At 42.1% G+C, this 107055-nt stretch overlaps 2 protein-coding genes and 1 pseudogene across 3 annotated transcripts; 2 read left to right on the top strand and 1 right to left on the bottom strand.

Annotated features, from left to right (window-relative positions):
- The first annotated feature begins 41105 nt into the window (after positions 1–41105).
- LOC139432899 (uncharacterized) lies at positions 41106–43885 on the top strand. Its single transcript, XM_071201646.1, has 6 exons — positions 41106–41185; positions 41284–41370; positions 42504–42770; positions 43289–43420; positions 43506–43533; positions 43624–43885. The coding sequence occupies exons 1-6, from the start codon at positions 41140–41142 to the stop codon at positions 43739–43741; spliced, it is 678 nt and encodes a 225-aa protein (XP_071057747.1). The 5' UTR covers positions 41106–41139; the 3' UTR covers positions 43742–43885.
- A 175-nt stretch (positions 43886–44060) lies between these two features.
- Positions 44061–76760, bottom strand: LOC117468004 (platelet-activating factor receptor-like; annotated as a pseudogene).
- On the top strand, positions 57661–106193 carry luzp1 (leucine zipper protein 1). 2 transcript variants are annotated; one of them, XM_034110869.2, is made up of 8 exons: positions 57661–57984; positions 74989–75046; positions 87435–87779; positions 87916–90172; positions 90320–90894; positions 90992–91171; positions 99036–99294; positions 100314–106193. In XM_034110869.2, the coding sequence occupies exons 3-7, from the start codon at positions 87648–87650 to the stop codon at positions 99264–99266; spliced, it is 3375 nt and encodes a 1124-aa protein (XP_033966760.1). In that variant the 5' UTR covers positions 57661–57984; positions 74989–75046; positions 87435–87647; the 3' UTR covers positions 99267–99294; positions 100314–106193. The 2 variants fall into 2 exon arrangements, with proteins under 2 accessions (XP_033966760.1, XP_071057746.1); XM_071201645.1 differs by lacking the exon at positions 74989–75046.
- Positions 106194–107055: the final 862 nt, after the last annotated feature.

Genomic DNA, 107055 nt, shown 5'->3' with positions numbered 1-107055 from the left:
GGGACTTCGCCTCTCTATAGGACGGACGGCAGAATTGTAAATTCCCATGTTCAGTGCATGCAACACAGAGGCAAGACGACGCCACCAGACCAATCAGAGAGTTGCATGGAAATAAACGTGTTTTATTGGCTGACAGGTACGTACCTCTCCTCTGTGACAATGTTTAAACTTTAAACTGTCAGCCCCGGACGCGGAGATTCTGAAGATGGACATTAGACATTTTTTAATAAAAAAGACGGCAATTCTCAAGTGGTGGCTCACACAACAACCCCAGAGCCACCACCTGAGCCAGGTGAACAAGGTATGTATCTGTCAGTAAACTTACAAGTTATGTCAACATGTAAGCAAAGCATAAATTATAGCTACGTTGACGTTACTTTGAATTGCGGGGGTAAGCTAAACCGTTAGCAAGTAGCTATAGCTAGCCAGATATATTAAATAAACACTTTGTCATACAATCTAAATGTTGTGTTTTTAGCGTTACTTGGTGATTTCAAAGAAAGCTCTCTGGGAAATGTTGACTTACTGTCTGTGTTCGACATGAAGCTAGAAGCTACCTTACAGTAGTAGTTGATCCTGAGTCCTGCCAGTTAAAGTGTTTCATAGTTAGCTTAGCTAAGCATCAACCTAGCACTGAAATATATATAGATGTTATGTGACGGTATTTCTGAGAAAAAGTCAGCTGAAATGGTGGCATAGTTGCCACTGCTTTACGTGTCGACAGCATGTTTGAACGTATTTGCAGCAGTAAATGTGGCTGCCTGCCGCGTCTGGCCACTGACGTTGCCATAACAACACCTGCATTTAAATGTGCAACCTCTTTTTGTGACAGATTTTGCATGAAAATATAATTCTTCTGATTGATATTTCCTATTGACAGCTAGTTTCTATGTGAACATTATGAGATGGACAGCCAGCTAACAAGCTTGTTATACACATATTTCAGATCAAAGCTAATCCAGTGGGGCTCCTGAAAGGGCAAGGGACACTATGCTCCCAAATATTAAGCCTTGACCCCCATCTTAAAATTGATATGATCAAAAAATGATCTGCATTGTCGGAGGCCTTTTTTCCTCATTATCATGTCAAATTGTACAGCTTTCCTTAGTGTTGAATGCAGAAAGATGACTATATTAGAGTATTAAGTGAAAATGACTATATTAAAGTTTTAAGTGAATATATTAAGTGAATTACTCAAACTGCATTTGTATAGGAATGATTCTGTCCTATTGGCAGATAACTACTCTTAATAGTGATATCTACAAGAGGTTTCCAATGTACATGTAACTATTTTCAATTGGTTAGTATTACATTTTGTGACAGTGTGGTTACACTCATTTTAATGAAGACAAATGTGTGTATCTTCAAATTCATTTATTTGACAGAGCTGGAAACTGATTGACTTACATACTTATTTGTGTTTACCTACACAGTCATCACAGATGAGCCAAACGGAGTAGAGGATGGAGAACAGGAGAAAGGGACACACAAGAAGGAGATACAACAGACAAGAACGACAATGGAGACAACAATGAACAGGAACCCCAGAACAGACAAGAGTCAATGAGTAACATGACTGATTTAGGGACTGCAGATACAGGGCCAAGGCAAGTGAGACATCACTGCTTTCCATCCAGCATGTTTGGCCAGCAAAAGAGATCATTTCAACCGCAAACAGCAAGAGATGAGGGATTATTATTTCCTCCTTCCATCCCTTTTTTCTGTTTAATCTGATTACTAACAACTTCTAATAATTTGACATCGTTTATGATTTAATTGGAAAATGAAGTGTTTTTAAATAATAAACCCGTTTCTGATTCTTTGATTTATTTTTGACATCTGGGTGTTGAGAGATGTATCCATATCTCTTGATGTTGCTCTTAAAGTGCACAAGATTGATGCTTTTAACTTCAACATTTAAAAAAAATCTTCCTGGGGGACCCCAGAGGAGGTGAGTTCCCCCCAAAATAGCACTTTATCCCTTCTTATGTAACTCCGGTGTAGTGTCCCCTCGGCAACAGATCACTCAGACCTGGTGATTACTTTCCTGCATTTCAATGGACAGCATATAAAAAGGACATGTGAGCTGCATTGCTTAAAGGCCCTGACACACCAAGCAGTCACCAGAGGACTAGCCGACGCTGAAGTCGGCTGTTGCCTGGCCGTGTTCTCCTGCGTTTTGGCCATGTGTCGCACGGGAACACACCGCACCGACTTCAGTGCGTGAGTGGCAATAACTCCTTACCAGCAGGCGGCGGTAGTGTGTATTCGTCATTCAAAAGAGGCAACAACCGGAAGACAGAGAAGAAGAAGAGTATCTTTTCTCCGTAATATCATACAGAGCTGGCCTCTCCTGGATCAAGGTGATGAGCAGGTCTTCGTTTGCATCATTCCAGATCGCCATGATGAGATGAAAATGAATAGCAGTCTGTGTGCCTTCTTAAATCGTTTGTTTACATCCCTCACTTCCGCTTCGCTTCTCATGCACTGATTTGCTAGCTGAACAGCCAATCAGAGTGATTATTTGGTCCGACTGCCAGACCCGATGCATGGCCGATTCAACATGTTGAATCGGCCATGCATCGGGTCTGGCAGTCCAAATAAGGCGTGTCACGGTCGACGGTGCGGGACACACCAACCTGACTACGGCGCCGCGAATGCCCGACAGCCTCTGACGGCCTCTGACTCCCAAAATCGGTTGGTGTGTCAGGGCCTTAAGAGATCCTCTCATGCTATCTCTTTTACAAAATAAGTGTCCAGTCAACAAAAACATCAGTGATCGTATAGTGGTAGTATATTTTTCACAAGCAGTGTGAAACATTAAACTTAAAACTGGTGTACAAAACTCACATACCTGCGTTGATCTCCTGGAGTGTCTCTACTCGTTCTTCTCCACATCTCTTGTCCACCATCAGAGATTGCAAACATTTCAGAAACAGCTAGAGGTAGGGGACAAACAACTTGTTCACTGGGCATGTCAAAGACCTCCCTGCTTTGATCAAGACTTTAGGGAGCCTTTCAGCCCCTCTAGCAAAGGGACTGGAAAGCAAGCTTTGAACATGCAGTACCATCTACATGCTGTCATGTTCCAGACACTGCTCTCTACACTCAGGGCTGCACAAATACCTGCAGAAAGAAACAATTGACTTGGTGCAGGCAGTAGATTACAAAACAGCAGTTGAGAACACACTGAAAAGTTACCGAAGTAACGAGAAAGTACATGAGGTCTATGACAAGACCAAGGCCCTGTGCAATGATCTTGATATTCCCGAAACTGTGACGCAGAGGAAGAAGCGTAGAAACATCATCTTTGTAGTCAAGGCATCATGTGGAGCAATGTGAAACATTACACATAAATAAACTGGTGTACAAAACTCACATACCTGCATTTCAATGGACAGCATAAAAGGACACGTGAGCTGGGTTCTGGTGCTCAGATTAGCTATTGATGATCACGTTGATAAATCATATAAAACAAATAGCCAATCACACAGAACACATGTTGCTGTGACTGTGAGCATTACACAATTAACATTAAACTAAACAAACACAACAGTACGTTATTGTCCTTATAAAATAAAAACATACATTTTGTCCACCGACATAATACAGGCACCTTACCCTCAAGAGATCCTCACGTGCTTTGAGAATCTCCCACAATCCATTGCCGTAACAAAGCTAATGCAGCCACACGTTTGTGACACCAGATGGCGCAATTGTGTATGTGCGTGTATGTGCAAGACTCCCCGTCTTGCAGTAGAACATTTGTCTGTAGCGCTGCCACTGTGGGCTAAGCCCCGAATGTTTCCAGGTCCAGGCGACGCCCCTGCCCACAGCTCATCATTATACTCATGCAGCAGATCCTCATCCTGAAGTAAATACTTAATGATGCTCTTTGTCTGGCAGGTGGACCAAGGCCTTGACTCTCAATAAGCTGGGTAGAGAGCAGCCTGAGCTCTGAATCATTCCAATTTAGGGATGTGGCACTTTTAATCTTGCAATATCGTTTTTGCCTCTGGAGACTTTCTTGGGTGAACTGGTGCAACTGTTATTAATCTTCAGTGCACAGGCAATTTCTCTAAAAGCCCCTATTTGTTTTTTATGGCTCCATTGAGAGAGGAGGGTATAGCAGCAGGGAGGGAGACTGTAAACAAACTGCGGTCAAGCCAGCCTCCACTTGGGAAAACACAGTCAAGCCAGCCCGCACGTGATATTGGGGTGCGCGAATATTAGAAGCATTACGGTAAAATCCCAGCACTTACTCGGTCAATAACAAAAGCACCTATAAAAACAAACCAAACATATTAAATTAAGAAATATGTACTATATAATGTGATGAATAATTATTTAAAACAAACTACGTATAACTACCACTTCTGAAACTCCACATCAGAATGTCCTGATTTTTTCTGGGTGAGTAGATGGGCTGTCCTTCTATCACCCTGCAGTGAGATGAGTCTTGCATCAGGAAGAGATTTCGTTTTATTCTTATCTAAACACAGGGGCTGATAGCTCATATATGGGATTTCAAAGGTATTTTATTTTGAAACTCCACATCAGAATGTCCTGATTTTTTCTGGGTGAGTAGATGGGCTGTCCTTCTATCACCCTGCAGTGAGATGAGCTCTTGCATCAGGGAGAGATTCGTTTTATTCTTATCTAAACACAGGGCTGATAGCTCATATATGGGATTTCAAAGGTCTTTTATTTTGAAACTCCACATCAGAATGTCCTGATTTATTCTGGGTGAGTAGATGGGGTGTCCTTCTATCACCTGCAGTGAGTTGAGTCTTGCATCAGGGAGATATTTCGTTTTATTCTTATCTAAACACGGGGCTGATAGCTCATATATGGGATTTCAAAGGTCTTTTATTTGAAACTCCACATCAGAATGTCCTGATTTTTTCTGGGTGAGTAGATGCGGGTGTCCTTCTATCACCCTGCAGTGAGATGAGTCTTGGATCAGGGAGAGATTTCGTTTTATTCTTATCTAAACACAGGGCTGATAGCTCATATATGGGATTTCAAAGGTCTTTTATTTTGAAACTCCACATCAGAATGTCCTGATTTTTTCTGGGGGAGTAGATGGGGTGTCCCTTCTATCACCCCGCAGTGAGATGAGTCTTGCATCAGGGAGAGATTTCGTTTTATTCTTATCTAAACACAGGGCTGATAGCTCATATATGAGATTTCAATATGAGATTTCAAAGGACTTTTATTTTTGAAACTCCTTACATTTTACATTACTCGTGGTAGTTATACGTAGTTTGTTTTAAATAATTATTGATCACATTATATAGTACATATTCTTAATTTAATATGTTTGGTTTGTTTTTATAGGTGCTTTTGTTATTGACCGAATAAGCGCTGGATTTTACCGTAATGCTTCTAATATTCGCGCACCCCAATATCACGTGCGGGCTGGCTTGACTGTGTTTTCCCAAGTGGAGGCTGGCTTGACCGCAGTGTAAACAAGGTATGCAGGGAAGGCAAGTTATGTCCCTGTCAGCATTCAATGCTGGTCTCTCTTTCCCTTTCCCCCCCTCTGCTTCCCCTCAGAGGATTACAAAAAGGAAGAGGGGTGTTTTCAGAAAGCAAACTGAGCAAACTGGAGCGTCAGCATGAATTCAGCTGGACTGAGAAATGATTGTTCAAACAGCACTGCACTATCTCACTCCTGTGCTAGGAGCAGGCAAGCTGGCCTTTGTGAACTGTACAAACAGATATTGCAGGATGCATAACATACAAAATATATTGTTAGCAAATCTGAGTGTTATGTGTACATGTGTGAACTATGTGTGTATATATGTCGCTCTGTCGGGCAACATCTAATTTTCTTGCAGCTGCCTCATGTCACATGTGTGGTATCCTAATTGACGGTGGCACAATCATTCGCACTTTCTGCCGCTAATGAGGTTTTTTGTCGAGGTATTCAGCATGTAAGCAAAGAATGAGGTTCTTAAATCTGAGCAACAGTATCGGAATATAAGTGCAATACATAATGCTTTGATGAATACTTGTTATTTTCTGCATCGCCTTGGCCTTCATCATGGTGTCCATGTTTTGATCTGCAGCTCATTTGCTGGGCCACCTTCAGGCTTGGCAACCATTGTCCACTGTAAGGGAAACAGCAATTATGATATAATTAGAGCAGAAACCAGTACGCAGAGGACCCAGAGGGGGCCGGCAGAAGAATCTCAGCAGGAAAAGGATCGCAGAGACTTTGCTGCACAGTGTGTCCCCCCCAATTACCATGAGGCAAGACAAACAGCCATTAGACTTGACCATCAGGCTGTAGGGAAAACCACCAGGGGCTTGTTAGGTTTAACAGTTTGTCACGATGTGAAAGTTACACAAAATGTTCAAAATATGTTATGTGTGCAACAGTTATCAAGGACTGATGTATGCTTGGTTGCCTACTGTTACGCGTTTAATAATACTTAAAAAAATGAATATTTGATCTTAGATATCTTCAATGTCCTTTAGGAACACAACAAAAGAGATATTAAAGACTAATAACAACCCCACAGTTCAATAAATTCTCTTTAACAACACTTTTTCGGTTTAATATAATATTAGATAAACATAATCAAGTCTTCCCAAAAGTGATATTATTGGAATATTGTGGTGATTTGTTATGAAGTGTCTCAATTCATGTATTAGTGTTCAGCATATTACATGTGGTTGCTTGCACAGAAGCCATAGTGTATTTTTCTGGCACCTAACCAAAGTAAATCCTTTCAATCAGTCAAAGCAATTAGGTTTCTGAACTGCTTTTAGTTATTAAACCTTGATACTTGTGCTTTGCAAACCCCTGACTACCATGTTAGTTTTATTGCACCTGTTATGCCTCGAAACAACTCACACCTTTACAATTTTTATTAGAACAAGGACTTTGGTGACCAACTTCACCAGCACGGGTCTAATCAGCTAGAATAAGTGAAAACACCTGTCGGGGTCCACAGGGTCTTTAAATATTTAATATCGAATTTTGAGGAATTTGGTGCTCAATAAAAAATGTAAGTGGCAATGTGGAATACCTGTTCACATGAGCTGCATTTAACCTCTCCTACAGGGTTCATAGAATCTTAATATACAGTCAACGATTGTAAAATTAAAGAAAAGTTATCTCCTCGTTAACAGCAAGAATATGCACACCTGATCAAACTGCTTTAACTTTGAGAGCCAGTCAAAAAACACTGCTATCATGTTTATCGTGTCAGACTGTTGTTAACATTCACGTGTTTACAGTAGCACTAACTGGCTGTCGAGTCAGTGTAGATACATTTTGATCTGGGTCTGAGGTGTCAGAGACGAGGGAACGCTGGGTCTAAGCTGTGTAATAGAAAAAGAGAACGTTTGCTTACCTGGCAATCCCCTGGATCATGGGGGGCATGATATTAACCTGAAGGGTCACAATGTGAAAACAAGATTGGAAAGCAGTCAAGCATACAGTATATTTGCCTCAGAATATAGTATTTAATATGTTATCTTTGAGGAATTCTGTGAGCTTTTTTCTTACTTAACGCTGGAAAATGTAACCTCTTTTAAATTGTCATAACAAAAGCAGTCTGACGAGCGAACATCAGTCCTTGGTTTTACTTATAAAAACAGATCCTCATAATCCAAAAAACTCCCTCTTTGTCAAGTTTGCCTGCTGGACACTGATTTGTAAATTCACACACACTTTTACAATATCTCTATCTAGAAATGTATGAGTAGGGCCTACATAAGTCCCTTTGAATCAATATTACCCACTTCCAAAAGGTACCTTCTGGAGTCGTTTGATCACTCGATGAATGTATAGAAATGTGTTGATGTTGTTTTTTCCTAAAGGTAGCAAAAGAAGAAAGGAATATAGCGAGCACAGTTTCAGAGCATTATAAAAAGGCTTTGCAACAAAGAATGTGTTTTCTAGTTCATAGGGATACACGATAGGTATTTTGGTAAGAAAGTGTAATGTAAATAAAGGCTGTGTCTCTTCAAAATGAGTAATCCACAGGGTACCTTAAGGTAATCTACACTCAACCTGAAATGTCTTCATGCAATCGAAAAGTGTCACTGCACCAGGGTAGGGGGTGTACTGCTTTCGAAGCAGATTTGACTGGATTCTTTATTTTACAACAATGGTGGCAGATGCAAACCTACAGTACTGTGGTTTAATGTTTCTGTTAGAAAAATGTTGTTATCCAGACTTTAGCCTGCTTTCCCCTGAGCCCTGATAAATCCGAAGGCATAGATCTCTTCAAACGGCAGGGCATTTGGCGGGAATACTTGATATGGGCACAGAGTTGCAAGCCTCACTCACAAAGCCACAGCGTATTGATCTTCATGCATTATAGAGGCAGCTTTGAGGCCAGCTGATATTGGAAGGCATAGCTTGCCTCTTCCTCGGAAGCGTACACTCTAACATGCCCACTGGACCATAGCAGCTATCATCACACAGGCCCGTACGATAAACATATGGATAATACATCAATTATAGTGATGCCGCACTCTGGTTGATGATTGTTTACATGATAATGTTTGTTACATACACTTTTATTTACCCTTTCTAAGTTTGTAGGTGTGTCTCTTTGAAAGAGTCAAAGGCTTTACTCTTAAAATAGATTACAGGCCATTGTATTACAGTGGGCTGTCTGGCTTTTTCAGCCTGAATCATCAAAGTAAAGCCTTTGAATGCTGCGTGCCTCACAGTATGACCTCACTGGTGGTGCTTTCAGCAGCCTTGGCAACACCTACCTCTCCAGAGAATTGAGCTCTCCTGTCACCCACAGGTCAATGTCACATGAACCTAAATGTGTGAACAGTGACACCAGTGATCCCACTGGGGCGCACAAAAGCTGGGCTCCACTGCACACGACTCCACTGTGAACATGGTGTTGGGGTATTGAAGAGAGAGAGAAGGTGAGAGTGATGGGATAATGGTGTTTCTAAATGTGTATCTGCTTTGGTGAGTCTGGAAAAGCTCAGTTTTGGCTGTCAAAAACTCCAATTTAGTGTGAATAGAAGGTCAGGGGAAAAAGGCGTTTTCATTTTGGCTACATATACTTTAAATGTCAGGTGTTGAAAGTAGCAGGAGCCCGGCTGATCTGCCACAACTAATATTTGGAGGAAAATGTTCAGTCAAATTCAACTCATGGCCAAATATACATTTGACCCCATATTAATGACCTGACTCTTCATGTAATCCAGGAGGACATTATTTGTCTTCAAAAACACTTTTGGCAAGTCACATTTTTTAGTTTTGTAAGAAATGTGTTGTTATTGTTATACGTGGGAGATCATTTGTTCGGTTGTTTGTACGCGTCTTACTGTCTACCCGTTTCAAATGTAATGATCTACTAAAACTAGGAACAACACAAGATAATTAAATTATAGTGTTTGTTCTCTTCTCTACCCTTTTTATTGTACGATAGACTGTAGGGACAATTGAGGGAGATTATACTGTTTTGATCTGCACTCTAATCATTTAACAAAGATGTTTCAAATCAAACCATAAATTAATATAGACCTGGAAAAAAAAGATACAACCTAGTGCCACTGCCAAGCACAGAGATATCCTTTTATTATTTGACTGGCTGTATTGAAACACAAAATAATCACAGAGAACGTCTCAAGTTTTATTTACAACATTGTGACTTTAATGCTTAATTTTATGTTTACCGAACTGCGATTAAACAAAAAGAAGATACAACTTTTAGATAAGGATCTACAAACGTGTGCTTAAAAAGTCTTCCCAAGCATAATTACATGTTCAACTTCATCCACATATCTGTAGTCTTAGATAGTAATATATGTATCTCTGAATCTCTCTTTTTTTTAATGTTTATGTGTTTTTAACTTTTATAAAACTATTCAAATACGTTCCTTACACAGATAAACACAAACAGAACATCCCTGCGGCAACAAACTGTTTATGGCAGGGCAAATGCAATTTGCTTTCATTTCAGAAAAAAACAGCATGCCTCTCCTTCACCTGACGGAGGCTTCTCTGCTCTGTGTTTAAAACATTCAAATGGGGAGAGACAGGCATTTATAAAGCTGATATATTTCAAAGCAGATTCCCCTAAGTAAAGATGATACCGGGGATCCTAGCACATATGGGCAGATGGCGGCAGGGAGAGGGGGGACAAGAGGAGAGTTTTCCCCCGGAAACAGAAAGTCATCTCTGCTCACATCACATCTGCCTCTCTTCTCCTGGAGCAGGAGGCCCAGAGTCTGCCTCTGCGGTGTTCCTGACATCTTGGCTTCGTTAATTGCAACGTTCGCCGGCCGTATTGGTATTCACGTAAGGCCCTGGGAACAGATGGCGTTTAACTTTAAATATTATTAACACTTCCCAGCATGCTAAGATCCTGGGTGCGGGTTATGAGGACGGCAGACGTGCAGGTGAAATTACCTTAATTTCCATAACAGCATCAAAGGAGGAAATACAAATTGGGGTGATTTTCCATTTGTCGCGATTGGTGCGGTTATGTATGTGTTTGTCCTTCATAATCACACTTTTATGTTTGTGTTTCATCTCTGCATCATTATTCATAACATGTTCTCTACCTGTTTATCTTCATGTGTGTACTGTGTGTTGCATCAGTGTTTGCAAAGAAGGTGTCCACAATTCAAATAGAAAGTAATTTTAACTACACATACATTACAATGCCCCATTGATTAAACAGTATTGATTATTGCAATTTTTAACAAACATGGAAAACTATTCCAGTAAATGGCTCCATCAGTAAGCAAACAGGTGTAAATATTACAAATGCTATGTAAGAAAGTGGATCACATCACTCCTGTTCTGAAGTCTTTACACTGGCTTCCTGTGTGTCAAAGAATATATTTCAAAATACTGCTGCTGGTTTATAAAGCTTTGAATGGTTTAGGCCCAAAACACATTTCTGACCTCCTGCTAAATGATGAACCATCCAGATCTCTCAGGTCTTCAGGGACTGGTCAGCTTTCTGTCCCCAGAGTCAGAACTAAACATGGAGAAGCAGCGTTCAGTTATTATGCTCCAAATATCTGGAACAAACTCCCAGAAACCTGCAGGTCCGCTGCAACTCTGACTACTTTTAAATCCAGGCTGAAGACTTTTCTTTTTGTCGCTGCTTTTAATTGAACTATTCATATCTTAGACTGCACTGTAACTTTTATCCATGTATTTTTTCTTTTTATGTTTATTTTATTAGCTTTTATTTTTAATGACTGATTTTAAATGCCATTTTCTTAATGTCTTTCGTTTTTTGTAAAGCACTTTGAATTGCCTTGTGTTGAAAAGTGCTATATAAATTAACTTGCCTTGCCTTGCCTTGCCTTACGCAAATACATGTTGAATCTGAATCACAATTGGGTTTATTGCCAAGTAGGTTTACTCATACAAGGCATTTTGCTTTAACATGAATTGGTGCTTACCTGAACACGAAAGAGGAATGAAGTTGTTAAAAAAAGGAGAAGCAATAGGTCATTAATAAAAGAAGTCTCTAATCATATGGGGAGTGGGGGAGGAGAACCATTTGAACTTGCATGTGCGTCATTTTTGAAATGTTGTAGTAAATGAATAAATTGCAACTTTTTTTCAAATGCGAGACATCTTCTTAGAGTCTAAAAAAGAAGCGTCACATATTTTATTGACCCACTGTGACTTTAGAGTTCTATTTAACACTAGAGTGAGCATAAGAGCATTACATTCCAAAAATGTCTTATTGAAGAACGAAAAATGACTCCAAAAAGCCACGACGCAAATGCACAGCCACTCAATGTGCTCTGAAATGCCTTTGAAATATATATGACATGCCTATCTGAGACAGTCTGCAAATGCACTTAACTGCTGGGTGGTAGGACGGGTGTCTGAGAGGTGGGGTGACGTGGGATGACTGGAAGTCAACGCAGAGGAGAGGAGGAGTGAACGGGAGGAAGAAAGAAGCTGAGACGGGGGAGAATAAAAGCAAGCTGTTACTTTTACATAGTGTAGGGCAGAGTGACTGCTTTTGATGACAGCCACAGGGGGAGTAGAGCGTGTCTGTGTGTGTGTGTGTGTGTGTGTGTGTGTGTGTGTGTGTGTGTGTGTGTGTGTGTGTGTGTGTGTGTGTGTGTGTGTGTGTGTGTGTGTGTGTGTGTGTGTGTGTGTGTGTGTGTGTGTGTGTGTGTGTGTGTGTGTGTGTGTGTGTGTGTGTGTGTGTGTGTGTGTGTGTGTGTGTGTGTGTGTGTGTGTGTGTGGCTGGCTTATCCAAGGGGGGAAAGGGGGTTTGTGTGTGTGTGTGTGTGTGTCACTGAGTTGAGTGCCTTTATGTTTCTGTGTCTAGTTTTGAGAGGGAGAAATAGGAAAAGCTACTGTATTGTTGTATTTATGTGTCTGTTCTTATGGGTGGGAAGGGGGAAAGAATACTGCGGCACTATGGAGTGAAACAGGGCGATGTTCTGGAGCATGCACTGACATGTCACTTCGTATTTGTCACATCCGAAGAGAGAGACCCCATAGTCTCTGGTGCCCTGACCCTGCAGCAGGGTGGAGGGGGCTGCAGATTACTGAGCCTCAGTAACCCAGCTACCAACCTCTGGAGAGCCTAGCTGCTGTCTTCTGCTCATCCAACACACACTGAACTTTAGCCTGAAAGGCATGGTATTGAATGTGTGTCGTGTCTGTATGTGTACTCTGTGCAGGTGTGCATGAATAAAAGCAAAATATCACCTCGTCCAATCATAATTAGCAATCATGCTCAGCTGATTGCTAAGCGAGTACAATGCGGTTAAACGAGACTGCTTACCAACACTGCACAACACCCACTGAAATCCTGCGGGTCTGGAGCTACAGGAAGTTATTAATCTATGAATAGAGGTGATTGCAGGTGAATCATCTGCTCTCTCTGTTCAGTGCTTTACAGGTGCAAGAGTTACTGCTTCAGTTGCCCTGGAGACAGCGATTTCGAAAGGGCAGACGAATCCGCTCCAGGATCGCTTCGGTTAATGGAAAAAGGCCAAACTTTACCCTAAAGTGCATGCTGCCACTTATATAAAATAACTTTTTGGGATAGACTTGAGATTCATGCGAGAGTGTTAACTCTTTATGCTTTTGAATATAACACTGCAAAGTATGTGCTTCAATTGATTTATTTCCGAAGGCAGCTAAAACGTGCATACAGGATGGTACAGTGCACTGTGACAAATATAGGAAAGCTCTATACTGTACACTACTTAATGCATTCCCATTCCACTCAAGAAACACATGTTCTATACCGTACATGGTTCACAATTTACAGTTACATTTTACACATTTGTCCAATATGCTCATTTACAGCAATCTCAAAGTGTAAAGTGTTAAGGCCCGGCTTTCTTCACAGTGCTCAAACAGTAACAATGGCTATCACTGAATTGTTATGGGAATCAAAACTGTGTCTTCTAATGGCTTTTCACACCCTCCTAACCCAAGAAGGGCCTCTTTCCCTATCAGATTAACAACAAATGAGGGGATGTGAGAGGGAAAATGTCACGGGCAATTGCAAAAGCTTCTGCATTACATATTATAAAGGGCATACTGTATGATTGTGTTGATCTTCATGTTCTTGAGTACAAAGAAGAGATGTTCCTAGTGAAATGTAGAAAAGAAACAAGGACTTTGAGTATCTTGTTGTGCAGTTGAAACATTCACAAAAGTAAAGAAGTTAGTTTCCTGGCCTCTGAGTTCAGGCGGGTGAACAGACGGGTCATGCTGGTGTTTTGCAGGGCTCACCTCTGGGCTCCAACACCAGTCAAAGCAATTACACAAACAAGCTTCTGCAGCTCATTCCTGTGTGAGACGCACAGACGTGCCAGATACATTCGCAATTCTAATTGAGAGAAATACATCTTAACAATGCCTCCCACTCGAGGGCCTCCATGTAGAAAAGCGGCTGCTGTTTGCCGTTTATTGCCGCTCGTGTTGTCCTTCGTGTCAAGTGTTTACTTCAGTTCTTTAATTAATTAGCTCTTTATATAAACTCAGCCTATTCAGAGGCAGGAGGTCAGTATCTGTTTATGTATTGTCTGTCGCGGTGATAGAAATCTCACATGTGCCGTTACCAAATGGAATCATTTGGTGTCAGACCCCTCACATGGGGACAATGTCATATGTGAAGGTTTTTCTAATATGCTGTATATGACTGTTCTATTTTTATGGTAAGTTATAGATGCATGCAATTGAGAAGTCTGATTATCATAGCTTTTGTTTTATAAATACAATTTCCTACCCCTCTTGAGCTTGTCTCAGCACTGTGATGCGTGGAGTTTGATCAATTTCACCAGAAATTATGAAAATTATGAACTTTAAAGAGGAAATGTATCAAAATATGGTATGTAAAAGAGAAAAGATAATTGATAGCTATATGTTTAGTATCTTTCCTTTCATTGTATTGGTTTATGGCCCACTGCTTACTGCTTTGGATCATTATTAGCTTTCAAAAACCAAGTAAAAAGGCAGGAAAAAAATGTCACCAAAAAACACCTACTCATCACCAAACAGCAGAAAGATAAGGAAAGTGAATAGTAGTGGAGCATTTAGCTGCTTAAGAGTGAGATATTTCACTTGTATCCTTTCTTGAACAACATACAAATTGACCATAAACTCAAGAATTACCTCTAGTGCTGGGCAGACTAGGTTAATGGATGCCTTCCTTTCCGTCTCTCTTATATTTGACATCATTTGTTATGGTTATGTTATGATTATAAGCAGTTCCCTATTGTGTTTTGTAATTAAAAAGAATGAGCAAATAAGTCATGTTTAGTTCTTAATAATGTACACAGATAAAAGATGTTGATTGCTATATTTAAAAGGCAGGTTTAATGGCGATATAACTGCCAATTTCCTGCCACTAATGCCATGAGCTGCAATGAGAACCCCCTGCAGGATGATTGAGTTGTAACAGTAGCCATGACTCTTAATGTGTCCCTCTGTTTAGGGCTTGACTGAATAATTTATGCACGAGTAAAATGATCAGTCGTAAAGCTTTTAGAATCAAGTGCTATTTCCATTCTGCAACAACATCCTGCAGAGGTCATGACCCTTACTTTGTTGTACAATTACAGCATGAAAGACTAAACTAGAGACAGGTTAGCATGGAGACTTGGAGTCCGAGAGACAAATTACAAAAAGGAGACAAATGAAGAGACAGCTTCAGAAAGAAAAGGGGAGGGGGGGACAAAAGAAAGAGTGACGAAGGAGTGGGAGCAATGTGCTGTTTGTCAGCACAACGAGAGCCAAATGTCAGTTTTTGTGCTGCAGAAGTGAGTGATGGCCGCCATTATCCCACCCAATGGGTATAAGCAGGCAATATGAGCACACTCGTTCCACACCCAGATGAAACAGGCAGAGTTCTCCACAGTGGGGAAACCCAGAGCCAGCAATGAAAATGGAGTGTGAAAGCATTTGAGGCATAATGATTGGTGGGTGGAGATATAAAAAGACTTAGCAAGGAAAGAAAAGGAAAGAAAGAAAGAAGAAAAGGAGCAGGTGTCGCCACGCACCGAAGACCCAATCACCAGAAGGCTCGTGTCAAAAAAGGGAGGGAGAAAGGAAACTAGAACAAAAGAACTGAGTGTCCCTGTTGTGTCAGAAGATCATGCAGAGTTTTAAATATAATGGTCTCTCTCAATGTAGACCGCACATTGTGATCTGACATTCATTGAACAAAGTGGCTGAGGCAGATATGCTGGTTTCGGGCACTGCTGTGGGACGCACACAATGAGAATTGTAATTATAGAACAAGCACACCTCACTGACTCTCTTAACACAGAGGGAAACTACCTGCTATTGTCTTAGCAGTATGAGTATGTACTGTGTGTGAGCGAGGAAAAGAGAAAGAGGTTCAGAGTTGGTACTGTAATGCTTGCAAGTTTTGTGAACTGGAATCCAATGTTATCATGCGATAAGACGTATAATCAAATGCCTCTATAGGGTGGGAATTGTTTCATATTCCCAGTTGTATTCATAATACTTTGGGCATTTTATATTATAAAGTACCTATCCCTAATGCATTTAGAGTGTGAAGAAAGATCTTTCTACATCAGTGTTTCAGACTTGAAGGCGTTTTATTCTGCAAGGAAATACGGACATCAATCAGGCGTGTCATTTTCTTTTCTGTATAAATGTCAATACATGTACTGTAGGTGAGTTATCATTTCATTACTTGTGGAGCGACTGTTGGAAAAAACATCCATTAAAGTCTCAATCTTGTCTCAATCTAAGTCTGTCATTTTTGTTTTTTTGTTTGTGGAACTAAAATACCCTAAACCCACGGCATATTCCGTACATGCCGTGTCATCATACTTTACACTCAAAGTATATATTTCTCTGTAATATAATCCTGTAAATAGTAGCTGTTCTGCTGTTTTTTCACCACTTTTTTTGCTAACAAGAGGAACCTCTGCAATCCATCATTGCAGGAAGCCACCTTTCGTCCGACACGATGTATTGAAGTAACAAAGCAAGCAAATTAGAAAAGCATTAATAATCAGGATATGTCCCATGTAGGATATATTCTATTGATTAGTTTTCCTTATTCCACTTTCCAAAATGAGCACTAAACCAAGGAGGTTCTCATTAAGCTAAAATGGAAATGTTCTTTATTTGAGGGAAGAGGTATTATATCTAGGGCCGGGACTTTAACGCGTTAATTAAGATTAATTAATTACACAAAATTTAACGCGTTAAAAAAATTAACGCATTTTAATCGCACTTATTTTTGCACAGCGGAACGTTTCTCACTGGATGAGTTTCAGGCGTACCGATTATACTGGAGCACCAACTAACGTTCATGACTTCAGCATGGGACTTCAAACAACAACAAACCACGGTGAACAATAGTCAAACATGAACGAACAAGCTGATGAGACCGCTTTGGTCGGCCCCGTGGATGCCGTCCGTTTTAAACGCACTATTGAGGAACCTGCGACCCAAGTTTTTCATTCAATGCATAACTACACCATAGTTGTGTAGGCCTATGATATGTCAATAAACCTTAGAAAATCTTGAAAGGGATGTGCAAAATAGTCATTATATACAGTCTTTAATTAACTATTAGTAGAGAATAACGAGTAATGAATATACTTTATAGGGATCCTATTAATATCTAATAATAAAAATAATGAAATTCAATAACATGCTTTAACCACTAGGTGTCCCTTTATATCAGCTGTGCACCTTTATGGTGTAAATACAGCCTATCTACCAATTGGATCAAATATAAATTACCGGTTGCCTTGTCACAGTCAATCTGCTCGACAAAATATGTTTGTCTTTTTTATTTTCCTGCGATGATGGTTCTTCAGGACTGCTTCTTAAGCTCTAATCACACTCTCGCAGACTTTTCCGGTGTTTCTAAATTAGATAACAATGTATGTGTGTCATTTAAGAGGAAAAGATGCCTGGTTTTGTTGTTGTTATTACTGTCAGGAAATGTACAACCTAACCCTGGTCCGCCCAGTAGTAATAGTCAGATCGCTACTCCTGCTGATTTTAAAGCTAGGTCTGGGTTGGGTTTCATCCACTTGAATGTGCGCAGTCTGTTAGGTAAACTAGATTTTGTCCGTATCTGGGCAAAATCGACTGACGCCGACGTCATTGTCTTATCTGAAACATGGATAAATAAGTCTATTTTGGCCTCTGACATTGCCTTAAATGGTTTTAATGTGTATCGTACCGACCGACCTAATAAAGGTGGTGGCGTTGCAATTTATGTTAAGAATAAGTTCAGTGTAACCACATTAGTTTCCAAATCGATCAGTAAGCAATTTGAATTTTTAGCCTTAAATATAGAAGTGGCAAAGGGTCAACAGGTCATGGTAGTGAGTTGTTACAGACCCCCCTCAGCTGTCAAAGACTCCTTGTCTTCACTAGCAAATCTTTTATCACAACTAGACTACAAGGAAATAGTCCTACTTGGAGATTTTAACTGGGACTGGTTAACTGCAGTGTCAGAGGATTTTAAAAACCTTTGTATCTCATTGAATGTTACTCAGATTGTGGACAGTCCTACTCGCCCAAATATTAAGTCCCCTAATAAATCCTCCCTAATTGATCTCATTTTAACTAATGTTCCCCATAAATATTCATCTGTGGGAGTATTTGCAAATGATCTGAGCGATCACTGTGTTGTAGCCACAATTAGGGACACTAAGGTCCAAAAGGTTAAACCTCGCATTATCATCAAGAGAGACATAAAACATTTTGTGGAGCAGGGTTTTGTGCATGATCTGTTTGATTTTGATTGGGGTAAAATCGATCTGTGTGCTGATGTGGAAACCGCATGGTCTTATTTTTATCTTGGTTTTATGGAGATCATTGATAGACATGCACCCCTGCGTAAATTTAGAGTAAAGGGACGAGTCAATCCTTGGTTTTCTGCTGAGCTGTCTAGTCTCCTTCATGAGAGAAACAAGGCCTGGGCAAAGGCTAGGAAATCAGGCTCAGAGATAGAATGGCTGTGTTTTAGGCAGCTAAGGAATAGCTTCACTTCAAATGTCAAAAGTGCAAAGTCGAAGTACTATTTGTCAGTTACCACAGAAAACCTAAATAATCCTAGGACATTTTGGAAAGCAATAAAATCGATATCAACCAGTGAGATCCGTAATGAGCTACCTCCGTGCCTTACCACAGCATCTGGCTCTATATCGGACAGGGCCACTATGCTAAATTGCTTTAATGAGCATTTTGTGTCCTGCGGTTCTATGTTTGATTCTGTGACTAACTCTGCTTCTGTGAACACTACAGTCTGTGACTCTGAACAACGTGGTCTGGAAAACCCTTTCAGTTTTACTCCTTTTACTGTTGATGTTGTTCATGAAGCCTTATCTAAGTTAGATCCTAGGAAACCGGCTGGCCCGGACAACTTAGAACCTTTCTTTTTAAAGATAGCTGCAGATTTTATTGCTCCACCTCTTACTTCTCTTTTTAACCTCTCCCTCAGCACAATACAATTCCAAAAGTATGGAAGTCTGCTTATGTCTTGCCTTTACTAAAAGGAGGGGAGGCAACTATTTTAAATAACTATAGGCCAATCTCTAAATTGTCAGTTCTGGCTAAGGTTCTTGAACGCCTAGTGAGTGAACAGGTAAAGGAGTTTTTATGTACAAATGACATCCTGTCAAAACATCAGTCAGGATTCAGAAAGAAACACAGCACCATCACTGCCACAATGAAAGTGGTGAATGACATTACTAGTATTTTAGATAATAAGCAGAGTTGTGCAGCTCTGTTTATTGACCTTTCCAAAGCGTTTGACACCGTTGATCATCGCATCTTAAAGCAGAGGCTACTCAGTATTGGCATATCCAGCCTTGCAGTGGGGTGGTTTGTGAACTACCTCTCTGAAAGGTCCCAATGTGTTCATTTTGATGGACTGTCTTCTGAGTGGTTAAACATTTCTAATGGTGTACCACAAGGTTCTGTTTTAGGACCACTTTTATTCTCCATATATATTAACAGCGTAGGTGATAATGTGGATGAAGCTACTTTACATTTTATGCGGATGATACTGTGATGTATTGTGCAGGTCCCACCATTAAGGAGGCTGTTGTTAAATTACAGGCTGTTTTTAACACTATTCAGACTCAGTTCTCTGAATTAAAGCTTCTTTTAAATGTGGATAAAACCAAGGTAATGCTCTTTTCAAAAGCAAAAAAGACACCAGAGCCTGTTTTAGATATTGTAACTACGCAAGGAACAAAACTTGAAGTTGTTGCCTGTTACAAATACCTTGGTATCTGGCTTGATGATTGTCTCTCTTTTAAACTTCATGTCAATAACCTGCTAAAAAAACTGAGGGTTAGGCTAGGGTTCTTTTTCAGAAACAAGTCCTGTTTCTCGCTTGAGGCCAGGAAAAGGCTAGTCACTGTGACCTTTTTACCTGTGCTGGACTATGGGGATCTGGTCTATATGAATGCACCTGCCAATTGCCTGGTCAAGTTAGATGCTGCGTATCACAGTGCACTGAGATTTGTGACAAACTGTAAAGCATTAACCCATCACTGTACCCTGTATGCAAGGGCTGGTTTGCTTTCACTAACTGTACGGAGGCTCAGTCACTGGTTCATTTTTATATACAAAGCCATGTTAGGGAAACTTCCATCTTATATCTGCTCCCTGATCTCACGGAGAATTGTAAGTGGCTACTGCCTGAGATCGAATGCTGTGGTTTTATTAAATGTGCCAACTGCTAGGACTGTCTTAGGGAAGACAGCTTTTAGATGCGCAGCTCCTCTGTCTTAGAATAGTCTGCAAATTAAATGGAAACTGAACAATCTGGTGCCACTAAATGTTTTTAAAGCTCGGTTGGATGCTACTCAATCGGAAGCTATTGGTACCTGTTTATGTGGATAATTTTGTAAATGATGCTGTATGATGTCCTTTTGTTGTTCTATTTATGTTTTTATGTTTCATGTGGAACTACTTGAGCAGGTCTCCCTTGGAAAAGAGATCAATGATCTCAATGGGATTTTATCTGTATAAATAAAGGTTTGAAATGAAATGAAAATAAAAGTCAGCCAAATTAGTGTTGATACTGCAAGGAGACGTATTGTGTGAAAAGAAATGTAAGATGTTGTTTAATGGCTGATATATTTATGATCCACGTCACGTTTTAAGTTCCTCATGTTTGTCGAGAAGTCTTCTCATCAAGGCAAGGCAAGGCAAGGCAAGGCAAGGCAAGGCAAGTTTATTTATATAGCACTTTTCGACGCAGGGTAATTCAAAGTGCTTTACAAAAAAGAAATGAAAGACATTAAGCATTAAAAAAGAAAAGCTAATAAAATAAACATTAAGGAAAAATGGATAAAAGTTACAGTGCAGTCTAAAATATGAATAGTTCAATTAAACTGTTTTACCTGATGCTATTGCTGATGTGATTATGCTTCTTGCCACTGCACAAATGGCCTTCTGGATTTATATTTGAATTGTATGTTTTTTTTGTTTAATGCCTTTGTTTTATGTTGAAACTTGTTGTGTGCCGTGTTGGTCAGGACTCCCTGGAAGAAGAGATCGTGTATCTCAATGGGACATTCCTGGATAAATAAAGGATAAATAAAAAATAAAATAGAAAAACATTACAAGAAAAAGTACATGGATAAAAGGGCTCTATAAATACAGAACTACGGCAGATATGTAATATTTAATGCAGCCGAACCGTGTATTACAATGTGATGACTTTCAAAGAGAAAAGCAAGCACACTCGGAATAAAGTATTATTTAATTTTTTTAATGTTTTCGGTCTGTTTCCGGTATTTGTTAATGACGATGTGCTGTGAGATGTGAGACTGGAATTGCACAGGGGAAAATAACGTATCTTTAGATGCGGATTTTGTTAAACTAATATGTTTGCGCTGTGGAACAACACTATACATTGACGGGGAAGGGGGTAGCAATAAAGATAACACCATTAAACAGTTACACAACATAACAGAAATAATATCGATAGCAGCGTCCCAAGCAACCACCTTGGTAACAATGAAAACGTTATGGACGCAATTTCCTGAAGTAATCTTCGTAATAACTAGCAAACTAAAGATCATGTACATCCACTGCACACATAATCTGAAATAACAACTCATATTTCTCGCATCAAATGACATCAAAACGCATTTTAATGGCCAAACTAACTTTAAAATAGGCATTTTCCACCGAGAATAAAACGAAGTTCGGCCATGTTTTTTTTTTCTGCAGGGAGAAATTTGAAGATCACATGACGTCAAACAGAGCGTCCAAACGATAGCTGGGGATTCTGGGTAGTGTAGTGTCTTCTGCCATCCTTTACTCCGAAAAAATATTTGTTTCTCCGAATCGAAGGGGAAAAATACAAAAGCATTGCACACAATTTAAACCAATCAATGTTGTGTAATTAACAAGGATAATCTGGTGTTTTTTAGTCGATGAGTAGTGCAGATATCACTGTAAAATCAATCGACAGTAAGGGGAATACTTACTTCCGGGTGTACAATTCTCCGTTATCCAATGAGAATGGACGCTCACATTGCCTTTAAGGGCAGCCGACACAAACGAATGGTGCTTCCATGAGCGTCCATAGAAGCATATGGACATCCTGGAAAGCTGAAAATGGACGCTAAGGGCCCCCCCCCTTGCGTTGAAAATGGACGCTAAGGCCCCCCCCCTTGCGTTGGAAAAAGCCGACACAGGGGACTTGACATAACGTCAACATAGGCCGACCTGGGAGTGAGGATGTGTTGTCTTGGATCATGAGTCCTGGATGGATATCCTCGTGGATTCATCTTATTATTATAGACACATGCATTTCCAAACATTTGGACTACCTATGTTGCAAATGTATTATCTTTTCAATTTACACACGGCATCTATTGCACGTCTGTCCGTCCTGGGAGAGGGATCCCTCCTCTGTTGCTCTCCCTGAGGTTTCTCCCATTTTCCCTTTAAACTGTGGGTTTTCTCTGGAAGTTTTTCCTTGTAAGATGTGAGGGTCTAAGGACAGAGGGTGTCATATTGTCATACTGATACTCTGTACAAACTGTCCAAAGTCCACTGTAACATAATGTAATTAAATGTAACATTTGTGATATTGGGCTATATAAATAAACATTGATTGATTGATTGACAGGTGAACTGTATGAAAGTCGGCTGATTTGTCAGATGCACAATTGAAATATTCTCTTGCCAATTAATAAAACCACTGTAGCACATTCTCCCACACCAAGTATTTAAAATACTTTAACAGCATCCTGTGATGGTAATTAAGTTTAATTTGTTAAAACTAAGCAGAGATAGGGATGTGATAATGCGAAAATGACCCTGGGGGTAAAGAGGTGAATGTGTTCCTAATTGGAATAAAGTGAAACACACGAACACACACACACTCTAACACACACACACACACACACACACACACACACACACACACACACACACACACACACACACACACACACACACACACACACACACACACACACACACACACACACACACACACACACACACACACACACACACACACACACACACACACACACACACACACATGGCACAAACATGTCTGCATGAGCCTGATGCCCTACAGCACAAACAAAGAGATTTTACAAAGGCTGCAGCATCTGATTCACAATCTGCTATTTTCTGTGTGTGTCTGTGCGTGTGTCGCACCTGCGTGGCTGCTTGTGTGTTTGTTCAAGTTAATAGTGTGACTATAAAAATAGCTATAATATGCCACTGTTGAGCATTACAGACCAGCTGCTCGGGTAGGAATACAAATTTAGAAAGAATTCTCAGGAGGAGCGGGTTTTTCATACATTGTCTATTTAATAACACGGCATACTGTGGAGATGGTGGGACCACTGGGTCAAGAGAAAGAGAAGGAGGTTGAAACGGGTTGAATATACAGTCTATGGTTGAAATGCATTGTTCTTTGCATAGTATTATGGAAGATGTGGTGGCATCTGACAATTCTGTCCTTCATAATGTCTGCTTTATTTGTGTCTATATATAACAAGCCTCTATTAACGGCTGTGATATGGTTTTGACTAAAATATCAAAAAGGAGTAAGAAAAGTATATTTTCACTTCAAGCAGCTGAAAGGAACTTGGAGGTCAAATAAAAGAAAATGAGCCTGGAAACGCGAAACACAAACACACGATGCGTCAATACATGTTTAACAGTTATCAGCGAGCACATAAATGCAAATTCAAATGATATGTGGGAGCTATAAAAACGCTGTTTAATGGGTAAGCCCCTCCAGAAGGACCAGCTTGTTTTCTCGTTCACACTCCCTCTTTTCTGTCTCTCTCACACACAGACACACACACACAAACAACAGTTTAATCATTAACAATGTACGCACTGAAAAAGTATTTGTTTTCATCATTTATGTCATTGTTTCTAGCATCCAGCTTTTATTACTTTATTTTCTACAGTTTTTCAATTTGCTTCAATTCATTAACGATCTATGCAGAACACTTCTGGGAATCTCATATTGATTTCTTATTAATAGGTTGTTTGTTGAAATAAATAATTTGTTCCTTCAGGCAATGAATATGTTAAGTTGGAATGCAGTTGGTGAAAAAAAAGATTGCCCCGAGTACTACAACCAGCAGAGAGGTAACAGGATGTCTTTATGTATTTGTTATAAAACAACGCTGATGTAATCGTTAACTGTCATTTTTTATAACTCATAAATGTATGATCTTTCACTCAGTTTTGCTCCGAGTGTTTTACTTGTGATCGATCAATCAATCAATCAATCAATCAATCAATCAATCAATCAATCAATCAATCAATCAATCAATGTTTATTTATAGCCCAATATCACAAAGGGTGATATCGATCTGAGTGTGTGTGTGTGTGTGTGTGTGTGTGTGTGTGTGTGTGTGTGTGTGTGTGTGTGTGTGTGTGTGTGTGTGTGTGTGTGTGTGTGTGTGTGTGTGTGTGTGTGTGTGTGTGTGTGTGTGTGTAATAAAAGAATGACATACATACATAATCCATCTTTATGAAACTGAATGAATATAAATATAAATAACATTGTATTTAGTGAAGGTGTCATATCAATATGGCTTGACACTGTCTAGCATCTGTGAATGTTGGTTTTGAGTGTTCTTCCTTGTCAAAACCTGTCGCCTACATTAACCACAATGCAACAGCTCATTGGTCTTTAATGCTAACACTTCAAGCAGAGATGAGGAGGTCTAATAACCTTTAATTTGTTCATGCTTTTGTCCATTTTCATAACTTGTAGTCTTCAAGTGACTTGAAGCAATAAGACTTCATGTAGCTCCCTCTAGAGCCCCTAATGACTTATACAACTTTTTTTTACAAATATGCTGTAGTACTGGACAATATATCCCACCCTTTTATTGCAATACCAGTCAAAACAAATATTAAAGTCCTTGTGAAATGAAAGTTAAACCGATTTACCGTTACAAGAGGGACCACTTAAAGTCAGAAGGACAAGATCATGTCACAAGTTAGACACTTCTATTATTGTTTGTTTCATGCCTCATCTAAACTCTCCTGTCATTTCAGATCCCGCTTTCCTCCAGGCCCTTGTAATCAGCTCATTTCCCTCACCTGGTCTCCTCAGCCCTTCCCCTCACCTGTTACTCATTCCCTCATCACTCCACAGTATTTATACCACCTCATTATCAGTTGTCCTTTGCCAGATTGTCTTGTTGTTTCCGCCAAGCTCTCCAGTGAGTTTTGTCCTGCCCAGTTTTTGATTCCTGCCTGCCTGCCTGCCTGCCTGCCTGCCTGCCTGCCTGTCTGTCTGACGGATTTAATGGTTTTGACTCTGCCTGTCCTTGACCTGGAATAAACTGAACATTACTATACTGGTTGTATCTGAGTCGTGCTATTGGGTTCTGATCTGTACCTGTGATCGTGACAGATCATCGACTTTGCATTCAGTCATCATTTTATTAGAGGAAAGTGTTTGGTAATACAGGTACAAAAGATTCATGGATTTAATAATACAAAACAAAGGAAGATGTATGTATTTTTTGGCATATATTGTTAAATATGTGCAGAGTATCACGAGGGTTTCTCTGGAAGCTTTTTAAAAGCTCATACATACAGGGGTGGGAAAAAATAAGAGTTTTTGACAAAATATTGCAAACCAGTACAACAGCCAGTCAATACATACTTCTTCTAACAGCATCTATTGCCTTGATACAGTATTTTGTGAGGCTGTAGCTTGTGTTGTTGTGGATAACATTATATTATTTTGTCTAACTTCTTGCATACGAAGTTGCTGAAAAACATAACCATGAGGGGATTAGTCAACAACTATTTACTTAAAAGGAAGAATGTATTGCTTAAAGGGAGACTTGCAGACAAAGTAAGAAGGTTATAAGTGAGGTTGTTTAAGAGAAAAACACAATTTGGGAAAACATTCAGCAGATCTGTGCCACCCTCACAGCGCAGCCCGCCTCTTGTTCATGCATTATTGGTGCTGCCATCCTGATTTGGTCTATTTATCGCCTTTTTCAAGTTTGTTTACTGCAGCCCGTTACTCATTGCGACACCAGACAGACCATTCCTCTCTTCTGCCCATATATGAAACTTTTACTGAGCTAACAAACTGCAACTGTCGACAGGGAGGCCGGTAGACTAGGGAGAGGGAGGGAGGAAAAAGAGGGAGGGAAGAAAAAGGAAGGATTTATGGCTGCTTGTAAATTTGTCCATCAGGGCTTTCCTTCTTATCAGCTACATTTGCTCTCTTGGCTCCACAATGAGCCGGCTAGACTCCGCAGCCAATGAGATCCATTCTACCCTTCACACACTGTGTGTTCAACTTGAAATGAAAAGATGTTTAATTTTGAGCAGAGGGAGGAAATAAAAGAAAATGTGTTTTTCAAGCTGCTAAACACATTTCATTCGCAGATGGATCCTGTTTCACATAGGCGAGAATGAAATGAGGTAACAGAGAGAAACGCTTTAGAGATGAGAATGTATGCAAAGCCACAAAAAGCTCACCTTTCTGCCGCAGCAGAATCCCTCTCATTAGCTTTATGAATTTAACATCACGGTGGAGAAAGCCAGATTATTCATGTTAGGAGAGCTAGTGATTATTGTTTATTACTTCAATAAAAGCCATACAATCCTCAGCCTTCCTGTTCCCATCTGGTGTAATGACAGCTTAAATATTCAGAGCTGTGCAACCGTAAAAAAAACAGAACGAGTGAAAAATAAAATGGGTGGAGAAGCTGGCTGGCTTCCCTTCAGGGTTCGTTTTTTTTGTCATACCCTTCCAGTTTTGGATTGAGAAATGGACTGGCATTTGAATGAGGCCACTCGACTCTTCAACAACGATGCATGAGGGGTACTTTTTTATTTACCTGCACGCATGCACAAGAACTCCCGTACACACTCCACACACAAACCAGCACACACTAATCACATGCCCTGAGGACATGATATAACAAGATAAACCACAACAATTTTGCATGCACAATAATTACAGCAAAGTATCATACATACAGTACACTGCACCAATTAACTGCAGGGCCATGGAGGATCTTAGAAGCTAGTGAACCTTGTGAGGATTTGTAGCGTGTCCCAGTCTATCCTCATTTCATATAATTCATTCAAGTATCATGTAACTGCCTGCGTTATGCACCTGTGGAGAATTAAGAGCGTCATTTGGCTCTGATTATATTCTCTGTCTCTGCCAAACTGTTTTGTTAGTGCAGGAATATTTAGTTTACCGTGCTCTTTCTGTACAAACTTCCCTGTGCGTCATCCACCCTCCTCTCCCTCTGTCTCCATATGGCTGTGAAGAAGGCCACTGTCGGCGATCGATACCTGACAATGTGGCAAAATCATATATTCGTCCTCTTCTTTAGCAAAATTCAATTTGGTCCTTAACATTCCAGTGGCTTTAATTAGATGCCCACGGTAGCAAATTTCAATTTACATTTTTATAGTTTTTCGAGTTAATTAGCTTGCTCACTCAGCCAGACCCGACTTGTTTATGCCCCCCTTTCCTTCCTTTTTCTATTCTGCCCCTTTCCCTGTTTTCTTTTTTAGGTGTTTGCTTATGTTGCGTTTACAAGGCGGGAAAAGAAAAAAGCCTAATGTCACACAATTCATTCTCAATAAACTAATAAAACATTAAGCCTACAAAACACTTTTATTAGCCATTAAAAAGACAGACTGCCAGCTCCAGTGCGTTGTTTTGACTATATCAAAAGGTTTCCAGGACTCACCAATGTTACGTCCCATTTCACAAAACACATTTAATCATCTCTTTTATGAGGACAAACCTTTTAAAAACCGAGTAACTTGTTTTGGGTTTTTCCTGTCAAAGTATTTTCTTAAACCCCTTTTGGTCCAAAGGAACGTGAGTTTTCTCTGGCACAGAAGAAAACCGTAGAAATGTGGAGTAGAAATGATTTTTAGCTGTTCATAGAATTAAGGATGCAAAGTGGTGTCAATGTACAGAAGTACAGACATTTCAGTGATGACAGCTAAATATATGTATGTGAATACAAGTTCAGTCAGTGATGTCTAATACATTTAAACAAAGGTTTTTAACTTGAATATTGATATGTTTATACCATGCATATTTACAGTGTGTATGCTATGGAAAATAACATTTAAGGGTGCTTTTTAAATAATTTGCAGACACACAAATCAGTAAGTGTTCCGACAGAAACCAGCACTGCTTTGAAAGAGGGAAAGCTTTGTTGGTAGGGGGAAATAGTTTCAGAGACCAGTGACATACTAAAAAAAAAACATTAAGCAGTTTGAGTAACAGATCAGAGAGTTAGGATGCTTATCGAATGTCACCTGATTAAGTATTACAGATACGGTATTGCACAACATTAGAAACCACAGTGGCAATTATGGTATCTTCTTTTGCAAGGAAATACTAGAAACAGTAACAAGGTTAACGCAGGTCTTTGTTGGACAACACAACAACTCTTTTGCCAGACGTCCTGCATTATTTTTCCGTAACCCTGGTAACATCATCCTCCCTGCGTTAGAGTCCAGTGACTGCCACTCTTCTATATGCACACTGTCACCAGAGTTAATGATCATTGAATTTGTCAGTTCGATTATGCAGCTTGACGTGTTAACATAGAAACCACTACAAAGAATAAGAGCAAATTATTCCCAGTTAATGATATCTGAGAACTCCGGAGAACAATTAGCTAAATTACACAATTTTGCTAAGATATTAACGAAGAAAGGGCTTGGGGCAACATCAGCTTCAAAGGTGGATTATCCTTTATATCACCTAAAAACAATGTTTAAATACGTTTTAAACCATTCCCTTTCCTGTTTTAAATTAGATTTAATATAGGAAATGATGAGATAGGGGCATAAATGCGGCAATACTTTGTAAAAGCATTTTTCCATTTAAAAGAAATCAAACTTCTCCTCGGGCCGAGCTACACAATGGTTGCCCCATATATAAATATATATGTATACCTCTGTAGAGGTGCTCCTTGTCAAAATACAGCTGACCTGAACTGCTAGAAGCATTCCTTCAAAGAAATTGCAAAGTTATTGCTCTGACCTAGCGTTGTCAAGGAAAAGACAAGAGCACTCTCTCCTTGTGTAACATGTCTGACATTTTCTTGTTTCTTTATCCCAACCCATTATCATGTTTATTCTAAAAACTAAAACTTCCTTTCAGGTGACAGATATCCACAGGAGAGGGAGAGGTGGCGGAGGGGAAGTAGAGGGAGGGGGGAGATAAAGCAAGAGCCGGGAAAAGTCTGAGAAGACAGGAAGATAGAAAATGAAAGACAGCGGGAGAGAGGGAGATTCAGTCAGTGCGGCAATCAGCTGAGCAGACAGGCAAGTCACCTCTACTGTCAGTCACCACTCCCCCCTGTGACCAGAGGACTAAATGAAACACGGCCTTAGAGGTCCTCCATGTTGTCTTTTGTTTCATTCTCTTCCACCATCACTCTTCATCTCCTTAACCGACATCTAACATTTAGTCGTAGAGCCCTGGAGACTGTGCGGCTGGTTGGTTGGACCAAGTGTTTAACAGACTGCTAAGAGACCATGTAAGCACTGACCTCCATTACTATGCAATTAAACGACTCGCATCCTCCTCCAAGCAGGTAAGAGAGCACTTAGGACTATTGCCCCTTTTCTTCAACACCATCCCTTTCTTCCTTATTAAAACATCACATCTATTTTTTAAAGTCTGTTTTGACATATTGCTCACAAAGCATGTTGACATTGTTTGACCCCAGGCTATTACTTAAAGGGGAAGCTGGAGGCAAAGAGGAAAGACAGGGGCTAATGTTCATGTGAGCCAGTAATTGCTGGTTTTATGCTGATACAAAAATTAGGTCAGAAAAAAACCCATCCTCAGACATACTGGCTGGTAGCAAAACATCAATAGACAATAAGTTATAACCTGCTGTTGTACGCTGCAATGATTGTGGAAATGTGGCAAGTAGAAGCTTTCCATGTCATGATAAAGAGATCAGCTGTCAGATTATTTCATGGTCCAGAGAAAACCAGAGCGCTTTTGTTCTTCCTATGTGCTTTTAAAGACCACAAAACAAATCAATCAATCGTTCGCTTTCACACTCAAGCAGTCTTTGCCAATTTAGGAAAGACAAATAACCTTGGCTCGGATCTTAAAAAGAAAAAAAGGAAACATTTTGCTGGCCCCATACACTCGCTAAATTAACAGACCTACTGAGGGTGGGCTTCTTTTAAGTTTTGGAGTGGTGAGAGTGCAGAGAAAATGCTTTCATTTTAAAGTCTGTGGGGATAATTCTACATCCCGCATGCTGCATCATTATAGGCAATATTTTGGTGGAGAACATGCCGAGGGAGAGGCTCCTGAATCTACTCTCTACAGTACAGTGTTTGAAAACACACACAATCTTTGAAAGCAAATTTAGGTGCTTCTTTGGAGTTTGCGAAGCCTTTCTTTTACCCCCTTATTGGGTTATGCGCTCACCTCAGTTGGAATTCACCCTTCTCCTCTAATTATGGACTGCTTGTTTTTGTATAAGCCCAGCTGAGTCTTTGAATTCAAAATGTTATTCATCTTATTTTCCTGACAGCTTGTTCTTAGTTTTGTTTTGAAGTTCCTTTCAATTGTCCTAACTCCTAACCTTATTTTGCTTCACACAGATTTGTATTTGCCGTTTCCATTTTGTCCTGAAGACTGAAAACCACAAGCAGAAACACAGCGGAGACAGCAGTCCAAACAGCGGCATAATCTCTGCCTGAGGGGAAGGGGGGGGGGAGAGGGTGAGGACACGGGGGCGGAAGGAAGAGGAGAGCCTCTGACCTGATATTCTCGCCCCTATCTGCTAATTAGTCCTTTTCAATAACCAGATGCTTATAATTAAATGTACATGCAGTCGTGAATAGCTGGATAAAAAAAGAACAGATCCATCAGGAGGCCACGATGGAGGCGCTCTGCGACCATGGGGTGTAAAATACACAAGAACATAAAAAGCTCATTAAGAGAGACAATACAGTGAGGAGACCCCCAGAGCACTTCAAACACCATCTTGAGCTGCGCCCTGGAAGTATCCGCCCACCTTCACCCTCCTCTCCTCCTCTCTCTCTCTCTCTTCCTGGGTCAGATTTGCTCTCCTTCTGTCTCCCCTTCTCTTCTCAATCATGTTTGCGTTAGACCGCCAATTTGCACTCTCGCTCTTTCATTCTGCACCTGTCCCACGGCAGGTTGTTTGTTGTCACGCCGGTGATGTGCGGGTACTAGAGGCAGACCCTCTCCCCTCTGGAGATGTTCAGAGGAGAAGAAGAAGGGGAAGAAAGAACAAGCTCCCCTGTAATGCAGTGTTGGCGCAGTGCCCTGGCTGAGGGAACTAGCTGCAGAAGAAAAACAACAACACCACGCCACAACCGAAAAGCCTTACTGACTCAGTTACTCCCACTTCGATGCTCTGGCTAGTTAATTATTGCTCAGAGCTATTTAAATACACCTAATTAAAAACAAATGTAAAGTAGATCATTAGTTGAAAGATGTTTGCCCCCTGTTGTAGGGGAACGGTTGGCAAGGCCGCGGGAACAAGGGGGAAGAGGGAGCTGCAGCACCCCCTAGCATAAGATAGACAAACTTCAACAATACCAGACATTTAAATAACCTAAATACATTCTACTAAATGTTTTTGTGATAAACCCCTTACTCAGTATACATTTTTTTTAATGTCTCAGCTCAAATTAAGCTACAACAGGTCACAACAATATGCCACAAAAGCGCATTTTGGATATAATTTCCATCTTAGGATAAAAAACTGTATAGATTCAAGACAGAAAATGTTGAAACTGAAAGAAGAATCTACAGCACCCATGGCTCAACAACCACACCTATCATTCCCACAGAGACACTATCAGCATTACATTAGGAGGAGGCTAACACTGAAAGACGTCGTTCACTCAATGCTGCCAAACAAGGGACCACACACTTTTCTTGGTAGACATTTTGGTGCTGAAGATTTTACCCGTTGTTTTTATCCTTAGTGGTTTGACTTGTTCTGTATCATAAGATTACTCGGACAAAAGAAAAACCCTTTTAGTTTAGCCACAGCCTGTGATGGTATACTCTGAGTTGATGCTGGAACAGACCTATATTTTACTCAGAGAGAGAGGGTGGGGCGATTCAGATGTCCGACACTAGACTACAGAAATTATACAGAAATCAAGTTTAATCAGATGTGTATTTTTCCTACAGCTTACTGGCCCTTTTGTCCAAGCCACTTGTAAGCTCATGATTCTATGATCTTATGGCACCCTAGATTAGTCTGTCAGTACTTAATGCTAATATCTTCAGCAAAAGCAAGTCGATGGAGGATAAACTGGCACCAAAAGGCAATTTCCTGTTGATTTTAAGAAGGTAAACAACAGTTTGATTCAACGAAAGACAGCTGCCAGCGGGCTTTGAGCTGATCAAACAAAGTGCATATTGAGGGTAGATCATCAAAAGTAAATATCAACGGATCTGACACCCCTCTAATTGCTGTTATTTTCAATAAGGTCTTCACCGGCTCTGTAGATAAATAAACTTGAGTGCAGAAGAGAAAGGGCGTTTGGTGCAGAGTAAACACACAGATTATTTAGCTGGATAATGGAAAACTATCTTTAAAATGTTATTTTCAGGCAGGAACCAATGATGGCCAGACTTCATTCAGGGGATCCAGCTTCATTCTGTTTGACTTGTTCATTGGCATGGATTTCTTGGACACTCAAAGTCCAACCTCATAATACATTTGAGTATTCAGAATATTATAGAATATGGCATGAAATGTAAGTATCAATGCAACAAGTTTTTCTAGACAACTTTGTTATGAATGGTACATTTTGTGTACAACATAATTCTAGAAAGCTGAAATTAGGGCAATTGCGTCACTGAGACAACACCCCACCCTTCAGTCTCCTGAATTAAATGTGGGGTAGGTAAGTTTCAGAAACCGGCTCGAGTGCACTAAAATTTGAAAGTACACAGCCGAAAAGAATCCGCCCCTTCCTTCAGACTTTCTTACAGAGCACCTCCTCCAACACACGTGAACGCGCACATGACGTCAGCAGACTGGTGAAAGTGGCCGTCTGTTGCTGGCGAGTCATTGAAGTACTGCTGCAATGCACGCCCAATAGAGAACCGCAGTGACGGGTCGTAAAACCCGGAAGTAAACTTCTTCCGGTTCCTTCGTCAAAAACGCAATGCAATTTCTCCATAGGATTTTGGAAAATAGCTCGAAATAAGGTCTGTGTTTGACACACATTTAAGAGAGGGATCACGTTTTGTTCAGCCGGATAATCTCCACATGTCTACCCTACTTTTTGAATCATAAATCTAGTCGCCAAAAGCGAAATGCTAACGTTATGCTATAAATGAACTACAAGCCAGTACAGCAGCAGGGTCGCACGACTTCAACGTCACGCCAACTTAAGATCGTTTCAACTGACTTGCACTGAAACTGCACTTTGAACACTTTAAATATATTAACATTTTAAACTGTATACCCCGTTTATCTAGGCCCTTTTTGTTTTGTTTTATGTATACATACAAAAGAGAAGAGGCCCCAAGATTACAAATATTACACACCAGAAAACACAGAAATATCCATGAAATAAACATACAGTAGGCTATAAACAATTAAAGGGATAATTGGGAAGGCATTACAAATGTAAATGTTACGATTATTGTGTTATGTCACGTTTTCTATGTCTTGGTTTGGGTGTTTTGCTGTTCTCCCCGTCATATTTTCCTCTTGGTATATTGTCTGGTCCTTTTCCCTGTGTTTTTCCTCCTGTCGTTAGTTTCCCTGGTGTGTCTAATTTCCTGATTGTTTTCACCTGTCACTCCTTGTGTGTCTCCTGTGCTCATCAGTGTTCCCACCTGTGTCTAGTTACCCTGTGTTTAAATTCCCCTGTCTCCCAGTGTTCAATGTCGGTTCGTCTTGTGTCATGACTAGTTCGTCGGTGAGTGTTCTGTTTTGTCTTTGTTTATATCCCTAGCCCTAGCCTTGAAATAAAGGAGTTTTTTCAGTTTATATCTGCATTTGGGTCCTGCTTCCAACATACACCGTAACATTACGAACCGACCAAAGATGGACCCAGCGGATTCAGCTTTTTTGATGCCACAGGCGGCTGCTAAGAGAAGGAGGCGCAAAGCCAAGCTAGCAGCCATGCCTCAATGCTCCAGTACCGGCCCACGCAGCTTTGTGTCCATACTGGATTACCTGGCTTACACAGCCAGGGTTCAGGCTTCCGCTCCGGACCTTACAGCCAGGTTTCCGGCCCCAGCTGCCACAGTCCCCTCTCAAGTTCCCTCTCCAGTTTCCTCTGGAGTCCCCTCTGGAGTCCCCTCTGGAGTCCCCTCTGGAGTCCCCTCTGGAGTCCCCTCTGGAGTCCCCTCTGGAGTCCCCTCCTCTAGTCCCTCCTCTAGTCCCCTTCTCTAGTCCCTCCTCTAGTCCCTCCTCTAGTCACTTCTCGAGTCCCCTCTCCAGTTTCCTCTCGAGTTCCCTCCTCTAGTCCCTGCTCTAGTCCCTCCTTTAGTCCCTGCTCTAGTCCCTCCTTTAGTCCCTCCTCTCGTCCCTCTTCTCGTCCCTCCTCTAGTTCCCCTTGCGAGTCCCCTCTCGAGTTCCCTTCTCTAGTTACTCCTCTGGTCCCTCCTCTAGTCCCCTCTCTGGTTCCCCTCTCGAGTCCCCTCTCGAGTTCCCCCTTGGTTCCCCTCTTGGGTCTCCTCTCGAGTCCCCTCTCGAGTCCCCTCTCGAGTTCCCCCTCGGTTCTCCTCTCGAGTCTCCTCTCGAGTCCCCTCTCGAGTCCCCTCTCGAGTTCCCCCTTGGTTCCCCTCTCGAGTCTCCTCTCGGGTCCCTACTCCGGGTCCTGTCCCGTTGGGGGCTCCATCGACTACTCCTCTGCCAGAGGTCCTGCCAGTCGTATGTCTGTCCCGTTGGAGGCCCCGCCGACTGCTCTCCTGCCGGGGGTCCTGCCAGCCCTTTGTCCTGTCCCGTTGGAGGTCCCGCCGTCTGCTCTCCTTGCCGGGGGTCCTGCCAGCTCCATGTCCTGTCCCGTTGGAGGTCCCGCCGTCTGCTCTCCTGCCGGGGGGCCTGCCAGCTCCTTCTCCTTTCTCGTTGGAGGTCCCGCCGTCCGCTCCCCTGCCGGGGGTCCTGCCAACCCTAGGTCCGGTCTCGTTGGAAGGTCCCGCCGTCTGCTCCCCTGCCGGGGGTCCTGTCCAGCCCTGTGTCCTGTGCCGTTGGAGGTCCCGCAGAATACTCTTCTGCCGGGGGTCCTGCCAACCCTATATCCCGTGCCGTTGGAGGTTCTACCGGGGGCCCTGCCAGCCCCATGTCCATCACCTGTCTCGCCGGGGTTCCTGCCAACTCCTGGTCCACTTCCGTGGGGGATCCTGCCGAAGCCTGTCCGACCGGCTCCGGTTTCTGTCCGGCCGACACCGGGTCCTGCCCGGTCTCCGGAGCTGTCCCATCAGCGCTTTCCTGCCCGGCCTCCGGATCCGGTCCGGTCGACACCGGTTCCTGCCCGGCCTCCGGAGCTGTCCGGTCTTCACCCTCAATCACGGCCCCCTGAGAGCCACGGCCTTCACCCTCGATCCCGGGCCCCTGAGAGTCACGGCCTTCGCCCTCGAGCCCGGCCCCCTGACTTTCCCGTCCGCGGTGGCCTTCGCCCCTCCATAACCCCCACCTTGGACTCTGTCTTGCCCCCGGGCCGTCCGCCCGAGTCCCCCTTCTCGGCTTCTACCTTGCCTCCGGGCCGTCCGCCCGAGATCCCTTCCGGGTCCTCCGCGGTGCTCCTGGGTTGTCGGCCCGGACCCGTCCTCCTGACCCCCTCCACCCACCCTGGTGGCCCTTGATTGTTCCCACCTGTGTCTAGTTACCCTGTGTTTAAATTCCCCTGTCTCCCAGTGTTCAATGTCGGTTCGTCTTGTGTCATGACTAGTTCGTCGGTGAGTGTTCTGTTTTGTCTTTGTTTATATCCCTAGCCCTAGCCTTGAAATAAAGGAGTTTTCAGTTTATATCTGCATTTGGGTCCTGCTTCCAACATACACCGTAACAGTAAATATATTTTAAATAATAAAACAATCTCAACACCACCACAGGTATCTACAGGAGAAGAGGGAATTCTCTCCACAGAATGTGAATGCCCACGTGGAGAATGGAAATGCAGTCATGCGGCTGCATTAGCCATCTTTGCCATCCACAATTTCAGCTGCACTGACACCCCCTGTCAGTGGAAGAAGCCAAAGGCAGCTAAACGTACGCATTCAGTGGAGGAGCTATTTCCTCCAACCAATAACTCATTCAACCCGCTGACAAGAGAGCCCACCTCCGAAGATCGTGACTGGCTGAGGGACAGACTCGGGGGCAGGTTCTCAGGAATATCTTGGCTTCTCTCCCCCGAGCCAGAAGAGGAACACTACAGCTTGGAAACACTTACTGTTCCTGAAATTCTCAAATCTGTTGGGCATCAGGGACCTGAGGCAATTGTGGCAAGCATGGCATTGTCTGAGGAGCAACAGAGGGCAATTCAGGTGGCTACCACTGGTCAGCAAACCAACCCAAACTGGCATTTGTTCAGGAAAGGAAGGTTGACTGCCAGCAACTTTGGAGCTGTCCTGAGGTCAAAGCGTGTGACTGCTTCCCTTATTGCCAGGGTGCTAGGGCAACAACAGGCCCTTGATGGTGTTTTGTCTGTACAGTGGGGGACTATGAAGTAGGGCTGAACGATATACCGTGTCATGGCGATAACCGCGATATGCGCGATATTCACACCGCAGGGACGTGCAGTTTTATTCATTTTTTTTTTTTTTTAAATGCTAACGCACTTTAGCACAGAATTCAAAATAAAGATACCCTTATTACTTATCGAAACTGCACATACAATATATCCGATTAAAGCTGAGACTCCACAGATTATTTAAGTATAGTATCTAAGCGATCCGATCTCACAACAGGGGAAGCAAACACAGACATCACAACACGTACCTTTTACGGAGCTTTTACGGGAGATCGTCTCACCGTAGCTGTCAATCTGATCAAAAGACGTGTTCAATGGCATTAAAACGAGAAAAAACGCAGCTGAATCGGTTGATCCATAGGTTGATAATGTATCTGTGGCTTTGAAGCAATTGTTTATAATCCATAATTCCATTTTTATGTAAAAATCGGAGCACAACAGTTAGCTGCTAATGGTAGCCACCAGAGTGTATGCAGCTTCCGGTTTTGGCTACGCGTCACTCACTCCTTATTTGGTAATGTGTGTGTGTTAGACTGCGCTGGACTGCCGCATAGCCAAGACCGGAAGCAGCAGCCACTCTGGTGGCTACCATTAGCAGCTAACTTTTGCTCTGCGATTTTTACATAAAAATGTAATTATGGATGCTCATAAGTGTACGTGGTACCAGAGCACCCTAGGCAGAAGGTCCATGATCGATTTCGTTATCGTATCATCGGACCTGAGGCCGTATGTTTTGGACACTCAGGTAAAGAGAGGGGCGGAGTTGTCAACTGATCACCATCTGGTGGTGAGTTGGGTCGAGTGGCGGGGGAAGCCTCTGGATAGACCTGGTAAGCCCAAACGTGTAGTTCGGGTGAACTGGGAATGTCTGGAGGAGGCCCAAGTTCAGGAGGCCTTCAACTCGCACCTCCGCCGGAGCTTTTCGGGCATTCCTGTGGAGGTTGGGGACATTGAACCAGAGTGGTCGGTGTTCAAAGCCTCTATTGCCGAAGCCCCGGCGGGGAGCTGTGGTCTCAAGGTCCTAGGTGCCTCAAGGGGCGGTAACCCTCGAACCTCCTGGTGAACACCGGTGGTCAGGGAAGCCGTCCGACTGAAGAAGGAGGCCTTCAGGGATTTGTTATCCCGGGGGACTCCCGAGGCAGTTGCAAGGTACCGACAGGCCCGAAGGGCAGCAGCCTCATCCGTGGCCGAGGCAAAGCAGCGAGTGTGGGAGAAGTTCGGAGAAGACATGGAGAAGGACTTTCGGGCGGCACCAAAGTTGTTCTGGAAAACTGTCCGACACCTCAGGAGGGGGAAGCAGGGAACCATCCAAGCTGTGTACAGTAAGGATGGGACGTTGTTGACCTCAACTGATGGAGTGTTAGGGCGTTGGAAGGAACACTTTGAGGAACTCCTGAACCCGACAACTCCGCCCTCTATGTTAGAGGCAGAGCTGGAGTATGACGGGGGATCAACACCAATCTCCCGGGGGGAGGTCACTGAGGTCGTCAAACGACTCCACAGTGGCAAAGCCCCGGGGGTGGATGAGATCCGCCCGGAAATGCTGAAGGCTCTGGGTGTTGAGGGACTGTCATGGTTGACACGTCTCATCAACGTTGCGTGAAAGTCGGAAACAGTACCGAAGGAGTGGCAGACCGGGGTGGTGGTTCCCCTTTTTAAAAAGGGGGATCAGAGGGTGTGTGCCAATTACAGAGGCATCACAGAGGCATCACACTACTCAGCCTCCCCGAGTTCCCAGGGAGTTACTGTGGGAGGTGCTGCGGGAGTATGGGGTGAGGGGGTCTTTACTCAGGGCCATCCAATCTCTGTACTCCCAAAGCGAGAGCTGTGTCCTCGGCAGTAAGTCGGACCCATTTCCGGTGAGGGTTGGCCTCCGCCAGGGCTGCGCTTTGTCACCAATCCTGTTTGTAATATACATGGATCGGATTTCTAGGCGTAGTCGTGGGGGAGGGGGTCTGCAGTTCGGTGGACTAAGGATTGCACCACTGCTTTTTGCAGATGATGTGGTTCTAATGGCTTCATCGGTCTGCGACCTTCAGCACTCACTGGATCGGTTCGCAACTGAGTGTGAAGCGGCTGGGATGAGGATCAGCACCTCCAAATCTGAGGCCATGGTTCTCAGCAGGAAACCGATGGACGGTCCACTCCAAGTAGGGAATGAGTCCTTACCCCAAGTGAAGGAGTTCAAGTATCTCGGGGTCTTGTTCTCGAGTGAGGGAACAATGGAGCGTGAGATGGGCCGGAGAATCGGAGCTTCTGTAGTTTTACAAAAACTTTACAGATTTTACATATTTGGCACTGGTTTTAAATATGCAAAGGCCTCTAACTTTGTTGTGATGGCAGCATTTATTTGCTGTGTCCCCATGTCCCATGGTAATATGGCTAATGTGTTTATTTATTATTTGTGGGGAAATTTAAATTTGTGTTATTTATCTTTTTTTTCAAGATTTAAATGAAGCTCAGCGCAAGTTCTTTCAGGAAGACTGGGTGTATATACATTCACTCCGCAGCTGCATATAATCAGCTCATCACAGGCGTTCTCTTTAACCTATTACATTTCACCTCATTCTCCAGCAGCCAATCAACGTGCTGCAGCCAAACTATAAAATGGTTCTCCTCTCTCCTGCAGTCAGCTGTGATTTCAGGTGTTCATGCACCTTATCATATGGCATGTGTCAATAAATGTTCAAACTAAATGAATTCTCTCCTGATTGAAACTCATGTGTTGAAATAAACAACTGCAGTTCAAAATAAAAAGTGAATTGCCTAATATTTTTGTTGTGGAATCAATACATTTCTTTCTTTAAAGGCAAAAATATGAAAAAGCTAAGAAAAAAAAACTTGAATACAATATATTTGGAGCAACTTAATTTATAAATGGTTGTCAACTTAAAAACGTGTGTTCACAATGATGGTAATTAAGTACATACAACTTAAAATTCCTTTTAAATCATACGGTAAAACAAGTTGGAGCAACTTAATCTTTTGAGTAATCAACTTCAAAACTTGTGTTTATGCTACCAATTATTAAGTAAGTGGTCATTAAAAACACCTCTGATTGTAGAGGAAAAGCCTTCTCCCCTAACTCAAATAACTTTGTTGCTTTAAGACAATTTCATTAGAAGTTGTCTTAACTCAATAAACATCGAAGCAAACTGTTGCGTTGATTTTCTTTGTTGAGCCAAGGCATTTGTTTTTAGAGTGCAGATACCACTGCCTACAATGACTTCCTTGGAAACTTCTACTCGAATGACCACAGAGGGTAGGCCTTGTACAGTTATTCCAACAAAATACAATTATGGAAAGCAAGTTGAACAGCCATGCTTATAGCTCCATAACCCTAATGTCATGTACAGTACACATCAGTGTTTTGAGCATTCTTACCTACAAATATGTATTAGGGGGAAGGGCCTCTTGGTTCTGGAAACGTTTTTGTGTTCCCATTTTAACCTTATCTTTAAACAATATGCTCAATGGTAGCCTACTGATGAGGTAAAAACAAAGTAGTCCCCTTAATTATGTAACAATTATATAGGATAATATCAAGGGCACCCATTCAAATTATGTTTTCTAGTCATTTGTGGCATATACCTCGCCAGCCATTGCCATAGAGGGAAAAAAGAGAGTCAAAAGTGTGGATAGGAAGGATTTTTATTCTGAATTTAACATGAACAAACCCAAAATGTAATTGTGATGAAATTAAAGCTTTGTGTTTTCTCAACAGAATCATCTTTATAATCTTCTCACCCTCAAGTTGAACATGTAACATCAATTTAGTCTTAGTTTATGTCTACAGCCGCCACAAACTTTGCTGAAAACAGGCCTCTACTTTTTGTCGAAATACCAAAATACCAAAAACAAAACAGCCATAAAGTCATTTATTATCTTAAACTGAAGATTTAATATGACCTGTGTCATGCTTTACGAAGCAGTAGAAGAGCAAGTAACATGACAATAACTATGGAAAAATGTATGGAAAATGTGTTTCCGGAGCATCAGTTAGTACAGATGAGTCTCATTGGAATGTGTTTGATTTCGCAGGTTCTTGGTCATAAAGCAAAGATTTGGGCGGTTATTTTACCCTGATTGTGACAATACATGAAACGTTTTTTATGTATTAATAGTTTTGCGTGTCCTTTTTAAGTTTTTCTTTCTGCTTCCTATGCAACATGTGTCTATTGTTTAAATGTAGTACCAATATTTTAAATAACAACGGATAGGAGAAGTGCACACTGATAGCCTGTGTATCAGATTGGGGAGAGATATTCATTGTTTTTGCACAGTTGTTTTGTTGAATATATGTAAAAGGAACTTCTAACTTCCCTTTATTTCAGTTTCCTGGTCTTATACTTCCTCCATTCTCACCTGTTCTTCAATTATAACATTTGATTCATTCTTGTACCTGTTTGCCTGAAGTGATTGTAGCATTTGCTTTTAGTTTATCTCAAAACAACATGCTGCGTACCTTTTTTCTCCTGTTATTTTTCTATGAGGGCACAGGTAAGCTCATTCCTATTAAGGAATGTAATAATAGAATACAGGGTATAGGTTTCAAATATAATCTCAGCAGTTTTTTGTGCTTCTTTTTGTCTTTACAGTACAATCCACGACTACAGAATGGCCCACAACAACAACTGCTATAACGACTTCCTTGGAAACGTCTACACCTAGAATGACCACAGAAGGTAGGCCTTGTACATATATTCCAATCAAACAAAAATGTTTAAAGAAAGTTGAACAGCCACGTTAGGATGTACACTGCTGCACAGTACAGAGGAGTGTTTTGAGCTACATGCTAACATGCACATTATTGCACAATAGCTGAAAACGTCTTCTACTTCTGGAAATGTTTTTTATCCATTCTGTATTCCCATGTTTTTTTATTTTAAGCTCAATGGTAACCTACTGAACACTGAAACAAAGTAGTACCCGGAATTGTGCAACAATGATATAGGTTAATGTCGTGGCCACCAAAATGTATTATTTTGTCACTATATTATGTTTCCTACTTAATTATAGCCATTGCCTATCATGAAAAGACCAGTCAGAAGTGTGGATCAAAATGATTGCGGATCCAAAAAGCTTTGTTATTACAGTTGAGAATATAACACTGTGCCAGAAAAGGAAATTAATCAAATCTGCAGTTTCTCAAAAGCATAATCTTTAGCTTCCACTTCCCATTAACAGCACATGTAACTCCATTTTAAGCTATTTGGGATGTCTTCGTTCATGTTAACCTAATTTTTTTAAACACAGGCTTGTACTTTCAATACCAGATATTTTAAACAGACATTTTCTTATCTTTTGTACTTACTTAACAGGAGAATTGTGATAAAATCTGTAGAAAAGCTCCCACTGTAAGTCACTCAAAATCCTCTATTGGAAAAAGTAATAAGAAATGTACTTCCAGAATAAAGGGGGATATTTCACATGTGTTCATTAATACTAAACACAAAGTACATATGAGTGTGAGAAGGATCTCCTTAATCCTGCATCTAGTCGGTCATAAAGGACAGTATTGGGCATCGATACGTTGACCTGATGATGGCACTACAGTATATAAAAGGTTATAGGATTGCCAAGAGTCATCAGGGCTCATCCTCTGGGCTGGGAACATGAATGTCTTTACAGAATTTCATAGCAATTCATCCAATATTTCTTTAGGTATTTTCAGTTTTTACCTCAGTGGTTAATGGACCGACCAACAAAAAGACATCGTAATGTCAATATATTCTGTCAGAAACTGTTTGATTTACTCGCTCCTTCATCCTTTCATCATCCATCATTCTGTGTCAAACTCACTTGTATTCCTCTCTAGGACAGCTTCCTTCTCTGCAGCTGGTGGCCACACCAGACTACCCAGTCACAGAAGGTCGTACAGTCCACCTGTACTGTGGCCCTTCCACCATACCAGACTCTGTCAATTGGTCCTGGAAACAGTGGAAAAAAGAAGTGGGAAACTCAAGGGATTTGACACTTACAAGGCCAGAGCAGAGTGGGAGTTACCAATGCTTTGCCAACAACACAGTATCTGGCAGAATGAGCTCATTGCACACCGTCTCTATAACCTCCACTCATACAACAGGTTGATGATCTGTTTTGACTCTACCTTTCAGCTCTAAAAGCCTAAATGCATAATTCAGCTCATTGGCTGATTTGGTTTACGCTCACATACTCATAGCTATTTCTGGCCACAGTGGGCAGCTGTGCCAGCAACAAGACGTTGTTGCTAACTAGTTGCTAACATTTAGCAACTAGTTGGTGAATATGGAGCATTTAGAAGCTACAAAACTACATACAAAAAGAAGTGTTAACATTGAGACCTAGTTGTACAGAAGCACGACTCAAAATAAAGGCTATGCTGTTTTGTATTTCCTGGATGTGTATATAGGTAACTGGTTTGTAAAAGGATCTCAAAAATATGAAATTTCAGTTTTACATTTCTTGTTCATATGCGAGCATGCATATTTGAATCAGAAACAAGAAAAGTTTTCATGCAAGGAGAAAGAAAGTTTTGTTGTCTTTTTAACTGATAATCATAATTTGCTGTTATCTTTAATCAAAGCCTTTCTCCCACATTTCTGCTTCCCCAACCTACAACAGTTGCTGAGAAGTTAGGAATTGCTGCCTTTGTCTTCTTTCTCCTGGCCTTGATCGTCCTCTTTGGTATACTTTTTTGGCTTGGATTTCAAAGACTTGTTGCCACAAAGACCACCTCAAACACTGCAGCTAAAGGTAAGAAAACGTAAAGTATTTCCTGCTGGGTCATATTTTAAGCTGATGGTCTGTGGATGATTTTATGTTCTTGGTTTCCTTAAAGGTTTCCCTGGAACGGATAAGTCTCCAAAGTAAGTTACCACAGTTTGCAATTTGTTCACATGTACAGCTGACTCAGAAGACTGTATTTATTAAAGTCTGATCACGTTTCTACCCCCCAGGGGGGGTTTTCCACCAGCTGAAAGCGGCGGAGATGTGTACATGAATTACACCGGCAATGACTACAGTAATCTGGACCTCACCAATGTGACTAGGAATGATTACTCAAGTCTTTCATGATCATTCATTGGGAGGTGGAGATATACGCAATGGAACAGGATATTTGCAAATAAAACTCAGCAAACCCTTCAACCTGAATTATGAGGTTTGCCATAAATGTTTGATTTAATGTTTTTAGACAAAAATAATTTGCCACAATCTGAATTCGGGCTTGGTTAAAATATTCCCAAATCAACAAGAAAGCTCTTGTTTGCTCTGTATTTAGCAGATTTCAATAAAACCTTTCATTTGTATGTGTCTCAAACTGCATGTACTGTTGTTTTTTTAATGTTTTGTGTATCAAAACGGATAGATATTGATATGACAGACACTGAGTATCTAATTTTTTTTAATCCCTCGTGATACAGAAAATATGTTACAAAAATAATATTTTCTTTATTGAGTAAAAAAGCAACAGCAGGTTAGCATACACTACATAAAATACACAATAGAACAAAAGATCAGTGAAAAATAATAGCCATTGGGTTTCTTTGTCACAGTGAATCAAAGGTTTTACATATTATGTCACAATATTGAATTCCAGAGGGGAAATGTAGCTCAAGCTTTACTTATGTTCTCTTATTTTGCAATCAATGATTTCACTTGTCTATGAACAGTAAAAGAAAACTGTAAACTGTGTGTTTATCTGCAACAACAACATGACATTTTACTGATATTATGCTAATCATATATACACACTGGTGGCGGAGGCTATAGTGCCACCTGCTTATCATGAGCAAAAACCTTTACACACACTGCCTATTTCATCACAGGAAGATGGTCAATTGCACTTCAATATGTTGACTGTAGGTGGCAGGAATCAACCTTTATCTCCTGAGCCACAGCGGGATTTATTCTTGGCATCTTTACTGGTTTTAGAACAGATCAACAACTTGCTGTTGAACGATTTAAAAGCATGTCTGGTGCTACATCAGTTAATTTCACAGACTAAAGAGATAAAGTGCCCTCCTGCAGATTCTCAGGGTCATGATTGATTGGAATGTACTTCTGCTTGCAAAACTTCTGCTTTCACATTTTTATTCTACACAGGAAGAGCGGTAGAACTTGTGAAATTCAGACCACAGCCTGTGTGAATAAAACGTCAAGATAATGTTTGTGAGAAAACATTCAATACTTAAGGGTGTGCAACCAAACATACATACAACTTAAAATTGCTTATTGATCCAGAGGTGCAAAAAAACACTATGTTTTTGAAATCATGAATCATTGAGGTCCTGAAAGTATTTAAAACAAGTAGGAGATATCTACATATTCGTAAAAATATATAACACTTTTTAATCAATCCATTTCGGGCTGTTGCTGCTCACTATTCTGGTTCTGATGTTTGCTGTCCATGGAGATCAGTGAAGTGGTCGTCTGAGAGCAGCCCTCTCCCTTTATCATCTTCTTCATATGGGCCATGATGAACCTTCTAAACCTTCTTGTAGCAAAATAATAGACTACAGGATCCAAAATGCAGTTGAGGCCCATAAGAAGCAAAGTGATCTGATGGGCGTCATTGAGCATCTGAAGAGTTTTCTGGTCCCACTCTACGTGTCCCCAGCCCTCACGGATCTGCAAGACTGCAAGTGTCCAGAATCCTTGAACTACATGATGGGGCAGGAAGCTGAGAACAAACACTCCCACAACTGCTAACAACATCTGCAGAGCTCTCCGTTTCACCCCTCTGGGCCTTTTAGTTGAGGCAGACATGGTCATGGTGGACTTTCTCGATATAACCGTTGATCGCAACTCTGACTGAGGAGGACCTTGAGAAAGTAGCGCTCGAGCAATAAGAAAATTACACACCACGATCAGAAAAAAGACAACAAAAAACATTCCAATTATTGCAAAATGAGTGACTGCCACTGTTTTCTTCTGCCAATCTGTTTCATTCTGGTACCCCTCGAAACAGCGACTGACGTTATTCTCATCCGTTTTGGTCCCTGGAAAAGCCAGGAAGGGAATAGCCATCGCAATGGTCAATGCCCAGATGACAACGCACACGATGATCCCACGTCGTCTGTGGTCAAAAGAGGCCGCATCCAGAGGCCGGGTCACTGCCCAGTATCGGTGACACTGACGGCCCCGAGGAAGAGGATGGAGCAGCAGTAGGTGTTGATGAAGAACAACGAGCCAGTCAGCCGGCACATGAAGTCTGCGTAAACCCAGTGACCATGCCGACTGTAATAATTCAATCAAAAGGGAAGTGCACAGACGAAAAGGAGATCAGCGATGGTCAGGTTTGTCATGTAGATGCAGGATTTTCACCCATGGCCTTGGCTTGGCGAAGGCATCGCAGGACGAACAGCACGTAGAGGTTGGCAATGAGGCCAGGATGAAGATGATGCCATATGCAACTGGGAACAGGATGTAACGAAACTCAGAGTCGAGGAAGAATGAGCTGTTACCCGCCGAAGAGCCCAGACCAGAGGTCCCTGTTACGGCAACTTTTTCTTGCAGATGAGAAGGCCATCTCTCTGTGCGTCTGTGGGAAACAAAACACACTATAGTTATGTCCGATCACAAGGTGTAAAGCATTCTGATGGGTTTTTTTGTCAGAAAATGTACACTTGCCAGTTTATTTGGTACACCTAGCTAAAACTAAGTCTTATACAAAATAAAGACCAACTGCAACTTATTTTACCAGTTAACATTTATTTATAATGCATATTTTTTATATCTCCAGTTCTAAACGATATTTTTGGTTTACTGTCCTATAGTATATATAGGAATGATTTCAAACCTGTTTTTATTTATCCTAATAATTATAAAATATATATAGCTAAAACTAAGTCTTATACAACATAAAGACCAACTGTTTTGGTTAAAACTAGTTTTGGAGAAGTGTTGAAACAAGTATAGGCTTAGCTGTGGGAACATGTTTCAAATGGGGGATGCTGTGGGGATGACACCAGGGCCGGTTCTGACTAATTTGCTGCCCTAGGCAAGATTTATAGCTGATAATAAAAAACCTCTACAAAAGACCACTACACTACGACAAGAGAAACGTATTGACATGGTGGACGCTTATATAAGAAGGCTTCAAATGTATTTAGTATTCTATGACATGTTTCAATTGGGGGGTGGACGTCACATCCTCTAGGGAGGTCTGCTCTTGGTAGATTTTAACATTTTAAAGTAAAATGCCTCAATCTGGTGCACTTTGAGCACCCAATTACTAGAGACTAGGGGGTAGGCTACAACTCTAAACACCCATATGAAAAAGATCGGTTTGCATTTTAATAATCAAATAAGTATGTGAACATAACCAATAACCTACCATAGCCAATAACAAATAAATGTAGGCTAACTTATTTTATTTTTGTGGTTCATTTATATCTTAATTTTACCAGTTAACATTTATTTATAATGTATATTTTTTATATCTCCAGTTCTAACGATATTTTTGGTTTACTGTCCTATAGTATATATAGGAATGATTTCAAACCTGTTTTATTTATCCTAATAATTATAAAGGCGTGCCTTGGAAATATTTGTTTATATCAATTGTGATCAAACGTTTGAGACCCACTGAGACAACTTAGAATAAAGGGAACTATCTAAACCAGGGATGGGCAAATGGCGGCCTTATTATTGCTAATACTAAGCCGTTTGTCCATATTGTTTTTAGCAACACAACACAAAACTGTAAGGTGTGTCAAAACAATAAAAGCACGTTTTGTTTTAGTGGTAGATTTTGTGAGATTTCACTTCAATCTTCAGACGCAGCTCAGTTCTAGTCCATATTAGTTTACAGTTTAAAAAGGCTTAATCTGTCTCCCCTAATGTCTCATATCCTACTGTTTGTTTGTTTCTAGGAAAAATACTTAAAAAGACAGTCTACTTACCAGAATGCTTCTTCTCCTCTTATATCTCCCAGGAAGTGGTCACTGTGAATGCCTCCGCAGCTATAAACTCGTTTACAGTCGAGTGCCTGTATATGTACGTGATGAATGTATGCTTCAAAGTTCAATACGAAGGAAGTGTCACCCTCTTTCGGTCTTTTTTTGGAAAAACCCCTCATGGTGCAACAGGCGTTAACCTCGTGTTACCGACTTCTAAAACGAAGCAAGACCCCACTTGGAGCAATCTTGGAGTTGTATAGTTAGTCTTCATTTCCTCGTCCATAAAAATGCGTTTTATTTGCCCTGGGAAAGTGGAGACACTCACACTGCCAATAATCTGACGGATTTAAATCAAGCGAAACATTCCCGAGACCAGAGGCAAACATCAGTGCATTGTTATTTATTAAGAAACATTAATCACTGACGTTATTAGAACAATTCAGCCTGGATATTTTGTTAGCTAAGGGGTTACTAGCGGAGAGAAACAATAATAATATTCGGGTGATTAATACCATTTAATTCGAAAGTTTAATAAAATATCACAAAAAATCAGAAAGATTTAATAAAACCATTAGTAACTATTACCACAACATTACATTTAGTTGCCCCAAGTTGCCACCAAAGAGGTCAACTGTAAATGTTACTTTCTTTTAAGATCCAACATTAAACATTGACTAAATAAAGTCTGTAATTGATCAGAACTTTTCATATCCACAGTGAAACATGATTATGGCCAATAGTCTTGAACTATAACAATTAATCAAATAGTCCTTGATCCAAATTATGTTTAATCTGAGTTTACATTCGTTATGTAGCCCATCAGGTATATTGGAGGGGCATTTTTCTTATTATAGTCCATGCCTCCTGATGTTGGCATACATTTTTTCAGGGTACGTATTGTAGTATGACAAAAGGTTATAGGTCTATAAATATATAATATACCTAGCGGTTAGGTTTAAACCTAAATAGCCTATGTATTGTGTGGTTTTTCTGAATCTGTATAAAACAGTGTTATGTGTATTTGCTGGGCTCATCACAAGTGGAAGCTATTGTGCAGTAATTCATTTTGAACCACATGGGGGAGAAGAGGCTAATACAAGAGGAAAATAAACTGAGTGACTTTAACCCAGGTGAGGCCCTGCTGCATGAATTACCAGTCCCACTCTTCAAAGCAGCAGCCCCCGAGTCCCCCCCTGTGGTAAATGTTTAATTCAGGCCCCTATGTAGAAAACACACAACACAACACGCTCGTCCTCTCCCTGGTGCCACAGTGTAATTCATAGATTAAGGTTAACGAGCCTCCCAAACCTTATTGCTGTTATTATGGCTTGGCGGAGAACAAGAGAGCAGAGCCTTTCGGTGGTTGTGCCCTGCATGACTGCCAGACGTATTGCGCCATTGGCTGGATATATACTGGCTCAGACTACACTGGAAAATACATACATTTTTTTTTCACGATACATCTTGCCTGCTCGTGGTTTGGGTGTGGATACAAAAGATTCCACAGCAAGCAAGAGAGTTTTGTCTTGGTCATTGAAAGCAGTTTATGTGAGATGTGATTTGGTTCAAACAGTGTTGAATATGTGTCATTGTTTTTTAAATATATCAACAACACTATAAAACTATATTACTTTATCCAGGTTATTTATTTTTCAAACATTGAGTCTCACGGAAAGTCACATAGAATTGGATGATGAAACTAGATGATTAGAAATGAGTAGAAAGAGTAGTACAGCTGAGTGTTGAATGCTTGGTAGCCGAGTGGTTAAAACCGCAGCGTCCAGGGTTTGATTCTTGCCTTAGGACTTTACTGCATGCATGTCCATATTTTTCATTCTGACACCACTCTCAGACATAGAGTCGCGGTGTTTCATCAGATAGAAATAAAAACAATGCAATGCAGGATAAGGATTAGTATCAACTTCAGTTTCTAAACTCTCTTCACTTTATCATTAACAGAGTTTCCAATACATATTGGCTTCCCCAGGAGCAGAGAAGTATGAACAAAGAACTGAGAAAATATAACTGATGGGAAAACGTAACTTTAATGTTTGCTCGTGTGACTTAACAGTTGTTGATTAACTCACATTTAAAGGCACTTTTTATGGGAAGCCTACTTTTTTTAGACAGGCTTGCATTATTTTAGAGTGTATATGTTAAATAACTCTTGAAATCAAATATAGACATACCATGTTGTTGCACTGGCAGTACTGAAACGCTTCACAGATCTTCCATAAGCTGAACACCTGCGTCTGGCTTTGGCCTGCATGCCAACTGATTCTTTTTCTCAATTATAATCCTCTATATGGCTTCTATATGGCCCAGAGAAAAATGTAAAATAATCAGATACAGATCCATGCAGGTGATCCCTGATGTTCTGCACTGCTGCACAGGTCATTCCAAGGAATCCTTCCTCCTGAGGAGTGGCTGTACTTTCACTCCAGGTGCAGAGACAAAGAGAGGGAAAGTTGCCAGGACCTCATAATTTCTTTCCTTATTTTAATGGGATAGCTAGCTATCACCCTGGAAAGGCAATACAGTCAAAAGTCAGAGTCATGCATTCCTCCGGGAGGCAGGAAGGGAAGGAGCTGCCTGTGTGGAGCTCCTCTTGTCCCATTAACACCTTTTCACAGTTGCTCCTTCACCTCACCTTGTTCCATGGCACTTTGCCTCTGGCAGACATGAAACACCTTGTGGGATGTTTTACAGATTGGTAGGCCGTGGCTGCACACTCAGGCCACTTGTGTAGAAAAGAGAGAAGCTGAGAACTGATAAATAGGTAGTGTTCAGATGCACGTCTTGTTTGGGCAGAGGGTTCTTAGCAGTACAGTCAGTGTAGGTCTCTCTCAGGCAGATTTATTGCATGCCAGATGGCTGAGGTTTGAGGAATGTCCCCCTGCAGTGAGTAACAGAGGGCCATGGGAGGGTGAGCTAGACAGACTGAGGCATCTGTACTTTAACATGATATAGAACCTGACATTAAAGCAAGATTTTTTGTATGCATATCAAAGGATTTGGAGCCCTCTCTTTTATTGGAAATTCTGTGTATTTCCAATTAAGACATAAAAGGATCAAACATCAAGATCAGGAAGAACTGTTAGCCATACTGATTGAAGTTAAAAAGACTGTCAAGATTCAAACTATTTAGATTTACATTTAGTGAGCAGCATTTTAGTGAGGCTGTCACTTCGAACATACCGTCCTGCACACCAAGTTATTGATGTTAGTTAACACAATGTTGCAGAATGTTGTCAGTGCTTTATTACATTAGATAAGCGCATGTTTCCCTCCATGACAAGCTGCCCCTCATTTTGATCCATCAGGTTACAATCTGTTTGAATACTTGCCATAACCCACTCTGAGAGGACAGTGCACATTAAGCACATTAATCCTTATCCCCGCTGTAAAGCAGACACAAAGTAGGGAAAGCTTTAGTCATATTGAAGCATTAAATCCTTCTACTGTGATCTATTTTTTTTCTTACATGCTTATTATTCTAGTCAAAAGAGTATTGTCAGGTGACTATTGACCTGATCCTTGCACTCTGTACTATTGACTGCTTGTAATGTTGGTGATATACGCAGGATTATTAGAGATTAGTCTGCTGTTGCAACTGCAAGCCACTCTGGATAAGATAAAATACCTCAGATGTGAAATAAAAATGCAAAACAACAGGGCATCCTTTTGAAAGACAATGCATATATTCATTTGATTATAATTTGGTGCTGGTGCATCCAGGCCTGTTTATTGGAATAAACAACTTAATGTTGCTGGGTGGTGAAGGATGTTAGTGATTAGGAAGGATGTTGGCTTGAACACTGCTCTTCCTGAATCCTGTGTGCACCACAGAATGTGCTACAGGAGAGGACATTCCACGCACCACTTTCCTCATGCAATAGATTACAATCTGTATTATGCATTTGCATTTATAATATTTGATGTATTAAGGCAAATTCCTAGAATGACAGAAACGTGTCGTGCACGAGCCAACCTTCTCAGGAAAGATGAAACATAGCTGATAGATGTCCTCATAAAAAATAGTTATTTTCCATGCCTGTCTTTACTTACTGTCATCCCAATTTTTCTAAACCTAATGGATTTTTTGTGATTTGCTACTTCATAGATCAATAGTTGTTTGATGTTTACAGCAGACCTGTTAGGGATTTGTCCTCCTCACCTGTCTCGTGTTTATGTGATTAGTCCCTGGGTGTATTTAAGTTCTGGGTTTCTATCTCTCTTTGTCGGGTTGTCTTGTGTATTGGCTTGTCCTCGGTGAGTGTTTTCTGTTCTGTATTTGTCAGCATAGCCTTGGAATAAAGGAATTATTTTTTACGTTAATCTGCATTTGGGTCCTACCTGCTTCACACATCGTAACATTACAACCCGACCTCAAATATGGGCCCAGCAGATCCTTTTGAGCATGAATTATTGATTTTACTTTTTCTTTGGCTACCTGCTCTTATCAATGGATAGGAGCGGTCAGGTTCAGCAGCGAGATGCTGCTCTGGCAGAAGCAGTCCACCTTACACTGAGGAATCAAAGTTTGGTGAAATTCTTACCTGCCAGGCTTTTGGATTACCTCACAATTTTTTTTCCCAGTCCTGACAGACCCAGGGTCTCCAACTCCTGTTTTGAAACCACACGCATCGGTGTGGTCCGTCTGGCGTCAGCCCCTGCTTCTCACCCAGTGTTTGCTACTGTCCAGGAGCCATTCGCTGGTACTCGTCTGGCCTTTGGAGGTCCACGGAGCCTCCAAGCGGCTCCTAAAGGAAGGGGTCGCAAGGCCAGGTTGGCAGCACGAGCCCAGAGGGCCAGGGTTCCAGAACCAGTTCAGCCCCGAGCAGTCATGGTTCCGTGCCCCAGTACCATCCCACATAGCCATGGTACCGTGCTCCAGTACCACCCCACACAGCCTGGATCCGTGTTCCGGTTCCCTGCCCAGCAGCCATGGTTCCGGCTCCAATGCCGGTCCCAGCAGCCATGGTCCCTGCTCCGGAACCGGACTTTACAGCCATGGTTCCGGCCCTGGTTCCGGCCTTAGCAACCATGGTTACAGCCCCAGTTCTGGCCCCAGCAGCCATGGTTCCGGCCCCAGTCCTGGTCCCAGCTGCCATAGTCCCTACTCAAGTCCTTTCTCAGTCCTTTCTCAGTCCCTCCTCTAGTCACTTCCCTAGTCCCTTCTTCCAGTCCCCCCTTTAGTCACCTCTCTAGTCCCCTCTCTAGTCCCTCCTCTGGTCCCTTCCCGAGCCCTCCTTCTAGTCTCTCCTCTAGTCCCTTCCCAAGTCCCTTCCCAAGTCCCTTCTCTAGTCCCATCTCCAGTTCCCTCTCGAGTCCCCTCTCCAGTCCCCTCTCGAGTCACCTCTCAAGTTCCATCTCTAGTCCCGCCTCTAGTCAATTCCCTAGTCCCATCTCTAGTCCCTCCTCTAGTCACTTTCTCGAGTCCCCTCTCCAGTCCACTCTCGAGTTCCCTCTCGAGTTCCCTCCTCGAGTCCCTCCTCTAGTCCCTCCTTTAGTCCCTCCTCGAGTCCCCTCTCTAGTTCCCCTCTCGAGTCCCTTCTCAAGTTCCCTCCTCTAGTCCCTCCTCTAGTTCCATCCTCTAGGCCCTCCTCTAGTCTCTCCTCTAGTCCCCTCTCGAGTTCCCTCCTCTAGTCCCTCCTTTAGTCCCTCCTCTAGTCCCTCCTCGAGTCCCCTCTCTAGTTCCCCTCTCGAGTCTCCTCTCGAGTTTCGTTCTCTAGTTCCTCCTCTGGTCCCTCCTCTAGTCCCCTCTGTAGTCCCTTCCCTAGATCCCCTCCTCAGGTCACTTTCCTAGTCCCTTCTCTAGTCCCATCTCAAGTCCCTACTGAAGTGCTGTTGGAGGTCCCGCAGACTACTCTTCTGGCCGGGGGTCCTGCCAACCCCAGGTCCTGTGCCGTTGGAGGTCCCGCAGACTACTCTTTCTGCCGGGGGTCCCTGCCAACCCCATGTCCTGTGCCGTTGGAGGTCCCGCAGACTGCCTCTTCTGCCGGGGGTCCTGCCAACTCCATGTCCTGTCCCGTTGGGGGTCCCGCCGACTGCTCTCCTGCTGGGGGTCCTGCCAACCCTGTGACCTGTCCCGTTGGGGGTCCCGCCGACTGCTCTCCTGCCGGGGGTCCTGCCAACCCTGTGTCCCTGTCCCGTTGGGGGTCCCGCCGACTGCTCTCCTGCCGGGGGTCCTGCCAACTCTTAGTCCTGTGCCGTTGGAGGCCCGCCGACTACTCTCCTGCCGGGGGTCCTGCCAGCTCCTTGTCCTGTCTCGTTGGAGGTCCCGCCGGCTACTCTCGTGCCGGGGGTCCTGCCAACCCTTTGTCCTGTGCCGTTAGAGGCCCCGCCGACTGCTCTCCTGCCGGGGGTCCTGCCGGCCCCTTTGTCCTGTCCCGTTGGAGGTCCCGCCGTCTGCTCTCCTGCCGGGGGTCCTGCCGGCTCCTTGTCCTGTCTCGTTGGGGGGTCCCGCCGACTGCTCTCCTGCCCGGGGTCCTGCCAACCCTTTGTCCTGTGCTGTTGGAGGCCCCGCCGACTGCTCTCCCTGCCGGGGGTCCTGCCAATCCCGTGTCCTGGTCCTCTTCCGTGGGGGATCCTGCCGAGGCCTGTCCCACCCAGCTCCGACACCCGGGTCCTACCCGGCCTCCGTCACTGTCCCGTCAGCGCCTTCCTGCCCGGCCTGCGGAGCTGTCTGGTCTTCGCCCTCGAGCCCGGCCCCCCTGAGTGCAGCGGTCCTCGCCCTCGGGCCCCCGGCCCCCTGACTCTTCCTGCCACTGCCTTCGCCCCTCCATGGTCCCCCACCTTGGACTCTGTTTTGCCCCCGGGGCCCATCCGCCCGAGTCCCCCCTTTTTGGACTCCGCCTTACCCCCGGGCCGTCCGCCCGAGAACCCCTTCCTGGTCCTCTTGCCTTGCCCCCAGGCCGTCCGCCCGAATCCCCCTTTTTTGGACTCTGCCTTACCCCCGGGCCGTCCGCCCGAGACCCCTTCCTGGTCCTCTGCCTTGCCCCCGGGCCGTCCGCCCGAGACCCCTTCCTTGTCCTCTGCCGTGGCCCCTGTGCGGTCAGTTTCAGTCCCGTCCTCCTGACCCCCTCCTCCCACCCTGGTGGCTTAGTGATGCGTCCCTCCTCCGGACCCCTCCACCCACCCTGTTTGAGTTTTGGATTTTTGTTTTTTTGTTGGGACGTCTGGGATCCGTCCCTCGAGGGGGGGGTGGGTACTGTTAGGATTTGTCTGTGTTGGTATTTTTCGTGTCCTTTTCTATCTTTGGGTTTCCTATTTTATTTTGTAAAGTGTTCAACCCCGTTTCCCTGCCTGTTTGCTTTCTGTCGGTTTCCCTCTCTGATTACCCAATTGTGTTCACCTGGTACCTATGTGTTTTCTCCTCCCTCCTCACCTGTCTCGTGTTTATGTGATTAGTCCTGGGTTTATTTAAGTTCTGGGTTTTCTGTCTCTCTTTGTCGGGTTGTCTTGTGTATTGGCTTGTCCTCGGTGAGTTTTCTGTTCTGTATTTGTCAGCATAGCCTTGGAATAAAGGAATTATTTTTACGTTAATCTGCATTTGGGTCCTACCTGCTTCACACATCGTAATAAGACCTTAGCCCTGGAAACTGATAAATAAGACAATCTTTTCTAAAGTTGCCAAAAACATGTTTCTCTCTCAAGCTGCTTTAAATCAAATTATAAGGCATATACAGACAGAAATATGTACACAAATGAACATACACCTGTGCTTGGCTTTCCTGCTGTGGCGTTCAGGTGTCTGGGCATGCCTGGTTATGCCTTTAGTTTGCTTCTGCATGGGTTTAATAATTCTCTTTGATTACTTGGTATCTTAGGCCTTCTCCCCACCTGGTGATGGCAACACTGTAACATGATTTGTACCTCTTCCAGCTTATTATGTGAAATAAGATGAGAGTGATATGGCCTTTTACGAGGGAGGGGCGGTTAATGAGGGGGAAAACAAAGGCTTGACTGTGGGAATCTCCACAAAGACCTGTTTTAAATTACATGACGGTTTAAGTCACACAAGACACGGTCCTGTTCACTCATAACTTACTTTACACAGTGAGAACTAACCTCCTACTCATGTTACTTTTGAATAGCAATAATAGTGTTTATGTCCTCATCTGCTGCTAGAGAGAGAGAGAGAGAGGAGAGAGAGGAGAGAGAGAGAGATGAGATCGAGAGAGGAGAGAGAGAGAGAGAGCGTAGAGATAGAGAGAGAAGATATAGAGAGAGCGAGATAGATCTATAGCTATCTACGCTCTCACGGGCGTTCTTGTCATTTATCTAATAATCCTTATTTCCCCATAGTTACGCAACTGAAAGACAATAAGAGTTTACAGCTCCACCATAATCACTTTGCAATGCATAGATCAAACAATAGACTTCTGTTACAGTGATCACGCTTTATGACTACAGTGCCTTTGGATTTAACACTATCAGCGGCACCAGTTAAAACCAGAGTGTGGGAAATAACCATAGGTTATGACTTAAATTTGCCCTCTGTGGGACGAGTAAAGGTATTCTGGGCATTCTGATTCTGAAACAGAAGAACATGGTAATATGTCTCGTAAAAGTAATATATAATGTGTTTTTAAAAATACATTAGATGTACAGCTGAACAAACTCATCATCATTAATTAGGTAGAACAACTTTGTGCAACAGAGACCTTATTAACTTAAGGATAATGTTTGGTCCATATCAAGTCAGATTTACTTAGTTCTTTGTGATGCAATTGTTGTTTTACATGGGCCCATTATCTCAGTTGCAAACAAATTTTAAGCTGCTTCACAACAAACCTTGAGAACTCTTGCCAATTCCACACAGAACGATAATCACAGCAATGCCACTTGCATTCCTCACCAACATAAAAGTAGCATCACTTTAATTGTGGCATTTGCACCTTTATAGCGTATGCAGAATTGTCAGCATTTATTTTGGTGGTCAGCCTGCAGTTCTTCGATTATTTGATGACCATTACAGTGCACACAAAAACCAACAAAAAATCTTTAAACGATACAATGGGAATTTATAATATGTCAATGCGACTGGAAAATACATTTTAGTCATCTTATAAGTGTTTTTCACCCCTTTGTTTACTTAAATACTCTTGTAAAAAGTGCTACAGGTGTTTAGCATGAGTTTTATAAGCGACTTTATGAGACTTTTGGGGCTCAATTCCGGTATCACCACTTCTTAATATTGCAAATAGGGACCTTAACTGTGGTATACAATGGGAATGCCTAAAAGTAAAGGTGTTTACTTAATGATAGTTATATATGCCTCTACCGGTATATTGCAAAAATAGTCTATATAATGCTATGCTGTCGAGGATCATGTTTTGGAAGCAGAGAGGGGTAAGAGGTACTCAGATCTTGTACTTAAGTAAAAATAAAAAAAAACAAAGTCTAGGAATACTATGTTACAACTTAAAGTCCTGTATTCAAAATGTTACTCAAATAAAGTACAAAAGGATTAGCATCTTAATATACTTAAAGTACAAAAGTACAAGTATTCAGTATGCAGGTGACTCATTTCACAATCATTAAATGATATGTGTGATTATAATTATTGATTTGGTTCAAGCTGGTAAAGGTGGGAACTGGTTTTAATAACTTAAACGTACTGCTGGGTGCATGTGAATGAATCTAAGTGTACACTAAAGTCTTATTTAGGGTGTTGATCATATTGTTTATCATTACTCTATAGCTGACAGTATAGTAGGCCTACTTGGTACGTACATAAATGTAGTCTAATGTAAAGTATAATATTTCCCAAAATCTGAATTGTAGTGGAGTGGTCTACAAAAGTAACATAGAACATTGAAATACTCAAGTAAATGAAAAGTAGCCTACTTCAAAAATTGGACTTAATTTAGTGCATTACTTGAGTGAATGCACTTAGTTACATAACACCACTGTTTACATACTGATATCATTCTGTTCAGTCCATTTAATATATGCAATGTGTATGTTAAAATACCCGAACTATCCACACAACATCAGCTTGGATTCATGGGAGATGAGAGGCTGGACCTCGCAGCCTGGAAGGGGCGTTCTCTTTGCGGTCAGACCGGGCAGAGTCATCCGAGGGGTGGGTCCTCCGGCAGCAGTTAAGGAAAACCCACCTTTTTTCATTGTTAAGGACGCGGTGGAATGTGATGGTTTGATCTCAAACGGGCCAGGGAGGGGAATATCCGAGAGGAAAGGACCGACGAGAGTAATTCAGGGAAAGGGGGAAAGCAGAAACGCAGTCTCCCTGTCGCCTCCAACTCTCCGGTTGTATCAGAGAAAATGTGGATGAACTTGCCCCAGCCGTGTCCGCAGCAGCGAGTCATACCGTCCGCATGAGCTCAAACCGTGTGAAGTTGTGGATTTACCGGTGCGTTTTTCTGACCCGGCGGTGGACAAGCTAAGGTAAAGTTTGTAGTCTTTATTTGTGTGTGTGTTTTGGGTTGATAGAGAACATGGGAACATGTTTTTGGGGGGTTCAGACAGCGGCTTCCTGAGTTGGATCCAGTGAGTCGGGACTGCAGAAGTCTGAACTGCGGCAAGTTTTTCTACCCTCCTTGTCCTTCTCCTCTGCTCGTTTTGTAGCCAAAAGGAAGCATCCAGGACTGCGGCGAAAACCTCCGGTAGTTAGAATGTAGCTGTGAACACACTATTTACGTCTTATTTTGTTAACACGTTGCAGGTTTTACAATGCTTCACGTAGCCTGTTTGGCGGCATAGTTGTTTCATGTTTTGAGACTCGTTTGTCTACGCACTTAATAACGCCAAGCCTTTCCATATAGGCAAAATTACTGACCAAAAAGCTAAAGTTCAGCTCGTCGCGTAAATTAAAACGTAAAAAAATCAAAGTGTTGGGTACTCGTAAATGCTTTTGACATTGTTGTAGCATATTGTGTTTGGTGAGGCAATTTTTTTTCAAAATGTAACTAAATTATTCTGTAGTACCTCCCCTGTTCCCTAAAATCGTTAGGGATTTTAGGGTATTTTTATGAATGAAGTCAACACGTTTCAGTTTCTTTTGTTGACATCCAATATCAGAAAAAATAAACTAGCATATCTAGACTTTGTACCTGACTGCCATGGCCACTGTTTGGGCCTTATTTCCTTCTGGTTACATGGGGAAGCGGCATGAAAACAGTGTAACACATTTACAGGCAACACATTTTACAGGCATGAAAACAGTGTAACACATTTACAGACATGTATTTCTTACACTTTAGACTCCATAATGAAGAGTGTGTTTATTAAAAGGAGAAAGGCCTACTGGGTAGATATATGACAAATTACATTAGCTACTGATGTTGTTGTAAGGTGACATACAGTACACTCCCTGGCCTAAATGTATTTTTGGATTGGCTTAATCACACTTTCAAATCTGAGCACAAAAGTACCATAAGGATATTAAACTCCCCAGGAATAGACTAGTGAAGGACACAACCCACTGAAAGTAAAATGGTTTTACATTGAAGGACATTTGAACACCACTTGTATTTAGGTCTTTTATTTGGTTAAATAGTTTGCTCCTAATTAGCCATATTGACAGCAGCTGGAAAACGGTTATGATACATGAGTTGTGCACATGCTGTGTTTGCAGGGGTCCGCTTTGGATAGTGGGTGACCTCAGTGTAACTGCAAATACCTGTTTAACCCTTCAAGCTTAACTTTTGTAATGAAAATTAGTAATTGAAAGACAAGAATTAACAGTAATTGAACAAGAAACAATAACACATATTCTCTGGTTCAAGCTTCTCCAATGTTATAATTTGCTGCTTGTTTTCTACCTTCAGGACCGTCTTGTAAATGTGTTAGACAGATAATTGGACAAAACAAGCAAATGTCCCACACAGCCTGTTGGGGCCAGTTTTGCTTTGTTTGGGCAATTTGCAGACTACATTGATTGATGTGAACACATCATTCCATAACAGAAATAACCTGAAGTTGCAAGACATGTTGGTTCAGTTTGAGCGTGTGTTTGTTTTCCTTCACCTGAGATGGAATGTGTTGTAAACCAAGGTGGCAGAGTCCTAAGTCTGAACAGTATGTGCCCTGTGCTACCTCAACAGAACAGCAATAGAGGAGTGTCTGTGTGTGTGTGCATATGTCAACAGCAGAAAATTGTAGTTGTAGTGGTGGAATACTAATCTGCCAGGTGGGGCTCGTAAAGAGCAGCACAGGGAGGGAAGGCGATGGAAGGGGACCTGCCTTGACCTGTTTCGGACATGAAGGAGACAAAAAAAACTGATGACTTTCCAGTAAGGCTTCACCCTCACAGCCAGCTGTAGAATATACCAGCTGAGCTACTGGGAACCCACTTTCCTCTACAGGCACTTGCATTGCAGCCTGAAGATTTGCTTTGGTATTTTGGAGTGGACTGTGACACCGCATGTGGAAGAAAAGTCTGAAGGTTATCCTGTCAGTTTAGAAATGTAAGGAGGAAAATAAATGAGAGTACCAGCAAAGTGACGAGTGAGATGTCAAAATGTTCCCTGATCACTTCTTGGTGCATGTATTTAAAGGCTTGGGAAATCATGCCCGCCAAGTTAGGTTTGGTTGCATCTGCTCTTAGAGGCCATTATTCCCATTATATGATTCCTCAGTGCCATTGTAGTTATTAATGCTGACACAGTAAGAGTGCCACCACCACCACCACCACCACCACCACCTGTTATGTGATCCTTACACTATTCTGGACGTTACACAAAGACACATTTTGCACCATGTCCTGTCCGAGAGTTGTCGCCTTCCATGCAAAGTAATAATAATGATACCGCTCCCTCCTCTTTTATGACCTGGGCTATACCATGCATGATTGGTTTTCCACTCCGCTGAACGCCGCGACCGCCCTATGAAACTGCCTGCACTGCTTTGGGTGAAACCAAAAACTAATCATTATGGGTGTCCAATAAGTGTAATTATCAGACTAAGCGCTGGACCTGGGGATTACGGAGTGGCTAAATGACTGCTCTGGGGATTAAATTAAAATATTGAGGTTTTCTGCCTGGGAGTATCAAACCGCTGGGAATGTCAAACCCAGCCCGTCGGTGGTAATATTACTGCCACTATGCACATCAAGGTTTATTCACAGAGCCCCTGCTGTTAGTTTAGCACCATCACACCAGTGTGGAATTACAGGACATGGACATTGACGTCATTGGTTGCAAGTGATCGTGAATACAATGTGCATATAGTCATTGCGTAGTGGGATAAAATAATACATACATAATCTTGTGTTCTATCAATCATAAACCAGTATAAATGTTAAACTCATTGAACAGTGAGTCATTATCAAAACATCATACTGTACATTTCTTTCAATGTTTCTTCCTGGTATAACGTCATATGATTAATTAATTAATCTATTCTTTTAAAATCAATAAATGATAACACAAAAAAAAGGACTTTATTAATCAGTTAATATTTTTTAATACATTCTGAAACATTAGCATTGCTATTTTCCAGAGGTGATTTTCAAATAGCTTTTTTTTTAAATGACCAACTATTCAAAATCTAAAGATAATTGATCATATTTATCACATATGACAAAATAACACTAATTCTTCACATTTTAGGAGCTGAAGCCAACAAGTTTTCGGCATTTTTGCTTGAATGACTTAAACGATTTATCGTATATCAAAATAGTTGCAGATTAGTTTAGTGTAAATGTAATAATCGATCAGTTGTTACCATAATAAAGACAATTCAAATTGTCAGTGTGGCTCGTCTGCTCTCATAGCATTATTTGTAAAGAAAAGTCAGTAACCATAGGAACCGACCAGTGTCCTTTCCAGCAATACTATACATCCCAACATGCTGCAATGAATACCGGATGGTATTAGCTATTATTAGTGGTAGACTCACACTTTCAGCCTGCGTAACCCTCTCACCCAGGAATAGAACAGCGGAGGATGATATTGCAGGCGTTACAACTCGAGAGCCTCATGTAATAGCCCAGGTGAATCATGATTTTTTTTTTTACAGGCTTATACAGTATTAAAGCCCACACACAGCCTTTGTGTAAAGTATATATCCGTTTGTGTGTTTTGTGATGATAATGCAATAATGGGCTCAGTATCCGGGATGAAGGCTGCTGTTGACAATACGCAGGCCAGCTGGAGTTACTGTCTGTCTATTAGAAGACTTGCAGGAGGATGGCTTAATGCCATATAGACAGCTAGATGAGACTATGCATGTCTGCTGTATCTCCTGAGTGTTAGGAAGAGCGGAAATTAGTATATAAAGCAAATAGTAAAGTTGTCAGAATAATAAGAATTCTAGTTTGAAGTCATTTCGAGAAATGTTTTGGGCAGAGTGATTCAATCAAATTAGAAAGAGAGCTGTCGTTTTCTACTCGTATGAAATATAAAGCATTTATATAAAACGACTTTGTGCTGTGTATGATCTCTTGTTTGTTGTCGCTGAAATCACGAGAACATAACAATGAATCAACAATAAGTGCTGTCAAGCAAAAATACTATTCTCTGCCTTCAGCTGAATCAATTTAATTCACTGTGGAGAAACTACTCTTGGGTTCTTGGCACTTGTATTCATCTTTTTTTTTTTTACATCTTCATTTTTTACACCAAACTTTATATATAAAGTAGTGATTAGTTTCTTATGTGTCTAATGTGCACAGCCATCAGACTCTTGAGTTGGTTCTTCTCTAGGCCCTTCCCTCCTGTTTTGTCTCTGTTCTGCCACACACACACACACACACACACACACACACACACACACACACACACACACACACACACACACACACACACACACACACACACACACACACACACACACATCACACACACACACACACACACACACACACACACACACACACACACACACACACACACACACACACACACACAACACACACATTTTCCCCTCTTCCTCTTTTTCTCCTGTTCCTTTGCCTTCCTCCTTTCTTCCTGCCTGCCCTCCCTGCCAGCGTTCTTTATCAGTGACGGCCTGTGACAGGGCAGGGCTCTGAGATTTCAGCTGGGGTTCTTTGTGTGGGTTCGTTGTGTGTTTGTGTGCATGTATATCTGTGTGCCAAAGCACGTTTGCTCCGCGCTGTTCCCCGCCATGTCGATCTGTCATCGGATACTAGAGGCTGAGAGTGTCAATCACTCCGCAAGTAGTAGCCACTAGCCAGAAGTACATCACAGCAGCGAGTGTTCACACGCCTCATTAACACGTACACTGACACACAGATCAACACATAGTGCTCTCACTCTTAAAGAATCCAAAACAAGAATGGATTCTGTTCATAAAGTTTCTTCTGCGTGTGTGTGAATGAATCTCCCTCGTTAGTCCGACAAAGCATGCCAAACAGCCTTTCTCATTACCAGCTGCTCTGGTGGGCTTTCTGTCCTCGGGTGGCGTGGTCACTCTCTGAGGCCTCACCAATACTCGGGTGACTGTGAACCGACACGTTCATCGCGGAGATCTGCTACAGCGAAGGCTGCAGGCGCACTGACTGCATTGTCTCCAGCAGCATATAGCCATTATAACACAGATTTAATCAATAATAAGTATTTTTTGCACATTGGAAAAGGTGGAAAATTATATTGGTTGGATGACACCACCTGACCTGTAATTATAATAATCTGGTTATTTCAATTAAGTGAATTTACAAGCTGTATTATGCCGTAGGGTTTACACATTACTCAATATGAAATTACAGATGGGCAATGTGGATAAAAACCCATGTATGCAATTTATATATAATAAGAAAGTAAATAGAGTGAAATTAATAAGTGATCCAAAACACCTCTCTTTGCATTGTTTGTGCAAACAACAAATACAATATTTTACATTTGTTAGACCTCATTGTAAAACGGCTTTTTCTTTTTTGGGGTTTTTGATCAAAACTTCTAGTTTTTTTTATATCCTCGTTGATTTTATTCTGTGTCCTAGTGTTCCACAAGTTTGTGAAACCAAGACTTATTTCTCCAGTCAGCCAAACTGTTATCTCTGGCATCGACTGACCTGTTATGGAGAGGCTGTGTTGTTATTGAACCTCTTACATCAGGGAGTGGACTGGTTATGAAATCGGAATTGCTTTGGAAGATATGGCTGTTGTTGAATGATCCAATTTGTTCACTTGGTACACATTTTTGGTTTAAGCCAAAGTATGGGGTAGTAGTATGAATTGTTGTTTTATCAAAATAAATGAAATATTTAGATGACTAAAACCCAGACGTTTCCTCCCTTAGTATTACTGAGTATTTCTGAATGACACATTTACATTTGGTTGGTTTATCTGTGACGGGCTCAAGACGGCCATCCTATAGACTTGCCGTTACTTGTCATTATAAAGAAATCCTTACAGCTGAGTGTAGGGTTATAATTGTAGCTTCCCATTTAAGTTAGTAAATCATTTTTCTCTGTATAGCAGAAAGCCAAGTCCATCAAGTCAGGGTGAAAGCATGACAGCATTTGTACGAACTTAGGGTTGCTAAATTTACCTTGGACTCAGTAAATGATGGTGTGTGGATAAAGAGAAGAACCTTAAACCTTGGCTTAGGCTCAAACATGTGGCTGTATGTAAGTAAAATCTTGAAAAACAAATGCAAATCATATATTTATGTAAAACGATAAAACTGGCTCAAATACCAGACTCTCTTAGAACAGCTGTCTTTAATACTTCTCTATCACTATTTCCCAACACTTAACAGTTGGTTGTAATTCAGACCTGTACCATCTTCCAAGCTGCCTCAAAGGGCAATATTTTAGTATTGCTCATTTATGAAAACCCATCACTATCCTACAGCCTTTAAAACCTGGCAGCTGCCCTGCTGTTGACGATGTAATGCTTTTAAAGCTTTGGTAACTGAACAGAAACAAATCATCAATCATCTGGTCCTCATTTTGGCTTCCCAACCATTCACCATTTCCTATTTCCTTTACACACAAAGGTAGAGAGAGAGAGACATACTCTGTTGAAGTCCATAGATGCTGGACCATAATGTGATTTATTATTAGTCCTGCTTTTGATATAGCATTCATGCAATCATTAAAATGTTCCTTCTTTTTAATTTTTGTTATTTGAATCAAGGCTAAAGCTAGTTGTAAAGAAGACTTTAGTCTACGGACTTTACTCTAAAGGTTTCTAATAGGGATGCACGATATTGGGTTTTTGAAACCGATACCGATAACTTCCTGCTTCTCAAGACCGATACCGATAATAAAAAAAGATTTATGCCACTAATTCTTTTAACGCGATTAATGCATGTGTATTTTTTTTTCCTTGGCCGCCCCGTAGTTTCAGAGCGCATCGAGTTTAAAATACCATCTACAAGCTGATGCTGACAGCCCCACTTGTGGCAGACCACACTTCCACGCTCACCGGCAGGCACCGACTGGCCATCTGGAGGACCGGGAGGGTGTGTGTATGTGTGGCCCGAGCGAGCGAGAGACCTTACGTGCATTGTTGTTGTTAGCATCTGGTGATAGCTAGCTGCGCTAACGGATATAAGGAGCTGTTTAAATGAAAACAGAGGAGCGACATTTCGCCACAACTGCGCCGAGCACTTGACTTTATGCAGGAAGCCAGACAGCGGGACATTGTACGAGAAGTCAGCACACTCGGCACGGATAGTGCACAACATGATTGCAGCTCCGGTTCGAGCATATGCCTTGAGTTGCACATAGCTCCAACGCACGCGCCCACACACTTTGTATTGTATTATTGTCTTCGTACGCTTTTAACACACCGTCGATGTTTCAGGTGATTGATCAGGTTCGAAGTATTAGGGAGCGCTGGATTTGTGAAGAACTCCCCTCTTCCTAAACCACTAATACCACAGTACTGGCAAAACGGGAGGAGCCGAGTGAAAAACAAGCGCCCCTCATCCCAATCCACCCAGTACCGCAGTGAATTGTTGGTCTGCCCAGAATGTTTTTGTGGCTGTGAGATACACCCTGATAACGTCAGGTTATGAGTCCACTATTGTTCAATCGGCAGCCTGGCCATGCAAGCGTCCCCACATGGCTGTAGTTAGGACCGCTTTGATTTGTAATGTAGGTTACTCTGCTTCTGTGTTCGTCTTTTACATGCTTTTAGTTTGACCTGAAACACAGTTTTCCTATGTTTCTAAGATTTTGTATTTGTTCCAACCGGTTGCTGTGTGGGACTTCTTTGCTGTTGGATATTTCAGCCTCCAATAAGTTGTTTTACAGAAGCTCCCCTGCGTGCCTGTTTTGTTCCTACACCGTACAGGCTCCTAAATATGGCCACCTCGTCTTTTCCTGGAAGAAAAGAGGAAAGAAGTGCAAAGGAAACAGACTTCAAAAGCATGTAGGAGGCACAGAGAAAGGGAGGGAGGGGAGAGACTGAGACGTTTTAACTACAGAGAGCGCAAGTTAAGACATTTCTTGTAAATTCCTCAATTTTTTTAGGTGTTCTCCTCTGCGGGCCAATATTTCCTTTCTTTCCCTTCGATTGTTATCTTGTCTTGCTCACTCTCTCCTTTTCGCCTCACTAAAGAGGAGACCCTGTCACTCCCCGTTCACCCGCCTGGTCCTGGAGTATTTTTGGAAGTTAATGAAAAGAGAAATGTGAACCGCCTACCCTTAAAAGGCACGTCTGGGTCAGCTGGGTGGAAACTTGTGTTATTATGTCCCTAACATTTTCTATGTGAGTGGGTCATATGTGATTGTAAGTATGCGTGCATTTGGTGCCGTGTACAGCGCAGGAATGCTGTGGGTTGGGGGGGCTAAAAGGGAAGGAGGGTGGGCTAGCAAGCAGGCCTACGTCTTCAGGAAGGGAGGGGGGGTCAGGGGCATATTTGGCATATTTCAGGAGCCATTCCAGTCTGGTTCAGGATGCATTCTTCTTCCTAGAGATCGGGCTGAGCAGCCAGACAGACAATGATCAAGGGAGGGAAAGAAAGGTGAACAAAACGCTCTTCTTCCCATCATTCCCGTGATGCTGGTTGGGGAAGATGCAGCAGAATATACATGGCTAAAAAAAAAAGCCACTAACACAGGTTGTATAACAGAAATTCCACCTCCACACGGACACGGATGTCTAACCCACCACGTCAATAATATCCATAAATGGCTAAATGTTGAACCAAAGTCCTTCACCCGGCAGCAATGTTTGTTTGTCTTGGGCACCATCGCTATACTGTAATGAGTGTTTATATGCCGAGAGCTGTAATATGTCTCTTTCAACCTCTCTTCCGTGGCATTATAGTCCCTGCCTCTCTGCCCTAGAATTTATGATGTTTGAGCCTGTTATTTGCAGGCGGATGGCTACTGACTGACGTGACAGTGGTTGGCAGGAGTTCACTGCACCAGGCCAGTGCTCAGCAGAGGTCGAGTTCATCGTGAGGTCTGTGTTGAATGCCAGGTCGGAGTGTTTAAAGTGTTTTATTTCGGAAACGCGAATCAAAAATACTTTTTGTTTTCCAAATTACTGCCTCCAATCAAAATGACACTAAAGCAAACTGACAAAAGAGGAAAACGGCACTATAAGAACATCAAATACTCCTTGTATTTGATTCCCTTTATTGTCCTCACTGGTGCTGCTGTTTCTGGGTGAGGCCCAGAGAGGCTACATCAAATGTGCCTGCAGTCTGTCGTGTGCTTTGATGCGTTTGATGTTAGTAGGGAAATGTGGATTAGGGCACCACCGCAACTCTGACACATATTAAAGGAAAAAAACCTGAATGAATTGGTGCAGAACTTCAGATGCTTCCAGAAGTGTTTCAGTAAGAAAAGGATGCGGGTCATTTAGATCTCAACCCTAATGAAGAAGGAGATCAATGTTTTAAATGTAACTCTCCACCACCAACATCAAACTCCTTTTAGAAGAGTGGGGCGCATCCCTCAATTTGTCCTTTAGTTGGTCACCTTTTGGACTCTTAGTGAGTGTCACAAATAGATGTTGACTGCCTGACTAAAGATAACGTACAATTGGAAATATTTGAGTGGCAAAAGTTATACGTTGGAAGTAGGGATGTCCCGATCACCTTTTTTTGCTCCCGATCCGATTCCGATCATTTGATTTTGACAATCTGCCGGTACCGATTTTTCCCGATCCGATCTTTATGCAATGCATTAAGAGAAAAAAAAGGTAACAGATAACGTCTGGTCATCCAACGCGATGAATTCAGCTATCTTGGCTGTTATTGTGTTGGCCTTTTCACTGTTCTGGGGCAGTTTCTCTTTCCTTTTAAAAGTCTCTGAAAGTGTTGGGTCCTCAGGGTGACTTTAAGACGTGAACATGGTCATTTTTGTTTTATAACATTAAATAATAAAAAACAAAAATTATGAAAAAAAAAAGAAAAAAAATCCCGATCCCCGATTTTTTTCTCCCGATCCCCGATTTTTTGAAAATCACGTGATCGGCTCCGATCCCCGATCACGTGATCGGATCGGGACATCTCTAGTTGGAAGTCTTGTAAGAAAAGAGTTACATTTTCTCCCTAAAAGCAGAGACCCCTGAAAGTTACTGAGTGAAACATATCATGACTTTACCCTTTCTTCAAAGCAACTGGCCATTGTCATACTCTGATGTTTGTGATATAAAAACAAGGTTTAACGTGAGCATCATAGGTGGACTTTGGAAACATTGTGAGTGTGTGTGTGTGTGTGGATGATTGTTAACTTGATCAGATGTGACTTGAAGAGTCCTCACGTGCCCTTCCAAATGTTGTCTCTGGTTATGCTCAGGTCTTTGGTCCCTCTCTTACTGTTAGAGGGATACACACACTCTCTCGTCCACTCACACTCCTGTCTGACCTTCTCTAATCCTTGGATCTCCAGGGCGGCTCTCAAAATAAAATTCCTCCCGCAGATTATTTTTCTTGTGATCAGAAAATATACATGTTCTCCGGGAGAGGAATGTTCAGACGCCATGGCAACCTGACGATTGCTCACTTCCCCCTCTACCGTTTCTCTCGTCCTCGGCTGTTTTGTTTTCTCTTTCTACACGTCTGTATTTGTTATGGTCCCTTACATATTGACTTTGCCTTGTTGGTAACACTTATGAACCTTCAGCAACTTCAGACAACTTTTTTCAACTTTGACTTTCATCTGCTTTTCTAAGTTCCCTCATTTTGTCCCTTTTTCTCACCCTTATTTAAAACGAGTAAGATGTTCTTTTATTTCCCTCCCTCTGTTGTTCCTCCTTCCATCCATGCATTAGCCAGTCTGGTTTTAGGAGCTTTCATCATTGCGGTGCTGATGCATGCAGACCCCGACTGCTAGGCTATTTTCAGCCTCTTTCCCCTCCTCTTTCCCCTTTTCCCCCTCTTCTTTCCTGCTTTGGTTTTTATTCTGGAGGAAAACTGTGCACTGCTGCTTTTGTAAAGGCCAGCTGAGGCCTGGGTTGGCTGCTTTTCTCCTCCATGCCAACATCGCTCTTTGGAGCTCCCTCTCATGCTAGCTATCCCAACCAGGGGAAGTGAAGCGGCACAATGCGAGCCACCGCCAGGCCATAAAAATAGACGGGCTAAAGTGCAGCTTTTACTCTGAGAGACATGTTTCAAACCCTTTCATGTCCAGAGCGGCACCTAACAATTATTTTTTCAAATGTTGTTTTTCTATTTTCACCTTTTTGTTAGATAACTTATAGCCTCAGACAGAAGGGAAGTAAGTGGAGAGGGGAAGGAGTATCCACAACGGTCCAATTAATGATTTGATGAAATGTCCAAAGATAACAATGGAATACATTTCCCAGAGCCCAAGGTCTTTAAATGAAGTCTGCATTTCAAATGATCAACAAATGATCTGTCACCTATTTTCTCAATTAATCGTACACAGAGTAAAAATGATAATCACAGGTTCCGAAATGAACAGGTGATTGACTGAAATGTCGTGTCTTGCATTTGTGAACCTGTACACATAACAATTAAGCTTGATTTAGTGACTAATCATTTCAGCACTTTGTCTAGTGAGGTTTTAAAGGGTTACTGGAACATATCTGTATGAACCTAAACACATTGGCCACTCACAGTGATAACACACACATCCTATACTCTACCATTTGCTTAGAGTGAAGCAGACAAACACACAGCGACTCACACTATAAGCGAGTCATGGTCTCTCCTCTGGTGGTCCCTTCAGCTGCCCCGCACTTCTTCTCTTTTCCTCCCTGTGCATCACTTTATGGCTACAAGTCCGCTAACATTTGGATAACTGCATAACAAAAGCCACCATTTAATTTGTTTGTTTGCTGTGTAAAGATGCAGTTCTTAATGGTTTGTTTTGAATGGACCTTTATTGATTGGATTTCACCTCTACCCTAACTTTCTTATACAGGCAGAATTGAGATGGTAGAGCAGCGAATGGCCGGCTCACACGCATTCAAGTTGTTTGTGTTATGTGGAGTGGACACTTTCAGACTCAGGAACTCATAACACTCCCGGGTCCCTGAGTGCCGGTGCATTTGTTCACAGTGGAACATTGGGGAATACCGGAAATATTGTCTGATCCAAGTTCTCTTTCTTCCAGCGCTCGGGTTTATTTGTCATGCTAAGCTGGGGTCTCCTTCTTCAGCAGAATGCCTTCAGAAAACGTTTCAAACACTGCCCGTCTCTTAATATCAATGCATTTACCATACAATAACTGACATATTAGCCGTACAGTAACCAGTGTAATTATAACGCAAACAAAACGGAAATATAGTGAAATCAATAAGGAGAAAAATAATAAAGAATTAAAGAGGTGTGACTAGTTCTGGTATCGCCTTTTATTAATGGTGACCATCTTTCAGAAAATGTCTGTTTTTAATTCTAATCTAATTTCCCATCATATATATATATATTCTCTTAACCGGTCTTTCCACTGCATTACATATTATTGCTTAGTATCTCAGCAGAATATTTAAACATCCCATTTCAGACCTTTTAGTTGTTTTTTCTCAGAGTAACATGCACGGAGTGGCCCCAGTATACTGTTTGAGGAATGAAATGTAAACTTGAGGCCATGGCATTATTTAAACAACATGGTTCATCACCCTGTGAGAAGTTTCCGCTTGACATGTATGTACAGTATATACTGTATGTGTGTATATCCTCCTCTTGACAAATAGGCCTACCACATGCAGTGGCGTGTTTTCACCGCTTGAGCAAACAAGTGTACAGCAGAGCTCCATGCCCGTGGCAAAGAGTGGTTCTCGCCCACCCACTTGGACAAACTCGCTGTAGTTTTTACCTCCTTGTTTTCACCCTCTTGTCATACATTTTTTCTTCTCTCTAAATCTATTTGCAATTCCACCTCCAGTAGCCTCTCTCATCCCCACTTGTCTTAAATACTCTCTGTCATTCCATCTCTGTCTCCCTTCCTCTGTCTCTCTAGGTGTGGAAGAATGAAGAATGCAGTTAAATTAGTGTTTCTCTTCTCCTGCATGCCAGATGCATCTCACCCTCCCAGCCATGCCAAGCTTCTGAGGCACAATTGACCTTAAAAGGAAACAATAGCGGCCTATCAATTCTGCTCTGCCAGTCAAGGAATGGCGCACTTCTCATGGGCCGGGTCCAGCTTACGCACACACACACAACACAAGGAAGTGTTTGGAAACTGAACTCTGAAACTGCTTGGGAAATGAGAGTCAGCCAGTTTCGTGTATACTGTCTGTACAGGGCAGTAGCCAAGATTTTAGTAATGCCAGGATCATGAGTCTATTAAGTTTTATTATATCAAAATCCACACTCTACAAATCTTTATTTGTTAATGTGTTAGCCTCAAGGTAAGTGTACATATTTTAATTCAAAAGATACATGACCTTAGTGTTCTTGATGTGTGTTTTTAACAAGTCTGATCGAATATATTTTGCCCATTAGTTAGTGACAATGTTGCTTTAAGGAAGTTACATTTGTCTGACCTTTATCCATCCAAGTCATGGTTTCTGTGTATTTCTTTTTTTACAAATGCCTGAGAATTACAGCGTGTGTGTGAAGTTCTTAATAAATAATTCAGATAAATCACTAAGGATTTAGAACGTCTTTATAGCCAGAAAGGATTTAGTTGGCATCCTCGGATAAAAACCCTCTTGCCAAGGAATGCTGACTACTTTAGTGTCCTTAAGCTTAGAAGACGAAGACTAAATGAATCTTTTAAAAATGCTTTGAATTCCCGTTTGTTAGATTGATGAGACATGCTGTCCTTTCTATATCTTATTTATTTAAAATAATGGATTTGACCTGGCTTTTTACCTTGTTTGTGTGAGAGGTGGTTCATTGCTTGTTGTCGTATAACAGGTTGTTGTTGTATGAATGAAAGATAGTCGATTATCTGTCTGTGATGTTGGCACTAGTGTGCGAGAGCCTCTGCACTTATTTGTTGAACGGGCAGGGCTGAAAGTCATTAGATATTAGGACTGGTTCTGCCGGTTTACAGTGAAGTTAAAGAGGTGGATGGTTTTCCATTTGACAGCTCATCAGCTTGTAGACAAATTCTCACTCCACCTTGCCACTCAGCTGGAATGCAAATAGCAGCAGCAGGAATGCTGCTCGCAGTCTTCACTGGCAGCGAATGAAGAATCAATCCCAAGCTGTATTCTTCTCTGGTGTTCCCTCCTCCTTTCTTTAGTTTGCTCCTTCTGTCTGCTACTTTCTGGATGTCCGCTTCCTGTCTCTCCCCATCTTTCCCCTCACTGTGTGTCTTCTTGCTCTTCATGCCTCTGTGTCTTTCTCCCCTTGTCCCTCTCTCTTTCCTTTTCTCTCTCTAGGCATCCTGTTCACTGTGTTTGATTTGGGCATTCCTTTCCTCCCTGAGCAGACAAAACAACCCCAGACCTCTCTGAACTGCAACCCCCAGTGCACGCACACACTCACACACAGTCACACATACACACACCACATATACACACTCTCCCTTCTGCTAATCACACACAGGAAATGGGCTCACATGCAAACGAGGCCCGCCTGGCCAGTGGAACCCAGGATGGAGTTTCAGGCCATGAAATGTTCTCCAGTGGAGGAAATTGAACATGATCTCTCTCTTCCCCATACTTTCATTCTTCTTCACTCCCCCTCTTGTTTTACTCTTTAAATGGAGCCATGTTGCCGTGAAACATCTATAGCCATTGAAACAAACTGATGGACGCATATTGGTGAATGTACCAAGTTCTGTAGGACTTATATTATATGACTGACGCAATATGTTGGAAGTTGACTTCAATGGACAAATATGTTAGGGGACGAGACAGATCAGTAAGGTTGAAGCACTTCTTGCTTCCTGACTGTGTATGGGTGTGTGCAGCCGTGTGTTTGGAAAGTGTAAGTCTTAGTGCTTGAAAACCATAAACTGATAGCTTATCAACTGCCTTACATTATATGTGGGATAAAGCCGTACTCAAAGATAACACGATTCAATGTTTATGTAGAATGAAAAGGAAGAGAAGGTAATTTCTGCTCCATTTTGCATCAAAGTTTGCCGTTTCAGGTGAGAAAGATTGACACACTCACTGGACAATTCTGGGCCAGGACTAGTCGTGTGCTGTGTTGTTTTGAAGTGGTTTCTTCTATGAGACAACTGTATAAATACCAGAAATACAGCCTTCTCCAACAATGAAACTTATAATATACTAGCATAACACTCTTTAATCAACTCTGTGATTTCTATGAGACCAATACAGACCCTGGAGGAAGTGCCCCCTCACACAGCTTCAGTTTATTCTGCTGAGTAACATAATGAACCATCCCAACCTGACGTGTGCGGGGGGGGGGGTACGAGTGGAGCAAAGGATGAGAAGGAGACAGCTGTTTTCAGTTTTGCTGAACACAGACAAACATGTGGTCTCTGGTCACCAGGGTATTTGGTGTCATCTGGATTGCTAAGAATGCGTCAAATCTCATTTGTAAAATCACATATTTTCATTAACACCATGGTTATTGATCACATGAAAAAGCTGGCTCTGCCCTCAGCAGAATTATACGCTTGGTTAAGTCCAGCGAAGAAGGGTGGTTTTGTAGCTTGAGAACGTCAAATGATTCAGCAAAACCGGTGTGCCCGTATGAAGCTCTGCCCTCATGAATATAACATGACTGCAGCAGGACTGTCTCCTCCCTGAGTAGAGAGGATGTGTGCGAACAGAGAGGACATGAGAGTGGCGGGAGCTCCTACAGACCCGTGGTTTCTGTCCATCAGAAGCTACTTACTGCACATGATGGGGTGTCTTTGAGCACATCACTTGTCTCTGCTTACTCAGTTTAACTAAAGTCAAGACGGAACCCTCTTTCTGGACATCTTCATTATTTTAGAGCAAAAACAACTAGGTAATAAACAGAAAATTAAACGACAACTATTTTTGATAGGCTATTCATCTTAAAAGTCATGTTCCAGCTGCATAAATGTGAGTGTCTGTTAGTCTTTTGTGGTATTTTGAATATAATTGGAAAAAACAATCAATTTAAAGTCAACCTATTGGGAGGCCAAAAACATGTAAAACTGATCAAAATGAATGTAGAAAACATGTGGAAACTACATTTTCCACTTTTCCCTGTAGACTAAACGGTTCGTGTTTTAAGTGCATAAATAATTGAGCACGCAAGTATTGTAAGCTGCAGCCCTACATGCTTTAATGCCACTTTTTTCTTTTCCTCCTTTCATTAGTTAGTGCAAATGTCAAGGTATCAAAGCTATTTTAACACTAGGCTCACTTACTTGCTTTTTCTGGAGCTTTTCAACGTCTCACACCGACTTCAGCCTGCTTGGATGCGATGAAACTGTAGATGTTCCCATTTGATATCATATTGAGCACTTGGTGGACTTGATAGGTTGTTCTTTAGTGTATGTAATGTTTCTCAACCAGTGTCTCCTGTTGCTGCTTACAGTTCACAGGAATGTTCCCGTTCTCCTTCGGCCTCCCCCCTCCGCTCCCTCATTTCTTCCCCTCCCTCCTCTTCCCTCTCTCATCCTTTAAATTCAGTCCAGACTTCAGCCTTAAATCTGGATTCTCTGCGCTTAACCAAACATATGGAATGCTACTGTAGTGGAATGCTCCAAGTCTGGGCTGTGTTCTCCGTGTGTGTGTGTGTGTGTGTGTGTGTGTGAGAGAGTGTGACTGTGTTTAACCATGCTCATGTTTTGAAGCAGATGAGGGCTTCTAGGATGATTATGATAATGGTGCGTGTGTGTTTGTGTGCCTCCCCACAGAACTGAATAGGGCCTTCTGTTGTCGTGGCCAAACACTGCCTGTCTGCTCATGCATGAGTCTATTGCAAAGCCTTCCGAAAGCGTCCCATATCTGAGCAGTGGGCTCATTCTTTTACGCCCGATAGCTTGACTGTGGACCATCTCCCCCACAGTGGCTGCATTGTCAGCCCGGCGCAGACTCGGGGTCGCTTGCCAACTATAACAATGGTGAAAGATGGCATGAGTGTGTGTCTTGATATTATGATGACCAATTATGTTTTCTAACCTTATGCCCTGCTTTTGTGTTTTTGACCACAGGATGGAGACTTTGCAAAGAGGCGCTTAACGTGTGACAGACAAAAGGATGCACTTATATGTAAGTTATGCCTTTCACGCCTGACAATGCTGCGCTTTAATGTTGTTTTTTTGTTTGGGCCTTTTTCCCCCTCTGACAATGTAGAAATGGGGAAGAGAACAAGAGGGGTATGCAATGCTCCCTTGTTGGTCGGTTTTATGTAGCATTATGCCAAGACGCTCAATTTAGTAAAGTAAAAGTAACACACCCAGTAACGGAGCGTCCACACTACAGCTCCAAAAATAGCTTGGAGCTGGGCGTGTTTGGAGCTTTGGGATTTTATTCAAGCAACACGACCAACAACCAATCACATGAATCTCCCGCCGCCGACATACAAAGCAAAAACCCCCGGGGATTTTATGCGAGCAATATATATATATATAAACTCCCCAAACAGGCGAAAACCTACCAGTTTCCCCCACTGTCTCTGCCACCTCCCTCCATGCCTGGTTCCTCCGGTTTGTATCCCGGTCGGTGAAGAGGGTCTGGTCATACAAAACCGGGTGATTCTCTACGGCGATAGTTAGTTTCTCCTCCGACTTTTTTTGAAATATAGAAATGAACGGCGGGATATCTCTCCCAGCTTAGACGCGGTTTGATTGGCTACGGCTTCAGCTGTCAGATTTTGGGAAACGGGATTTGATTGGCTGGCGCTGGCTACTCCGGCGTCCAGGCGACCAGAAGTTGAACAATGTTCAACTTCTGGTCGCCTGGGTCGCCTGAGACGCCTCGCTCTGCTACCCACAATTCAGTTCGGCGAAAAAGTGCGGCTACGTGACGTCACCCCATTGAAAGTGAATGGGCAGATTGGAGCTTTCGACGCTGTCGACGCTGTAGTGTAGACGGGCCGTTAGACCTTGAAAATAATCAGAGATCTCTATAAAAATGTATTAAACATTTATGGAAATGTTTTTTGTTATGAACTTCTCTCCATCTTGAGATAACTTCACAAGAATGTTACCGCACTTATCTGTGTGTAAGGCCCATTATTGAGAGGGAGCCAGCAGGTGATTAGCTTAGCTTAACATAAAGACCTTGAAACGGCACTATTTAAACAAATGCCACTACTAGAACTTTGAAAGCTCACATGTCATTTATTGTTAATGTACAGAAAAAGTGGATATGAAAACATCGGTTTGCAGTTTATTTATCTCCCAGAGCATTTCCAGTCATAGCGCTGCTTGTCTGGAAACACTGATATGAGGACAAGACTCCGGGAAGTATTTGTGTTCGCCAATGAATAGTTACAGCATGTTACTCCCCCCCCCAACCTCAAACTGTTGTTGTTTTACCTTTAAAGATTGCCAGGCCAGCTGTTTCCCATTCTTCCAGCAGCAATTCAATGAAACGGTAGCATAATGCTAAGCTACGATAACGTGCTCCTTGCTCTACAAACACAGATATTGGAGTAGGCGAGTAGAAAGAAAGGAAGGATAACTAAAACTCTAAGCAGGGTTTTAAAACCTAGTTACCGTACTATATTGTGTGTTTAGCAATCAGACAAATTCAATTATTCAATATCCTGAATTTCAAATGTCTCCTCTGGCCCACCCTTCTTCTCGTCCTTCACTCCTCCACCTCTACTTGTTCCTCTCCTCCTCATCCTCTTGCTTTACTCACCTTTTCCTCCTTTCCTCTCCTCCCCCTCCTCCTTCTCACCTCTTCCGCCCCTCCTCTGCTCTTTGTGATTCAGTTTCCTGTTGGGCACAAACGCCGGCGCCACATTTCCTTCCATGTAGCCCGAAGTTGCACAGGAGTGGCAAACATACCAAACTGTATATATGCTGTACATATGGGTCACTGTGCTTATGCATAAACATTCACACAGCTCTCAGAGAGAGGTGTGTGTGTGTGTGTGTGTGTGTGTGTGTGTGTGTGTGTGTGTGTGTGTGTGTGTGTGTGTGTGTGTGTGTGTGTGTGTGTGTGTGTGTGTGTGTGTGTGTGTGTGTGTGTGTGTGTGTGTGTGTGTGTGTGTGTGTGTGTGTGTGTGTGTGTGTGTGTGTGTGTGTGTGTGTGTGTGTGTGTGTGTGTGTGTGTGTGTGTGTGTGTGTGTGTGTGTGTGTGTGTGTGGTCTTCACTGAGCTGCATTTACATGCGCTTATTATTCCGGATGCTAGTTCACATCCTGCTTCAGCTGAATTCATCCTAAATAGTCTGGAACTAACAAAAACTATTAAAACCGACAGGAACAGGGGCTTCTCATTTCAGTGTCCTGCAACTAAGAACACATCCTACTCTACGTTATAGTCAGGAGGGATAACTGCATTTAAGAAAGATACTTACATTTAAATTACTTTGACATTTTTGAAAACATGCTTATTTGCTTTCTTCCATAAGTTGAAAACAATGGATAGCACTTGTGCCTGGACCAGGAGACAGTTAGCTTAGCTTAGCCTTTAGACTGGCAGCATGGGGAAACGGCATTCCTGGAGCACGGCCAAGGTCTATTTTACACTTCAGTTTTGTATTGATCAAACAAACAAGATACAAAGTTTAAATAAGTGAGCTTAAAGAGTTTTGTTTTTTTGTTGCATTAGGGCAGAGCTAGGGTAGCTTTTTCCCTCTTCTTATCTTACGGGGGAATCACTCAGGAAAGCCATGGTATAACATTTCATCAAGTTTAATAGAAAATAAAACAAAGAATATTAAATATATAAAGGCCTGAAAACTGAATATCTGCCCACTTTTGTATCAAAAGAATCTTCGCCGAATAATCGATTATCGTAATAGTTCTCGCTTGTTTTTTTGTCGACTCATGGTTTTAGATCTCATGCACAATACTTGCTGAAAACACTGACTGTCCCACTGTCTGTGCACTAGAGGTCATTTCAAGGAATATGTTCTCCTTTTAGAAATTGAAGCTATCCTGTGACGTGTTCAAAACATCCAGCTCAGCCTTTCAGTCGTTTTATTCTTGCCTCGACATACATTCACCGTCACTACTCCTTTGTTTACCTACATTCTAGGACATTCCATAAGAGCTGTATGATTCAGTGTCTCTCCGCTGATGTACAACATCATCATTTTACCCCCTACTTTCTTAGTTCTCCTCCTCCCTCCATCCTGCTGCAGTAATCCACTCTGAGGCTGAGTCACTCCTCATCCCACTCTCTCCGTCTCCCCTCCTTTGGTGCTATTACTCCCTCTATCTTCCTTTGCTTACCTTACATTACAACACGCATTTGGCTCTGCACATTCGCCTGCAACCCCCCCCCCCACCTCTCCCTCTCTGCTCTGTTTCTTCCTCATCAGAGAGCCGCTGAGGTCTCATTCAGCCGCAGCTAATGCCAAGGCTCAGCCTGATGAAGCACTGCCAAGCTCTGCCAACCAAGCTGTGTGTGAATGAGCAGGAAATAAAGCAACCATGCAGAAGGTTGAAGGGCTGTATCTTAAGAGCTATTGGTGTGTCTCAAACGACAGTGTTCGAAAGGCAACTATCCCCAGCCCATCAGAGTTGACCTGCCCAGTAAAATGGAGAAACAAATCGTCGTCTCCTCCTCTCTTGTAGGCACAAGGCCGTGTATTTGCAGCAGGAAGGCAGAGGAATGAGAATTAAGGGCAAGGGAAGGAAACGGAGTGAATGCAGCAGAAAGGGTTGGGGGATGTTTGGAGGTAGAGGTCACATGAAAGGAGGATGATGGAGGATAACGTGGACTGATTTTAAATAAGAGTTCTATAGAACATGAGGAAATAAAATGAGGAGTAGCAATAATATTTCATCATAAAACAATAATACATGTATTAGTATGTCATGGCAAACACATTAAATTAAAAATACATTGATCACATGAAGTATACTACAAAGTTGTGTTATGTGCCACAGACTTTTGCTTGATTTACAATCATTACCCCGGTCCATCTGGGATGCGCATGTACAGAGCGGATGTGAGGCATCGTTTTCACCATAAATCTCCCCTCACTACTCTGATAAGCATGTTAATGCATTTGTACGCTCGGTGGAACCTGGAGTGTAGTCACATTTCTCATTTTTAGTACACAGCACGTGGCGATCTTCGCACAGTTTTGTAAAAGTGTGACCTTAGGCCGAAGTCAGGTTTTACCATTTCAAGTTAAGCTAGCAAGCAGTCAGTGGGTGTTACTGCCAAGGCTGCACAATCCTCAAAAAGTGTTGAAAAACATTTTTGATTACATCTAGCAGGAAATCCTGGACCAAGATCCGACCAAAAAACAATTCACTTGTTTTTCAAATTTTTGTGTTTTTAATACACCACGCCATTTCAAACAAATAGTATGGCAGGGTGTAAGTAGGTGATGTGCATTAGTCTGTCATGTTCTGTTCTTATCACTCTTTAGCTCACTCTTAACTTTTGTCTGTCTGCCTCGCCTCATTCTTTCTGTGCCTGACTCATACCTATACACACACACACACACACACACAGACACACAGACAGACGGTTGTCGAGTCTGACAAGTGGCATCATGTTGTGATGTTTTCATGTTCTCTTATCGGTGTGAAGCGGTGCCACACATTCCTTCCCGAGCAGTTCATCGTTGCACGTGTGTGTGGGTGCACTTATTCAGTCTTATAAAGTTTTTGCTGACGTCTGTGACACCTGAGAGTGAGCAGCTGTTAGGCATTGCTTTAAATTGGTAGCTGGTGTTGTTGATTAACGAAAACGCTGTATTAATGACAGGTCAAAGAGTTTGTCTTCAGTTGAATTCTTTTAAAAGATGCCATTTTTTTTGCGAACCTAACCGTCAGCTTTTGACTGTATCTCAGAATCTCTCCACGTCTACACCCTTGTTGAAATCAAGGGTTTCAACAAGGTATGTAAAGTGATCAGGCTGAACCTGAGATACCGTCATCGAAATCAGAATCAGAAACGGGTTTATCCTGACAGGCGCTCTTTTTCTTTTTCCCTCGTGCTCTTTTCTCTGATTGTCTTATCTAATCCCAGCACATGAGAATGTCTCGGCATGATTGTACAGTTATGTATCCGACTAGAGTCTTCCTGTCCATCACTCCACCACCGGGACTTCCCGTGGTTTCAGTCGACAAGATAGCAGTTTACTGAGCCTTAGTCTGAAATTATTCAAATGTAAATGTAATATTCTTGTTTTTTTGTGCACATAACTTTTATGGACACATGACTTTGATTCATTACTCACAGAGCATGACTGATTATTTCACTCATGTTACAGTCTGATCATACCATGTATGTGCAATTGTTATTATCTCATTTTAATTGGAGTTCGGTTTTTTAAAGCACCTATTATTAACGTTTTATTGTCTCCATATTTGAGGTATCCATTACTTTTTTGTTATGCATTTAAAACCACACTAATAAGCACAATACACCATTTTTATTTCCCACATTCTGGTCGGACTGATCTGGTTCAGCTCCATTTGGGTTGGCTGACCAGCAGAATCTGCTCTCCTAATCAGGGCCTCACTCCTGTTTGCCCCGGTGCCTTGGGTCGAGTGTTTTTCATGTTTACAGTGTCAGTGACCTCTGACCCCAAACACAGAGGGCTAATTGCATGCGTTTAGAAATATTTCAAGGAAACATGGCGGCAAGTCACATCGGACATAAATCTGTGTGTTTACATGAATAACAAGAGCATTGCAAGGGTGTTTTTCTTTCAAGTGAGTCTCTCATTTATTCAGAAAGTATTTTATGTATTATTAATAATAAATCAGTCAGCGAGAGGACTTGTTAGGGCTGCTCAATTAATCGCGATTACGATTATGGCTTGCAACGTAATCGAAATAAAACGATTATTTTTTTATTGGGTTTTTCATTTGAATTATACTTAAAGTTCAGGGTAATCAACTGTTAACATACTATTCACATTTTTCTTCTCTCCAATAAATGGATGTTTTCAAAGTCAATGAATAATCACATTTAATAATCGCAATTACAATTATTGACCCAAATAATGGAGATTCTGATTTTTGCCATAATCGAGCAGCCCTAGGACTTGTTAGTATCTGAGAATTAACTATTTTCAACCACATTTTACTCATGGTAAGAACTGATTGTGGTTTTAGATGTATTGACACTGGCGCTTCAATTATCAGTTATTCAATGAGTCAATGCAGGAAAATAATAACCTGCAACTATTTTCTTCTTAATTGCTCAAGTCAAATTTCCAGGAGGAATTCCCCCCAATAAATCCCATCTCTTTAGCTTCACAATTGTGAATGTTTATTGCTTTGACCTTGCGAGAGTAGCAGCCTTTGACTTGTTTTGGTGAGCTTCCATCTGGCGTGTTATTTTCTGTGTTTCTATCTGAACTGATTACATTATGTTGCTCCAGATCCTCCCAGCTAGCAACTAGAGTGCTGCTTTTTTTCTCTTCTTAAATCTAACATCTAATATCCTTCCCCTTCCCTGTTTCTTGCTGAATGGGGCATGTAATCCTGTGTGTAGTGCTGATGTTTTACCAAGAACATGCTCTATTTTACTGTTACGGCATTAGGATCAGGAACCAGACCGAGAAGCTCTGCGGTATTTGAGTTTGATTCAACCTCTTCAAAGTCACATCCGCAATTAGGTCATAAGCAGAGCAGCCAGAAATGTAGTGCATGTGTAGAACCACGATTCACAGGTCAGACACTGTACGTCCTCTGGCTCTTCCCTTCACTATCCCACCCTGTCCTGTCTGTCTAACTTTCTCTGCCATTTCTTATTCCCTTCCCATACTTCCCTCTCATATTTGTATCATGCCTTCTTCTTCTCGCATTTAGGCAGTGTACTGGTTTCAAACCCCAGCAACAAGACTCTTGATGTAGAAAGTTAGGGCAGGGACAGACTGGAGAGCCCTAGAAAAGACTCTGGAGAGAAGATTGTTCCCTTCTTGCCAAGCTTTCGAACATAAAATGGCGATAATGCTGAAATAAAAGGGTTACATTTGGCCCCCTCAAGCTAATACTATTTTTATTTATAAATAAATCTATATTTATTGTATAATTTTAGGTCTGTGTGATTGTATTGCATAAGAAAATACATTACAGCATTTTCCACTTTGCAACTCACAGGTAAATATACGTATGTCATATTTACTTTCCATTTTCTGCTGCTAACAATTATATTTATTATCAATAACCTGGGTTTTCTTCTTGTTTAATTGATCTTTAGATGTCCTTAACATATAACAAAACGCTGAAAGAAGTCCTTCACAATTTTCTTTTTCATTTTCTTTTAGCTTTGTGAGTCCTGGCGTTCAAAACCATAAAGTGCCACTGTTTCTCTTAAATTGTGAAATGAGTTTAGACTGTTAACACATGAAAGGAAATCCAAACTGAAATGAAGCTAAGTGTCCATGCTGAGCATTTACAACCATTGGCAGCCAGGCCCAGGAAGAAAGACCCTCAAGAGTAATGGAGCAAAACTAGGATGTATAAACTCCGTTTTTTTATTTGCTTTCAATCTATTTGATTCCAACAGAAAAATAAATGGTGGAAGAAAAGAAAAAGTAAATAATGTCACAAAGGAACATCTCAGCATTGAGTGATGTTGCTTTGACAAACTGTCTGCTTTGTGTGTACAGTTGTTTTGCGGTTAACTTCTTTGTCCTGTCCCATAAACAAATATATATTTCAACCAGAGGTGACATTTTGTTTACCCACTGTTTCACCACATTTCAATACTTATATTCTAAGCAGTCAATTAATTCAGTAACTTAAGGAAAAATCCAAGGGGAGAAGATATTCTGATCCCATTTCAGCTTGTCTAACGAATACTCCCTTTCTACTGAAATGCAACACTGCCTTTTATTTCACTACCATTTTTCCAGAAGCGGGGCAAAACTGAAAGAGTGAACCAAAAAAAGAAACGCGTAGAGAAAAGGAACATGACAGCACAGGAAACGACAAACCGAACATTATGGGATGGGATTTTTTCTTTCTTGGAAAAACTGAAAAATGCACGCCAAGCATCAGGTCTCCACCATCTTGTGGCTTCCAGTGCTGCGCCAGCATCCATCCTCTGCAGTCGTCCCTCCTCACACTCAAACACATACAACACACACAGAGTTCTTGTCCCACATGCACATATGCAAACTTACAATAACCCCCTACATGAAGATGTGGTTGAGGGATTTTGATTGGACTGGGGCCCTTTATTAACTACCATTTATGAGGCAGACGAGCTCTAAACCCATAAGCTCTAACGTCAAGTGCAAGAGAGGGGATTTTTTTTTCTCTTCTCTTTCATGGAGAGAACAAAATGTACTAAAGGCAGGCAGGAAGAGTGGCTAAAGCCCTAATGATAGTGTGTGTGTGTGTGTGTGTGTGTGTGTGTGTGTGTGTGTGTGTGTGTGTGTGTGTGTGTGTGTGTGTGTGTGTGTGTGTGTGTGTGTGTGTGTGTGTGTGTGTGTGTGTGTGTGTGTGTGTGTGTGTGTGTGTGTGTGTGTGTGTGTGTGTGTGTGTGTGTGTGTGTGTGTGTGTGTGTGTGTGTGTGTGTGTCCCCTCTGCTCTTCTAGTTCAACTTCTTTGTCCTTCCCCTCCTCTTGCATGCATCAGTTATATCTGTCTAGTCTTCATTTTTTCTTCCTTGATGGAAAACACCTAGGCGTGCAACTCACAAATGTTTTTTAAGTTTATTTTTTTGGGGCATTTTATACCCTTTTATTATTAGTGATGGTGAAGAGAGTCAGGAAATGTGTTGGATGAGAGAAGGGGAATGACATGCAGTGAACGCTCTGAACCGCCGGGAATCATACTGGGACTTGCTGCCATCTGCATTTTTGCCCATGTGGTATGCACCCTAACCACTGTACATATTGCCAACCAACGCCACCTATATCAAAGGGATTCAAAAGCAGAGCCAGTTTAGACCTGCAGATGTAGGCATTCTGCTGTTGCCCAAAGGAGGAAAAGAAAGTAATGGCCACAGCAGCTTTTACACTCGCACCTGCAGGGAGGTGTTGCAGCTACAGTGTTTTTTACGTTTGCCTTGTACTTTTTCTAGAAAGTTTCAGTTAACAAAACCTATACATTTAAAGTGTAAAATATGAAACCTTAAACTCCAATTGTAACACTCCCTGAAGGCAGCACATCGCAGAAGCTGTTACATTCCTCACACGTCTACACTCTTGCTGCAGATAAGCGCTCTCAGTGTCCTGCTTCTCGTAACACAACAGTGGGAGTGTGAAAGGTCAAGAAGGGGAACTTCCTCTCCAGATTTCAGGAAGTGTAAGGTGCCAGAGTCAAACAGTGTTGAACTGAGAAGTCCGTTTTAAGCTGTTTTCAGTGTTCTCTTAAATGTATATGGCATTGTGAGCTTGGTTACAGATGTTTATAACGTTAAGTAGTAAAGACAATGGCAGGAATGCGCTCAGTTAAATATCTGACTGAAGTAAAATCTAGACCCAGTAATGTCCTGATTCATTTGAGTCTGAACGCAGACTAAAGCAACACATTTAAACATATTTATATACTCCCTGGGCCCTTTGCCATGAAGCCCTGACAATGCCCTGGTTAGGAACGAGCTTCTGCAGAGAGAGAAATGTTGCGAGAGCCGTCAGTGGCCTGTTAAGAGAAGACTAGGCAGAGCGAGGGTCTGGCAGTGCCCTGGTTAGTCCGTCATTAGGAATGTTTCTGCTTGAAAAGGGGTCGGTCCCCCTATCTCTCGCTGCTACAACCCACTCCAGGTTTTCCATAATTGTAAAACAACGCACCAAACAGGGCAATGAAACTGTTCAATTTGAGTTCAGAATACCTCAGTTACACTCCTCTTTTACTGCGTATCCTTCCCTCCATCCCCTCCCTTCTGCACGCTCTCTAACCTGTTCTTTTCCAACCAACTTCACACTTTTTTTTTTTTGTCGTACCACAGTCCTGAAGATGAATAACACATCAAAGGAATACAGAAATATTAGAATTCATTAACACTTATCTATTTGGGTGAAGTTTTAAATCTAAGAAGTTTATGGTCAAAGACTAAATACTGAAGTCCTCCATCATTTCTTCCACTCTAATCTACCTCCCTTCCTTTTCCCTCTACCGCCTTGTTGCATCTTCTTGTTTCTTCTCTCCTCTTTTCCATTTCACCAGCCATCCTTTCTTATTCCCTCCTCTTGTCCCGAATGTAGCTAATGAGGCCACGGCTATGCAATAAGTGAATCAGGTATGTTGATTGGTTTGGCAGTTGCCAGAGTCGCTATGCACGCACCGCCGCCCCTTTAAAGCGCCCACTTGGCCGCGTTGGTGTGCGTGTCTGAGAGAGATGGAGGGGAGAGATGAGGGAGGGAGGTAGAGAGCTGGCAAAGAAATAAAGGGAAAATGAAAGGAGAGGAAGGCAAAGCGCCAAGACAGGAGTAGCTGGACCTAACGAAACACCATTATTACCAACGATGAGACCCAACCAAAGCAGTTCAGAATGAGCAAAACACCCAAAACTAAAATAACCATACATCTCTCAAAGGTAAAATAATGAAGACTGAACATGAAAGATGTTTCACTTTTGAGTGGGTCAGAACATTAGGACCTTTGATGTCCAAGGATTCAACTTTATCTCATGAGGCACATTATCTAAAAGTTATTCTCTTAACCTTTTTAAGTGGTTGCATTTTTCTAGAACCGCATAGTGTTGTGTGAAGAGTTGTCATGAAGGCTGTAGCTTTATAAATGTCTTTGTGCCAGTAAGCGATCGATGCTTTTAATGGATACATGGGGATTTTCATAGTATTTCTTACGTTGCTGGAACAGGATCAATCCGTACAGGTTTGGATCACAGCGACCACCTCAAGACGATGGTGAAAAATTGGTTTACAATTCCCTTAACAAGCCACAGCTGGGCAAAATGAAATATGCAACCCAAAATGACTTTATTGACTAAGGTGTCTTGGCATTCAAGTGGACAGCTAGGCTAGCAGTTTTCTCTCCAACAATTTTCCCCATCTGTCTTTTTCCCTCTGCAGTCCATGTACTTCGCAGTATTTCCTCAAAGTCTTGCACTCTACTCACAAGATTACCAAACCACTAGACCTCATGAAAGTAAAGAAGAATTAAAATGCTACAGCTAAATGCTTTGAGTTCACATTGTGCTTTTTCTAAAAGTAATCGTTGCCATATTGACTTTCAAAGCCTATTGCCTTGCTTTATGTTTAACGAGACATTAAATGAATTGTGGCAAGAGTGGTTTGGACTTTTTACGCCAAATGACACCATAGAATATATATGAAACTAAGCTGGAGTAAACCATAATGGCAATTTACACCTTGTTGTTTACCATGTAAGCTCATAGATTAAAAGACTGTTTTAATTTACTACACTGGTTGATGTTTTACTGCAGTAGAAGTTATTTAACGTAAAGGAAAACGCCAGTAGTCTTTATTTGTAGTGGTTTCTAGCATCAGAGAGGCAATCTTTGAACATGGTACTGTAGACGAGGGGAGAGAAGATGTATGGAGCCGGTCGATAAGTGATGATGTGTGCAGATGTTATGTCCTACCCTCTGGTCGATTTTCCCTCGTGGTCAGTGGGGGAAGCTCAGCAGAATTGAGGGGGAAGGGGAGTGAACGCTTTTAAGAGAGCACACTACCTGAATCATGCATGAGACAAACGATTATAATGCTTAATTGTGCAAATTATTCCTGTTCTTATCACATAGCCATGCTCACGAAGTTAGTTACACATTAGAATGGCTCTAGAAAATATATAATCCAATCAGTGGTATTATTGTAATGATTAACAACGCAAAGGGACAATAAAGCTTCAATATTCTCGTTTGCCTTTATAATGTGGCTTCATTGTCTGATCTTGTATAATTTATTTCTGCCTGATTAGTCTCTGTACAGAGTAAACTATTTTCTTTTTTTATTATATCTGTCCCGTGGGACCATGTATGGATGTATGATGTTGTTAATGGGTTATGTGAAGGAAGTCTGTCTTTGAGATGTGCTGCTGTCAGCAGAAGCAGGCAGGCCAGCATGAATCGATGTTGGATACAACAGAAGGGAGACGACAAAGTGTCCGTCTATGTGTGCAGGCATGTTAAAACCCCCATACTCCTCACACTCACACATGTTACCAGTGCCCCCAAAAGCTCCTTCAAAAGGACAAGCAAGGTGAAATACATGGTTGTTTTATAGTAGGAAGAAATTGAGGTGCGGTGTGTTTGTTATGTTACCTTAATTCATACTTAATCATGTTCATAATGATGAATGGTCTTTTGCCAAAGATAATGTTATGCTTATTTTTTTACTTTCATATCATTAGGATTTAAAAGAACAAATTCCTTGTTACTTACAATTGTTTTAAATTAATCCATGTCTTGGTTTTTGGCAACTTGTGTTAGTCATATGGTTTGTGTCACAGCAATTAGATGGTGTGCAATCCTTCCCCCCACTTACTGTTACTGAGCTACCTTTTGAGAATGTAAATGACTGTCATTGACAAATTAGAGATGACTAAATGGTATTTCCTCTCTCCCTCCTACAGATGACAGATTTGTCTGCTTAACACGACTCTGAGGGAACTTCAAAGTCTTAAAGCGACAGTGACAGACACACCACCGAGAGAGAGGAGGATTTCCCCAAGAACTCGAGTGCTAGATAAACACTACCACACAAATGTGGACCTCCAAAAACAAATCTTGTCAAATAATCTGAAAAAGAAAAAAACACAACAGATAAAACAAAACATCTTATAGCCATGTCTGACCATAAAGACATGACGCATCGCCACCTGCGGCACAAGCTGCAGAATCTCGGTCGAAGATTGGATGAACTGGAAGAAGCCACCAATAAACTGCAGAAGGCTGAAGAGGAACTCCTCGACCTGCAGGTCAGTACTGGTTTACTTCAGATAGTGGTTTTGTTATTGTTTGGATATCAGAAGCATTGAGTGAAAAACGTTGGAAATAGAACTACACTACATGAAGATATTAATGAATAGTCTGAACTGTATCTCTCCTCTACAGGACAAAGTCATCCAGGGTGAAGGCAGCAACTCATCCCTGCTTGGAGATGTGGAAGACCTGCGGAAACGTCTCCTAAGGATCCAGGGTAAGGACGAGGAGGTACGCAAAGCCGAGGATCTCTGCCGTACAGTCAGAGAGAAACTGGAAGAGGAGGAGAGCCTGACACAGGAGCTAAAGGCAGAGATTGAACGTCTTCAACGGAGGATGGCTGACCTGGAGAAACTGGAAGAAGCTTTTGGCAAATGCAAGTCTGACTGCGGCCAGCTCTACCTAAGCCTCAATGAGGAAAAGAACTTGACCAAGAAGCTCTCGTCTGAGTTGGAGGCCCTCAAAGCACGTTTGAAGGAGGTGGAAGGATCTGAGACAAAGCTGGACAAAGCAGAGCAGGCTTTGGCTGTGGAGCTTGAGAAACTCAAAGGATTCACCCAGAACTTCATGATTGAGCGTAAGAGGCTAATAGAGAAACAAAGGGAAGACGAGAAGATCATTCTAAAGCTAACAGAAAAATTGGAGCACCAGAAAAGTCTCGGTATGTCGGCAGACCCTGGTCGTGCAGATTTCATGAGATCACGAATTGAGGATGAGCTTTCATCCACAGGGCTTCTCACGAGTAAACTGGCTGGACGAAAGAAGAGCCTTGAGTACTTGAAGCTAGCTGATGACAACATTGGTCTCAAATCTGAGAATGAGAAGAACAGCGGTCTTGAACAGGATGAGAACAACAAAGTAAAGGAACTAACGCAAGAAGTAGAGAGGCTGAAGAACCGTCTTAAACAGCTGGAGATAGTGGAGGGAGATCTAAAGGACTCCGAGTCCAAAAATGGCGAGCTTAATGAGAAGTTTCAGATGGAAAGAAACCGGGCTCGCCAACTGAGCGAGCAGGTGGAACAGCTCATGGTGCAGCTGGGCGGAAAGGGTGAAACTGGAAGAAATGGAACCAGTAATGTGGATAAACACGGGAATGGAAGCACTAACATTTGCCCTGCTAAGGTCCTGGAGAATGGCAAAGCTGAGAATGAAGAGATTATTGTGAAGGGAGGTTTCAGGCAAGAGAAGCCGAAATATAGGAGTGCCGCTACTGTCTCAGAGCCAAGTTCCCCTAAACACAGGATCAGGGATCTCTCCCCTCAGAGTAAGAGAGAGACCAAGTTGCGGAAAGATCTGAGCCACTCGGAGGAGAGCTCACCTAAATCTGGGCGGAGAGCGCTCAGTCCTGCTCACAAGAGTCGAAGGACACCCAGAACCCCAACTACTGGGATTTCATCTGGTAATGGAGTAAGAGACACAGGACGAGGGACTGAGGGAAAGATAAGAGGAGCCACTCCCAATGCAAACACATCCTCCAGTGAAAGCAAGAAAGCATCCATTCTTAGTCGCTATCCTCCAGCAGCTCATGACCCGAAGCCCCTGAGGACTGCTCAAAAACAGACAGATGGGGAGAATAAAAAGAGCAGAGTAGAAAAGGTTTCGAAATTGTACGCAGGTAGCGATAGCGAATCAAACAACTCGGACGTGGTGCATGACAATTCCAGTAACATCAAAAGTATCTCTGCTTTAGAGAAGGACACAGCGTCCGCCTCAGATCAGGAATCAACAGACCAGGTTCAGGAATCTGTCTCTGTATCAGTCGCCGGCACCCTGTCCAAAGCCAATGGATCCTACTCGGCCTACCGATCCCAAGTCACTCCACTGCTGTCCAACGACCAGGGATCAGAGGGTCATTCATCTGCCTCCGAAACAGAATCTACTGGTTCAAGGCCATCTGAACCCGAGCCTGTAACTGAGGTGACTACAGCAACTGTAAGCAGTAAGACCTCAACCTCCAGATATCCCAGACCCTACCATGCCCATGACTCTCATTCTGAGGGTTCTTCTTCCAGGGGCTCGTTCGATGAGGAGCTCCACAGATCGCTGTTCCCTGAGGTTGGTCAACTGGGGCCAGCGCATACTGCATCAGGGATTGAGATCCAGCAAGTGTGCAGCCCACGCGAGGCACTGAGGTCAAAAGCTGTCATCAAGCCTGCGATTGTCGAGATTGACAGGAAGGAAGTGATGATTTCAGAACCTTTGTCTACAAATGGCAAGCCCAAAATCTCCACCAAACCTATGGTGACCACCACCAGTAAAATGACCAGTAGTATAACCATCTACCCCAATGACCCAAGCTCTTCCAGAACCAGCAGCCGCAGCAGCAGTGTGTCCAGTGAACACATGCCGATCAAAGAACGCCACACCTCCACCAGTAACATCGTCATTGGTAAGTGCCACATGAGGCTGTCGTGTTTAAATGAACATAGCTATGATAATATATGATTCAGTATTTATTACTTCTGTCAGCTTGTTGCATTTCTAAAATGTTTTACTTATTTTAAAAATGTTTTGATATATTTTAACTCATTGCCAGGCCCCAGCATTGAGCACCATGGCAGCATCTCTGTCCCGTATGAGATCTCCATTCCCAAAAGTGATATCACCTTGCGGACGTGCCAGGAGGACCAGGACTATGGGATGGATGACCTGAGGGATTCCACGTTCAGGTCCAAACACCACAACAGAGTGGAGACCACCACCAGCCACCTGAGCAGACAACACAGCAACTTTAGCCTTCAGTCTCCGGACATCACCTCTGCAGATTTTAACGACACAGAGTCCGGCTTCGAAAGCAGCAGCAGCACCACGGTCACCAGCTGGAGACACCAAAGACAAAACCAGCACTCCCAAGAAGAACCAGAGTCGAAGAATGTGACTGTGAGAAGCACCTGGAAGAACCGGAGCCCAGTGTCTGTGGAGGAGACAGGCCAGGGAAGAGGGGGTGCAAGGACGATGGCTGACGGCGGGTTGGAGGATGAAACGGAAACTGCAACAACATGGAGGGCTTACCGGGCAACCACCTTTGATATAGAAGAATCGATGAACAGCGGAGCAGGCGCTGGTGGGAATGCTGAGGCCCAGAAGGGATTTAAGCCGACCCCTGCAGAGGTGAGCTACAAAATAAATGTTTAAGACGGATGATTACATTCTTTAAAAGTAATGAAAAGGTTAATTTGTTGCTCTTTTCTGTTGCTCCCTGTCCCAGGTGTACATGCGTAGGATCAACAGTGGGACTGCTAACCCCAGGGAAGTTGATGAATCGGTGCTTCGTCGAGGAAAAAGTTCAGAGAGTCCCACCATGGAAGCACGAGGCCTGGGGAGGACCGTCCCCCACACACCTGTTATCGCCCAGTCCTGGGGCCGATCCTACACACAACAACCACAGGTAGGACAATCAACTGTGGGTTTTCACACCTTTCTGCTCACACAAGATGTATTCTCTTCAGATGATGCAGGTAGCTAGAAGGTCAAAATATAGGACATTCCACCTAAAAAAATAAATAAATCACTTCCAAATTCATTCCTTCTAAAATTAGTCTTTGTTTCTGCTTTTTGGCATAAAACATCACTGCAGAACGTGGCTTTTAAAATACCCTTCATTGCTATGCAGGTGAAAGCATTATCCGTACCACTCTGCAAATAGTTTTGTCTTGCAGATAAAAGTCCAGAAAGTACAACCGCAGGGCTGAGCTCCTGGTGAGTCCACTTTGCATGAGAGCTCAGCTTGTATTTTTCCCTGACGCCAGGCTCTGAGACTTCAAGCTTAGCATAGCAGTTCTGTAGGCCCCACTCCTGCTGCCCCAGTAAGCACAAAGAGAGAAGGGTGGGACAACAAAAAGAGGGAGGATGGAAATGAATAAGACCTCAACAGGGGGAAAAGAAGGTTAGGAAAACCTCAAGGAGAAGAAAATAGCTTTCTTGTATTTAAATGAGCCACCACAGTCTGTGTCCCTGCAAGGCAGCATTGCTATTCTACGCAAACATTCCTGAAAACAACAGTTTAAATACTCACTCCCACAAAGTCAGTGTATAAGATTAATGCGGGTTTGTGCATTGATCCATGCTTCATCTATTTCACACTGTTCAAAAGCTTATGGCTTTTAATTTAAGTTATTATCTGCAATTAGTTATTATGAGATATTTTGGTTATCTTAATGGTCGAGCAGAACATTCACCGATGTCAGCACAACCTGCCAAATATCTCCTGCAACACTGGCTTTGGAGCTAAATTATAAATAACAAATTCCTGTGCAAAGAGCCAAAGTGAGCCCACTGACTTAATGTATGCGTGCCATGCATTAACATGTAGGATTGTGTGCATAGCTACAATTAAATGAATGGAGTGTGAACGTTTATAAATATAAGTCTTCAGAAAGATTAGGTGATAACTACTAATGGGCCACAGTATTAACTTGTGTGTCTAATGGTATATAATATATTGTCAAATGGCTGTAGTACTGACAGAGTGGGCTCCATGGCTACAATAACATGTCAGTCTGTCAGTTTGACAAAGTATGCTGGACTAAAGGCCTTTTGGTAAAGTCTCTGTTTTCTCCTACAAATAAACTGGAAGTTGCCAAGGAGACAAACACACACATGCTATAGTGTCTGCTATCTCATCTATCATCTTAGCTAACATTTGCGAACCAGGGTTGTCTTGACTATTTGTATTGCTTTAATACAGCACACAGTGATCTGCTTCAGAAGATCATCTTGGAGGTATTTCTTTAGACGTAATTATCTTTTTAAATCACAATATACTTCAGCTATTGTTTATTACATTACATTGCATTTAGCTGACGCTTTTATCCAAAGCGACGTACAATAAGTGCGTTCGACCAACAAAATAAAAACTTGAAGAAAACAGTACATCAGATTTCATAGAGCAAAAACATTTCAAGTGCTACTCAACTGGCTTTAGGTAAGCCAGTCCTTTATTAGTATACAAGTGCTTTGTTAATAGTACTATCGCTCGCAGTGGAGTCGAAAGAGATGAGTTTTCAGTCTGCGCCGGAAGGTGTGTAAGCTATCTGCTGTCCTGATGTCAATGGGGAGCTCATTCTACCATTTTAGAGCCAGGATAGCAAACCCATGTGTTTTTGCTGATGGGAACTTGGGTCCCCTTCGCAGCGAGGGTGCAGCAAGCCGTTTGGTTGATGCAGAGTGGAGTGCACGTGCTGGGGTGTACGGTTTAACCATGTCCTGGATGTAGGAAGGGCCAGATCCATTCACAGCATGGTACGCAAGTACCATTGTCTTGAAGTGGATTCTAGCAGTTACCGGAAGCCAGTGGAGGGAGCGGAGGAGCGGCGTGGTGTGGGAGAATTTAGGAGGTTGAAGACCAGACGAGCCGCTGCATTCTGGATGAGCTGCAGAGGTCGGATGGCACATGCAGGTAGACCAGCCAGGAGGGAGTTGCAGTAGTCTAGGCGTGAGCTGACGAGAGCCTGGACCAGAACCTGCGTGGCTTTCTGGGTCAGCTGGGGACGTATCCTCCTGATGTTGTAAAGCGTGTATCTGCAGCAGCGGGTTGTACCAGCGATGTTTGCAGTGAAAGACAGGTTGTTATCTAGGATCACACCCGGATTCCTTGCAGTCTGAGTCGGGGAAACAACAGAGGTGCCGATGTTGATTGTTAGGTCAAGAGTGGGACAATCTTTTCCCGGAAGGAAAGCAGTTCAGTCTTGTCAAGGTTGAGCTTGAGGTGATGAGCAGACATCCACTGAGAGATGTCAGCTAGACAAGCAGAGATGCGTGCGACGACCTGGGTCTCTGAGCGGGGAAAGGACAGAATTAATTGGGTGTCGTCAGCGTAGCAGTGGTATGAAAAACCATGCGGGCTAATGACAGATCCGAGCGAGTTTGTGTACAAGGAGAAGAGGAGGGGACCGAGAACAGAGCCCTGAGGGACCCCTGTAGTAAATTGACAAGGGTCGGACTCCGACCCTCTCCAAGTAACCCTGTAGCTGCGGTCTTTGAGGTATGAGGTGATGAGGGAAAGTGCAGAGCCTTTTTTTATGCAAAAAATGGGTTGAATGCTTAATTCAGAGTCTAAAATATCCTGCTATCCTTTGTTTTATTTCATAATCAACTGAATATCTATGGGTTTAGGACTGACAATCACCTATACCTAAATCCTAGACTATGAGAAAATGGGCCTTTTTTTAAACTATTTCCTATATTTTATTTGCCAAACAACACATCTTAAAGATAACCAGGATGTAATCTGTGATACATGTAACCATTAATTGCCTTTTTATAACACACACACACACACACACACACACACACACACACGTGTGTTCTAATCGGTGCAATGTGCCGCATGCGCGTTCACACCGGAGTACTTTTACCCCGTATTTTTCCCGTTTAGTTCCGTTGGTACCCCTTATGTCGCGTTCACACCAAAAAGAGTACTTAGTGCCGGGAAATGTTACCCCCATGTTTATTGCCTGCTAGAGAGCTGGTACCAAAAATGTACCAATTTCTATTGGCTGGGCGAATTGCAAACCACGCCCCGTAAAACTCTGAAAAGTTTTTTGAAGCCGCCATTGTATTTGCTGGCATTAGCATTATTAGCATTAGCCCCGCACACCAACGGAGAGAGAATAACTTATGGCAACACAAAAAAAAACATGGGAGCGGTGGAGATGAGGAGGTGAGAAGAAGACGAAGTGACGTCAGCGGCTCATTTGCGTAATCTTCCCTCAGAGAAAAGTACTCCGGTGTGAACGCGATTGGTACTTAGTGCCCTGGGGTAATTAGTGCCCTGGGGATAATAAGTGCCGGGGCACTAAGTACGGCAAAGTACTTGGTGTGAAAGCGGTAATGAGCCTGACCTTAGAGGTGCATTTGACTTGAGGGCCCCTCCCTCTAATTAGCCTCAATGGGCTTAATGAAATCTGTTAACACTGGGACTCGACCCTTAACGCCCCCTTTTAGCTCTGATGAAGACAGCTAGAAAAAGCATTAGGGGAAAGCCGTCTTTGTTTTGTGTCTGACTCCTCCCCATCCTTCCTCTCTTTTCCACCCTAATTTGTCATCCTAGCCTTGACATGAACAGAGTGGCTTCAAGTTGTTTATTTGAGGAGCTCTGTCTGGGTCAGTGCCCATATCACTTCCACTGCATGGCCTTGTCCCCATTTCACATTTTCAGGATCGGGACTACTCCTGCTCTCCTCTTTCTGACCCTATCCCACATCAATCACCAATAGCCCTGGTCGTTGATGTGGTAAATCGGCCTTCCTTGTTGTCACCCCTTCAGTTTTTTGACCGTTATGTACTGGGTTATGGGAATTCCTCAAACCCACTTCGTTGATTCTGCGGTATGGTAAATCGTATTTGATATTTAATGCACAAACTGGTCACTTTAAATTTGGATAGCAATTATGAGCGAAAACTGCTTCAGTGCAAAAAGCCTTTGATTCATAAATGGGCTTTGAAGCATGTCTTGGAGCACAGCCGATCATCTTTAATTTGAATTCTGAAAACATTTCAGTGGTCTGAACAGCGTCCATTTCCAAGAGGTTTGGATAAATACAGCTGTAGTAAGGACAGTGGGAGGCTGGGTTTAGTTTGTGAATGCTGTGTCAAAAGTTGACAGAAGAGGTTTGTGTTATTTCAAGTTTGTAGATGGAGGCACATCAGTTGATGGAAGAGGAATGTAACTAGACATCTTAACCAGACTTCCCATTGATCTTTATTTCAGTACTTTGGCTTCATTACATTTGCAATCATCATGTGCAGATTGGTTGAAAGATGTGCATTTTTTTTTTTATTCAAATATGTCTCCTGTCTACATGAATTACATTCCTCTGTATGACCACTCAAGTCAAAGGATTCCCATTCACGAGAGGAGAGCCGACTGACAATCGATAAATAGTCATTAAGGAGGAGACAACACTCCCAATACCTTTAAGCCCCCCTGAAACGTCCTAGACAATTCGATAGCTTATTGATTAGCTTTCGTTTGGAACCTCATGTATAAATTATTGGGATGTTCTCTATTCAAACCCTCTATGGGACAGAGAATGAGATCTAGTGACAGGTCACAGTCGTTATCATCATGGTAAAAATCCATAGCTGCTGTTCAGCTCAAATGTTGTTTACGACGCAATGTTTTTTCCCACTTAAGTGACAAAGCTATATTGATGACCAAACAGATTCCTATCAGCCTCTGCTGCCCTTTCAGTATTTAGTACTAGTTCTAACTATATTTTCATGCTGAGCTAAGATGGGAACGGGGTCGACATTATACTTGCTAAACATCAGCATGTTAGCATTGTGATCATGTTAGCATCAGCCGACGATGGTATCTAGCTCAAAGCAACTTTGGACTTGAGCGGTGGACTTGTTTAGTTATAGACACAATAAAGGTGAACTGGTAGCAGGGAAATGACATTTCTGATATGAATAACTAAAAATCATAATCTCGATTATTTGGGTCAATAATTGATATCACGATTATTAAAAACGATTATCTTTATTTACTTTGAAAACATCAATTTATTGGAGATTTTTTTTTGGACAGTATGTTTTTAACAGTTGATTACCCTGAACTTTAAGTATAATTCAACTGAAAAACCCAAAAAATAATAATAATTTGAAAAGAAAGTAATAATAAAAAAATAATCGTTATATTTCGATTACGTTGTTTTCGTAATCGTTGCAAGCCATAATTGTAATTGCGATTTAAAATACGATTAATTGAGCAGCCCTATTAATAACCTTCATAGGTCAGTGTTAAAATAGGGAGTGCATGCTCTCTGTAACACTCACTCCACACCTCACTGTACTGGACAGAAAACTATTGTAGTAATTCCTCCCCGTAGCCTGTACATGAATGAACCGTGAACTTATTTTTGGCTGAGGACAGCGGGGCCGATATGGCTGGTGAGTGAGATTCCAAAACATCCTTTGTTGACTCAAAAATCAGTGGTAGCAAGGTAAAGTGTGGGATCCGAGCTGTTCAACTATTCAGCATTCGCCTGATGTGACCCGCACAGAAACAGCCCTTTTGGAATAACAGAGGTCTGTGCAGCTGCTCAAGTTGGACTGGGCAATGTTTTCAGTAGTGGAGCATCAGACAACAGACAAACTCCCCATGAAAAGTAATAAAAGAACAGCTTTTATAAATCATTACCAATAAACAGATCATCACCCGGGACGATCAAACACAAATATCACCAATTCAGAAACATTTCATCCGAAGTGTCAAGAGTGTTGTCTTGCTGGAGAGGTGATCTAAGAGTTTGGATTGGCAGGACAGCATCATTCCTTTAACATTTGGCAAGAGACCAAGGGCAGACAGATTTAAAGTGGGGATATAATCTCATCCGCAGATTCTCCGACACGCTACTTGTGTTATTTCAAAAAATGTGCTGGCCTTCATTCGGTTTTAGAAAGTGTCTGTTTTGTTTTCTAAGCGAATACTTCGACCTTTATTAAACATTGAGCTTTCATTCCCAATAAAACTACGTCTTCACATAAAGCCTATAAGACCCTAAAGGAAATGTTTTACATTTTGAAAAAATGTGTGAAGAATAACCACCGATTGATAAACATCACATTTTTGTAGTGTACATTTCGACCTGCTGCTGGCACTCAGTTAAATTAGATTTAAAAAAAAAAAAGACTGGCCAAGAAATAGAGCAGCCCGTAGCGTGTTGTAAAAAATAAACAAGTTGATACAACAAGTTTAATAGTGAGCTAAAATAGCTGCTATAGTCAGACTTTGTTTCCTTTGGCCAGAGCCAGGCTAGATTTGTCCCCATTTCCAGTTATAGTTGGGCAATTTAACTGGCTCTTACTTTATTAACTTTAAAGATAGGCGAGTGGTATTGACAATTCTTGGAGAGAAAGCAAAAAAGCTTATACAAAATGTCAACTCATCACAGAACATGACTATCCTGTTAATTTACCATATAAAAGTTGGTAAGAGATATACCAGCACTGCTTTTCCTAGTCCAACCTTTTCTGGGTTTTTATTGTGTCAAATCATCGTGCTGTGCTGCCAGACGTGATTTAGTGTTTCTGATTATAACAGCCTATAAAAGTGGGTTTTCCAGCTCAAGGCATTCTGCTGTGAGCTGGAGCAGGTCAGCGATGATGACAGAAGCACTTGCTCTTGGGGTAGATTTCCTCTGCTGTGGCACATCAACTTGCTAAACAGCATTTTTTTTTTACTGGCTCATGTTCCTCATGCCCACATTTTTTCCCAAATTAACTTTTAGCCACATGGGAAAGATCTCTCCATTGGCACACACACTGAAGTTACTAATTTTCCTTTGACTGAACCACACATATCCCTTAAAAATAGCTTAGTTCTATAGAGCAACAACATATGATGTGGTTATTATCATGTGTATTTTAGATAACCTTTGCTATTTTAAGTCTTTTTACATGTGTTGAACAATGCAAAAGCCTCCTGTTGAGTGTAGGAGGGACAGTGGAAGTGTTATATGGCAACCTTGTGAAAGCCTCCGGTCTTGCAGCAGTGGCTTACCATAGAAGGAGAATATGCCACACGGCCGTTTCCTCCCCTCGGTGACTGGAGCAGGAAGTGACCACACTGAACACGCCTACTTGGCAGGGTTTTCTGATGACTGATTTCCTGTCTGTTACCCCTGGAGACAGAGAAAGGCAGTCCAGCAGGGCTCCATTAAAGCCAATTAGCGAAAATGTGTTCTAAAACGGCATCCCAAGCCAACTCCAACCCACCAAATGTCACTAATTATGGTGCTTTTTTAAAGCTGAAATTACAGGAGCGGGGTGCTGTTTCTGGGTGTTTTAGGAACTGCATCGTCATCTAACTCTCGCTTTCCTACAGCAGGGTTACTGAGGTTATAAGAGGGGATGTGCCGCTGTAGCCACCACAGACTAGTAACGCGGGGTTTGTTTTCTAGTCAGCCCACCAAATTATAAATCTCTCAGCTTGGGGTATGTTTGGGGTTTTTGGTTGGGGATTTTTCCCCTGGCAGAAGTCCACATGGCGGTCTTTCTTTGTCACACACCAGTTAACGTAAGCAACATGTATTTAATGCCCACATAATGCACAAGTCCAAACATGGCCCCAAACCGTCTAAACAAAATGCCCAGAGCTCCCATACACAACTCCAGAATATGGGATGGAATTAACAGTTGTAACTTTTGTAGTGTTTCTGAACAAGTACCAATCCACATATTAAACTTGAAGCTGTCAATTTAGAATGAAAACTAATTTTATTTATCACATTTTCTAACCTTTCCAGGCTGCTGATAGCACAGAGCCCAGTCCCATCCCGGGCAACAGCCCAGCGTCCTGGAGGCGGCAGATGCCCAGTAGCGACTCTCCCCACCTGGGGAGCTCTTACGATGGCGCGTCAAAGACAGCAGGTGCCTCCTCCAGGGGGGATCTGTGGTCCAGTCCGGGTCAAGGGTCAGGAGCCAGAGCCGAAGGGAGGAGCAGACCGTGGAGCCAGCGTCCCTCTGAGCAATATTAAACCAGCTGGGTCGACAGCAAGCATACAGGTAGGAAAGGGTATGGCCTTTAGTTTTTATTTATTCATTAATTGACAAAGACCTTACTGGTAGGCATAGTTCAACCAATGCATTTTATATTTATCTTCTAGCCAGAACTATTTGCAGACCTTATCCCTGGTTAGGCTTTTGAGAAATAAAAACACATAATACAACAGCGTAAGCGTAGGAACTAACAATAATATAGACACACAAAAGAACACTACCAACAGTAACTGAAATAGGACTAAAAACGATAAGCAAAAATGGTAAATGGACATGCATTTATATACGCCTTTCTAGTTTTCAAATCACTCAAAGTGCTTGAACATAATATTAAAGACTTGTGAAACTCATTAACAGAAGAAAACTGTTAATTACCCCTGCTGCATAACGTCACATCTTGAAAGGGGGTTTCAAGATGGGGGGGGGTTTCGATTCAAATTGCATTATTAAGCTGACTCAACACTTCTGTGTCACATTTTACAGCACCAGGCATAGCACATGTATCATGGGAGAAGCAGTGCAATAGTTTAATAAGTAGAGCCCCCCAGTGGGAAGCCCAGCTTTTCTGCATTTAACATTTAGCATCCATCCTGACAAGGCAATTCCAAGTGAACTGCACCAGTAGACATTGAGAGAAATCATCATTTTTAAACATTGTCCTTATTCCTCTGCAGTTTCTCCTGGAGAACTTTAGCGCTTAATAGGAAACACTAGGAGTTTTATTTTCAGAGTTCGTTCTTTATATATGTTGACTTAAGTATATTAGGAAATTGCTCATGTTTCCATGTTTAGCTGATCTGTTGTGCATTAAAGACTCTAAGTTTTCCTGGAAATGCATTTGAATTGGAAGGTTACCAATTGAACACTGTCTCTAGTTTCCCCATAATTGGTTCCAAATTACCTTGTAAGTTCTGGCAAACTTTTGGGAGATAATTTGGAAAATCGGCACCAATCATTTCTCTTAAGAAGATGAATAGTTCTGTAAAAGACCAATGATTAAGTACAATCTTTCTTTTTCTTAACAGCACTCCATTAATCTCTCAATGGCACAAGGAGGGCCAAACATCAGTCTCCCATCAACTAATGGCTTCCATCATCTCCAAAAGCCAACATCTACAGCTTTTACAGCAAATAAAAGAAAAATAGCAGTTGCAGCCATAAAAAACAACAAACCACAGACCTGACATCCTCCCCCTGACCCTGAGTGTGCGCGGAGACGTGAACAACTCTTCCTATCCGGAACTTTCTCTTTCCCAAAAGAGGCATAAAAGGAAAGACGGTGCCTGTACAGTGTTTGTGGAGGTCGCCTCACCAGCCCATGTTTCCTCTTCTGCTTCTCGTGTTGGATGTATTATAGTGTAATCCCGAACTTGACAAGGGAGAGGCTGGCATGCTGGGGACGGCTGGGGATTTTCTTGCGTGCCAGAGAGGGTTTAAAGAGAGTTTTAGAGAAAGAAGGACTCGAGTGTTGAGAATGCCTTTCTCCGAGGACCATCACAGTGACCACAATGGAGCTGGATTTATCGCTTCTGCATCATAATTTCAACCATCACTGTAAAAACAACCCAATCTTCAATCAACAGCAGTACAATGTTAAAGATGCATCTTCACAGAGCTGGATCTTCATGCAGAATTCTTCACAAACTAAAGGACCTTCACAAAAAACAGGAAGCGAATTAACACTCTTGCTGACTCAAGATATTTGCTCATTCTTATTTTCTCACATATTTTCTTTGAAGGCCATATGTGTGTTTTCAGATTTTCTCACATAAATATACAAAACCATACAAATACATGCACATTTTAACTTTGTTTATTTTCAACCCGTGTCATCACTTCCTGTCAAACTGGATCTAATTAGACGTTTGGCGAACATTTGCATGTTTAAGTAATACATAAAGGGCACTTGAAAGATTGTGACTCAGCATGCTTAAAGGATTGCTAGTTGGCTGCATTTAAGGAGCAAAAACACACACACACACACACACACACACACACACACACACACACACACACACACACACACACACACACACACACACACACGTTCTGACTGACCGGGACCTTATTTACGTTTTTTGCTGTTTTCTTCAGTTATTTTGATGCTTTTGTAATTCGCTTCCTGTTCTGCATTATCCTTTCCCTTTCTGCTCCACCATGACAAAAAAATCGTACTTTGCACGCATTGAAATGCATTGCACATATAGAAAAAAACAGGAGTGAGGGTATTGTTTATAACCTCCAACCATGCTACAGTTTCCATGGTGCTTTGTTTCACAGCTGTTTTTTGTCCTCATTCATGTTTTTTGAGAGAGCCATAGTAAAGTGGAGTTTCCATTTTAGATGAAGATTGGACTCTGGTTTACCAGCAAACCTGGCTCGGCAAGTCAGACTTTTTGTTGTTGTTGTTGTTGCTGTAAATACTTTGTATATGCCAGCCAGACATAGGAATACCTGAGACTCCTAACCACCAGAAACTGACAGTGTTGTGACCGGGTTCGCCGTGCGAATCGTCCCAGCTTGTCTCCATTTCTTATTTCTATAGAGGTGTATTATTTTGTTAGATCATAAAAATATCAACTTGCGGTTGGTATGTTGGAGCAATCTCTCATTAGAGAGTGCCACTGCAGCAATGGGGGTGCTATAGACACCAATTTAGTAGTGGCTAGTAATAAAACAAGGTGGTGTATTGAAGCAATGGTGCATATGTATGACAGAAACATTGTCAAATATTTAAAAGACAACATTTATTACAGTAGGTGTAAACTTTGATCCCACATCAAGATTTATGAAGGTTGCTATTGAATGCAGCTGAGAATTGCTTGATGGCTTGAATTCCCCCAATCTAACACGACTGCATTCTTTGCTTATCTGACAAACTCGTATAACCATAACTGTGACAGTGAGGGAAATCTGTTGAAGAGCTCTTCGTCCTCCACCCGGGTCCTCCACCCTGCTCGGGATGGCCTGTTACATTATCAGTTCTCCTGTATTCTACCAGCCAACATCTAGCTGTAGTATTTATTAATCCAAACATGTACAAGTTCTGCTTTGTCACTTTACTGTTTATGCAAGCAGGAGATTATATGCAATCAAGAATCTGTCCCCCCATGCAATGGCTGTAAATATGTCAGGCTGTACATACAGATCGTCGATAAATAACTAAAATGTTTGTTTATCTTCCGAATGTTTATTTTCACTAATGTTCATTTCCATTACTTTAACTCTTTTGTATAAATATCTATATAGTATGTTCATCTGTGCCTTGAGATACAGTAAGAGCGGTAGATTGATTGTCCCAAAAAAACTCAGACTTGCACCATATTCTTCCTATTGCTGTGCATACAAATGACATGCATAACTGATTGTGAGGTTCTTTTTATTACTTTATAATAGTTTCTTAAGAGGATTTTTAGAATGGAACATCATAAAAGTATTTTGGTTTAAGTGTAAGAAGAGGAACTCCTCCCTGAGGGATGTCAAAGCAAGGTTTCCTGAGAAAAAGCTAGTTTTCTTTTCTAACCCAACTTCAAAGTAACCTTTTAAAAAATATAAACCACACTGCCCAGAAAGCTATGTCCTTTGGATTTGTCTGTGAGAGTCGCTGGGTTGCAGCGCAGCCTCAGAAAAATTGCCATGTGGCCTCTTCAGGGCCACTGCTGGCTTTATGATGGAGCAGAAACAGAACAGTTCAGAGCTCTCAGTGCACATGCCAAGACTCCATGATTGTAAAGTCTTTCTGTGCTTTCTCTGTCATTGTTTCTGCTACCAAATTAACAAGAGACGAAAGCCCCAATCTGGCATCTTTTTCAACCCATTCCAATTTTCCTTTTAGTCATTTAGACCTGTCAAATGTCCTTTCCTCTCATATCGTACTTCCTATGTTTCTCTGCATCTTCCTTAGATTCTTGTTTCCTAAAGCTTAGTCCTAAACAGCGGTGATATGTGTTGTAGGTTCAGCGAGTTGTTTTATTGAAGGCCTGTCACCAGACGCTGATGGGTAGCTCAAAGGTCAAAGGTCAGGGCTGCATCTAATCCTGTCTCTACTTCTTGACTCAGGGTTTTCTAAATACAGGAGAGAGGAAGACCGACAGCTTGGCAGCCATATCTACTTTAGGTGTAATTAAAACAGCCAAATGTATCGAATGTCCAGTTCTGCCTGCGCTCGGACTGCCAGAGTTACACGTGGTGTGGTGATTCATCCGTGTGTTGTTATTAATATGTCAGTGAGGGCTCTAGTTTTAAAGCCCGACATGTGAACTGGTGCTGACTGACAAACTTGCACGTGTGTTTGGCAGAGTTGGCAGGCAGGACCGGAGATAGTTTTTTTTGTCAAGGCTGACATCACTGTGGGTCAGGATTACTGTATATAGCAAGTCGATGATGCAAGTGCTAACACGAATGCCCTCCTCAACCTTTATCCTGCCTTACTTCCTCCATGTGTCAGCTATTTCCCTCCGGCCAATAAATAAAAGCGTTACAGGCAGACCATGCTCCAGTTTCAACCGTCCTCACTGCTTACTGCGTAACCTTTATCCTTTCTCTCTTTCACTCTCCTTCATCCTTCAACCTTTCTTAGCTTCTGCTCTTAAACCTGTCTCACCCCTCCCCCTGAGGAGAACATTCAAGTCTGGGGTCCCAGGAAGAGCTCAGCTGTCGGAAACTGTACGTTTTATGACGCGTTGGAGGGTTTCCCTCCCATACACTGGCTTCAAAGAAAGTGGGGCTTTTTTAAGGGCAAAGTTGAAACTCCATCCTTCAGAATGCATGATGCCTTCCTTCCTTACAAGGCCCCAAAGTACACTAACACCCAACTGTACATTCACTCCGTCCACTGAAACCTAGCAGGACTATGTGAACCAGGATAAGGAACACTGTGAGCCTCTACCGTCCGATGTGTGGGCTACATGCCACTACTCGCATGTGATGGGTCTTATTCCTTTCGATAGACAGTAAAGTGTTGACATAGTGGAATGCATTGACTGGTCATCTGGGACTAGAGTGAAGACTTTACAGGTTTCAAGATTTCAATGGCTTATAAAAAAACAGCTGGGGGCTCTTTTAGAGGTTTGGTCGGTTCCTCTCCTCCCTGAATCATGGCAGTTTTGCAGAACATTTATTGACTTAGAGAATCAGTGTAATAGCTGCTTCAGAAACAGAATATTTAGGACATGGCTGTGAACGATATGATGGAAAATCCGTACCAGGACAATAGGGGGTTTAACATTGGAGAGTAAAGTGGCTGCTTCCGCCTTCCTGCTCAAATGCCAACTAAAGAGTTAACATAAATCCTCTTAAGCTCTGGTGGGTTATGCATAAACATCCGTTATTTACAATTCATTGTTTTTCCCCTTTTTATAAAGTAGACTAGAATGTACTTAGTGGAGATTGGAATGGCGAGGAAGAAATGGCTTTCGGGCAGCGATCGATCCCTTGTCCTCAAAGGCCTCCATTGTGAAGCCAGGGTCATGGTGTCATTGGATGGCGTAGGCTGTAATCTGCACTTAACCAGCACTTAACTTTAAGACCTCAAACGATTAATACCCCTTAGTCAAAAAGTTTCCTCTTTTGTGTCCCAGAATTGTACATTAACAATTTTGCAGTAGATATTTGCTGAATGTTCCACCTTCAGATATGTTGTGTTTTGCACCAGCCGAATTAGAGTATTTAAGAATCATCTTGTAGGTAAAAGTAAGGTAATGGTGTGCACTCAGTGAATTAATATTTTTTGAGGGATGGCACCCTGTTATGCCTACATCTCAGCCTTTTAACTTTGTGCCAAAATCATTCCACAGTATTTACGGTTTACAGTAAAAGAGACGGGGCCCATGCTTCCCCAGGTGGACACCCCGTCTCCAAGATACTGAAATGAATGGGGAATTTTCAATTTGAGGGTTTTCTTTTTTTTTGTTTTCTCTTTAATTGTGTTTTTATTTCTTTGTTAAACAAAAGATGTCTTATTTTGGAAGCTATATCGGATAGATTTTATTTAAGGAAAGTCTTGTAATTTTGTAAAGTGGGCCTTATTATTGAAATATATTAAGTATTTGTCCATCTTGATTATAAGAATGATATTTTTTTGCAAGATAATGTATCGTCCTCGTTGTTTTGTTGTTACACTCCTGGAGAGTACTTCTTCCTGTATTTTGTGTTTGTTATTTTAATAAGACATTTCTCACGACCTGGAGACATGATGGCACAGCACAGATCAGAGAGTGAAGCCAGGGTTGTGTCGTAGTCATTGAAGAATGAGAGCTATGTGCATTTTATCAGGGCCTAGCAGGTTTGCAGTGCAGAGCGGTTCAACATGTGTTGTCCTGTTTTTATCTTGGACCATTCGGCGCTCCTCTTCGCTGCTCTGTCCTCCCTCGCTCCTAAATTCAGGGTTCGTTCATCTTCTGTGCTGTATGTTTGAAAGTGCTGCCAAAGAAAGAAGTGTGCAGGCCCCAGACACTCATGTATATATAAACACACACAAATAACCTAGTAGGAATTATTATTATTTTTAAAAAAACATGTAACTGGATCTTATCTCCTTTACACGCATACATGCACAGAATCAAGAATATCAGGCCTGTACAATCAGCTGTTTTTATTTTATTTCCAAGTGTTTATAAGTTCATTTTGTGTGCAGGAGAAGGAGACTGACAGACAAGTGTCAAACACAAAACTGTATGTAATGAAATCAGATCAAAAGGGTTTTATGATTTATTATTGCTTCTCAGTGTGTCAGCAATGCCAGGTGGACTGTGTGGGAAGGCTTTTTTTTTCTGTTTTAGACTTAATACATTGCATGTTTTAACCTTACTGTGGCTGGCGCACTCTGCATGTAGGTCTCTTGAAGCTGCCAACTGTACAGCAGACCATATGTATTCCAATAAAAATAAAAACCAACCTGTTTGTAACACGTCTCCATGTTGGAACCGGTGTCAGTATGTGAGTGTGATGCTGATTGTGTGTAAAACCCAACCATGTATGTTAATCTCTTTCATGCTTTTTGCTGAACAAGCTCAGCAAGTTTTGATTTCATAGCGGTGTCTGTCTCCAATCCCCTGGTTAGGTTTGAACAAAGCAGAAAGAATAGCAGCTGACGGTATGCAAAATAAGCAGGCAGACAAATGAGCCACATTTGGTCAGGTACTAGGAGGAAAACCACAAGCTGTTGTGGAATGCAAAGTCAGCCCACAACTTTCTCTTAAACTGCTACGCCTCACTTTATGAAAGGCAGCACTTCTGTTCCTGCAGATGTAGTTTCATTAAAATAATCCTCTAATCTACAAGATCTAGTGAGGGGAATCTGACTATGCATGTCAAAATAACCAACCATCCGAAAGGCTTGGTGAATCCCAGGAGAACGCTTTTCCTGGTGTAACCCTTTACACTTTACTTCAAGCTGGTAATTTCCAAACTTTTCAGAACAGTTTTAAGAACAAGCCTAAACTTGCTGAATTCATTTGCATGGCCTTTATGTGTAGGGGTGGAGAGATACAGAGCAAAGATCAGTACACTCCCAGTGCGCAGCTGCATTGCATTCCAGTCCATTGAGGCTATAAGTGGGCAACACTTCCTCATCTGGGATTTGATAGTTAAAATGATATCAAATGGTATATTATCCTTCTATTTAACTATATATGTATATAAACAAAACATTTAAGAGCTAAAATATTAAAAGAAAATGTTGAATTCCTGATAATTTGATATGGGACAGTAAAAAAAAATGTTTTTTTAAATTAACCACAGCTGCATTTTATTAAACATTATGCATGC

This window comes from Pseudochaenichthys georgianus, chromosome 22, assembly GCF_902827115.2.
Source record: "Pseudochaenichthys georgianus chromosome 22, fPseGeo1.2, whole genome shotgun sequence".
Taxonomy (NCBI): Eukaryota; Metazoa; Chordata; class Actinopteri; order Perciformes; family Channichthyidae; genus Pseudochaenichthys; species Pseudochaenichthys georgianus.
Note: the sequence above shows the minus strand (reverse complement) of the source record. Positions and strands in the feature narration are given on the sequence as shown.

Coding starts and splice junctions, on each gene's coding strand:
- LOC139432899 (XM_071201646.1), top strand. CDS start 41,140: ATGCTGCGTACCTTTTTTCTCCTGTTATTTTTCTATGAGGGCACAG. Junction 42,771..43,288: donor AACCTCCACTCATACAACAG/GTTGATGATCTG, acceptor AACCTACAACAG/TTGCTGAGAAGTTAGGAATT. Junction 43,421..43,505: donor CTCAAACACTGCAGCTAAAG/GTAAGAAAACGT, acceptor GTTTCCTTAAAG/GTTTCCCTGGAACGGATAAG.
- luzp1 (XM_071201645.1), top strand. CDS start 87,648: ATGTCTGACCATAAAGACATGACGCATCGCCACCTGCGGCACAAGCTG. Junction 90,173..90,319: donor CACCAGTAACATCGTCATTG/GTAAGTGCCACA, acceptor ACTCATTGCCAG/GCCCCAGCATTGAGCACCAT. Junction 91,172..99,035: donor CCTACACACAACAACCACAG/GTAGGACAATCA, acceptor TAACCTTTCCAG/GCTGCTGATAGCACAGAGCC.